At 37.6% G+C, this 120,814-nt stretch overlaps 6 protein-coding genes and 1 long non-coding RNA gene across 12 annotated transcripts; 4 read left to right on the plus strand and 3 right to left on the minus strand.

Annotated features, from left to right (window-relative positions):
- The first annotated feature begins 15,578 nt into the window (after nucleotides 1-15,578).
- Nucleotides 15,579-17,769, plus strand: LOC109051739 (mRNA decay activator protein ZFP36L1-like). Its single transcript, XM_042770986.1, has 2 exons — nucleotides 15,579-15,740; nucleotides 15,856-17,769. The coding sequence occupies exons 1-2, from the start codon at nucleotides 15,708-15,710 to the stop codon at nucleotides 16,792-16,794; spliced, it is 972 nt and encodes a 323-aa protein (XP_042626920.1). The 5' UTR covers nucleotides 15,579-15,707; the 3' UTR covers nucleotides 16,795-17,769.
- A 1,434-nt stretch (nucleotides 17,770-19,203) lies between these two features.
- Nucleotides 19,204-45,402, plus strand: LOC122147684. The gene is made up of 5 exons (XR_006161740.1): nucleotides 19,204-19,697; nucleotides 22,171-22,491; nucleotides 34,097-34,216; nucleotides 41,721-41,968; nucleotides 45,049-45,402. It is a non-coding gene; the product is annotated as an uncharacterized LOC122147684 (long non-coding RNA).
- On the minus strand, nucleotides 37,416-40,658 carry LOC109099402 (mRNA decay activator protein ZFP36L1-like). Its single transcript, XM_019112918.2, has 2 exons — nucleotides 40,502-40,658; nucleotides 37,416-39,556 (listed from the first exon to the last, which is right to left on the minus strand). The coding sequence occupies exons 1-2, from the start codon at nucleotides 40,553-40,555 to the stop codon at nucleotides 38,417-38,419; spliced, it is 1,194 nt and encodes a 397-aa protein (XP_018968463.1). The 5' UTR covers nucleotides 40,556-40,658; the 3' UTR covers nucleotides 37,416-38,416.
- A 13,111-nt stretch (nucleotides 45,403-58,513) lies between the features above and the next one.
- LOC109071018 (trafficking protein particle complex subunit 6b-like) lies at nucleotides 58,514-61,559 on the minus strand. 5 transcript variants are annotated; one of them, XM_042770990.1, is made up of 7 exons: nucleotides 61,416-61,559; nucleotides 60,362-60,449; nucleotides 60,136-60,207; nucleotides 59,904-60,021; nucleotides 59,730-59,813; nucleotides 59,514-59,607; nucleotides 58,514-59,306 (listed from the first exon to the last, which is right to left on the minus strand). In XM_042770990.1, exons 2-7 carry the CDS (start codon nucleotides 60,445-60,447, stop codon nucleotides 59,275-59,277), a joined length of 486 nt encoding a protein of 161 aa, XP_042626924.1. In that variant the 5' UTR covers nucleotides 60,448-60,449; nucleotides 61,416-61,559; the 3' UTR covers nucleotides 58,514-59,274. The 5 variants fall into 5 exon arrangements, with proteins under 5 accessions (XP_042626924.1, XP_042626927.1, XP_042626928.1 ...); XM_042770993.1 differs by having other exon boundaries at nucleotides 60,136-60,202; nucleotides 60,360-60,449; XM_042770994.1 differs by having other exon boundaries at nucleotides 60,136-60,202; nucleotides 60,360-60,449; nucleotides 61,330-61,522.
- Nucleotides 61,560-61,949: 390 nt separating this feature from the next.
- On the minus strand, nucleotides 61,950-65,993 carry LOC109071017. 2 transcript variants are annotated; one of them, XM_042770987.1, is made up of 4 exons: nucleotides 65,574-65,993; nucleotides 64,518-64,968; nucleotides 63,039-63,305; nucleotides 61,950-62,959 (listed from the first exon to the last, which is right to left on the minus strand). In XM_042770987.1, the coding sequence occupies exons 2-4, from the start codon at nucleotides 64,927-64,929 to the stop codon at nucleotides 62,493-62,495; spliced, it is 1,146 nt and encodes a 381-aa protein (XP_042626921.1). In that variant the 5' UTR covers nucleotides 64,930-64,968; nucleotides 65,574-65,993; the 3' UTR covers nucleotides 61,950-62,492. The 2 variants fall into 2 exon arrangements, with proteins under 2 accessions (XP_042626921.1, XP_042626923.1); XM_042770989.1 differs by having other exon boundaries at nucleotides 61,950-62,956; nucleotides 65,574-65,992.
- Nucleotides 65,994-87,764: 21,771 nt separating this feature from the next.
- LOC109074576 (protein ALP1-like) lies at nucleotides 87,765-89,977 on the plus strand. Its single transcript, XM_042770996.1, has 2 exons — nucleotides 87,765-87,941; nucleotides 88,555-89,977. The coding sequence occupies exon 2, from the start codon at nucleotides 88,586-88,588 to the stop codon at nucleotides 89,597-89,599; it is 1,014 nt and encodes a 337-aa protein (XP_042626930.1). The 5' UTR covers nucleotides 87,765-87,941; nucleotides 88,555-88,585; the 3' UTR covers nucleotides 89,600-89,977.
- Nucleotides 89,978-93,051: 3,074 nt separating this feature from the next.
- Nucleotides 93,052-94,359, plus strand: LOC122147769 (calcium-activated chloride channel regulator 1-like; the record flags this gene model as incomplete). The annotated part of the gene is made up of 2 exons (XM_042771679.1): nucleotides 93,052-93,292; nucleotides 93,447-94,359. Coding segments are annotated over 2 exons (675 nt in total), but the record flags the coding sequence as incomplete, so codon positions are not given.
- Between the last annotated feature and the right edge of the window lie 26,455 nt (nucleotides 94,360-120,814).

Below are 120,814 nucleotides of genomic sequence, written 5' to 3' on the forward strand. Positions count from 1 at the left end.
TCGACACCACCGTTGTCTCGCTCAAAGACCCGGCTCTCCTCGAGCGCTGGATCGCGGCAGCAGCAGGCATTCAACGAGCCTGGGCCGCACCCCAGATCTCACAGCAGCAAAGCCTCACTCGCTTCCTGCCGCGGCTCAGCCTTTCACCGCGGCTTTTTCCTCCGCAGCGCAGTTTGAGGCTGCCTCCACTAGCGGCGCAGACCGTGTGTTGCAATTTAATATATTTTTAAAGTTGTCATCCACACTGGGTAGTCTGAAGGCATTACATTTGCCTTACTGTGCATGTATAAACCCCACCGAGATGACACAGACATAAGTTTCATGCAGTTCTTCTGGCGGGATCAATTTATTTATGGAAATATTTACTGGCGCGCTCACTCAGAATTGATCTAAAACGCAACTGCCATTTGTGTTTTCCGCAGGACAGCAATTGTGAGTACATTTTCTGTTGTCTTTTTAGGACTGCAATATGAAAAGAGTATAAAGTAAATATCTTTAGAAACAGCATGAAACTGAATAGCACATAACTGCAAATTAACGTAACTGCTATAAACATGTCTATTGGTACAATGTGCAGTGTTTCCCACAGCCTTACACTCTATTTGTGGCGGCACTCCCCCGACCCCAAATATATACATATATATGCAAATTAATTTTCCGCCAGCAGGATACGCTTAAAAGAGCGGGAGAGATACAGGATTCTCTGGTGATGGCTGCAAAACAGTGCTCACAAATGCTGCCTTATCAAGCATTACATGCAAAATGAAATGAAAATGAATTCGAAAATTTTCTAAATACAGTCGGTTTCCTTTTGAAATACAGTGATATAAAAACACCCGCATCGTTTTTTTTTTATTTTGAAACGTGCAGTGTTCATGTTTATTCAATGAAGTCAAAGCCTTTTGGAAAATATATTTGTGGTGGTCAGTTTTGATATTGTGGCGGCCCGCCACAAATAAATCAATGTGTGGGAAACCCTGATGTGTTACAAGACTAAACATGCTTCATCGTTTTCAAAAGCCTCTGTTTCCACAGTCCATACTATAACGTGAAAACAGCATTCTCAAATTTATCTGCTCTGGAGAGCGTTTATAGATGGTTGTAAGGGGAAGGAAAGAGGAAAAGGTGGTTTTATGCTTTTAAAGTATTAATGTGGTAATGTGTTGAGGGGTTTTAGGATTATGCTTACAATTGCTAAACCACCAACACAGTAGGCTACCCAGGCATTTTTAGCTTGTCCCGTCAAATGTTACTAAACCTTCTACTTTCCCACAGTCAACAACTACAGCAGCCGAAGCAAGCATGAAGCTGCTTCTACTTGCAACACCACATCCCAGTTTTTCCATCCTGTTACTTCTAACCCACTTTTTTCTTTTCAGTGTCCTCCTGCTCACGTAGAAGACATTAACATAAGGTTGCCTTTGCTAGCAGTGCAGGCTACACAGGTTCTACAAGACAGCATACACCCCAACCCCTTCCCACGGCCTACAGCTACAACAGCTGAAGCAAACTGGCCTCCAGCTCCCGTAGCAAACGCTAGCGTGAGGCTGCCTCCGCTATCAGTGCAGGCTACACACAGGGTCTTCAGGATTCCCTTCCTGTGGCCTACAGCACGTGAAGCAAGTGCGAAGCTGCTTCCGCTTGCAACACAGACCCTCACATCTCAGACCTTCCTCCTGCTGCTACTTACCCCTTTTTCCTTTTCAGTGGCCTCCAGCTCCCATAGCAGACACTAGCATGAGCAGGCCTCCCATAGCGGTGCAGACCCATCCACACCCCTTTTCCGACAACCCCCTCCTCTACTCATGGCCTGCAGCCCCACAGTCTAACTCCAGTGTGAGGCCGCCTCCATTAATGGCGCAGGCCCCGATGCCCGCCATTCACCCTCTCTTTCCCCCTCTCTTCTTCCACTTCCAGAGCCGTCCCAAGCGTAAGCACACCTCCGCAAGCATGAGCATGTCTCCGCAGGCAGCTCCAGCAGCTATATTTCCTCCTCCTCTCATGCTCCCCTTCCTTCTCTATGTTCTGCCCTACCCATCCCTCCGAACACCCTTGGCTTAGGCCCCGATGCCTGCCATTCCCCTCTCTTTCTCCCTCTCTCTTCCACTCCCAGAGCTGTCTCGGCGAGCTGTCTCAATTCCCCCTCTATTCCCCCTCTCTTTCCTCCCCTTTCTTCGGCCCCTGGAGCCATCCCAAGCAGCACTAACCTTGACAGGCATTTTTTGATTTAGTCTGTCTTTATCTTGGGATGAAAATATGTCAGTTAATGAATATTTTTCGTCTTCGTTGACTAAATTAACACTGATCCCAAGCGTGAGCACGCCCCCGCAAGCGGCTCCGGCAGCTATCCTTCCTCCTCCCCCCTGCATGCTTGCCCCTCCTTCTCTCCATCCCTCCGAACACTCTCACCTTGGAACCACCCCCTGTAGCCAGCAACATCAGAACACAGATTTTGTCAAAAGGCAGAGACCTTCAAGATCTACGTGTGGTCAGACCGATTCCATACCGAACCCTCATCAGCCGACCCCTTTAATGCCAGTCCATCCCTGTTCACTCAAACTCCTGAACAACCATAGCTAACCCCCTTTAACATCACCTAATCCATCTATAACGGCCCATCCCCACACCAGCTGTCCCAGCAGCACCCCACTCCCGCATGGGCCCCACCCAATTTCCACACTGTCGCAGCAATGCTCTCTCCCACAGGAGCTTTTCCGTATTTCCCCACTGCAGCCGCAGTCTCTGCTCCTGCAGGATTTTTTTCCTTATTTTTCCCACTGCCGTAGCAGTTCCAGCTCTCACAGGAGCTTTACCTAATTCCCACACTGCCGCAGCAGTGCACGCTCTAGCAGGAGCTTTTCCAAATTTCCCCATTGCCAATGCTGCTCCTGCAGGAGCCTTACCTAATCCTACAATGCCGCAGCAGTTCCCGCTCCTGCAGGTGGTCTTCCATATTTTCCCCAGTCCTCGCTTCCACAGGAGCTTTTCCATTTTCCCCACTGCCCCTGCAGTTCGGGCAGGAGCCTTACCTAATTCCCACACAGTTCCCACTCCCGAAGGAGCCTTACCTAATTCCTACACTGCCACAGCAGTTCCCGCACCCGCAGGAGCCTCTTTCTCCATTTCCCCACTGCAGCAGTTCCTGCTCCCGCAGGAGCTCTTCCATATTTCCCCACTGCCGCAGCAGTGTCAGCTCCCGCAGGAGCTCTTCCATATTTCCTTACCGCCACAGCAGTGCCCGCTCCCGCAAGAGCCTTTCCATATTTCCCCACTGCCGCAGCAGTGTATGCTCCTGCTGGAGCCTTTCTGTGTTTTCCCCACTGACGCAGCAGTGTCAGCTCCCGGAGGAGCCCTTTTTCTGTATTCCCCACTGCCGCAGCAGTGCCCGATCCCACAGGAGCCTCTTTCTCCATTTCCCCACTGCAGCAGTTCCTGTTCCCGCAGGAGCTCTTCCATATTCTCCACGGCCGCAGCAGGGCCCGCTCCCACAGGAGCTCTTCCATATATCCCCACTGCCGCAGCAGTGTCAGCTCCTGCAGGAGCCTTTCTGTATTTCCCCACTGCCGTAGCAGTGTATGCTTCCGCAGGAGCCTTTCTGTATTTCCCCACTGCCGCAGCAGTGTATGTTCCCGCAGGAGCCTTTCCTGTCTTTCCCCACTGTCGCAGCAGTTCCCGCTCCCGCAGGAGCCTTGCCTAAATTCCCTCACTGCCGCAGCAGTTCCTGCTCCAGCAGGAGCCTTCATCTTTATTTGAATCTGCAGCAGTGCTCACTTCCGCAGAAGCCATTTTTTCTTTTTAGATGCCACAGCAGTGACCGCTTACGCAGAAGCCAATTTCTCTTGTCAGATGCCGTAGCAGTTCCCTCAGGAGTTTTCTTTTCAGATGCCGCAGCAGTTCCTGCTCCAGTAGGAGCCTTTGTCTGTATTTTAATCTGCTGCAGCAGTGCTCTCTTATGCAGAAGCTATTTTCTCTTTTCAGATGCCGTAGCAGTTCCCACTTTGCAGGAGTTTTCTTTTCAGATGCCGCAGCAGCGCCCGCTTCTGCAGAAGCCAATTTCTCTTTTCAGATGCCGCAGCAGCTTCCGCAGAAGCCTTTTCTGTATTTCCCTACTACCACAGCAGTAGCCCCTCCCGCAGGAGCCTTTTCTGTATTTATCCACTGCTGCAGCAGTGTCTGCTCCCGCAGGAGCCTTTTCTGTATTTCTCTGCTCCCTCCATCCATATATCCCCACTGCCATAGCAGTGCCTGCTCCCACAGGAGCTCTTCCATATTTGCCCACTGTCGCAGCAGTGTCAGCTCCCGCAGGAGCCTTTTCTATCTTCCCTACTGCCGCAATAATCGCATCTTCAGCAGGAGTTGTCATCTCTCTCTTTCAAGTTAACGCTTCCACGGAAGTCAAATTCTCTTCCTAGACTCTGCCACAACAATTATATACCAAAGGACGTCCAGCACCCATCTAACATTAAGCCCAGCTTTTTGGGGAGTCCTAAATGTGCATATCTGGCTGCTGTCCTGTTCTAATTGCTTTTTGGGGAGCACTTTGGGCTGGGCCGACCTGGGGGGGTGGTGCCCGGGGCTCAGGAGTCTTGCCGGGCTCGGAGCTCTCTCCCTGGACAGCACACCAAATACGCATAACCTTTATTTAATTATAAGTAAATGTGAACTTGTGAATAAAGTCACAATTACCAGAAATGAGGATATAAATTCATAATTTTAGAGCAAGAAATTTGCAACTCTGTGAGAAATATTGTTAGAAGCAATACTGTTCGAAATAAAGTCACTTTTTGAGGTATAGTCACAATACGAGAAATAAAATCATAGTTATGAAAAATAAAGTAACATTTGGGACATATAAAGTCACACTTACAAGAATTATAGACAATTATGAAAAAATAAAATATAAAATGTGAGATACAAAGTCATATTAACAAGAATTAATGCTACAATTATGAAAAATAAAGTAACGAATTGAGAGATGTAGTCACACTTACAAAAATTAGTCAGAATTATGAAAAATTAAGTAACAGTTGTGAGATATAAAGTCACACAACAATTAAAGGTACAATTATAATAGTCAGGTTTTGAAAGTCACAATTATGAGAAACAGAGTTGCAACGCTGTGACATATTAAGTAACACTGTCAGAAACAAAAGCCACAATTATGAAAAATAAATGAGCAATTGTAAGACATAGTCACTCTTACAAGAATTAAAGTTGCAATTATGAATAACAGCCACATTTTGTTATATAAAGTCACCATTATGAGCAGTTGTCAGATTTAGTCGCAACAACAAGAAATATAGTTGCAACACTGTGAGATATTAAACAAATGTAGCTACATAGATAATTTGTAACATTGTTAGAAATACTGTAAAGTCACAATTATAATATGCAAGTTGCAACTGCAAGCAATAAAGTAGAAATTGTGAGTTATAAAGTCCTACATACTTACAAGAACTAATGTTGCAGTAATCATAGTGTGAGATATAAAGACGCAATGACAAGAAGTAATGTGCAAATGTGAGATTTAAAGTCAAAATTACTTATTCCAAAACTTAATACTGAACAAGAGTTGAACAAAATGACCTGAACTCTACTAAGCTTGTTTTAAGTGTTGTTGTTTTTTGTTTTTTTTTGTTTTTTTTTTTTTTGGGGGGGGGGGGGGGGGGGGGGGGGGGGGGGGGGGGGGTCATATGCCAATTGTGGCAAGTACAGAGAAAAAAAAAAGAGGAAGAACCACAGACCTCCAGATAAAGATAGACTCGTTTACGTCGTCTTTGTGACAGAGGAAAATGATAAAACATTTGGGAAATGAGCCTCTAGGCCTTGTATAAGAAAGCCTTCTCAAATTGTCACGATTCTGTGAAAAGTTTCAGATGTAAAATTGCGCAGATAAAGATAGACTCGTTTACGTCGTCTTTGTGACAGAGGAAAATGATAAAACATTTGGGAAATGAGCCTCTAGGCCTTGTATAAGAAAGCCTTCTCAAATTGTCACGATTCTGTGAAAAGTTTCAGATGTAAAATTGCGCAACATGAAACAGAAAGAAGATGGGCTTTGATACGCTAGTGGACAAACATTTTTAGAGAACAGCCAAAGCTTAGAACATTTCCTGGCATAAGTATGATTAGTGAGACGTTTTTATGTCCTAATTCTTTCACTTGGTCTTATTTTTTTTATTTGTGTGTCTGTTAAGAATGCCAAAAAAAAATGCAACGCTCAGTAATAATGAGTAATAAATAATACTGAAAATAAATCTCTGGCTTTAACAATCATTTAGACAAACAACAAACTAAAGAAACTGCACAAGTGCTGAGTCTAGATTTAAGTACACAAGTATGCACTTGCTTAATGTGCACTAATGAAGTTATTTTTTTTATAAGTAGTACATAATGTTTTAAACTTTTAAACACTTGCTGTAGCTTTCACCTGCACCTGACTGAAAACTACATGGAATCATGTTCAAGCACGTTTAACATCTGCACATAATAGTTAGGCATGTTTCCTTCATTAAGTGCATACTTTTCCTTAAAAGGAGTTGCCCGGGAGGGTCGTGGTGCTATCAGAGCATGGGGAATGTTGACAGGCAGGATGGTACAGAGATAACACTCACACATCCCTGAGATCGAGAGGCCATGAGGGACGCACGCAAGACTCTCACGTCTGCTGTTTTCCTCCTTTATCCCAATGCATCTCTTTGTTATCAATCTCTTTTTTTCTGTCAGGGTACTTCTTTTTGGTTTTATCATCTCTTCAAATACAAAGTGTTTTATATATACTTCTTTTTTTTCTTCTTTTTTTTTTTTTTTTTTACAGTGTGGTTTCCTAGCTTCCTTCGATTACCGTCAGCAATCTTTACCTCTTGAACCCTGAGGGATGGTGGAAGGTGTGACTTAATTTACGGGCTTAATGATGTTTTGACATGGTCACTGGAATCTCTCTGCAAGTTTCGAAACATTTGGGTTTTTCTGCTCTTAATTCCTAGAGACAGACTGAGGAAAATTTTGTAGTTGCAGAATAGGCTAGACTTCAGTACATCAGTTTCTTACAACTCTTTCCTACATGTTCAAAAAAGGAAGTCCTCTGAGGCCATTGGCTTTGTTTCTATTGTAAGTTGGATTCCTCATTTAATTGTAAATTTGACAAATTCTACGAAGTAACTGAAAACCAGCAGTTCCCAAAACCTTTTGTCAGTCGAAACCCCTTAGACATAAAATAAGAGATTTTAATTTAATTAAATTATATTAAATTAAATTTGATCATTTTTTAACTCTCTTCATAAAAATAAAGTCATACTATGTATTGTTGTAAATTACAATTATACTGCATAATAAAATATATATGTATATATATAAATTGAATTAAATGTGATACATGCTTCACTCTGAAATTATTGAAATGATCATGCAGCTGTTTATTTAGTTTAATTTCAGTTTTGTTAATTAATGAATAGCTTTTAAACTCACAAACCCCCATTTGTTACAGTCCATTGTCTCTTTGTTAATTTCCAATTCAATTCATTTTACACTTTTTATTTTATTCATTGTTCTTATTGTTTTATTATATTTTTAGCATTGCATTTCATGTATGAAAGATGCTAAATAAAATTAATAGTTTTTAGTATTTATTAATCAAATTATACATGTTCTCGTTCTCAATGCACTATTCTTTTTTTTTCTTTTTTCTTTTGAAGTTGAAGTTGAAGTTGAAAATGATTACTGGAGTACATTTTACAATAAAATACTATTTATGTTTTTCTACTTCAACGTTTAATGTTTAATTAAAATGTTACTTGCTATTTATTTGTGATTATTTGTAAAAATTGTTTCTACATTACACTTAATTTGATTGCTGCAAAATAATAAATCAACAAAGTTGTGTAGAGGTACTTGCACATGAATGCTTCAAACAGACCAATTATATAGCAAGAAATAAAGTACCTGCAGAATGAGCATTACAATCAACCTTTTTTTCCATTAAGAAATGTTCTGTGTTGGGTTGAATTTAACCTCCACAAATGTCTGTGGGTGTATGACTTCTAACTTCAAGAGCCACAGAAGTAAAGGAGAGGACTGACAGATGGAGCAGTAATGCTGGTTAAACGGGGGAGCTCACTCTAGAATGAGAGATTTTGCACCCAGTCTTGATGACCATACCACGCTCGACTGTGAGCTATGGGCCCAAATATTCCCACAGGAGAAATGCAATATGGGCACCACAATTTTATTATAAGCTAATATGAATTTAGTAGTGTGAGACAAGGCCAGCTGAACTATGAAATCCACTGATTTTGCCTCATGCAACTAAAGTTTGACACTGTCAAGGCTCAAGCTGCCTATGTGTATAAGAAGTATAGTTTAGAATACTTTATTTTATTACAGAAATAAAATATATATTCTATTCTGCACAATATATTCTGTTGTGCTTAACAGAAGAAAGAAACTCATACAGGTTTGAAACAACTTGAGGGTAAATTGATGACAGAATCTTTATTGTGGGTGAACTATCACTTTAAGTAGGATTTAATTACGTCTTTATATGTCATTTCAAACTTACTTCTATTGCCTTTGATATATGGTTGATTTCAAATGTTTATTAAAGTAAATGTAACGTCAAATGTACTGACTTTTATGGTAAACTAAATGTACTTTGGTGTCATTTCTATTGAAAATTGTATGTCATTTAAATATATTTGAAATTAAATATCTGTAATAATGAAGTTGCAATTTAGTACATTTAAAATATATTAACTTCAAAGTAATATTGATGCAAACATCCTTTCAAAATGCTGAGCACTGCATTTCAGTTTATTACATCATGTTTTTAGTGGTAATTAAGCACTGTATTACAGATAGATCATGAATATGTTTCCACAAGCATATTTTTAATCAGAAATCTTCAGAACCCTATCAATCTATTGCTTGCTGAAAGAATGCCAGCTGAGTGTACTATTGGAATGTGAGAGCTTTACAAGCATGTCAGTGCCAAAAGGGGCTTCTGCAAAACATAGTACAGAAGGAAACCTTTAGTTCATTTGTTTTGGTTTGGCCTCCAGTAAAGTTTCGTAAATGGCAGATGGTGGGCTTAGATGTTCATGTTGAGGATTTAAAAGAGTTGGTGAGAGATTTCAATTAGAAGACTCATAGTAGTGCAACTGTACTGACCAACTATGAGTGCTCTGGGAGTGTGTTTGTGTGTGTAAACACATGGACTGCATAAACAGAGTTATTGCAGAGCGAAGGGTGGTATTTGGTGGATAAGGCTAAGTTTGTTCCTCTGTGAATATTTCACACTGTGGAAATGTGTTTCAGAGGGATGTGTAAAATCTAAAGACCCTAAGTGAAAACAGCAGAGGAGAGAAGTGCAAACACATGAACTAAGTTATCCTTTAAACTGCTATGTTTCTACTGATCTATTATAGCAGTTTGTGTGTGTGTTTGTGTGTGTGTGTGTGTGTGTGTGTGTGTGTGTGTGTGTGTGTGTGTTAATATTAATATTATATATAATAGATGTGAAGTACACCTGTCACAACACCCAGTCTGTGTTCCCCTGTATTTGTGTCAGTCATGGACTCTTATTTTGTAGTTTTTCTGTTCCACTTTGTTTCTGTATTCACCCCCCTGTTCAGTTCTTGTTGCCTTGTCCGTCTTGTTTGTTCCTTTGGTTACCCTAATGTGTTTAAGTGGTGATTAACTATCTCCACTTATATCTCATTATCCTAGTTACCTTGTGTATTTATACCCCTGTGTTTGCCTGGTTCTGTGTCAGTCTTTGTTCCTAGTTTCTTAGTTTATATTTCCTGTCTATGCTCCTGTTCTGTATTCCTGGTTCCTGTTCCTGTGTTGGTTCTTTGTTTATCTTATTAATAAATCTTACTGTAATCAGATCCTCCGCCTTGTGCTCCTGTGCCTCCAATGTTACAGAAAGACTGGCCACTAATGTATCCAGCAGTAAGGAATATGCGTCTCCATCAAGAAGATAGATGTATTGAGGACTATGTTACTGGGGGGGTGGGGTGTCCACAGTGGCATTACTGAGCCGCTCAGATCGATCATGCCACTATGGGACCCTAGTTGGACTCCAGGCATTGCAGATGAGCAGGTCTGCTTTTACCGCGGGTGTTGTGGAGGATGAATGCAACATTCACGCTGTACCCGCCACGCCAGAGTATCCAGCCATCATGGCTGCCGTTCCAGGGTCTCGTCTCGTCATGGCCACCATTACTGAGCCTCATCCTGTCATGGCTACTTTTCCAGAGTCTCGTTCCATCATGGCTGCCGTACCAGAGCCTGAGCTCTCTCCAGTCCAAGAATCTGCTCCAGAGTCTGCTCCAGTCCATGGGTCCATTCCAGAGCCTGCTCCAGTCCATGAGTCCGCTCTACAGCCCGCTCCAGTCCATGAGTCCACTCCAGAGTCAGTTCCAGTCCATGAGGCTGCTCCAGCCCTTGAGTCCACTCCAGAGCCTGCTCCAGTCCATGAGTCTGCTCCACACCCCGCTCCAGTCCATGAGTCCACTCCAGTTCATGAGTCCACTCCAGAGCCTGCTCCAGTCCATGAATCCTCTCCACAGCCCGCTCCAGTCCATGAGTCCACTCCAGTTCATGAGTCCACTCCACAGCCCACTCCAGTTCATGAGTCCACTCCACAGCCCGCTCCAGTCCATGATTCCACTCCAGTTCATGAGTCCACTCCCCAGCCCGCTCCAGTCCATGAGTTTACTCCAGTCCATGAGTCCGCTCCACAGCCCGCTTCAGTCCATGAGTCCGCTCCACAGCCCGCTCCTGTCCATGAGTCCGCTCCACTGCCCACTCCAGTCCATGAGTCCGCTCCACAGCCCGCTCCAGTCCATGAATCCACTCAAGAGATTCCTGTTTCTGTGTCAGAACTTATTAATAAATCTTTCTGCAATTGGTTCCTCTGCATTGTGTTCTTGTGCCTCCTATGTTACAACACCTTTTCACATGTTGAGAAATTGTTGCAACATGCACAAAACAAAAACATAGTTAACATTACACCAGCCGTGCTTATCAGAGACACGGAGGCTACTTCACACACTAAATTAACTATAACAGAGGGACCAAACATTGAAGCTTTATTTCCACCAAAGAAATGAGTGAAATCGAGAGTCTGGGAGTATTTTGGGTACACCAAGATTGTCCAGGGCTTTAATTAAACATTGCCGTAAAAAACTGCTGCAAAAAGAGTGAACACATAAGAGATACACGACTAGCTGTGCATTAAATGATTTCAATGAATTAATTACAACATTTAGCTACTTGAATTAATTATTTGATAGATTGAGAGAGAGAGAGAGAGAGAGAGAGAGAGAGAGAGATGACTGTTGCATTTGTGAATTACCTGCGTCTGCACGTCTCTCTACAAACAAAGCTGTGATTTTAGTTACTTCAAACACAGCAATTTTACCTCCTCATTGCTGATTAATATTATGTAACAATCCAATATCTAAGCTATTTTATGAATAAAAGTAGTAGGGCAGCATTGACATCAAAGTTTATGTAGCTTAGCCTAACTCCTGAATGTGAACACAGTGCTATCTCCGATCTCACAAACCAAAATAACAGACATGCTTTCCTCAGGCCACATGTAAAATCAGATGAATTATTAAAAAGATTATTAAAATGAATACGTATGGATGACAGTTAATTACAATGATATTTCTGTTAATTCCCCTTATTAGTAATTAATAGGCTATTAACTTATTAAATAAAGTTAATAGCCTATTAGTCATATTAATAATAATACTTCATTAGCATTATTATTTATGATCCCTGCTAAAGTATTATTTATAATTCAAAAACCAACAAGATTTTTTTCACCATGTTTCCAAGTTCTCTACTTCAAGTCCAAAAGAAATGTAGAAAGAATGTACAAACTAAAAACACTAAATACTTTTGTGATCTAGTTCCATTTGTTATTTTCAAAAGGGAAACACTGACATGGATGTTTACAGATCAGAGGTCAAATTTTTTAATTCCAATGGGAGAGATGGACTTTCGTTCGGCTTTATTATTATTATTTTGTGCTGTATTATTTGGTTATGTGTAGTTCTGTTTCAAAAGGCAGCAATAAATAACACTTTAAAATCTAACGAGTGTTCATGTTATTTCATACATTAGTAGTGTTGTGAAATGAATAAATGCATAATAACCATGATAATTGTGAAACAGTGATTATTTTTCAGATTATAATCATACAAAACAAAATCTATAATTGTTGCACCCTACTGTGAATAAATATATATATATATAATATATATATATATATATATATATATAGTATATTATATATACAAAATTTATTTATTTTATAACAGGATTTACAAATTAATTATTACGATCCGAATAAAAATGTTTCTATCCCATGAGCCATGAAATGAAATGAATAACATAATATACAAAATAATTATACAAAATAATATCTATATGAGTGTTATACACAAATGTATTTTGATTAACAGTTTTGTCTTACTTGATTTACACAAGTCAGTCAAAAAAGAAATGCACCAGGTGTATGTTAGAGGACAAGGATAGATTATACCAAATATTTCAAATCTCTAAATATAAACTTCACACTTCACAAATAATACAATCAGCATTTTCCCAAAAGTAACAGTGGAATAAGAGATCAATTTATTAAACTTGTACTAAAACTGAAGATACCAGACAAGGATCAATCGAGTTGACCCAGATTTGACTAATCACAGAACAAGAAAGTGAGGTAATTTCCCTGCAGAGGCTGTCTGAATATGATTTTTGCCCAAAGACATTGTCCTCGTCCTGCTGAGTCATAACAGGTTATTATATACAGAAAGAAAACTAAACATGGCACTGTAGAAATGGAAGTGAATGGATAAAGCACCAAAGATATGACTGATATAATCACATGATTTAAACATTAGTAAAATTTCGACAACCTGGACATCAAACACACATCTTACTAATGTTATGATTTAAACATGTTCTAACAAGGCAGTATGTCTCTTTTGGTGCGAAGAGCCTCTCATAGCCCATACTTCTCACATTACAAGCCAAAACATGTAGCAGCATATATTAAATTAGGCCCAATTGAGTCATCACCACAAAGAACACACACTAACTAGTTAGTTTTGAAAATAATGTGGGTCCGATTTCTAATTTAGGTGGAGTAATAAAATGCCTAATAGCTCCATTTAGGAAATCCCCTCACACTGGTAAAGGTGACAGGCTATTGCTCACTGAAAGGAAAGCTCAAACCATCTGTGCAACCGTCTATATGTTTGTTTGAATACATGTCTTAGCAAGCATGTGATCATGAGCAAGCAAAGCAAACCACTGATGGTTGATGATGAAGAGTTTCCATACTTGTGGGAATGCTGCCAATGAGGAAAACAGGGAGCCAAGATCCCTAAAGAAATGTGTCTGATGACACAAGCGAGAATTTCCATGTCTCATGCACCATTTTTAACATCCATGCCCAGCCAAATTGGACAAAGTCATGGAGAGAGGCAGCTATTTTTAAGTGAACATGAGATGGTGTGCCTGTTTTTAGCTGCCTTAGTCAATGCAGCAACTACTGATGAAGTTTGCTATGTTACAAAAGAATATCAGTCAACATGTCAACATGACCGAAAGCAACATTTGCTCAAATTTCCAGAGGAATCAGCAATTAATATGCACAAGTGAAGTGATTCACATTTGCGCTTGGGTTGTCAAGTGTTTAGACCGCTCATTCTCACACATTACTCTACACAGATGCCATTATATGTTCCCAACTAACATGGAACATTCTCAGAACTTTGGCAAATGTTCTGGCAAGGTTCTCTCAAAGTTATGAACAAATGTTCCTTCTATAACCACAATAGAATGTCCATGTTCTCAAAATGTAAGCGCATAAACCACTCATGGAACAATGTTAATTTTACTTTTTAATGTTACTTTCAGAATGTTAAGGGAACAATCAAAAAATATTTTTCAGAAACGTTCCCTTGTTTGTAAAAATATAAAGTAGAACTCTTTGTTTTCTTGTTCACATAAACAATGACTGTAAAATAATATAAATATATATATATATATATATTATATATATATTATATTATATATATATTATATATATGTGTGTGTGTGTGTGTGTGTGTGTGTGTGTGTGTGTGTGTGTGTAAACCTACAATGAAGAAAATTAAGTTGGTTGTTGTTTTTTTTTTTTTTTTTTTTTTTTTTTTTTTTTTTTACCTACAATGAAAAACATTCTAAATATAAATTATATTTGGGAGACTGGGGCTAGTTGTCACAATGGGAAGTTGTCACAATGCTTTGTCTCAGCATGCATATAAAGCAATAAAGCATAACAGCATAATTTTTTATTGGTTTTAAACAGGCTAAGATTACAGTTTCATAATATATATATGTAACTGTCTATAACATGTGAAAAACAGCATTCATTCAGATTAGATTCAGAAAATCTGTGAACGTATTTTTTTAAACAAAACACTAAATTAAACCTATCATATTTTTTTATGTTATAGAATAAAAAAGTATTAGTTATAAGTTGTCACATGTGTTTTGTGTATATTAAATGGTATACATTTTACAATTGATTAATGCAGAACTTACGAACATAATGCATTCCGCTCATATCTTTGTATTTTATATTTAACATTTCGCTTATGTGCTGATTAATGGTAGGTTCTCATTGTGATAACTTACCCCATATACTCTGATAGCATTCTCCGCTATTGGGGCATATTGTCACAAACTTAAATATATATATATATATATCTTCTTCTTCTTCTTCTTTACCTAGTAAATATTGTGTAAAAAGTGTGACACCTAGTCCCGGCCTCCCTGATTTAATCTAATTTACTTTTTGCCTAATGATTTGCCTTTTCAATACAAATGAGCCTTTATACAACATGATTCACACTGATACCATAAAAATAAAACCAGGACCCAGTCGACTGTTACCTACACTGCTGTCACAGACACTTGTGCTATTGAATAAAAAGACCCAACCACAACAAATTGCATTCATAACATCCTGAAACTATGTCATCCAGCTGGTACTTATTACAAATCAAACTCAGACAGAGTGATCTATTAAAAAGGTTATTTTGTAATAACTCTCTGACTGTGCATTTTTCAGCTTATTACGCCATACAGTCAGACAAACATAGCAGATAGATAGATAGATAGATAGATAGATATAGTAATAATAATAATAATAATAATAATAATAATAATAATAATAATAATAATAATAATGTAAAGTGTACTTAATTATTTCAACCTGTTGTGAATTTGATTTCATCCCACAGTAATATGGTAAGAAAAACACTTGTTGGAAAACATAAACAGTATCGTTCTCAACCAAACGGGGTTCTGTAGGCCATGGGAAACGTCTGTCGGGGCAGTTATCGCGACAGGTTACTGTAAATTAATCACACTACTCTCTTGTTTTGCTTGTCGGTGAAACTGAAACTTTTTTTCTTTTTTTATGCCACTGGCTAAAAATACTGAAGGCGTGCTTTACAACGTCGACAATCGGTGGGAGCGACGTACGGGAATGATCGCCCCGCCCACCGTGTGTGTGTGTGTGTGTGTGTTTTTCGTGAGCATAAAACTGCACTGGGAGCCTCATGAACACAGCATAACGCTTCCAGCGCTCGTTCACAACTTCTGACAGCAACATTCCTTCACAACAACACTTCACTATGTCCGATACGCTGGGCGAAAGTATCATACGGGTAAGTTCAGTTCAGTTGTGTTTTGTTTGTTTGTTTTCCTTTTGAGACCGTGCTAGAATTGGCAAGTGTGTTTCATCCTCCTTATTCATATTGTTATTCTTTTTTATTTTTTCAGAATCTCATCAACCTTGGTTTAGATGAGCCGTTTCTACAACTATCCCGCCCGTTCGCACCGAAGAGCATCAGCTCCGAGCTGCTCACCGACGACTTCTGGGCGGCGGACACCCCGAGCGACCGAGCGCCCAGCAAACCCCAGTTCCCCCTTAAAGCAGACCGATCTACGAGTCTGACTGACACCTTCAACAGAATGAAGCCCCACGACGTGCCCCCACCGCCCGGATTTCCTCCCCTGGCACCCCTGCCTTCGAACCGGTACAAGACTGAGCTGTGCCGAAGCTTTCAAGAGCACGGCATCTGCAAATACGGCAGCAAGTGTCAGTTCGCCCACGGCGAGAGCGAGCTGCGAGGTCTATACCGCCATCCCAAATACAAAACTCAAGCCTGTCGCACTTTCTACCAGTTTGGATACTGTCCGTACGGAAGCCGCTGTCACTTCATCCACGAGGAGAAAAACTCTTTGGACGGGGTAGAGCAGAACCCGCGTCAGCTGCGTCAGTGCGTCAGCTTCGCCGGTTTCACTCGCAGCAACTCTCCCTCGACTTTATACGAGCCCCTGAGCTTCACCCGTGCGGCTTCGGTCTCTCCCCCTCCCGCTGACATCTTGTCCCCAGTCTTCAGCGACTCTTCCCGCGACATGTTCCCCTTCAGCCGTCACAGTACCGGAGATATCTACAACAACGCGCCCTTCACGCCAGAGCCTCGGTCGCGATGTGTCTGCGGACACGGAAATAACTTCCAGGGCTCCAGCAACGAGCTGTACATGAAAGAAGACCTGAGCAAAGCCAACCTGCAGCGCTTTTCCTCAGAAGACTCGCTGTCAGACCGCGAAAGTTACAGCAGCTCCAGCAGCTCGAGCGGCTCTGAGTCACCCACCTTCGACGGCTCGAGCGGGAAGCGCCTCTCGGTTTTCGCGCGGATGTCTGTGTCTGACTAAGGACTTTACCGCCATTCCTTCCCAATCATTCAATCAGGCTGATAATAATGTGCAACGAGTCTTAATACTGTTAATTTATTATTATTATATATTGTTAAAGGAGATTATTTTGATACCAAGCTGCCCCTCTAAACCTAAACAGGCATCGTTTTTGTAACGGTGTTGTATTATTTTCTGTGATATTGTCTTCCATTTGCTTATGCTTTTCTTGCTTTTCAACGTTGTTTGGAAGAGAGCATTGCAAACAAGTGCCTTAAAATATCATAACCTATGCTAGTGGAATAAGCAGAGCTTGTGTCAGTCGCTTTGGATAAAAGCGTCTGCTAAAAGACTAAATATAAATGCAATATATGTGCATATATAATTATGTATGTGTATATATCATATATCCAGTGTGTGACTTAGGGGTTGCCTTTTTAAAGGAATTTCTGGCCTTTTTTGGGAGAAGTCAGTTCCCCAAATAATTTGCACCCTTTGTATATCAACCAACAATGTGATAAACTTGAGAAAACGACCATACATTCACTCACAAAGAATGCACTTTACAAATCAATACCGGGTGAATGTTTTCAATGTAGCATTTTAACCAAAGCATTATGATGTTAGGTACCTGTTTTGTACAAGAAAACTAAACAAACCTAAAAACAATATATTTATATTGGACAAGAGCTGTCAAGTTAATGTTTTGACAACCCTGGTTGGGTCCTTACTCAAGGAAACTTGTCTTTTATCAGGGACTGTAACAGAACAGTATTTTTGTAGAATAGTTTGCTTCATTTGCAATGTTTTTTTTTTTTTTTTTTTTTTTTAATTGTATAGACCTAACTAATATATTTATTGAGTATTTATTGAAGGTATAGCAATGTATATTTTTACTTATTTATCAACATGGTGTTGACACAAAATAATGGAAACGATTTCATTTGACCAAAATAATGTAATAAATGCAAATTGTGAAAAAAAAAAAAAAAAAAATCAATTGTACTGAACTTCATGTTTTCTCTACCAAATGCACCACAAAATCATAAGAATATAAACTCATATCACCTGCAGTGTTCCTCACCCACCTACATTTCAAAATCACTTCATCACATGAGAAAAAAAAATGCTGTTTTGTAAATAATTGGACCAGGGTTAAGTTAATGTTTGGCATACACAAAGATATTTCACACAACAACACTGAGATCTGACCTGAATCTCCAAAACAGCTATGTATATGACAAAAGTCTGAAGCAACCAATAGCTGTCTGTAGAGATTAAATCTGCCCTGCGTTTCCAATGACGTTGTCAGAGTCGAGATCTGTGAGCTGGCCAGTTTAATGGAGTGCAATAAGATCTTATTGAGCATTACACTGGCGCATGACAGTGTCGTGCATTACATAAACCTACGCATTGCCTGCTACTTACGTTGAACGTAAAAGAATTAGGAACCTGAATACATTTGAACTGTTTGCCACTTTTTTCCTCTAAACTCATGTTAATGAACTCCTTTATATCTTTTAATGTTTAACTGACAAGAGCCTCTCTTAACCTTTTTATAAACCAGTGCAAACATACTACAAGACATCCCAATATGCAAACATACTCTTTATTGTGCAACCTGATCAAATGACTTAAAATCATTTGTATAGTCCTTTTGACAGCACATACTGTTTCAAAGCATTACAAAGAATCACACCACAAACCCACTAGGAGAGCAATCCACAGGCCACAGCAACAACCTGTATGAGATTTGAAGAATGCATTTATTATTCATTTTCAGAAAAAAAAAGCACAAAACCTGTTACTAGGGCAGTACCCAAATATGTACCATTAAGGTTCTAATATGCACACTTGAGGTGCTATGTACTAATTATGTACTACTAATGTACTAATATGCACCTTTCAGGGGTAAATAAGGTACAAAGGTGTACTTAAAAAAATAAATAAATAACTATTTATTATAATTACTATAATTATGCATGCATATATATATATATATATATATATATATATATATATATATATATATAATATATATTATATATATTTTTATTTTTTTTATTTTTTTTTTTTTAAGATGCCATTTCAACAGTCTGTTCCACATATGTCATTTGGTGACAGTTGTGAAGACATAAGATTTATTAAATTAAAAAAAAAAATGTTTTAAAAGTTCTTCTTGTTTAGGTCATATAGTTAATAAATATGTGAAGAATGAAAAAAAAAAAAATGTTCACTTCTCTTCTTCAAGAAAAAGTACAAGTGGCTATTTTTGTTCTCTGTATTATTCATATTGTTACAACCCATATGTGATGCAATATAAAAAGACCCCACCTCTGTGATCCACCCTAAAAATGCTTTAGCTAAAAACATAATGTGATCGTCACATTCTCACACTTCACAACTTACCTACATTCTGATAAGTTAAATATATAAATAACGACCACCATAACTCAAAATAAACATAACGGTGTCATGTGTAGGAAGATGGCACTTAAAGATTTGATGTCACAATGTGCTCCAAATGAGGAAGTGTGGGCCCTGCCAAATGCCACAGGAAAATCTGATTAAATTGACAAGAAAACTGCTCCATCATTCCATCGGATAGAAGTCTGTAGTTCTCTGGGTATGTTAAAACTTGCGGTGTAGAAGCTGTTGTCACATTTAAGAGTTAGATGAACTTTATTATCCATTTCACTGCGCTCGTCTTCTTCGCCAGAACACACACAGGATGTGTAACCATAACAACAGTGGCAGTCCAGTAAAAGCAAATAACCAGACGAACACACAAATGGCCTGTCTTCTCCCTCGCTCTTCTTTCAACGTTTCAGCCTGCTTTAGGACGCTATTGGTGCGCTTCACACAGCAAACAGTGGCAGCTGTTATACAGCACAGTAAAGCCAGACCTGAAATTTGCAATAACAGTAAGTGGCTTGTAATTACCTCACTGTTTACTAATGCTTCTGTACTCTGACAGCTCTCCCTGGGTAGAAAAGAAGCTTATTTTATCAGCTCATACTGTACACCCTGCTAATTTTAAATGGGAGTTTCATTAAAAAGTCACATTTGTTCAACAGGTTTGCTTTGAAATCGTTTTAGTCAGGTGTGACTAACTTTATAAAGGTAAAAACAGATTAAATGCTGATTCCTTAAATAATATATATTGTGTAGCAAACACTGCAGTCAGACACACATGTTTTTTTTTAAGCTCCTGCAGACTTGTTACCATTTCAAAAAATATATGGAAACACACAGTTCTCCAAATAGAGTCAGCAGTTTTGATGAGGAAGTAGATAGTTAGAAAAGGCCACATATTAAATAACTTCTCGAACGGCCTTTATCACTAATCTCTATATTTATGGTATACTATATTCATGGTGTTATCACACTTTTATATATTTAAAATTACACTAAAACAGTTCATATCCATCCTTTTTGGTGTTTCCTTGAACAAAATGTGCACTTTAAAGGGATAGTTAACCCAAAAATGAAAATTCTGTCATCATTTACTCACCCTCAAGCTGTTGTAAACATGTTTGAGTCTTGGTAACCAAACAGCTGATGGTAGCCATTAATAAAATAATAAAATAAAAATACTATGAAAGTCAATGGCTACTGTCAACTGTTTGGTTACCAACATTCTTCAAAATATCTTCTTTTATGTTCCATAGAAGAAGGAAACACACACAGGTTTGAAACAACATGAGGGTAAGTAAACAATGACAGATTTTCATTTTTGGGTGAACTATCCCCAGCACAGACACTGAGTGGCACATGTAGCCGTGAGATTCAGATTGATAGTCAACCAACATGAGTTTTCAATGGTTAATTTGTAGATTATTACATCTGAATCTTGAATATCTGGTAACATTTAGGAGCACAAATGAAAAGAAACCAAATAAGGTGTTCATATAATGTGAAATGTAATTCAGTAAACAGCAGTGCATAGAAAAGCAATGAGGAAGCAGGTCTCACAAGCAACAAAGACAAAAAAAGGAAGTAGAGAGCAACAAACATTTTTCATGAGGTTACTATGGCAGCAAACCTAAAGTCAGAATATCAAAACTGGTGTTTTGTTCATTTCCTTCTACTTCAAGTCTCAGGATTGATGTGGAAATCATAATTTCTGAAATGACAGTATAAGCTATGACATAACTTTACTGTTTAACTCTCTCTCTCTAATGTGTAAGCCATTGTTCAAAACAAAAGCCATGATAGAATTTGTTTCTGGTAAGTTAGCCGTCCACCCCATTCTATCAATGTTTAACAGACCATAGTGGTTTATAAAGTACTTTAACCTTTCACCATCTTACGAACCTGTTTCAAGACAATGCACAGTGTTAGTGACAGCCTGGATGTCTAATGTTTAACCTGCTTGTTGCAATGCATTTATGTTCACTGACTGCATAATGAATAGAAATGTCAAAGAAAACGAAGCACAGACTTCTGTTAATGTTCCATCGGTTGGATTTTATAAGCTTGCCTTATCAAATTACCACAAAAATGGCCTGATCCAAGCAATCGAGAATGTCAGTGGACTTGGATTTTAAAGGCTGGGTTCAATACAAATAAAGCTCGACTGATAGCATTTGTGGCATAATGCTGATTACCACAAAGAAATTTTGACTTGTCTGTTGTTTTCTTTAAAAAAAAAAAGGCTAAACTTTTACAATGGAAGTAAATGCGCCAAATTTCGTGAAGTAAAACTTTTGAAAAACTATTTAAAATCTCTTAAAACTTGCATTAAACAAATTTTCTGGTCTTGTTCAGCCAACAGCATTATGGCATTATACTGATTACCACAGTTTTCCACAGATTACCAAGGAATTTCAATTCGTTATGGTTAAAACCAAGGCAAAACTCAAGTGAGACACTTACAATGGAAGTAAAAGCGCCATTTTTTTTAAAAGTGAAACTTACACAAGGTACTTTAAAACTTGCCTTAAAAAAATTCTCATCTGCATTCAATACAAATAAAGCTCAATCAACAGAATATATAACAATGTTGATAACATTGAGTCTCTTACAATGGCAGTAAATGGGATCAGTTTTTTAGAAGTATAAGCTTATAATTTAATAAAAGCACTTTAAAATCTTGTGTATAATTGGAGTTGTAAACTTGTAAACTACAGTGTTGCGTTGTCAACCCAAGTTGTATTGGGTATAATTTTACACAGAAATGGTTGGTAAGTAATTTTTCCACATTAAAATCATTTTAACACTCGTATGTGGCTATACTGTGAAACAATGCATATTTTAACATATATGTACTAATGAACTGTCTTATGAACTTGTATTGAACCCAGAACAGTTCTTTCAGGAATACAATCACGTTATAGGCGATATTCAGTTTGCAGGAAGTTCTAATAGGGTTTCTTGTTATCCATGTGGTTTCAGGTTTTCAAGGCGTGCTGTAAAGTCTCTTTCTGGAGCAAGGTTAAGATTGTGGAAATTGCTTTTCTGCTTCAAGTAGCATTAAGGGAATTGCACAACTCTCGCTCAGTGCAGACGTGCACAGCGTCATGGAAACGCATCTGGCTTTTATTCTGCCTGTGCAAGTTGCTGTCTAAGCCTGTCAAGGATCCGCCTGCCAAGAACAATATGAGATCAGATCCAAAGCAAGGAAAGTGGAAGGAACACATGTGGCCGAAAATATGAGAGGCGAGCGAGAGATTGCTTAAATCACAGTCGCTCGCTGCCAAATGCCTTGCATCTGTGGTAAAGTATTCTCGCTGCTAACTGGAGGGAGTGTTTCCATTTCCAATGTTACAATCCTATGAAAACTTCCTGTAAAACATGCCTATTTTAGAAAATATGAAATAAGCCCTTGAGTTGCATCAAATGGGATATTTGATGTCATTCAGAGTGTCCTGTTTGTATTTTACCATGCTGAAGTATAAACTCAGTTGTGATAGTTAAACGCTACAATATCTGTAGGGCTTTACATAACCATACCACACCCTGCCATGGCCAGAGGGTAAAGGTAAAAGTAAGGATTAAGAGTGAGATTTTTCCCTCATCTCTCCCTTCACTGTCTGTGCTTTTGCGTCACAAGCAAGCAGGACCGCTCCTCCCTGTGAGAGCGCATGTCTATAAAAGGAAGCACTTCCACTGCTGGCCATTGACATCAGCCAACAACTATTTCCTTCTTTTCTTTCACTCTGCTTTCAGACTAAAATCAAGGCCACATGGAGCATCTTTAATCCTGCTTTCTGCTTCCTTTTTATTTATTTATTTATTTATTTGTTTAGCAAAAACATATTTAGACCTCAGAAATGGTTTATAAATGAAGGAATTGTCTAGATTAAAACAATACACATTTTTCAGTTAATGGCCTCAAAAAGTACTTGGATTTAACCCTGAAAAGACACAACCAGGATTCATAAATAAATGTATGAATGATTAAAATATTATTTTATTGTTATTAACAACAATATTATCTTATTTTATTATTATTATTATTATTATTATTATTATTATTATTATTATTATTATTTATTAGTGTATATTATCATCTGTAAAACACCTTAATATACCAAAATAATAAGTAAAAATGCAATTTATTTATAAAACAATTAACCTAATTATCTGTGTTGTAATTATTAATTATAAATTGTTGTTATTATTATTATTATTATTATTATTATTATTATTATTGATAGTAATAGAAGTAACAACAATAAAAGTTGTTGTTTTTATAACAACAATAATAATATACATAAACAACAACAATAAAAACAAAATATTATTATTAGTAGTATTAGTAACAGCAACAATAATAATAATTGTTGTTGTTATTTCTTTATTTTTTATTGTTATTGCATAATACACTTTAGTATGAAAAAAATCTCTTTACAAAACAATCAAGCTGGACATCTGTGTCTTCTTTTATGATGAATTATCATAGTAATCCTAAATTCTGACAAAAATACCAAACTAATTTTGTTTCCTTTAAATAAAAGGTATTTTATTTTGTTATTTACCGTAATGTTATATGTAAAAAATAATAATAATAATAATAAAAATAAATAATAATAATAATAATAAATTGGGATGGGGGATACAAAATTTACTCTGAAATATAAACAAGCACATTTTTAAAACAAAGTACAGTATTTCACAAAAATTACATTTTTCATTTATAAATGAACAGAACTGTTCAAAAGGACCAAATGTATTTGGACACTTTCTGATTATCAAACATAATATGTTGAACTTTATCTGTGGTTACTCTGCTCATCTATCTGTCTGGAGAAGAAATGACTTCATGCTCTAAAATAATCATTCGACTAGCTGGTTATCAGTAATTAATTTCAAGGTTTTGTTGTTTAATGCAATGCAGTTCATTTAAACTTGTGTATTAAATTTCAAAATACTGTGTACAAGAATTTAGGTTATGTTTTTCAGATAATAAAATTAAACAAGCTGTACAGTGCGACAAATTGAAACCTTTGCAAATATATTATTCTGGTGAAACACTGCTTGTGATATGAGTAGACCATAACAAAACAAAAACAAATACAGTATAAAAACATTTGTAGCAAAGAAAAGTTTATGAAAGTGAGAAAGATAATAGTCAGAAGACATCTTCTGGGCAGGAGTTCTCCAGGCAGAGCCCTGTTTTAGACACATTTTAGCACTTGTAGAAGTGTACGTCATGGTCTTTGTGTAAAAACAACAGCGTAGGTCTCAATATAAAAGAACACATATTGTTCACTGTCTCAAAAGTGCAGAACTTCTGCTGCTTCCTGTTTCAGGTTCTCTTGTGAAAGATAACGTAAAAGTTTTGCATCTGTAGTTTGCAGACCTCGTTTATTCCCATAGGATTTAATCAGTGTGTAGGAAATCAATATAAAGCATAAACTATGAAGACCTGAACAAAAATTTATTGGCACCAGGGCTGGACTGGTAATCGGGCATACCGGGCATTTTCCCGGTGGGCCGACGCACCTAAGGGGCCGAAAGAAGGTTTTTTTTGTTTTGTTTTGTTTTTTTTGCCGTGGACCATCACGCACGGACAGCGAGCGGCCAGTGGCCCATTGGTTTGTCTCCTGTACTGACAGTGTTAACATCCAATCACAATGCGCTATAGATGGAGCGATGAAATATTTTGCTCCGCCTATATAAAGACCGCATCACCCCAACTTCTTCCTAGTCGGCTTTTCCCACGTTTTCACAGCAGCTTTATCAAGAACATACTTGCTCTTCGGTGAGTGAAGCAGGAGGAGGAGAGGAGAAAAGTTGAATCGGTAAAGTACTTGATACGACTCGCAACGGAGGCAGGCATCTAACTTATTCTAATGTGTGCGTGCGCCATGAGTGTAGAATACGTAAACACTTTTTAATAAAACATGAATTATTCCCCCGCGATTTTTTGGCCAAGTCAAGTGTGTTCAGAGGTTTCCATGGGCCATTGCGAATAAAGCTAGATTTAAATAAAAAAGAAACTAAAAAAGATATTGTCGGACCTGACGTTTTATTCTTTTCCAAAACAAGATATGATGTATGAGTGTGATACATAGGCTGTGATACATACATTACTAGTCAAAAATGTTTGAACAGTAAGAAAGATCCAACAGAAAGATCCAAAGATCAGCATTTATCTGAAATAAAAAGCTTTTGTAACATTATACATATACTATTCAAAAGCTTGGAGTCAGTATAATTTTTATTTTATTTATTTATTTTGGGGGGATGGGGGGTATAAATAAATAAAATAAAAATTAGCAGGGTTTATTTAAATTGATAAAAAGTTACGATAAAGACATTTATAATGTTACAAGAAAAAATCTGATAAATGCTGTTCTTCTGAACTTTCTATCCATCAAAGAAACCTGAAAAATTCTACTCAGCTGTTTTCACCATAATAATATTAATAAATGTTTTTTGAGCAGCAAATCAGAATATTTGAATGATTTCTGAAGGATCATGTGACTGGAGTAATGAAAAAAAAAATTATGCTAAAAATTCAGCTTTGAAATCGCAGGAATAAATTACATTTTAAAATATATTCAAATAGAAAACAGTTATTTTAAATAGTAAAAATATTTCACAATATTACTGATTTTGCTGTTTTTTTGGATCAAATAAATGCAGGCTTGGTGAACAGAAGAGAATTAAAAAAAAAAAAAAACCATTAAAAATCTTACTGTTCAAAAACTTTTATATATAGATATCTCGAAGTGGTGGTGGGCCGACCTGGACCAAAAAATGCCAGGGCCAATTTTTTGTCCCAGTCCAGCAATGATTGGCATTAAATTACTTAATGTTTCAAAGGTGAATTTTTTGTGTTTAAAAATTACTGGCTACAAAACATGACTATATACTTCAGTAATGATTAATTAGTGATGAATCTACTGGTAATTAGCTTAATAACTATAGAAAATTGGCAGGAAGGTTATGACTGCAGTATACTTTACAATACTCATTTATGATTCTTCTGGCATATGATTTATGAGTCAGTCAATATAGTCATCAAACTCAATATCTAATTACAGTTTTGAAAGAGCACTATTTGTTTTCTGTGAGGGAGTTTTCTGTTTAAATGTTTGACATGTAAACATGATTAAAAATATATATTTTATATTTACAAAAACATATTTTTGTAAATATGTATAGTTTATACATAATGATTATATATATATATATATATATATATATATATATATATATATATATATATATATTTTATATTTACAAAAACATATTTCTTTATATATATAGTATGATTTTAGAAAGATTTATATATATTTGCAAAAATATATTTTTTAGTATTTAGTTTGATCATTCATATTTCCTCATATATTTATTTGCAATTTTTATATAGTATTATCAAGATGAATATTATCTTATATAGGTAAAATTACATTTAAAATTCAATTTAATTAAATTAATAATTTGTATTATATGAATGTTCCAGGGTTCGTATAGTTAACTAAAGTAAAATTTTAACAGATAGATTGGTTGATTTAACTTGATGTACTAAAATAACTATAACTAAAACTGAAATGAACATTAATAATAATAATAATAATAAAAAGAGAGACAGATTTGCTAATCAACATATTACCAAACTCTATTTAATAGCCAGGCAGAAACTCAGACACCAGACATGTGTTTCATCCAGATTGCTTTGCTGAGGCATGATTTTTTTTTTTTTTTCTCGTCATTGTGAAACAGCCTTTCAGCATGAGACATGAAACCAGACTCAGCATATGGCCAGATGGTCAGACTTCAAACAAGTCATTACAATCTTGTTTATGTTGAGTCTAAAATAAGTTCTCTCTAGGGTATTCTGAAATACTGCACATGACATTGCAAGTGTATGGCGGTGAACAATTCCTCTTTATGGCCACTGAGGCTGGCTATTTGAACAGGTGTGTGAATTCTGAGAGGGAAGTATGAACGTCAGTGGAGTTTGAAAGGGCCACTTTCTGCAGACACTTTTTTGCAGGCAAGGCCAAATTCCTTCCTTCTACTCTTAAAATGATCTGGCGTGGAAATTACCTGCCAACAAACGATAGAAAAGGAACTATGAGTTTAAGTATTATAAGCCAGAGAACAGAATGTCTCAATGGGGAAATGTACTGCTTTTAAATTTTGCTCAGCAATCTTCCTGGAAAAAAAAGACATTGATATGTTTCTCTGAGGATCTAAGCATGCTGAGCATCTCCATTATTTCAGCATTTAACCAGTGCAAATTATTCAGCAGCTGCTCTGTCAATAGTAATGGCAAACACCCAGCAACATGTAGGCCTATTGGAGTTCAGGGCAAGTTGTCACTCTTCTTACTTCTGAATATTTATCAGGATAGGGTTATGTCAATTTGTGTTTAGGCACACACATAAAATGAAGATAAAAAGATTTAGTTCTTTTAACACACACTGAACGTTTGTGGGATCTGCCATTAAAGGTGCTGTATGAAACCCTGGGTTGCCAGCTGGTGAAAAACACTGCATACTGCAGCCATGGAAGTAGTTACTAGATGTTTAATTACTAGCCTAAGCAAAAAGAGTTGTTAGTACGTTGCTATGTGGTTACTAAGGCAATCTTAGTAATTGTTAGTGTGTTGGTATGCAGTTGCTAAGGTGTTCTGGGTAGTTGCTAGACGTTTCATTCTGGCTCAAATAAAAAGACTTGTTATTGGTTGGTGGTTGTTAGTGCATTAGTGTTTTTAGTGTGTTGCTATGCAGTTGCCAGCATGAACAGAATGGCTGTTGGTGTATTTCTGTAAGGTTGCTAAGGTGTTTCTTGGTAGTTGCTAGATCATTACTTAAGGAAAAAGGAGTTTTAGTGCATTACTATGCAGTTGCTTAAGTGATGTGAGTGGTTGCTAGTGAGTTGTTGTGCAGATGCTAAGGTGTTCCAGGTGCTAGATGGCTACACAACTTAAGTAAAAATAGTTGTTTTGGGAGTGCAGTTGCTAAAGCGATCTGAGTGGTTGTTAGTGCATTGCTATGAGGTTGCTAGGGTGTTCAGAATGGTTGTTCGTACGGTTGCTAAGTTGTTCTGGGTAGTTGTTAGATAGTTTACATACTGTACTTCCCCAAGTAGAATGAGCCCACTCCCAAATCTCTCAGTTTTTTATGTGTTTTGTTATCCACCAGGTCAAAACAAAAGTGGTAAAACTTTGAAAGCCCCTTAAAAATGATGCTTGATGCTTTAATAATAATAATAAAAGGGAAAATGAAAAGAGGAGGGCAGAAGGGAGCTTTTTGAAGAACTGATTCTAAATTAAGAACATGTTATGCAAAATAAAAAGTTAATCCACTGGAAATATAGGGGTATATATAAGCACGTCTGATTTAAACCACCTGACATGCTTCCATTATGTTGCTCAGCGGTGGAGTGAATGTAACCACTTCTGTAACAGCTGCACCACTTCTTACTTTTTTCCATTCCAGAAGTGCAAAACTATTCCATTCTAGCTGTTACTGCAGTATCTGGCAATCGGAGAGGAAACGTCTGAGGAAACAGGGTAAAGAGAAAAATCTGAATCAGCAAAGGATATTGGCAAACTCATATCTTCAAAACCTAGACAAGACTAGCATTATCTGTCAAATTAGGTTACACCTTCAGACCCACAGGTTCTCATGAGAAAAGAGTCATAGTAAGATCAATGCTGTGGTATCGGTGCCCTGAATTAGTATCCAGGAGTGCTTTCCCTTCGCCGCAGTGTGTCTTGGGTTGATGTCAGTATGTACGTGCGCATTCACATCAGGTGTGAGGTCACACTACACTTCCTTTACTCTGTTTTCTCGGGCTTTGTTTACACAGCAGTGCCCTAGTCAAAACAATGCATTCATTGCTAGGCAGCATGCTAGCGCTTGCACCACTCGCTTACACAATTTCTGAGAAGAACCTGGTCAATTCTTTCAGGGTTTTTTTATTGACTTCTCAGCAAAATTTTTAAATGATTTGGTGCAATGTTTAAAAAAAAAGCACAAAAAAAAAAAAGTTTATTTCACGTTATAAGCTAAAGTCTGAATAAGCAGATTTATAGAAATGTGTATGTATGACTGTATTTAATAAAAATATAATTTTTATAAAACAAATAAATATTCATAAATAAATTAACTAATGGGTTAATTAAATTGTACTAATGTAATATACACATATATATATATATATATATATATATATATATATATATATATATATATATATATATATATATATATATATATATATACATATATAGTACAGGTCAAAAATTTGGAAACATTACTATTTTTAATGTTTTTGAAAGAAGTCTCTTCTGCTCATCAAGCCTGCATTTATTTGATCAAAAATACAGAAAAAAAACAGTAATATTGTGAAATATTATTACAACTTAAAATAATAGTTTTCTATTTGAATATACTTAAAAAAAAATAAAAAATATTCCTGTGATGCAAAGCTGAATTTTCAGCAACATTACTCCAGCCTTCAGTGTCACATGTAACATCCAGTCTATCACATGATCATTTAGAAATCATTCTAATATTCTGATTTATTATGAGTGTTGGAAACAGTTCTGCTGTCTAATATATTTGATGAATAAAAGGTTAAAAATAACTGCATTTATTAAAAAAAAAAAAAAAAAAAAAATCTAATAATATATATTCTAATAATATATTTTCTTTACTATCACTTTTTTATCAATTTAACACATCCTTGCTGAATAAAAGTATTGATTTTAATTTAAAAAAAAGAAAGAAAAAAAAAAATTACTGACCCCAAATTACTGACCAGTAGTGTATATTGTTATTACAAAATATTTTATATTTTAAAAACATAGCTTCATTTTTTTTCTTTTTTTTTTATTCATCAAAGGATCCTAAAAAAAGTATCACATGTTCTGAAAAAATATTAAGCAGCAGAACTGTTTCCAACTTTGATAATGAATCATCATATTAGAATGATTTCTAAAGGATCATGTGATAATGATCCTAAAAATTCAGCTTTGCATCACAGAAATAAATGATATTTTAAAGTATAATAAATAAAACCTTCAAATAATTATGTTCAGTCATGCACTCAATACTTGGTCGGGAATCCTTTTGCAGAAATGACTGCTTCAATACGGCGTGGCATGGAGGCAATCAGCCTGTGGCACTGCTGAGGTGTTATGGAGGCCCAGGATGCTTCGATAGCGGCTTTAAGCTCATCCAGAGTGTTGGGTCTTGCTTCTCTCAACTCTCTCTTCACAATATCCCACAGATTCTCTATGGGGTTCAGGTCAGGAGAGTTGGCAGGCCAATTGAGCACAGTAATACCATGGTCAGTAAACCATTTACCAGTGGTTTTGGCACTGTGAGCAGGTGCCAGGTCGTGCTGAAAAACGAAATCTTCATCTCCATAAAGCTTTTCAGCAGATGGAAGCATGAAGTGCTCCAAAATCTCCTGATAGCTAGCTGCATTGACCTTGCCCTTGATAAAACACAGTGGACCAACACCAGCAGCTGACATGGCACCCCAGACCATCACTGACTGTGGGTACTTGACACTGGACTTCAGGCATTTTGGCATTTCCTTCTCCCCAGTCTTCCTCCAGACTCTGGCACCTTGATTTTCCGAATGACATGCAAAATTTGCTTTCATCCGAAAAAAAAAGTACTTTGGACCACTGAGCAACAGTCCAGTGCTGTTTCTCTGTAGCCCAGGTCAGGCGCTTCTGCCGCTGTTTCTGGTTCAAAAGCTCACGCCTGTGCACGGTGGCTCTGGATGTTTCTACTCCAGACTCAGTCCACTGCTTCCGCAGGTCCCCCAAGGTCTGGAATCGGTCCTTCTCCACAATCTTCCTCAGGGTCCGGTCACCTCTTCTCGTTGTGCAGCGTTTTTTTGCCACACTTTTTCCTTCCCACAGACTTCCCACTGAGGTGCCTTGATACAGCACTCTGGGAACAGCCTATTCGTTCAGAAATTTCTTTCTGTGTCTTACCCTCTCGCTTGAGGGTGTCAGTGATGGCCCTCTGGACAGCAGTCAGGTCGGCAGTCTTACCCATGATTGCGGTTTTGAGTAATGAACCAGGCTGGGAGTTTTTAAAAAGCCTCAGGAATCTTTTGCAGGTGTTTAGAGTTAATTATTTGATTCAGATGATTAGGTTAATAGCTCGTTTAGAGAACCTTTTCATGATATGCTAATTTTTTGAGATAAGAATTTTGGGTTTTCATGAGCTGTATGCCAAAATCATCAGTATTAAAACAATAAAAGACCTGAAATATTTCAGTTGGTGTGCAATGAATCTAAAATATATGAAAGTTTAATTTTTATCATTACATTATGGAAAATAATGAACTTTTTCACAATATGCTAATTTTTTGAGAAGGACCTGTATATATATATATATATATATATATATATATATATATATATATCAAACTCATCAAACTCAATACCTAATAACAGTTTTGAAAGAGCACTATTCGTTTTCTGTGAGGGAGTTTTCTGTTTAAGTGTTTGACGTGTAAACAACAAGCACACATTTTGGAAAGCATGTTTTCACACAGTGGATCAGAAACAAAATTGTGCTTCCTTCAAAATGTGTTTAATTATAGACTATTATATAATATAAAATTAACCTGTTGTGAAAAGGAAGTGGTTTGGTGAGTTTGGCCTGTGCCACGTCGGCAATTAAAATCATACAACAATATCAACAATTAATTTTAATTATAACATGAGCAAATGAATTACAGTTGATGAATTGAGTGATTATTTTCTGATATTTATTTATTTATTAATTTATTTATATTGTTGCAGTCATTTTGTGTTAGTCATTTTTATTTTAATACATTTCATTTCTCTGACATTTTAACAAGGTTGAACAGAATATACAACAGCAGACATATTTACTTTTTCCTCCAACAATGTCAACAATTGTAGTAATTTTAACAGGTTTTTTTATTATTATTATTTTATTACAGAAAGTTTATATATTTATGTTTATTTCTAATAAAGATATATTTATTGTTTTAATTTAATTTAAATGGTGTATTTAACTTGAATATTTATTGTTTAAAAAATCACACAAATCTATCTGAAAGTTTGCTAACAGAGTTTGAAACAAATATGATTTATTTATTTATTTATTTATTTATTTATTTATTTATTTATTTATTTATTTATTTATTTATTTGTGTTTGTTTGTTATTTAGATACATTTGTTGTTGTGGTTTAATTTAATTTGTGTATTTATGTTGAATATTTTGATTATAAAATCACACCAATCGCTCAGAAATTTTGCTACATGTGGTTAAAAAGAAGATACAACAGCTCATGTGATTTATTTTGGCCCCCTGATGATGCTGACCAGCATTTTCTAAATGCGAACAATTTTATTTTATTTTTTTTTTTGCGGTTAAAAATAAGATACAACAGCTCATGTGATTTATTTTGTCCTCCTGATGATGCTGGCCAGCATTTTCTAAATGCTAAGTTTATTTATTTATTTGTTTATTTATTTATTTATTTATTTATTTATTGCGGTTAAAAAGAAGATACAACAGCTCATGTGATTTATTTTGGCCTCCTGGTAATGCTGACCAGCATTTTCTAAATGCTAAGTACTTTTATTTTATTTTATTTTATTTTATTTTATTTTATTTTTATTTATTTTTTTTTTTTATTTTATTTATTTATTTATTATTATTATTTTTTATTTTTTATTTATTTTTTATTTTATTTTTTTTTTTCGGTTAAAAGGAAGATACAACAGCTCATGTGATTTATTTTGGCCTCCTGATGATGCTGACCAGCATTTTCTAAATGCTAAGTACTGTTTTCCCCTTTATTTATTTATTTATTTGTTTGTTTGGATAGATTTGTTTGTTTTTTTTTATGTTAATAATAAGTTACATTTTATATTGTGTTTTATTTTGTACTAGTGGTTATGCTGACCAGCATTTTCTAAATGCTAAGTACTTTTATTGAGCATATTTTTTGACAAGTTATTTTTTTTTTTATTTTATTATTTTATTTTATTTTTTATTGTTTTATTTTATTTTATTTTTTTTTTTTTTTTTTTTTTGTTTTATTTTATTTTATTATTTTATTTTTATTTTTACGGTTAAAAAGAAGATGCAACAGCTCATGTGATTTATTTTGGCCTCCTGATGATGCGGACCAGCATTTTCTAAATGCTAAGTACTTTTATTTTATTTTTTATTTTATTTTATTTTATTTTATTTTATTTTATTTTATTTTATTTTATTTTTATTTTTTTATTATTTTATTTTTATTTTATTTTATTTTATTTTATTTTATTTTTTAAGTTAAGTTTTATGTTTTTTTTTTTTTTTTACGGTTAAAAAGAAGATACAACAGCTCATGTGATTCATTTTGTCCTCCTGATTATGCTGAACAGCATTTTCTAAACGCTAAGTACTTTTATTTTATTTTATTTTATTATAATTTTTTTTTATTTTGCGGTTAAAAAGAAGATACAACAGCTCATGTGATTTATTTTGGCCTCCGGATGATGCTGACCAGCACCTTCTAAATGCTAAGTACTTTTATTTTATTTTATTTTATTTTATTTTATTTTATTTTATATTATTTTATTTTAATTTATTATTTTACTTTATTTTACAACAGCTCATGTGATTTATTTTGGCCTCATGATGATGCTGACCAGCACTTTCTAAATGCTAAGTACTTTTATTTTATTTTATTTTATTTTATTTTATTTTATTTTATTTTATTTTATTTTATTTTATTTTATTTTAGTTTAGTTTAGTTTAGTTTAGTTTAGTTTAGCTTTGTCACTGTAATTAGATGGATAATTTAGACAGATTTGATTAATCTGTGATTAAAGGAATTTTTGTGCTTTCTGTTCATTCTCAGTAGGGAACTGACCTCCAAACAACCTTGGAAAGACCGTTTGCAAACATCCAGTTCATGCAGAGTTGCTCAATCGGCCTTCCCCAGAGAGGGAGCAGTTTTTTTCAAATTCACAACTGTTTTGTAAGTCCTTGAACATTTTCTTAAATCACTGTCTTTTAAAGTAGCACATGCTCTCAAACATCCACAGCTGAAATAACTGGTAGGTTTCCAAAAACATCAGAAAGTGGAAAATGTATGTCCACCCTTGTTATTTAAAACAACACCCTAATTAAAAAAAAAAGAAAAAAAGACTGGATATCCAAACTTTTCTGGGAATGAATAGTTTAGTTATGTGAATGATCCATCCTGAAATCTGAATCGGGAACCATGTGATTTCCAAATTCTCAAATTTTCTTGGTCCTATAATATATAGTTATTCTATGATTTTCTGCAACAACACAGTATAATCTCCTAGCCTTTCAAACAAAGGCTTGACAACTTGATTACAAAAGCCTCTTGGGTTCTGAAATGTTAGTTGTGTCTCAGGCCACAGGCACTTCCTCTTTTATAAGGTACTGCTAGGAGGAAATGAAGCAAGCAGGAAAGGGAAGTGAAACTGACCAATTGTAACATTGATGAAAACATATGGCAGTTTTATTTTTATTTTTTTATTTTTTTTGCTGTCATAAGGTCCCGCACTCTGTCTGTATTTGTATACTGTTGCAGTTCAGACCTTTCTTGGGGAATTAACAAACATTATAAAACATGTAGAAATAAATCAGAAGACATCTTGCCACTTGTCTAAAAGGCCTCATGGGATATCTGAGGATGGGGATTCCCCATAAATAATATTCCAACACCACAACTGTGATACAAATTAAAACAAGATTATTATAGTATTATAGTATATAGTATTATAGTGCAACCAGCATATAAATCTACAATATTAATGACTTTTATTTGAATATGAATAAATACCTGAAACATGCTGTTTGCTCTTTCAGCTGACTGGCAGCTTCCTGCTCACTGTTTTTCATGAGGAAATATGCTGTATCTGTAGGCTGCTATGTCATTTCAGCTATAGAAGATTAATTATAATAGACTACAGTAATGACAGAACAGTCTGTTACAAGCTATTTACTGTGACATGAGCACTATGAGCACTTTAATAATGGAGCATTAACAGTGTTTGTTTGTCACACATAGGGTGTATTTGTAAGACTCTGCTGACGTCTGGTGGTTATTTGGTTGTATATGCCCATAAAGAGGAATTATTTAAAGCCTCGTTCAAAGTTTTCAAAGGTTCAGTCTTGTATTCTTTATTACTATGATTCTTGAGTGGAGCAGAAAATATGATTCATATAATAATAACAGTCTCGGTTATCTTTCATTTGGGATAAAAAAGATGCATGCATGGTTTCTACAAAATTCAAGGAGCACGACATTGATGATAATAAGAAATGTTTCTTGAGTAATGATGCTAATAATTCAGCTTTGCATCATTGGAATAAATATATTAAAAGAGAAAACAGTTATTTTAAATTAATATATATATAAATATCCATAATATCACAATATTACTGTTTTTACAGTATTTGTAATCAAATAAACTTTTTTTATTTTTTTTTTTTTAATGTCTGTTCTTTTCATCTTCCACTTCATTAAAAAGGTATTGTAATTTATTTAGACATATATCGCTTCATCAAAATGGCATAAAAATGTATTATTTTGGCCAACAGTACTTAATTAATAACAATAAATAAATAACATGTGACAACTTGCCCCAACCTTTGTCCTAAGAACATACATCAATCTTATGGTTCCATTGTTTTAATATAGCTGATGATATAGCTTTTTTATTATAGATTTTTTTTTTTTACATTTTGCTTTAATATGTGTGATTTTAGTGGTTTTTAGAGTTTTGTGTCCCCGTATTTAACCAACTTCTATTACAAATATATTAATCCTATTTTTTTTTTTTAAAGTACCTGTTTGAATCCAAATGGAAACACTAGTCAAAGATATACCACTGCAAACATGAAGCTGTCAGTGATTTTTATTTTATTTTTTTCGTATGAGAATGTTTCATCCTAAGAACTTGCAAGAGTTTCTTTCCCTGTCCCATTGTCATACAGTAGCCAGGTTGAGCTCCCCACCCCCTGCTCTTTTCCGTGCACGGATTCCATTCTACACAAGAGCCTGGAGAGCATATGTTTGACCCACAGTCCCAGTGAATGTGGCCATCTGCTCGGGATTCCATATGATCCGGGCCCTGTGTGAGAATGCGCCTGGCTTTGTAAAAACTCACTAGGCGATGTGGGAGAATCTTCTCCGCACACAATAGAGAACAGTAAGACAGTTTTAACCCTTTCCCTGGTTTGCCTCTCTCAAAGGACGCCTCCCCGAACCATTGTCCTCCCTAACAAGTGAGTAGTGAACAGAATCAGTTTCTTGTTACTTAACTATCAAAAGCTTTCGTGGGATTCAGTTTCAACTCTTCATAACACCAACAGGATCCTCGTATACATAAGTTAATATGTATATATATAAGTTAAAAGAACAAAGTGGGAGAAATGAAGAGAAAGTAAATATGTAAGTTTAGGATAGAGCCACAGGTCATTAAAAAAAAAAAAGAATAATACACATATTTGTCTATATATTTGTCACCACCAACCTGTTAACACATTGAAGGATAGGCAAATGTGGGGTTAACCAGATAAAACAAAAGGACGTCTCATTTCCATACTACATGTGATCTGCTCACACCTCCCCCAACCACAATAAATGAAGGACGAACAAACTCACAGCACTGATAAGATAACAAAGTACAATTTAGCAAATAAAGTCATAAAGTAGATCTATAGATGTCCTATAAAAAAAAAAAAAAAAAAAAAAAAAAAAAAAAACCTACCATGCTAAATGTTATTTATTGCACAAAACAATTCCAGGTCATTAAGGGTTTTATTTTATAAAAAAAAAAAAAAAAAAATTATTTATTGCACAACAAAATTCCAGGTCATTAAGGGTTTTATTTTCTTGCGAACACTGAAAGGAGTAGTTCAATAGTTCAAATCTGTACAACTTTATTCTGTGATATACAAAAGATGAGACTACAATATCTGTCAATACAATGAACATCAGTTGGGTCCTTTGTTGTTCCTGACCTTTTTAAACTTACCACATGGACAAAATCAGTTCAAAACACCGTTTTGTTCCACACTATAAAAATCAAAACAGATCTGGAATGTGAAAATTGTTAGGATTACCCGACCCTTACTTTTTGGGCGAACCATCCATTGAAATCATTAAAGAGAAACACCAAGAGTCAATGTTCAACAACAGGGTTTATTTTCAGTACAAAATGAGAAATGGCAGCAGGGAGAGGAAATCAATATATTAACAAACGTTATCAAAAAACATGTTTTCTATAAATACAATAAAATAAATAAAAAGGAAATTAAGTTACTTGAAACTCTCCATCATCTAACAAAGCCAACAAGGGCATTTCAGAGAATATGATGCAAAAAGGGACCCATATCAGAACCAGCTATAAAAACGACTAAACCAAACACAAGGCCACTAAAGGCTTGTACAGTAATAAATTGATTTGCCTAAACTTACAATAACTGCAGCTACACAACCAAAAACTATGACACAGGCAACTCATTCCAAGTTAAGATCCAACCGTGCACTTCCAGAGGCCTGCGTACGGACCCTCGGAAACTTAAGGCAAGTAGGTCTGGGAACGAACCAAACGCTTATCTCAAAAAAAAAAAAAAAAATAAATAAAAAGGAGCTGGAAGAACTCAAACCGATACTGCAGAATAGCAAAACCAAATAAACTCAAATCTAACATCCAAAACGTCGAGAAACAGTCAGTTTACGATGGTAGTACACGAACTGTGGAGAAAAAAAAAAAAAAAAAAAAAGCCTGGTCTCTAGTTAGCAAGAGTACAATGATTTTCTCAAATATTGAAAAAGACCTTTAAGACCTGGTCATAACCTCTCTTTGGCCATTTCGGTACAACAACTTTGTAAACAGCTGATTGCTAAATGCATCCTAAAAGTTAACAGCTTCATATGTTACCAAACAACATGTTGATGCCAGAACTTTGCAGGTTTTCAAGTTAATTATTTTCCCCACTTGTCTTCAGTCATCAAAAAATAAAACCTGGTGAATCGCTCCACTTAAAAGCACATGAAACCCCACTTAAAGAACCCTTTTAACATTCAGTACCTTCAAACAGTACGTGTTTCACTTAACTAAAATGTCAAGTATCGGCCGAATAATACAGTAGGTATACCACAGTATACAGTTCAGTCCTTGTGAGGAGCGACAGTCTACAGGAAGAAGCTTGTGCCGGAGTTGCTGCCTTCGTTGAAGATGCTGTCATCGGGTACCGAAAGCTGGCTGAAGATGGGAAGCCTGCGCCCGCTGGCTTCGGGTCCTAAGGAGGATTCAGAGCCGCTCGTACTGCTGGATGAAGAGCAGCTGCCGCCCTCGTGGTCTGAGAGAGAGGTGTGGGATAGACTTCGGAGGCCTAGGGAAGCCCCGCCAGTGGGACTCTGTCGCAAGCAGACCTCAGGCTGAGAAGGAGCGAGCCGGGTGGGCGACAAAGTGGGCGTCAGTCCCGAGTGAGAGTAGCCAGAATCAGGAGATGGCAGAAATTGAGGGTGCAACTCTCGGGTCTGGTCCAGAAGGGTGTTGGGGTCTATATCGGGGAAGGCCAGGGAGAGAAGATCGGACATGACGGATGACGTTGGAGTCGAAACAGAAGATGCACGCAGGAATGAGGAAGGCGCTAGGGGGGCTTCTAGAGGTTGGGGAGATGTGGGAAACCCAGCGAAGCTGAAGCTCTGTTTGAGGAGGGGAGGCCGTTGGATAGTCGGGTTGCAGGTCTGGGGTCGGGATTGCGCTTGATCGTCTTCGGCATTGTGCACAAAGTGGCAGCGGATGCCATAGGGGCAGAAGCCAATGGAGTGGAAAGTGCGGCAGGGTTCAGTCTTGTATTTCGGGTGACGGTTGAGATCTCGGAGTTCTTCGGGGCCGTGAGCAAACTGACACTTTCCGCCGTATTTGCACACGCCTCTTTCGGCGAACGTGCGGCACAGCTCGGTCTTGTAGCGCGATGAGGTCGCAGAGAACGAAGACGTGGAGCCGGAGAGGGAAACTGCACCTGACGTGACTGAAGACTGCTTCAAATGGCCGGGTTCAGCAGAAGACCAACCCAGACTTCCTGTGTCACCCTCCACCATGCTAACAGAGCGCTCGGACCAAAAGGACATCTTGCTCCACTTTGATTGAGGCGATACTTTCTGGGGGCCCCAGTGGCTGGAGTTCACGGGTCCGCTCTCAATGCGGTCAATAGAAAGTCCTGAACTGGTGGAGGAAAGTGTGCAGGGACTGTCAGGCTTCCTATATCCAACAGCAGCTGCATGTGAGGGTTGCATTGGCTCTCGAAGATCAAGATTTAAAAGGTGCTGTAAGGAAAAGAACAAAAGGGTTAGACATCTTGAAGTAGATGACAAAGTCTGGCAGTTTCACTTAAAGCAGCAAGTATGCCATTCCTACAAATCCAGTGGAAGCAAGGGAGTCCGACTCATTTTTGCAAATCTGCTCTTTCAAAAAACGGTTCAAAAAAACGATTCTCGTGGCTCCTAACATTCCAATAAAAAGCGATACATACGCACATTGTTTTAGTTTTAATAAGGGTTTTTTTGTTTGTTTGTTTTCCATGCGCACCAGTTCAGTTTTTGCAAACATGTTTCAGTGAACCGACTCATTAGAACGATTCGTGTACGAGTCGAACACATTCATTCGCAAATATAACTGAATGCAGCAAGGAAAAAAAAAGGAAAAGAAACAACAATCAGTTCCCGGTGACTTCCCATTCACACTTAAGATTCACATTAACGCGATGCAGAAACGAGAAGAAAAAAAAAAAAATTATAACTTTGCAGCGGTGAGTTTTTTTTTTTTTTTTTTTTTTTTACAACTCCGGGTCTCAACTTGTTTACGTTTAAAAAAACAAAAACAAACTAAAGTTAAAATATTTGCGCTCTAAATCTCAACAATGCCACAAGCAATGGTGCTTTCATGCCGTTCTGTTCAAGCTTCATACATGCAAAACTAGCACAAAATAACGATAATGGCTGATTGCAATAAAAAGGCGTTCACTCGTGGCCCACGTTCCCTCCCCGGTTGGAAAGTTTCTAGCAAGCTGAATTTAATTTCATTGAGTCGACCAGCTATCGTCAACCTTACAACAAAACGTTTTCATTCGGCATTATACGTTTCCTGCAGAATGCATTCAAAAGCACTGAAAAAAACCCGCCCCTTAAAAACATGATTGATGCATATTTCGCTACGTGACCTGTCTCAAAACAACCACACTGTAGTTTTTAAACTCAGAACGCTAAATATACCTTGCACAGGACATCATCCAGATCAATAAACTGATTGAGTGCGTAGGATGGCATAATCCAGTGTGACGAAGACTTTCTTTGGCGATTCTTCAGTGATCCCACACAACTCCCTCGTGGTTTTTCTGAACTCCACGCTTTTTGGCTCAACACGTGTTTTTAAGGCTGCTGTACGGCGACCACACCTCCACGTCCTCTTTGCTCCGCCCACTCCACGCTGGACTGTAGAAAGCGCGCGGAGGAGTTGTTTGTGTTTGTTTAGACCAGTCTATGGTTTACACCCATTATGTAGGCTAGGCCCATGTACATACATCTTACATCAGAATTGTATTGGGGATATAATATAATAATCATTATATATGGGAAACGAGTCAGAAAGGCCAGCAGGCCTAAATACATATGTTTCGATACATATTTGGCACTTTAATATATTTAAAAAGTGTGACAACTAGCCCCCATATGCTAACAAGGTATATGAAGGAGGATGATTAAGTTTTTTTTTTTTTTTTTAAATAAGACTTTTATGCCTACCAAGGCTGAATTTATTTGATCAAAACTGCATTAGAAGCAGTAATATTGTGAAATATTACAGTTTAAAAACTGTCTATTTTATTATATTTTAAAATGCAATTTATTCCTGTGATGATAATGCTGTGTTTGCAGTGTCATTTCTCATTTAATATGCTGACATTTATAATGTCGCATTAGATTTCAGAATCAAATAAATGCTGATCTTCAACTTCCTATTCATCAAAGAATCCTGATAAAAATATGCTATCATCAAAACAGCAAAACCTGTTCAACACTGATAATAATAAGAACCATTCATTATTACTGAGCATTGACATATCAGAATGATTTCTGAAGGATCATATGACACTGGCTGAAGACTAGAGTAATAATGCTGAAATTTCAGATTTGCAATTACAAATAAATTATTTTTAAAAATACATTAAAACAGGAAACAGTTATTTTAAATTGTAATAATATTTCACAATAGGCTACTACCGTTTTTACTGTATTTCAAATAAATGTCTTGGTGAACATAAGAGACTTTGTAATTATAATCTTTTTGCCGGTACTACTGTATATACACTATTCACTTTATTTCACTATGCATTGAGTCTCAGTCAATGCTTATTTTACTAGCTATACCCAATTAGTTTAAGAAAACATTGTTTGAGGCCACTGTGAATGATGTCACTGTGTTATAACATCTCAGGGTTCGATCACGCCACCCTGTTGCTGTCAGACCTGGAGACGACGACCCTCTGAGGTGCTTTGATACAGCCTAGCGAAGGTGTTGAAAGTGTCACCCACTGGTGAAGAGGTTGACATGAAAGTCACTTTATATCCCCTTTCCTGGTGACCACAGACATACTGATCAGCTGATCCAACTGTGAGAGGAGACGGGGCTGGCTCTGTGTGGTGTATGAAGACCTGCGGGTGCCGGCACTTTTAACAACTAAGGTAGATTCTCTGTAGTTTCTGGTTAGTAATTATACATTGAATCCAAAGAGTGACTTTGTTGGACTTGCAATTTATAGTAGTTTTTTTGGGACATGCATAAGGGTCTGTATTTTGGGGTCTTCGTCAATAGCTCTTTAGTCAAAAAATGTGCACAGAAAGCCATTAAACCATTCCACTTTCAAAACTATCTTTCATTTATTAGTGTCTCCTCTCTAGATTTGAGGTAGCTTGTTAGTGACTGTAACTTTGCTCTCTCATCATGTCAAGCCACACTAATAAGGTTTCCTCCTTTGTTAATGAAAAGCAGAAAAGACCAAAACGCGAGGGAGGAGGTTCCAATAAACCAATATGTCATCTTATGAAGGGCTTGTTGAGACACAAGGGCTCTTGTGAACTAGCTGACTTAAGTCTAATTTCCATCCATGCGGCTGTAACTTAACCTCACAACCAAACAAAACGGCTCCTTTGTCTAATACCTATTGTTAAAGTTCCTGCAAGACTACAGCTTATAATTAGAAACTTACTCTTATGAAGAGGTCAAGGAACCGGAGACCTCATTACCATTCTAATAAGGAAAAACAACAAGTGCTTTAGACGGAGAGTGATGTAATGGTTATGGGGGAATAAATAGAGAATAGACTAGTAGAGAATGAGAAAAGTCAAACTTCAGAAGTCCTCGCTACTCATTAGAGGCACAAATGATTGAAAACTACCTGGTGGTCTGGAACACTAAGCCTGTCGTCTTCGGGTCATTAGTGTGTGATAAACAGACATCTGGTCAGTTTGTTTTGGGTACTTGGAAGAAGCATTAAGGGGCTTCGATGTTTGCTGCGATGTTGTTTTCAGGCAGGGTGTGTGGTGAGGGCAGAGGGGGGTTTTGGGTGGGTTGGTGGGTGGATGTGTGGGTGGGGGGTGTTTCCCTCCTGCTCCACTGATTGAGCAAAAGACTTTAGAACATAATGAGTAAAAAGTTCTTGGGCTAAAAAGCCTCCCCCGATCCCCAGGGGAATGGAGGAGTGGTAAAAGAAGGAGGTGGGGGGCAGGGAAGGGGTGATTGTTTAGGGAAAGGGGAGAAATGGCGGAAGACCCTCACCGGTCTAATCCTTAATCACAACAGTGTCAGGGGGCAAAAAGGAACATCACCCGAAAAGAAACACCCACCTTTTGCTGCACTCATCCCAGATGACCAGAAAGGAAATGATTCAACAAACCACACAGTTATGAATGTGTACGACCTACTACATACACTACCGTTCTGTGCGATTTGAAATTAAAAATAATAATAATAATAATAATATTTTATTCAGAATGCAATAAATTGATCAAATGAGACATTTATAACGGTAAAAATGAATGGTGTTCATTTGAAATTTCTATTTATCAAAGAATACTGAAATAGAAAATACATCGTGGTTTCAACATTGATAATGATAAAAGCTGTTTCATGAGCAGCAAATCAGCATATTAGAATGATTTCTGAAGGATTTGACATTAAAAACTGGAGTAATGATGCGGAAAATTCCGCTTTGAAATCACACAAATTAATTGCATTTTAAAATGTTAAATATAATTAACACTGTTTTAAAAATGTTACAATAAAATAAACATTATTTGAAATTTAATAATATTTAACAATATTACTGTATTCTACTGTATTTTTGACCAACGTTTGAATAGTAATATATGGCCGATGTGGCACTATTTATTTATTTTTTAATCCTTTCTATTAAATTATTCAAAAATGCATTAAAATAAATTAAAAATGCAACTTATGCAAACAATTACGTGAATACAGCCCTTCTGTAATTAGAGTGTTTTTAGTTCCTGAAGTTAGTTTCTTTAGTTTGTGAAGTTTTTCAAATATTAATATATAAATAATGCACTTCTGTTATATATATATATATATATATATATATATATATATATATATTTTTTTTTTTTTTTTTTTTTTTTTTTACATATTATTAATATTTGAACAACTATTTTATTAATATTTGAAGTTATTTGTTATGGTTGTAATGCAGAAAACAGGAAATGATATCATAGAGAGGACCCCTGCAAGACTGTAAAGTTCATATTCTAAAATGCCATTTGGTGTGACTCTGCAAAAACCTATAAAACATATAAATAATATTTGTTAAGTAAAATCTCTTCAGAATTGTATGTATTCACAGTGTAACGAAAATGCTACTTTTTACTTCATGGTTACACAACATGACATTTTTTGAGTCCTTCAAATGAAACCTTTCTTGAAAAAGTATTTTACAACATATGAAACCAAGGTTTTTCCTAGATGAATATTCTTATTTGTCATTGACTTCTTGATGAACAAATGAACAATGAACAGAAACCAATACAAATGAAAAAAAGACATTTCAAAATCTCCCAAACAAAGTCTAGAACTCAACAAGTGTGCTTTCATATGACCTTAATCCATTACTATGCACCACATGCCATTGCAAATGACCTGTAAACGTCCCAAGAATGATGTCAATCAACTTGTAATGGGCTCTGCAGCTGCAGAGGCCCACCTTGCAAATGGGAAGCCATTACATGACATAAAACCTCGTCTCGTGGAATCCAGCGGTCTTGAAACAAACCAAAGCCACAACAAGATAGGTTTGCCCTGACAGGGATCTCCATCCTTTAGCAGAGCATGAAAAGAATATTTCACACCCGCCTCTCAGGGCAGTTCTCATGCAAATGTGGTAAGAACGCATGGGAAACACACACGGGTGTGAGTGACAAAAGAGTGTTCAATGGTCTCATACATATATGTGCAGCTAAAAATGAAAGGCCTGAACATATGATTCATGTCTTTTATGACTTCTAATGATTTGTTATACGTTTAATCTCCACTACACACATTCTGATGCCCTAAAATTGCATTCCCATACAAAATAAATTTTTTTCGGTGAATTTTAGGGATCATGCATTAGTAGGAAATAAAAAAATAATCTGTCATTTCAGTCTAAAATGTCCCATTATCCTCCACATAAGCTGCATATTAGCATGTTGACTGCGGAGGACTTGAGTTTGTTTGTCCTGTACACTATTAATCTGTTTAATTTCATTTGCAGGTGCTGAAGCACACACCCCTCTGCATTGCCCCTCAATGGGAGCTCACCGTGGGGGTTTTGGAGTGAAAGCAGACAGACGACCATCTGAGATGTCCCTGTCTGAGGATGAAACTACACACTACTGTGCACCTCTCAGATAACAATGTGCAAAAATGTACTTTGTACTATACAGCACTGAAGTGTCCTTTAAAGGGACAACTTTGCACCTTATTTAACCCTAAAATTTATTGATTGCCTTAAAGGGATACTCTACAAGCCCCAAAATAAAAATTTTGTCATAAATAACTTACCCCCATGTCGTTCCAAATCTGTAAAAGTGCCGTTCGTCTTTGGAACACAATTTAAGATATTTTGGATGAAAACCGGGAGGCCTGTGACTGTCCCATAGACTGCCAAGTAAATAGCAGTGTCAATGTCCATAAAAGGTATGAAAGTCATCAGAATACTCCATCTGCCATCAGACCTGCAATCTGGGTTATATGAAGCGACGGGAACACTTTTTGTAACCGAAGAAAACAAAAGTAAAACTTTATTCAATAATTACTTTGTCAACGGTCTCCTCTGTGTCTCTCCGTATCACCTTATGCTGTGTACGCTCTTCTATGTCATCCGCGCCACAAGGATGCGCTGTTTTATTTCAAATCAAAGCGTTGAAACAGCGCATCCATTTTATTTCAGTTTTAGTTTTAGTTATGTAAGTACATTGTTAAAATAAATGAAAATGTGAAATGTTGCCTTGGCAACTAGATAAAATAAGTACATTTTGTATTTTTTATACTATTTAAGATAATTTTTTTTACCATAATATTTTTTTAACTGCTGTTGATGGGTTTGTTATTTTAGCTTTTTATTCTCATAGCATTTTAAATATTTTACACAGATCTTTTTTTAAGCTAATGTGTCCAACATAATGTCCCAGTTTAAAAAGCAGAGACAGATATGCAGATTTAATTTCCTGATATGTGTAAATAATATGTCTATACGTTGTTAATTTCAAAACATCTCTTTGAGTATTCAGATGAGCCAGACACAGTAACACTGAATCAACCAGCCAATAGAGAAGAAAAGGAGAGATCAGGAAACCATAATTTAATTTGCAGTTCAGTTTGGTGCCACTAGAGGAACAAAAAAGGACACACTCCTGTTTTAACGTTCAGTCATGTTTATCCTTTTAGTGTGGGACCTTTCCATCATCCTGACGCTAAACCAGGAACAGGTGATGCAGACAAACCAAAACAATCTGCACTTAAGACAACCTACAAAGTAAACTATACACACTGCTCTCTGCTCAGTTAATATATGTATGTGTGTATACTTTTTTATCAGAAACCTTATGTGTAAGAATAAAATATAACCACACTTTCATATGATTAAAAATTTGTATAGTCTATGTATTAACTGAATAAAAAAGAGTGTGTGGTTATCACAGTGAGTACATCTGTGCAGCAGATAGGGGCTAGTTTACTGAAAAACAGTCCTGGAGGGAAAAGGTGTCTAGTTACGCCAAAGAAAACAAGTGAACCTAAGAGAAAGGCAACCCTTTACCAAACATACACATGCAGTGATCGTGGTAACAGGGATGTTGTTAAATAATAGCAGACACTCTAACTGTCAGACCTTTAGGGATGAGTTGCAGCTTTTTAACTATATTTGTCTGTTCAGAGTTGCATACACAACATTGCCACTTGTTGTCAAAGCAAAACTGTTATTAAGGAATAGAAAACTGTAATGTTTATTGAAGGAAGGACAATATGTATGTCACTGTGTGTTATTCGGGGTAAGAATGTAAGCTAATTTCCTTGTGAATAAATGTAAGAAATGATCTATGAAAATGAGAAGTAAAATACATTGCCATATTGGAATATAGCCACTTTTACATACAATTCACTGCACGTTCAAACTGAAATGAACACTATAAGCAGTAAAACACAACTTGTATTCCTTTTCACACAAATTATGAAGACGGGCAGATTATCAATTAATAAAAACTTATGTGTGCACTTTGAATGTGTTGCAAAACATGCAAGAAAATTATTTTGCAGATGTCACAACAGGCATGTTTTTCCAATGATCCTGGATACAATCTAGCATTTTTTTAAAAAAAAAAATGAAACTGAAATTAAAATTGTATTGTTATTTTTAAAAATGGATCATTCATAAAATATATATATTTTTATATTTGGCCTTCACTTTGTTTCTCTCAAGCCAATATAAAGGTCCTGCAATTTACAATAACAAAGTAATCAAATAAATATATAGATTTTATATGTTGGAAAGTATAATATACTATATGTAATATATGTTATGAAGATCACTATACCTACACATATGGTCACGTATGTGTAGGTATAAAAAAAAGAGCACTTTTTTTATACAAGGGTGGCTCATCTTACCCCGCACTCCCTCTATAGTTAGAATCCTGCGAATAAAATACATCTGATTTTCAACGTCATACCATCAAGCATCTGTGATGTTAATCTATGAGCCAAACCCCACGCGGGTCAGCCAGCTACACCGAAAAACCTCATTTCTTCCCCCATTTCTTCCCCATTGCCAAGCAGTTAAAACAAGCCAGCTTTTCATCTTTATTTATCAAGTTAGTTTCTTATTTTTCATCCCTCACCCCACAGGAAGTCTCTTCAGGCTGTGTATTGTGTCCAGCGCTGTGCCTCGCTCCCTGCCGAGGGCCCAATCTCGCTACGCAATGAGCAGATTTGTTTTCAAAGCCTCCCCCTGCTGGTCGCCTTTATGGGCGCCTCTTTAAAGATACTCAAAAGCACAGAAAAGTGCACTTATATGCATTTATTTGGAAAAGGGAAGAGAAACTACATTGGCCCCGTGTACAGAATCCCATTAACGCTGCACTGAGTTAATGAAGAGTTACAACATTTAAGACCTGTCTCGGTGGATTTCCCAGAGTTACTTGGCCACAGCAAAACATCTGCTTCCTGTATGGGAATGGGACTAATTCTGTTCCCACACACACATATACACACACCCTCAGGCTTACCCTGCACTCTTAGGGCCCTTGCTTTCTTTTCACAAGGCTGTCCAATCATAATAAACTTTGGAAAGTCCTCTAATGAGATTCGGGGCAGCTCTGGAGATCTGCCTCTCAGTGCATGCCTGAGCACCTACATTGTGTTTTTCCACACAGGGAACAAAGAACATTGCACTCTTCCAGAAGAGATCTCTCTCGCTTAGAAAGGACAGGTTTTAACTACTGAGCACCCCATGGATCAAGCCTCAAGAGAGCGAGAGACACTGTTGTGAATGCGTTAATCAATAACACTCACCAAAAAAAAGAGGTGAATTTGTTCACTGTGTGGTGTGCATTAATAATACTTCTCCTAATAAAGACCATTCAGAAGGTGTTTTCTTTCTTTTAAATTTACAGAATGTACATCTATGGTCAGGTGCATGGAATAACTTGATATATATAGCATTCGTCTAAAAGTTGCACAAAGTTTTGGTTTTTGATTTTGCTTCAGAATTGCCATAAGTTCTGAAGCTTTTATCTGCAATGGTGTTTTTATTTTTTAAAGGGGTCATATGATGCAATTTAAATTTTTCCTTTCTCTTTTGAGTGTTACAAGCTCTTGGTACATAAAGAAGATCTGTAAAGTTCCAAAGACTAAAGTCTCAAACCCAAAGAGATATTCTTTAAAAAAGTTAAGAGTCAACAACACCCCCCTAAAACGGCTCATTCTAACACGCCCCCACATGTCTATGGCACTATGTGGGAAGATTTGCATAACGCCGCCCAAACGTTCACAAAAGAAAGAAGGCATAACTTTTATTCTCTCTGTTGCCACCGCTTCCATGTTGTGGAGTCGCTGTGTGTTTCGTTGTGAAAGCGAAACTACTTTGTTTGGCCTTCCAAAAGAGGACACGACTAGAAATCAGTGGTTAAGTTGTATTTCAACACTGTTCCAGAACAGTCCAACCCAAATATTCAGATGTGAGCTGCACATTTTATGAAGGATGAGGACTGTTTCCTGAACTAGTAACCTGCAATACGTCTGTGGCACAGTGGCTGTTTCTATAAAGTTGGGCAGTTCAAACTTTGCAAGGACAGTCTGGCGCTTCTGACTCACAGCCTGTAAGTACGTCTTATATATTTAAATAATTTGCCAATGATGATTCAAACACGAGTTTTGAGCAGTGTAGAGTAGCGCTTGTTGTTTGTTGTCTCTCCGATCACAAATGCAGAAATGGGGTTATGTTTACGCAGCGCGATATGCAATGCAATGTGTAAAAGGACAGTATAAACATTATAATCATTAATTATGTCCTCACTGGATGCAACAAATGCCATATTTGTAATGTGTTTTATGGTTTTGTCTTATCTAGTGATGTCGCAAACTTTCTATATAACCAGATCTTCTTAGTGAACCGGTCAAACCAGTTCACCAAATTGAACTGAATCGTTTGAAACGGTTTGTGTCTCCAGTACACACTAATCCACAAATAACTTAAAAAAATTATTCAGTTTATAAACATGCCTTACACTCCCTCTGACACGAAATAAACCAATATCCTGAGTTATTCAGTTACTCCTAACAGTACATTGACTGAACTGCTAAAAGTGAACCGATGATGGGATGTGCACAGGCAGAGCAGCTGGACTGAGTCTCGTGCTGCTAGCCTGGGAGATGGCATAGTATGTTAAGGGGCATAACATTTCAGTCACATGCTTGAGGCATTCGGCCAATCACAACGCACTGGATAGGTGGCCAATCAGAGCACACCTCGCTTTTTCAGAACGATGAACTTTGTAAAAATTAACGTGTTTCAGAAAGGCAGGGCATAGAGGAGAAACGATCACATACATTATATGGAAAATAATGTGTTTTTTGAACCATTGAACCACATAAACACATTGCATTACACCAAATACACTAAATAATGTTATTTTTAGCCGCATCACATGGCCCCTTTAAATAATAAAAGTAATAAAAGGTAATTGCATAATTTTATCTCATAATTCTGACTTTTGTTCTTGCAGTTCTGAGAAGCAAAGTCAGAGTTGTGAGATAACTAGTTGCAAATACCTTTTTTTATTTTTTTTATTCTGTGGTGAAAAAATTGCAAGATGTAAAGTCAAAATTCAGAAAAAAAAGTCAGAATTGCGAGATGTAAACTCTGAATTATGAGATATATACTCAGAATTGCAAAATAGAAACTCAGAATTGCAAGATATACTCAGAATGATGAAATATAAACTCAGAATTGCGGAATATAGTCAAAATGATTACATATAATCTCAGATTTGTGAGATATAGTCAGAATTATTAGATATAAACTGAGAATTGTGAAATATGAACTGAGAATTATGAGACATAGTTTGTATCTTGCAATTCTGTGTTTATATCTCACAATTCTGATATAATTTTTCTCAAAATTGCAAGAAATAAAGTCCACATTGTGAGATATAAAGTTGCAATTTCCTTTTTTTATGTTTTTATTCTGTGGCTTACTGAACTGAAATTGGCCGAACAAATACACAATAGGCTGCATTGGTAAACGAACTAAACAACAGCAGAAGTGTGATTTACAGACTAGTTGTGCCTGGTTACAGTGTTTTCTAAATTCATGTTGATGGTTTCTTGTTCTAGTCGTCACAAACCATGTTTATATTCTCTGCAAGGGAACATTTATTTAATATAGTCCACTCTGGTTTTGTTTCTATTTTTGTTGCAACAATAAAGTGCTCTTTCAGTTGCTCTGGAAAAACATTACAAAATGACCTGTCCCCACACCCACCGCTCCTGACCCCCCCGTCGGCGTTTAAACGACCCCTGAATCCAAACCAGGCCTACATTATCCAGGCCTGTCCCCCAGGCCTGTTGTTTATTCCTTCTTGAAGGCTCTTGACAAATAATCAAGATATCTGTCTGATTTGCAACTCCTGAGGGGAGACTGGGGGAGGACGTCAACACTCTGGACGAAAGTCTGCAGTTTCTTTGCCCCTCCTATAGACATATGAGCTTCAGGGCTGATACTTGTTGAGATAATAAGGCTCATATCCCACAGGCATATGGTTTGCTCCCAACCTTGAGTTTTCTTTTACTTCTCATGAATGGCTTTGGTAAATCAAGTAAACAGAGAAATGCATTTTTGATACATTTATTTTATCATGTTAGTACTTGAAGAAAAAAATAAAAATAAATTCTGCCTTCGGGGGACACATTTCAAGGTAGAAAGGCATCAAGGCATGTTTGAATCCAAAGTTAGCTTCACTTCCTGTCTCCTGAGATACCTTCATCTAGTCGATTTTTGAAGGCAGCATAGATGTATCCTTCACTTCCTTTGATATCCCACAATCCCGTGCATTCTATTTCATGATGGTTGAGCTAAAAATAAAGATGGCGTCTGAAAGTTGCGGTTGGTGGTCAGTGTGTGTAAATGTATGTTTCTGACCAACGTTTTGCACTTCTGCTGTTATTTCTAGTGACAAAATCAGTATTATAGTAATTAAATCGTAATTTAGTTATCATCAAAGCTCGTTCTATTTTGTTGTAGATCATCAAACCTTTACGTGCCCTCAGAAGCATGTCCGAAATCAGTTGCATGAGGTGCCTTTGTGCACAAATGCTGCCTCCAAAGTCATTGCCTGATAAGGCAGCGAGGCAACAAGTCTCAAAGAATGCAACAACAAAACAAGCAACAAAGAATGACTCTTGTGATTCAGTTCTGATTCCTGAACAAATGAATCTTATGAGTTGGTTCTTTTTTAGTAAATATACAGTGCGACCAATGTAGTCTGATTCCCAAACGAATGACTCTTATGAGTCAGTTTTTTCAGTGAATAAAAAACATACAGCACTGATTCTTGAGTAAATGACTCTTATGAGGGGGTTCTTTTTAGTGAGTCAAAAACATTCTGTGTGACCAGTGTAGTCTATTTCCCAAGTTAATTACTCTAATGTCAGTTCTTTTTAGTAAATCAAAAACATAAAGCACTACCAAGGTAGTCTGATTTTGTAACGAATGACCCTCATGAGATGGTTCTGATTCACGAAAGAATGACTTTTATAAGTCAGTTCTGATTCCTGGGGGAATGAATATTAAAAAGTCGGTTATTTTTAGTGAATCAAAAATATAAAGCACTACCAATGTAGTCTGATTCCTGAAAAAAAATGACTCTTATTAGTAAGTTATTTTTAGTGAATCAAACTCGGCTATGCAAACACACCTTTTCTGAGAATCGTTTTAAGTGTATTTATTATTCCAATATCTGTTCTTTAAAAGTTCTAAAATAATTGGTAATGTGAATGTTGGAACTGGTACCAGAATTACTTTATGATATCTTACCATGAACTGACTGCTTGTTTGTTGGCAGCAGTAGTGTATAAAGTTCAGTCCACTCCTGGAGAATCAACACATTTGCATGTTATTGTCACAAATCACAAGCACATTCTTTTACACTTGACTCTTTAAACTGTCTGATTAAAGTGAAGAATGCTCTCTTCCAGAGAGATCTGGAACAGCTGTCATGCATGAGTGTACAGCTTGTAAGTTGCCTATAACAGATGAAATAAGAAGCCTCCTTTGCAATGCTCCAGCTGGGACTCATTACAAACACAGTGCTAATTCATCCCAGTGCCCAAAGTTTGACACTAGTTGGCCATGCCCAGTAGCTACTGTTCTGGGATCAGAGGTCCTGACCTGTCCTTTGCCCTCCGAGAGACCCCCTTGCCTCAATGCTCTTCATAACAGCAACCCTGTTGATTCAATTAGAACTGGAGGAACGTAGCGAGACCCTGGACAAAAGGTTCAGCGCAATGCAGAATGTTTATAGAAGAGCCAGCGAGGCAAAAGCACTGTCTATCAGATCGTCCATCACTAAACAAATGCACAAATGTCCTATCACCATGAAGAAGCCAAATGGGATGACGTGGCAGAAGAAGTGGGGGGCATATTGGGTAGAGATGGACAAAGGGGACATTCTTTTATTTTATTTTAAGAAGGGATGCTATTCGACCCCAGCAGTGTGACATAGAATGAATCAGCTGAGAAGGTTGAGTGACTGCCAATGAACGGATTACAGCTGACACAGCATTTCATTTGGTAAACGCTGAAGGATAAGCTAGAGTATCTAGCTTTCCTTTATTATGAGGGCTGTGCACTTCTATTGAACATTTCTCATTTTGCAAATGCAATAAAATGTGTTGTCTATTTAGTGAGCATTTCAAAGTAGTAGTAGTGAAAAATGCTATTTTATACTATTTTTGAATACAAACCAACAACTTGCAACAACACAAAGATAAAAGGGCAAAAGTATTTCAAACTTATTTGATTTATTATGAATGTACTGTATCTTAATGTATTTCAATCAAAAATGTAAATGCTGTTATCATTTGCTCACCCTCAAGTTGTTCCAAACCTGTATGGCTTTATTTTATTTTTTATTTTTTTTTATTTTTTTGTGGAACACAAAATAAGATATTTCAAAGAATGTTGATAACCAAATAGTTTCTGTTCCCATTAACTTCCATGGTATATTTTGTCTACCAAACCATTTGGTTGCCAAAATCTTTCTAAATCTATAAATTAGTGTTCCACTGAACAAAGTCAGAAAGTCATATAGGTTTGGAACGACATGAGGTTGAAACATTTCATTAGTTGACATATTCATTTGTTGCTCCATCAGCTTAAAAAGTTTGCTGAAACATTGCTGAAAACGTTCTGCATTGATTAAAAATTATGCAAAGTTAAAATTATTCAAATTGGACAAGTGCTGAATGGTGCAGCTATTTAAAGGTAATTTCTGGCAAATGACATGCATCCGCATATTTATAATTTCAGTTCTGATGTATAAACAGCAATTCAGATAAAAGGGCAAAAGCTGTGTGAATATATTTATGTGGTATCTATATATATATTTTTTAGTTGTGACATTTGCAAAGTATGGTAACCCTTACTCGGAATTGGTGCTCTGCATTTAACCCATCCAAGTGCACACACACAGCAGTGAGAAGTGAACACACCGTGAACACACACCCGGAGCAGTGGGCAGCTATATCCAGCGCCCAGGGAGCAACTGGGGGTTCTGTGCCTTTTTTTGTTATTGTTTGTTTTGTTTTTAAATCTACACTATACTTCAAACAGTTGCTTCTGGCTAAAACATGAGTCCTCTATCTATAATATTGCTTTCTCCAGGTAAAAAGTTGCCTCGTCTGATTCAGGAGAGAAATATGCACAGATCAAGTTGCGTTTACAAGCAAAAACAGTCCAAAACACTTCTAAACAGATATGTGGGTGGATTTCAATGTGAGAGGACAACAAAGGATGGACTTTTACACTGGAGGAAGCATTATTATGGATTATGAACTAATATTTTGGCCAGAAGTGATGTTTTTATGTTAAAATGTTTCTCACAAACACACAGCTTTTCAGACATTAATTGATAGACTGGAGTCGTGTGGATTATTATTATGTTTTTATCAGCTGTTTGGACTCTCAATCTGACGGCACCCATTCACTGCAGAGGATCCACTGGTGAGCAAGTGATGTAATGCTAAATTATTCCAAATCTGCTCTGATGAAGAAACAAACTAATTTACATGTTGGCCCGAGTAAATTTTCAGCAAATTATAATTTTTCAGTGAACTATTCCTTTAATATTGAACTGTTTAAAACATATTAGGTCGTTGTTATGTTCAGCAATAAACAATAATCAGTGGACATCATATTTAATGTGGTGTCATGAAAATAAGAAAATATAAATCTTATTAAATGTTGAACCAATGCAGTAAACATTCACTTCACAATTAATTGTCCATCACCTCAAATCTTGTACATAATCGACTCAGACACACACAGACTTCAGGTAGCAGTGGCCGTCCTCTCAAATCCTCTTGATATCCCTCTACGCTCTCTGTCCCCCTTTTCTAATCAAGCCGAGGAATTACCAGGGGAAGTGATTAGGTACAGGTCTTTAGTTTTTTCTCTTTCTTTTTAAAAGCGTAATCCTTTTAGCATAGTGAAAAGAAAGACTCCACAGATATCCCAGCATTGTGGCCCACTTTCTCTCTTTTACAAAGAGACTGCTGCCTGGTTCCCTTTTGAAATAAGAGTGGCAAATTAAAAGTTATTATTTGCCACTTTTAAAAGCATTTTTCCCACTCCCTTAACCCCAGGTCCACGTCTGGGATTTGTCTTGCTGAAAATCTTGGCAATTAATGTAGAAGACAAAAGGGGGAAGGTTGTTACCCATTTTTCTTGTCAATCAAGATGTTAAACAGTGCTCTGATGGCATAACTTTATGACTCTAAGGTGTGGAAACACTTGAATGTGTCTAGGCGAAGTGTGTGTGTGTGTGTGTGTGTGTGTGTGTGTGTGTGTGTGTGTGTGTGTGTGTGTGTGGATTTTTTTTTTTTATTTTAGATTAAATTTAAGATTTTATTTGATTAAATTTTTGGTCACTAAATAATTCCATATGTGTCATTTCATAGTTTTGATAATTTACTATCATTTTAAATATCATCATCATCATCATCATAAAGAACAACAACAGTAGCAGCAGCAACAAAAGTAATAATACATCAATCCAAATATTTAACTGGTTGTGTATGCCTGTATAAATCTTTACAAAACATAATATATCACCTCATTAAATAACCTTAAAGACCACAGTGTTTTCTGATTAACACCACGGCTGATCTTACACTCTTCCTCAATTCCAGCACAGTACACTAAATAGGGTTTAATGAACAGGCTTGTGAAGGCATCACACTTAAATCAGAGGAGTGTTGTGCTGGGATTTTGTGTTCCTCCTGCTGCATTGATGGAGCAGCTGCGGCTCGAGTTCCCATAGTTCCAGTAATCCCCCTGCAGCACTTGAGGAGCACAGACGAGGACAGACAAGGGAGGGACAAAACACACAGGATGCAGAAGGGAATGGCTGGGCTGTTGTCCCGGTGCATTTTATCATTTATATGGTCCTCTGTGAGATATTAATGCAAGTTAACCAAAGAAATACATACCAGCTTTTTCAGCAGATATTTCAAAGAGGCATGCATGTTGCAAGCATTTCACATGCATCTGGCAGATAGTTACATCACTAACAGAGGAATCTGCCTTCCATAAGACAATGACAATACAAACACCCTTAAAATATATGATCAAGCCCTTTATTTAAAATAAATAAATAGATTACATTATTTTATATATTGTATTTAAAAAATATTATTTGTAATTAATATTTTATGTATACAGTATATAGCTTTTTAACATTAAAATGTTTTATTATTTTTAAATAATTTTGCAATTTTTTTTAGCCAGGGCCCTTATTTAAATAATAATGAATTAATTAATTAATAAATAAAACTACTGAAGTCATCCTGTTTTTCCATACAATATTATTTTATATATATTTAAACATTTTATTTATTTATTTTAGCCAAGACTTTAAGTTAAAAATATCACTCTTTACACTGAAACACAGTATTAAAAGAATTAAACAAATATTGCATTATTATTATTATTACTACTACTACTACTATGTAATAAAAAAATTAAAAAAAACTTTGATAAGGTACTGAAAGTAATCATGTTTTTCTACATTACAGAATCACACTTGACATGATAATGTACTATTAACTTTATGGTGACCATTTTTTTTAGACTACATTAAAGTAATTAATATTTGGGGAGAAAAAGTGCTTAATTATCAGGAAATTAATGAAAATAATGTAAAACATCTTAATGGTCTTAAATGTTTAATTTATATCTTTATCATTTATATAATTTTTAGAATCAAGATTCACTCTCACCCACACCTGAAAAAGAATGAAGAACGTGAGTGAAACTAGTCGTGGAGCCAAATTCAACAATATTTTATGAAAATGGTGCAGAAACTATTTTCACTCAGAAATGGCAAGTAAAATAATTACAAAGAAACGACAAGTAATGCACTAAATAAAACATTAAATTTTGTAGAAAAACTGTAAAACATACTCCAATAATCTTTGTTTCGATCTTCAAGAAGTAGTGTAGCCTAATAAACACATGAATGCAAATCTATAATGCAGCAACACTGCAGAAGGCAAGTCCGACCTAAAAGACCAACAAACTGCCTGTTGGGCCAAAAGCCAGCCAAACAGGGTGAAAGTGAGGAGAAATGTGTATGTGTAGGATGTTTGCTGTGGGACAGAAGGTGTTTGAAGTTGGCCTTAGTTAGACTCAGCTGCAGACTCTCTTGTCTAACCCTTTCATGACAGCGCAGGAGAAGTGAGACAGCTGGCCGTTTCTTCACCCCCACCAGCAGCAAAGGAAAACTGCTGCACAAAAGAGAGCTCATGAATGGCCTCTCACTGGGGAAGCCTTGCTAAACTTCTTTATGTGGGCCTTCCATTTAAGCACGCCACTTTTTGTTTGTTTCTCATAGCAGCAGAAGCAGGCTTTCGGGACGTATAAACGAGAGGAGAAGAGCGCATGACCTTACACACTACATCTGACAGCAAAAGAGAGAAAAATGCAAACGAGCTACGAAATAACAATCTGGCATTTCCAAACAGAAAAAGAACATTAGCTGTGTTTTGTGTTGCTGACATATTGACTTGTGAGATAATTATGCAACATAATTAACGCAACAAAGCATTTTTTCTTTGATGATTCAGCATCATGTCAAGAATGGTGTCATCTAGATTTTTTGTTTTATGCTGAATTGATTAATATTTGGTTTCCTCCCTCCATAGAGATGTGTTCTCTCAAATAAATATATAGGCTTTTAAAACTGTTCAAAAAATATTTTAAACTGTGTTAAGATAATTAGACTCTTTGTTTTGTAATACAAAATTAGTTCAAGTAAGGTTTCTGTGATTGCTGCCAAATAATAATAATGATAATAATAATTTGGTACTTTAGAGCAGTGCCAAGAAACAAAACACTCTGTTGGACAAATACATGCATTTTCATTGTTATATTGCAGTAATTGCATTTTAAGTATTTATTTGTATTCTGAACAAATATTTACATATTTACTGTACATATGTGGGTGTGTATGTATAGTATATGTATATAGTAAATAAGTAAATATTTGTTCAGAATGCAAATGAATACTTTAAATGCAATTACTGCAACAATTAAAATGCATATATATGTATATATGCATGTATGTATATATATTCTTTTTAGTGCTAAGAAACAAAATGCACATATTATGTCAGTTAAATGTATGTTTTTTGACTTTTAATTTTTATTAGTTTAATTATATATATATATATATATATATATATATATATATATATATATATATATATATATATATAAAGCCTTTATTTATTTGACTAACTATAAATTCATCCAGAATTATGCATTAAACAACAAACAACCACAGTACATAGAAAAACTGTACCAGCTAGTAAAACAAAGCTCAAGTTAACGAAAGCACCAGCTGTAGAGAGTTTTCAAACTAACTTAAGTGCAAGAAGCTTGTACAAGATCATACAAATGAAACTTTCATGATCAAATATTGTTTTTAATGTGCTTTTATGACATGTGTCTGATTGACAAAGGTTGCCCTCTTCTGGTGAAATCAAGAATTTGTAACTTCATCATTTAAGTCATATGCCTCAATTTATCCAACATACCCAAACCATAAATATGTTTCTAAAACTAAGAAAGCGGTTTTTCCAGAATCCATAAATTTTCTCCGATGATTATCAATATATATATATATTTTTTTTTTTCCAAACAATAAATCAGATGTGTCAATACTAAATTATGGTTTTAGATAACTGGGTTGAGTTAACTATAGATATTAACGGTCCCAAATATAAAGAAATAAATTTACTTTTACAATAAAAAATAACACCAATTTTTTTTTTCTTATCCAGCCAAAGGAGTATAAAAAATTGGACATAAACATGTTAAGTGAAGTTGTGAGGTTATGAAACATTCAAAAGTTATGAAATGTCATATGTATGAAAATATGTTTCCATGATTATCAGTGACAGTAATTTAGTCTGTAATAAGTGGTGTCGAGGTAGAATACGACATTCAGAATATTTCCAAACAGGTCAAGTCTCTGAATTTAAGCGGTATGGAGGAAAAAACTGTGAAATACATGGAAGCTGTCTCGCTCAAATGTACCTTGAAACTGCAAACAGCATTATATCAAAAGAATGTTGTAAACATTTAAAATCTAGCTCCATGTAATTCACATTCACAAAGATTTAACTGAAGAACCACTGTTGTTCAGAGCTTGTTTAGTCCATCCTAGAGTTTCTGAATTACAACCTGGAATTTGCCTATAAAAAGGAGGAGAAAACAAAAGGGGGTCAAAATCAGAGTCAAATCTCACTTTACCTTTATGTATATGTTTGCCATTAATGCCCCAGATATTCTGAACATCATGTAGCAAAAAAAACAAAAAAACAAGTAGAGTATTTTATTTATTTATAAACGGATTATATATCAGTTAGTTAGCTGATAAGAGTTAAATGGCATAAACTTACATGATGGCATTAAAGAAACCTCTGCAGTGACAACACTCTCCAAGCCCAGATTAGACAGAGCTCCTCGAATCAACCCACAGGAAAAGGCCAAGTACTGCAGAGATCAAACATATTTAGATAGACAAATATTTCATTTATCATGGTATAGAAACAATATAGGTAAAATAAAATGTCAGAATATGATATAATACGAAAGAACTTAAATATCACTCTTACTTTAGGTGCCTCTTCAAGGTATTGCTTTCCAGTGGAAAACTGAGTCAGTAGTGCAAACTTATTATCCTGTAAGACATACGTGCCCTAGAGCAGACCCAGAGAGAAGAACTGACAATAACGCTGAATTCTGCAAATGCATTGCCACAGATTAAACACATAACTGAACTTTCAGACCTGATGGTTGGTCCTCAAGTTGTCGATTTGTTTTCTGAAGATAGTGCTCCAGAGGTCTTTACACAGGAACTTCATTATGTCCAAGTCCTCTTTGAAAGTGGGGCAGTCTTTTGTAAACTTCTCAAAAGCATATGCAAAATCGGGCCATCATTAGGTTTATAAACTCTGGATACTTAAAAAAAAAAAAAAAAAAAAAATTTGATTTAGTGAATCTGAAAATAAATATGAATACCTTTCAATCAGTCCTTGTCCAACTCTGAAGCCCATCAACTCTAGAGTAGAGACACACGTCACTCTCTCCTTAAGAAAGCACATCAGAGCACGATGTAAATCAAAAAAAAAAAAACTCTAGAGTAGAGACAAATGCATGAAAAATTATATATATATATATAATATATATATATATATATATATATAAAAAAAAAAAAAAAAAAAGAAAAAGAAAGCTATAATAAATATCAATGTCCTCCCGAGTTGCCTGTTCCTTGTACACGTGAGCAACAATCTCCATGTGGAGGAATTCAAACAGAGCGTCATCTGCCATATCTGAAAGAGAATATCCACGGAAAGTTCCTCAAACATCTGGAAAATTGCCATTTCTGTGTTTAATACATTTAGGCCTGCAGATAAATTAAAGTGGATCTTCCTCTCTCTCATTTTTTTTTTTTTTTTTTTTCATTTTCACTAGTGAATATTTTTAAGTGGCTACATGTGTTTTAAAAACAACTGACATATAAATGTGCAACCTGAGAAAGAGATTTTGACAACTTGTTGTATAATGTGTCACGTGGTGATGTTCAATTCAACTGTCTAATACAAGGGTTTTCAAGCTGGGGTCCGTGTAAATAAAATAAATGTTCAATTCAACTGTCTAATACAAGGGTTTTCAAGCTGGGGTCCGTGTAAATAAAATAAAATAAAATAAAATACATACATACATATATACATTAGCTACTACCAGTAGTGAGCAGGAACAATACTACCAGTAGTGAGCAGGAACAAAAAATGAATTGGGTCTTTATGAATTAAAATTTAAATCTTTTATAAATTTTTAGGATGGGGTTTCTTTTATGAACTTTTAGTATGGGAATTTTTTATAAATTTTTTGGTTTGGGTTATATTGAGTAACTCTCTCTGTCCTAAGTATTAGTTTTATTCTTTTTTTATTTTTTTAGTTTTGTATAAATATACACGAGAACTTTACAGAGGCTTTGTGATATTTGTGTCGTCAGTGTGTTGTTGATGTGCATTAACTGTCAAAACCGACGCCTGCAAGCTTGCTGCTAAAAGTCTTTTCCAAACGGAGCTTTATATTTAACGTTAATATATCTTTGCGATTCGTAAGACTACAAACCCTAAGAATGCATATAAATGTACATTATCTGTGATTAAAGTGGAGACAGCCGCTCAGCTAATGTTAGCGCACCTCCGGCGATAGACCTGGAACTTGCTCAGTCTGTTGATGTTAAATATTATACAGCATTAGCATAAACACACATTTAAATCACTTACTCCTTGCACGTATCTTCAGGCATGCAATAAAAATACATTTATAAAGAACCAGACACAGAGAATCCGCCTTGTTTTTAGTATTGCGCTGATACTCTCAACCAATACTGCCACCTACTGTTATGGAGTTTAACGACTGTGAAGTTCACTGTTAGAGTTTATTGTGATATTTCACAATATTCCCGTTTTACTGTATTTTTAATCAAATGACCATCAAGTGAGCATAGGAGGCTTATTTTTAAATAATTTAAACATCTAACCGACCCCACATAGTTCGGATATTTTGATTATTTTGAAAGCCATGTAAGTGTAAGTTAACCCTACTTATGTTTACATGTTAAAATTACTTTTTTTTTCTTCCACTTGAGTATGTTGAGCACATTACGACTTCTGAGTTCAATTTTGACACAATACCCATATCTTAACATAAACGTAATTTCTTAATACCCTGTATGTGCACTAGTAAGATTGCTTTAATAATTGGTGTTACATCCCAACCCTGATTGATTTTGGATGCCAAAAATACTATGACACATATCAGTGAAATATTACTTTATATTAAGAGGCAAGCAGTTATTGAAATTAACAGACTTATAAGTTCATACTTAACCACATATTAGTTCATATTAGATGAAATCCATGATAACACACCTTCTTTTGTTAAAATCGGCCTTAAAGTGTGTCCCAAACCTAATTGGAAGAAACTGATATTTTACACAACTTTAAGCTTCCCAATAACCCACTTTTTTTTTTTTTCTCAGATAATGCAAGATGATTACAGACATAAAGCTACCTTGGTCCGAACTGCAATTTTGAAACAGTCACTGTTAAGTTACTTACCATCTAAGATTCACATCGAAGTGTTAGTTCGCAAACAAACCAAAGTAAATAAATAATGAGTCTACTGTTCTATTTCTCAAAAGTGTTACTGATTAAAACATCAGAGCACTGAATACTTTCCTATGAAACTGAAAAACGCATTTGTTGATGTTTCAGATCAGACGACCTCCTGAAACATCTACAGGACAAAAAGACTTTTGTTGTTCGTACTGAATGTGTAACGTCCCGAACAAGCAGCACTCAGTCGTGCTTACACAATCCATTCTGCACAACGGCGTTCTTGGTTGAGGATGAAATCTCCAAAGAAGGTGGGCTAGAGGTGTTTGCTTTGCACCCTTCCAGGGTTTGAGGAGTCTCAGTGTCACTGCCCGACTCAGAAGGTGACCTCTTGTGGACTTCCAAGAGAGAGACCTTCCAAGGAGCAGCTGCTGGTTCGCTTTTGGGTATGAGGAACGTGGGATGTGGCTCAAAAGTCTGCGTTTGAGCTTCGTGCACATTTGGACTGACTGTAGAGTCCGTGGTCTCAAGCTTGGATTGGTGGTTCCTGGTGAAATTGGAGAGCTGCTCCAAGACCTGAATCTGGCGATCCATCATTCCCAGCATGCTGCAGTGGAAGGCTCTCTGCTCGGCCAGCTGTTCTCCAAGCCGGTGGTTCAGGATGGTGAGCTGCTGGAGAATGAGGCTGCTAGTCTCTTCAGATGTTCCTGCTGGAATAAAACAAGAAGAACTGTGACTCGTGAGGTGCTTTTGGTTGTTGTACCAGACAGAACTGAACCAGTATGTCACCTGGGAAATCATTGTGGCTGCAGTCAACGGCGTCTCTTGTACTCTCTGTGCTGTTGGGAGTGCATAGGGATGGTGGCTCGGTCTTCACTGCGTAGAGGTATTCTCCTGACAAGCCCAGGGTCATAACTTCATCTGGTCCTACAGCCCAGCTCGGAGGCTCAGGACCAGCCACGTCATCTGGATTCAGACTGTCGTCAACATCAGGGTCAAGTTTAGAAGACATGCTCTCAGGCTCAGATTTGGGGATTAAGCCTTCAGGCCAAGGACCTGGAAGAGGAGATCAACAGGACAAAACCTCATCTTGTACAGTGATCACAATTACAATGGACTTGCAGAAATAGATTGTACACAATTATAAGGAACAAATCTAGAGAACGTCTTGATGACACTGACCAAAAATTAAAATTCTGTCGTCACTTTCTCACCCTCATGTGGTTCCAAACTTGTATGACGTTATTATTTGGCAATGCTGAGAACTTTGACTTCCACTGTATGGACCAAAAAAAAACTTCTCTCAGACATTTCTCAAAATATCCTCTTTTAAGGTCCACATAGGAAAGAAAAATTCATACAGATTTGGAGTGTCGAGGCGGAGTAAATGATGACAGAATTTGTGTGTGTGAAAGGGAAGTCTAACTAATACACTGAAAACAAACCATTAACACAGAGTTGCTGATAATATTAATATTTAGTATACGCCATTGATTCTCAACTTATGGGTCACAGATATTATGGAAAGAAATTAATGATTGTGCAAATTTAGATCAATAAAATAAGGTTAATCAGTTTATAATAATCAGGTGGAGAAATAATTCCCATATCTTTTTTTTCTTTTTTGGCGTCAAAGGTTGCATGTCAAGACTATCCAAATTAGATTCTGTACAATTCTGTGTGAAATTCCACCATCCATGAAAACCTTGAGCATAACTATATACAGTTTTACACTTACCGAATATATATAACAGGCTTAACACCATGTCTAATGTAAAATCAGCAAAAACCAATTAAGGATGAATGATGTTATCTCCAAGGAGGAAAGGCAGAGTTCATCCAAAAATGAAAATTCTGGCATAATTTAATCAACCAATCAGTTCAAAACCCATTTGACTTTTTTTCTTCTGTGTTCTCTAAAATTAGGCTTTACAAGTTCATTTGCCTACAAAGACACACTATATTAAAATACAAGTACATTTTGTGAACACTTCAGAAGATTTGGGATATATTGCACTATATGGACCACTTTTGTGATGTTTTCATTGAGCCTGACAACATCTGTCCTCACATTCATTGACTGGCGCAACGTCAACATTCAGCTTCCCATTCTGACCTTTCATTTGGTGCTCGACAGAAGAAAGTCAATCATACAGGTTTGGAATGAGGGTGAGTATGGCTATTCGAGTTTTAAGATTAACTACTTTAATACAGTGCATACAGACAAATAACTTCAAGTCATGCAAAAAAGCCAATGGGAAGCAGTACTGTCTGCATGGTCATCCAGGTCCACGAGTGACCGTCCTAGCAGGGCGTGAGCATCTGTGAGGTCGTCCTCCCTGCCTCCCACCTTCGGTCTGCGCACCAACATGTGATCCAGCATATGGAAGTAGCGGAAAGACTCGACGGCAGAGAGGCGAGCGGCTGGACTTCGGTAGCTGGCCAGTTTGATCTTACGGTACTTGTGTTTGAGACTCTTCCAACGGTTTCGGATTTGGGTGACAGTGAAGTGGATTCCCCGCTTAGCCAGACTCAGCTTGAGGCGTCGGAAGAGGGATTCGTTGCGCTGACGCTTCTTATCCAGCTCGTGGACCAGACCCATCTGCTCTATGAGGGCCAGCATGGCAAACGTGTCCGGTTCTGTCCACCACTTGTTGGGCTTCTTCTCGTTGAGGTTCATGGTCTCCTCCCTGTTTGAGGCCTCTAAACATGCAACCCACTTCAACAAAAGCATATACAATGATTAACAACTTTTGAGCTCACAACAGGTCTGATTTTAAAGGTTTGTAAGTTATCGTTAAAAAAATCAAAATAAAATCTCTTTCCCTATGGAGAAAATAAATGAGGTTTTTACTTCTGGACACAGCTTTTTCATTATTGTCCCGCCCCCACCTCAGTGCACAAATCATCAGAGAATTTAAGATTATATACATTCATTTAATAATAATAAATTGATAAATCATTTATAATAATCACTGCAATATTAAAAAAAAAAAGAGTTGTCTATTTATATTTTATGGTGATTTCAAGATATTAAATTAATGTATATGTTAAAATTGATCATATAAATGGATCATATAAATCATATAAATCATAACATTTATAAGAAAATACACCAAAGAGAAGCATTATTGACTAGTAATCTCAGACATTTGTACCCCAGCGCAAATCATTATTGTAAGTTACATATATGCATTATTAGGTCTAGAAACTATCCAATCAAGTGACATTCAGTATAAACCTCAACAACATAAGCATAAAGCGTTCACGGATAATACCATAGACTGTATAAAAACAGGATAATACAGATCAGTCCACACAGACCTGTTAAGTTGTAGGCCTCCTGCACATACTGTAGTGCAGCAGGGGTTCATCGAAAACGCCTTCGCATCGGCCGAAACGCGGTCAATTCGCCAGATGACAGACTACGAAAAAACATTTAGGTGGTTGTTGATTGTGAAAGGTTTTGAATCTTATCAAGACACTGACAACATCTGTTTACTTCATAGTCCTTTCCCTCTTGATTTCTCATAGAAATAAATCGAGCGGATAGAACGGCCATTAGCATGAAACATGAAACCCAGCACAGGCAGAGATTAACGGTCCGAAGGATGTTTCTGATTGAGAAACGATGGGTGTAAAATTATTATGACTGTTAAACTTGTATTTTAAATGTAACAGAATTTAAGGATCGCACGTTTCTTTATCTAGTGTAAATTATTGTCCCACAGCGTTACTGAAATTGGTAACGTAGACGGCGTTGTCACGTGAGGAGTGTTACTTTTCACAGCGCTGATGAGGATGGACCATTGACAGTCGTTGGTGATTACTTGTTTAGGATTGTTTGTAAATAATCGTATAGGGATTACTATTGCGGATTTATGTTTGGTTTATCATGCAGGATTGTGTACATTTTATAATTGTTCATTTAGGTGCACAAATGGCCACCGTGAGACAAAACAAACTCTGAGATTTGACTGTAGCTCAATGATTGATTCTGCTTTCTGGGCCACCAAGCGCCCCCTGGTGGAAGACAACACGTGTATAAAAGAAAACATTTAACATTTGCTGCCTAGTACGATTTCTGCTCCCGCTTGTGGTTGAATAGCATTACACAGTGACCTCGGTACTGCCACATGGTGTATCGGAGTACCTGGTGTTGATTCTTATAGGAATTTTCAATAAGGTGTACACATTTTAATAATGTGCAACATTAAAAGTAATCAAAAGAAACTGTAGAAAATAGGCAAAATTTGAAAAGCATTTTTTACGCTTAGTTTATTCTTGTATTTTTGTTTCTTTCCTTTGTTAGGTTGGTTAGTTTCTCCCTAATAGTAAGAGGGTTTTTGTTTATGTTGTCCTTGCCCCCTCTCGAAGTGTTGACATCCTCCCATAATCATAAAAGAACTTGCTTTTGATATTAAGTCAATTGTTGGCTGTTGTTAAAGCTCCGGGGTTGGGAATTGAACCTTGCTGCCTCTACACATCACCTTTTCTTATTCTGTTACGTGGTCCTATAGCCCTAGACTAACTGGGAACGTAACAGCATTCAATTCCCATTGACAATCAATGGAGAATTACTACACACCCCAGTAGTGGGGTAGGTTGTAACAACGGAAATGTTTTTTTTTTTTTTTTTCATTTAACTCTGTGATTTATGTAGTACACATCCAAGTGAGTTTTATTTATAGTAGACAAACGTAGCTACCGTTTATCAAAGATTGAAAGATCTAATACAAACGACCTCTGAGTTACTGATGCTCAAACAAAAAGTTAATATGATATAATCTGCCCCAGACTGCAACTAAAACAGTTATAGCCAAAAATAGGCAATTGATTTGAGTGACATTTTTGCTGAGATCCCCACTGGTGACTTTTTTGTATTTGCATGTTCTTTCCTGCTTGTTTTGCGAACAGATCTTTTGTTATGTTGACGTAATAAAGATTAGATGAGATTATGCAAATCAAAGTTCTAGTGGAAAAAAGACTTTCTCACAGTCCTTATCTCAACCGAACACCAGTGATGACGGCACACCTGTAAAAGCAGCCAAAGCCCCTTTCATGGAAAGTCTGTTCACTGGATGGCCATATTTGCAATGCCTCCAGGCAGCTATTTCGACATCCAAGACCAAGTCCAACCTAAATTAATGGGGGTATCCTGAAATTCTCAAAAACTGCACGCTGAACTCACAATTAAATTACATATTTCAAATCAGCAAAAAAAAATCTGAAATGAACTGTCCCATGGATGTTATTCCTTATGCTCAAAAGCATTTAAAAAAATACTTTCTGGCAACAAAGTAATGTCCATATAACAGTAGCTCAAAGATAATACAAGTCATTTATTCAGTACTAGTAGTTATTTACTTTTATTGTCATATCAGCATCCAAGGCTATCTTCATGGCAAAACTGAGTTGCAATAATACATTACATAAACACTAAAACAGTTATAGCGAAATAAAGGTTATTGATTTGCAAGTGACATTTTTTCTGAGATCGCCAATCTGGTGAATTTACATTTTATTACTTAAATGTCTATTTTCCTGCTTGTTTTGCGATCACATTTTGTAAATTGTAGTGAAGGTGATTTTTAATTGAGTAAATTTTTGTGACCCATACTCAGAATTCGTGCTCTGCATTTAACCCATCCGAAGTGCACACACACAGAGCAGTGAACACACACACACACTGTGAACACACCCCCGGAGCAGTGGGCAGCCATTTTATGCTGCGGCGCCCGGTGAGCAGTTGGGGGTTCGATGCCTTGCTCAAGGGCACCTAAGTCATGGTATTGAAGGTGGAGAGAGAACTGTACATGGACTTCCCCCACCCACAATTCCTGCCGGCCCGAGACTCGAACTCACAACCCTTCGATTGGGAGTCCGACTCTCTAACCATTAGGCCACGACTTCCCATTTTGCCGGCCCCGTAATCTGTCTGTCTTGCTTGATCTGTCTGCTGCTTTTGACACGGTTAACCACCAGATCCTCCTGTCAACCCTACTGGCAAAGGGCAGCTCAAGAACCACAGTCCAGTGGTTTGAGTCTTACCTATCAGATAGGTCCTTCAAAGTATCTTGGAGGGGTGAAGGGTCCAAGTCGCAACATCTAACTACCGGGGTGCCTCAGGGCTCAGTTCTTGGACCACTTCTCTTCTCTGTCTACATGGCATCATTAGGTTCTGTCATTCAGAAACATGGAGTCCTGAGCTGATAGAAAAATGTCTCCAATGTCCGTTACCGATCTCCGTCTAAAAGATTTCCTGGAGTCGAGTCACTACAGCCCTACCTTGCTCAAAGATAATAGTGGTTGTGGTTCCAGCAAAGTCATTTTAGTCCAATACCAAGTAGTGCAAAACACTAACAAGTTACGATAGAAAAAATGTTTCCGGATTGCCATATCAGCCCTAGCTCCAAGATAATACAAGTTCATGGCTAGTAAACTTGAGTTGCATATCAGCATCCAGGCTATGGCATTATTTACTTTTATTGCCATATCAGCATCCAAGGCTATCTTCATGGCAAAACTGAGTTGCAATAATACATTACATAAACACAAAATAAAAAACAAGCTTATAAAAACTTTTCTGTTAAAATCTTACTAAACAAGTCTCTAGTCATGTGTTCATTTAAACACCTTTTCATTATTAGTATATAAAAGCATTATTAAAGGGTAAGTTCAACAATTTTCAACCTAATTTGTATTGTTACAATATTGGTAATATATGTAAAAGAACAATGTTTATTCTTTCTCCAAAATACCCAGTTTATTTCTCAGCAAAACTCTGCTGCATGATTCAAAACACAGCTGTTATGGTTATGTTCTGTTTTGGTTCTGTTTCTGCCTCCACATTTCCCTGAGTCCCATCTGTCTATTAGTTGCCATAGTTTTTGATTAATTAGCTTCACACTTTTTTCTGTTCCTCCCTGATTACATTCCCAGTATTTAAAGCCTGTGTTCTCCAATATTCCTTTGTCTGCTATTAATGTTGAGTTGCTTTGTACGTGACTGTCTGCCTGCCCACCCTGTTTTTCCCAGAAGTGAAGACTAAAGACTGTGTTTTGAGTTTACACCTGTCTCTCCTCGTCTCCTTGTTCCACCCCAGTAGCTATTATGTAACAGCATTTTGATGATGCAAAAAGTGTCTTTTTGTCATAACTTATTTCATTTTGCGTCATGTCGCTCATAAATAAAAGGGGATTGGTTTTGTGTTCCAGGGTTACATATAGGTACACATAACTCAGAGAAAGTGCAAATGGTGTTTATTTACAGATCAACAATATCCTATTATTATCAGTGAGCATGTGTGCACTACAATATGCTTAAAAATCACAAATATCAGCTCATTAAAATAATTGTTATCTTTCTCAGGAGTTGAAGTAACTGCACATGCTGATTCCATCTTTATTTTACCTGATAATGAGCTAATTACTTAAACTTAAGGAGGTTAATCAATATACAATATTTCAAGAAACTAAGACTTTTTAGGTAATCCACTTTTTCCATTGTATAAAGATTGAAACACATATTTCTATTTAAATTTAAAATTCTGACTCAAAGCAGGTATAACACATTTTGTAATTAACCTCTGATGCATTTTGAATCAAAAATCACAACTGGAAAAAAAAAAAAAAAGTTCCAGAGATTCAGTGTCTTTGATAACATGTACCAACATTACTACAAACTAAACCACTATGGTCCTAGAAATCTGGTCCCGAAACTGCAGCCTCTGCTATATCATCCAGTTCAGTAGGTGGCGCTGTTAAAAAAAAAAAAAGTGTAATTGTATGATTTCAGTACCTATGTGAGAATGATTCCCTGACAATATTTCAGCAGTCATATAGTGTGTTTTCTGTCAGCTGTTGAAAATCAGAACTTGCGACGCCAGATTCGCTTATGAACCATTCTTTTGATTTAATCAGTCAAACAGATTCTGAACTGTTTCTGATTTAGTTTGATTCATTCGGATACTTCACTCACTCACTTAATAATTCACAGTGGTGACAAGACACTAGACAACTCTTTATTTCATGTGCAGCTTATTAACAACGCCATACTGCAGATAAATACAATTTAGATTCATATATTCATAACAGTAAAAAAATATGATATCAAAATATGATGAAACATTTTGATGGAGGGGTCTTTGCCCCAATACTGATGAAAAGCAACATTTACATTTATGCAGACACTTTTAATACAGAAAGGAATACAGTACACACACACACACACACACACACACACACACACACACACACACACACACACACACACACACACACACACACATTTTAAAGTCCTGAAACAAATATAATGATGTTTTTGTCACATTTTAATTGTTCACTTTGTTCATAACTGATTATTATTTGTTCTTCAAAATTGGAAGTGTGGGTCTTATTTCAGCAAATTACCTCTCATTGTTTCATCTATCACCAGCCTGTGTTACATCTCACCCCAGTAGTGGGGTAGGTTGTAACAATGGAATTCTTTGTAGGCCTATTTGACATTAACTCACATTGTCTGTGATTATGTAGTACACATAGAAGTGAGTTTTATTAGTAGTAGACTAATAAAGTGTTTATTAGTAGTAGACTAAAGGTGTGGCTACCATTTATCAAAGTTTGAGAGATCTAACACAAACAACCTCTGAGTTACTGATGCTCAAACAAAAAGTTAGACTCTCACTAAAACTGTTATAGCCAAATATAGGTTATTGATTTGCAAGTGACATTTTTTCTGAGATCGCTAATCTGGTGAATTTACATTTTATTACTTAAAACTTTGCATGTAATGTCTTTTTTCCTGCTTGTTTTGCGATCAGATCTTTTATGTTGACGTAATAAACTGAGATGATGGGCATCAATGTTTTAGTGGAAAAAAGACTTTCACAGAGTCCTCATCTCTACCGAACACCAGCAATGAAGGCACACCTGCTTAAAGCAGCCAAAGCCCCTTTCAAGAAAAGTCTGTTCAATCACACTGTGCAATTATGGCCACGATTTGGTTGTCTGAGACAAATTTTGGAAATCCTAAAAGTTTCCTATAATCCTAGGCTAAAATCTGTTGTCTTTGATTGCTGATTTAACATGTTCACCGACAGCCTTTTAATGGCCTTCGCAATCTATTTTATGTCCTCCGATTTAATTCTGGCAGTATCAGAAGATTTCAGACTCTTTCCTGCAGGGTGACTTCTCCTACGACGATCGTCAAACCAAGAACCAATAGGAGCGAAAAAGGTAAGCCCCTCCCCTTGAACGCAGATGAGCCAATGGCAGTCAAGTATCAGTTTCACGGGGAGTGGAAATCAGACATAGGTTTCAGCGCCATTGGGAACCACTATCCGTTGATAGAATTTGTTTGATGGTATTTTTGATTCGGTTTTGTGTAAAAAAAAAAAAAAACTAATTCCAGTTATCCTGAGAGGATAGGCAATGTAATTTATTTTATTGCATTTCCTAAATCCAACCAAAACAGTGCAAAATGTTGCTAACATAACTAAAGTTAGCATTAAAGTTAGTGAGTCCATGCTAACATGCAAATCTAAATAGCAAATTGTTCTCACGTCATGTACCATGCATTGAAAGTCAAAAACACATAAACGAATGTCTGTATGAGAGTGCATCTCCATATTAATCTGGTTAAATGTAAATTAATTTAATCTTACTCTGCAGTATATGAACGGTGTTGATCTGGGATGTTGTCATTGTGATCGTGACAACTGTAATATAATTCTCCAGTTTGCATTGTGATCTGTATTTTTATATATTTATTTTAATATATTTTATATATCCCTCCATGGCATTTTGAAGTCCCACTTGGGGGTCCATCTGTGTCCCAAATTTATCAGAAACAAGAAGGTTTTCACCGACAGCTGTCATTGTAAGACAGTGAGCAACTCCGTTTGTTTGTCCAAGTGAGCAACAGTAACTAAGTGGGTGGGGCTTACCGATAGGTCAAGTAGCGCAACAACTTCAAACCACCTCAGTGAAAATGTCAAAACGAGTCAGGTGGACAGTACAACAATGAGAAAAACTTAATGAGTTTATTTATTAAGGGGCAGGATGTTTATACTCGAATAACAAAATTTGCTTAAGTTCGCTCTGTAGAAGTGGAAGTCCATAAAGTCCTCTTTTGCCCAGCCATGACTTGCTCCACACACGTCGTCTTCGGTTGCTCCTGATGGCCAATACATGCCTGCTCTCCGGCCAGTGTTTGGATGATGCAAAGCTGTAAATCGAGGTGTTGTGCCCAATTTCAACCCTATCAAATTATTAGGTTTCCCCACTCATTGAAGCCGCAACCTGATTGCCTAATCCTAACCCCACCCCTATTCCTAACCCCGCCCCCACACCAAATCCTAAACCTACCAATACTAAAGGGGAATAATCTAGAAGGGAGTAAGAATTGTGACAACACCAGCTGCTCTGTGTCGGTGTGTTTCACAGCGTTTTGTTATAGCTATAGCGGACCACCCACAGCAGCTGCCACTTACCTGACAGTGGTCCGTTGGCCTTAAACAATATTCATCAATCTCAATAACAGTTGCAAATTTATTAATATTTTCAATAAACAGTAATATAGTAAAATATTATTACAATTTAAATTAACTGTTTTCTGTTTGAATATATTGTGAAATGTTATTTGTTTCTGTGATCAAAGATGACTTTCAGCATCATTTCTCCAGTCTTCAGTGTCACATGATCCTTCAGAAATAATTCTAATATGCTGATTTGCTGCTCAGGAAACATTACTTGATGATAATCAGTGAGCATGTTTATATGCACACCAGTAAGCTAATCCCAGGGGAATGAAGGGCCCCTTGCATAATATTCGAATCCATAGCCAGGGCAGTCCACACAACAGGATAAAAGGGGGGTGTTGGTATCAGTGATTTTGAGGAAAAATGTAAGCAAATTTTGATGGGAATTAAAATGTAATTGTACACTAGATTATATTCGAGTAAAAATGACACACAGCACTATTAATTTCTTATGTTGGTTCAAGTCAGGCTACAGTTTGTTATATGAGAAAGCAAACCATTCTGGTGAAAAAAGCAGAAACTGTGTTTATATATGTCAGACATGTCCGCTGACTCATAGTTAATTAAGAATAAGCCTGAATGGATGTTTAAATTGTTATCTTGTAATGATTAATCATGCAGGTCTTGTTTGCCATACATTTTAAGTGTTTATTTTTATTTTTTTTGCTGTTTGTATTAACATAAATATAATTTTTCAAAGACTATTTTAAATGCAATAGTTTCTTCTTTCAGTTTGTGACACTACTCTACATCCATAACCCATAATAGCTACATTAATGTGATAAGCTGAAAAGGCCAAACAATTGCGTGTAGTTTAATGTGAATCACGCAATGAATGTAGAAGATATACGACACTTCTTGTTTACCAGTCAAAAATGTTGGGTGGAGCTAATGTCTATGGTGTGAAAGTTGTCTGACTTGATGAGATCTATACATGTGCAAAGCTTGGTGACCATAGCTAAAAAAAGGATGCACTAGAGTTTTCCCTGAATATGCCCATATTCTAGGTGGTGCTATAGAGCTCACTGTGCACACACATCTATGAACCTTTGCCAAGCCATAAGAAGAGATGACTCTAACGAGTGTGCAAAGGATCATGAACATTAAAGCATGACAAGTACCTCAAAAGACATGATTAAACATGAAAAGGATAATAATGTTTAATGTGTTGCCATGACAATAGTTTTAAACTTATCAAAAACCCCTTATTAATTTTAAATCTGTAGTTTGTTGTTGTTATTAGAAAAACATCTGAAGCAATTCGAAAAAAAAGGAAAAGGTTTGCTAAAAATGTCTTACTTCCTTCCACCAGTTGGTGGCACTACAAGTGTGACCCACACTAGCCACATTAATGTGATCAGCCCACAAAGCCAAACATATGTGTCCAATTTGAGGTAAATCACATGATGCACACAGAAGACATAGGCCACTTCCTGCTTCATTTATTTGATGTTTCTTTATCTCATCGCCTTGGTAACACCATTAGAGATATCATAAAATCCTCTGCAATTAAACATCTTCAATGTCTTGGCATGATTGTACCAAAGGTGCCATTTTCATGAATCTCCTAGGAGGGTTGGTTTGAAAATGATAGCATGCCATTTTCAAACAATCCAAAATGGCTGACTTCCTGTTGGGTGGAGCTAAAAAAGGGTCCTAAGACAAATTTTCTGTTGACTTTCATGAGTTTTTAGGCATGAGAAATCCCTCAAAACAGCGTGTGAATATGTAAAAAATCACACATTCAATCCAAGATGGCTGACTTCCTGTTGGGGGAATAAAAAAACAAACAAAGTGAACTTTGACCTTCATGACATCTCCAGTGACCATACAGAGTTTTGTGCACATCGGAGAAACTTCATCTCGACCCTTCGCCTTAGTGGCTTGGGCCCAAATGAAAACCACAACAGCTTAAGCAGCTAACTTTGCAAAACACAAAATTTATGTCACTGCCAAAACTTTTGGCCATGACTTTATATATATATATAAAAGTATATATATACAAACCCGATTCCAAAAAAGTTGGGACACTGTACAAATTGTGAGTAACAAAGGAATGGAATAATTTACAAATCTCATAAACTTATATTTTATTCACAACAGAACATAGATAACATATCAAATGTTGAAAGTGAGACATTTTGAAATGTCATGCCAAATATTGGCATATTTTGGATTTCATGAGAGCTATACTTTCCTAAAAAGTTGGGACAGGTAGCAATAAGAGGCCAGAAAAGTAAAATGTACATATAAGGAACAGCTGGAGGACCAATTTGCAACTTATTAGGTCAATTGGCAACATGATTGGGTATAAAAAGAGCCTCTCAGGGTGGCAGTGTCTCTCAGAAGTCAAGATGGGCAGAGGATCACCAATTCCCCCAATGCTGTGGCGAAAAATAGTGGAGCAATATCAGAAAGGAGTTTCTCAGAGAAAAAATTGCAAAGAGTTTGAAGTTATCATCATCTACAGTGCATAATATCATCCAAATATTCAGAGAATCTGGAACAATCTCTGTGCGCAAGGGTCAAGGCCAGAAAACCAAACTGGATGCCCGTGATCTTCGGGCCCTTAGACGGCACGGCATCACACACAGGAATGCTACTGTAATGGAAATCACAACATGGGCTCAGGAGTACTTCCAGAAAACATTGTCGCTGAACACAATCCACAGTGCCATTCACCGTTGCCGGCTAAAATTCTATAGGTCAAAAAAGAAGCCATATCTAAACATGATCCAGAAGCGCAGGCGTTTTCTCTGGGCCAAGGCTCATTTAAAATGGACTGTGGCAAAGTGGAAAACTGTTCTGTGGTCAGATAAATGAAAATTTGAAGTTCTTTTTGGAAAACCGGGACGCCATGTCATCCGGACTAAAGAGGACAAGGACAACCCAAGTTGTTATCAGCGCTCAGTTCAGAAGCCTGCATTTCTGATGGTATGGGGTTGCATGAGTGCGTGTGGCATGGGCAGCTTACACATCTGGAAAGGCACCATCAATGCTGAAAGGTATATCCAAGTTCTAGAACAACATATGCTCCCATCCAGACGTCGTCTCTTTCAGGGAAGACCTTGCATTTTCCAACATGACAATGCCAGACCACATACTGCATCAATTACAACATCGAGGCTGCGTAGAAGAAGGATCTGGGTACTCAAATGGCCAGCCTGCAGTCCAGATCTTTCACCCATAGAAAACATTTGGCGCATCATAAAGATGAAGATGCGACAAAGAAGACCTAAGACAGTTGAGCAACTAGAACCCTGTATTAGACAAGAATGGGACAACATTCCTATTCCTAAACTTGAGCAACTCGTCTCCTCAGTCCCCAGACGTTTGCAGACTGTTATAAAAAGAAGATGGGATGCCACACAGTGGTAAACATGGCCTTGTCCCAACTTTTTTGGGATGTGTTGATGCCATGAAATTTAAAATCAACTTATTTTTCCCTTAAAATTATACATTTTCTCAGTTTAAACATTTGATATGTCATCTATGTTGTATTCTGAATAAAATATTGAAATTTGAAACTTCCACATCATTGCAGTCTGTTTTTATTCACAATTTGTACAGTGTCCCAACTTTTTTGGAATCAGGTTAGTATATATGTATATGTACAGTATTTATATGTATAAGGGCTGTCAATTTGCATAAAATAAATGCATAAAATAAATTGTGTTTACAAAATTGTCACAGACCAGCCAGGCTCTCCACCCACTCACAATGCACAAACTCACCCGAATACTAATCACACAAACCTGAACGTCATTACCTTCATCACATGGACTGCTACTTAAGCATAAACCTTACATCAGTTCTCTATCCAGTCTCGTTTGGTGAAGTTGTGGACTACTTCCCTTACCTGTATCATGCTCCTGCATTCTCCACAGCGATCTTCTTTAGTTCCTGTTACCCTAGTGTTTACCAATCCTCTGTGTGTGAGTGTTTACCCAAAGACTTACCTGTCAGCGAAGTGTGTGGTTCATCCATCTGTTGCATTCAAGATATCCACAATCATAATCTTCTGCAAGGAAAACACATTAAATTATTCAATCTCCAAGTTTTAAGAACTGTTTTATATTCAGTATTATCACCTGCTTACTGCTTGTGTGCTCCGTGCAGAAAATTAAACATCTGTTTCTATATTTCATTGTCTCAGAGTCTACATAACATAACAGAAGACCAGAACAAAACAGTAACAGCACCATAAGCACAATTGATCCATTTCAGATCGTGGATGGCTTGCATCGAGTTCTCTTCCCAAACCAGTGCCCTACTCTCGAAGGAGAACTGTAGCAGCTTCCTTCTTCAGTGTGCATTGGCCCTGGAAATGCAGCCGCATCTTTACACCAAAAGATCACTTTCATTCTTTCTCTGTTGTCAGGACGAACGCTCCAATGGGCAGATACTCATCATCTGTCATCAAGCAGGGCCAGCTACCCAGTCCTACCAAAGTTGTATGCATCACTTCTGAGAAGTGTTCGGCAACTCTCTGGGTGACACTTCAGTTGACAATTAATTATTACATCTGCGCCAGACTTTGGAAACCGTCCCCTTAGTGAACAGTGAGTCAGGTTTTTACAGCTGATACTTCCTTGTTCCCAAGAAAGATGGCAGGCACAAACCAATTCTCAATCTCAGACGTCTGGAAACTACATCCCCAGTCGTATCAGATGATTTGGTCAGTCTTTAGCAAGGCAGTGGTGAGCCTCTGAATGCAACTGTCACTGGCCAATCTATTTTTCAAGACAGTGGGATGCTCATGATTGGCCCATTTATATGCCTTCCCTCCGATTGCCATGCTACGTCAGGTTATCAGGCGAGTCAGGGCAACAAAATCCTCTCTCCTCCTTGTGGCCCCACTCTGGATGAACCAAGTTTGGTTCCCAGAGATGATCCAGCTGCTGTCTGCAGCCCCGTGGTCAATACCACTGAGGAGAGACCTTCTCTCGCAGGTGCAGGGCAAAAGTTGGCAAAAGAGCTGTGGATCCTTCATGTCTAGACCTTCAACGGGAGCCTAGACAGCTCCCTGCGAGAGTAACTAACATCATTTTTGAGGATAGAGTTCCATCTACAAGATATCTCTACGCCCTTAAGTGGTCAGTCTTCAGTGACTGGTGTTCAGCACGAAGCCAGGACCCAACCTTAGGTATTACCTACCTAAGGTGCTCTCAACCCCGTTCCGAGCCCAGGTGATTTCCCTGTTAGCCCTCCCCGTGGCGATTGGCGAGCTGTGTCCCAGCTTATTGTACCCTGTTCGGGCACTCAGAGGGTACACTGAGCACTGTAAGTCATTGAGACAAATGAAGCAGCTCTTTGTGTGCTTTGGAGGCCACTCTAAAGGGCTGCCGGTTACAAAGCAGAGATTATCTCACTGGACAGTAGATGCTATAGCCCTGGCTCACACTTCAGCTGGCTCACAATGCCCTATTGTTCAAGATATCTATTCCAAGAGTGTAGTTGTTTGCTCCTGGGCGTGGTCCAGTGGGATCTCTGCTTTTCTCTGAGAAAAGCATTTTTTATCGTCCTCTTGAATTTATCGACACACTATTTTCCTGTTTAATACTATAAAGCTGCTTTGACACAATCTGTATTGTATAAAGCACTATACAAATAAAGGAGACTTGACTAGTGCATAATAATACAATTTATATCCACAGTCATAACAGTATATAAAAAAATCTAAATATGAGGAAACTTTTGGATGGAGGGGTCTGTGCCCTAGTACAGATAAAAAGCAACACTTACATTTATGCAGATATTTTTATTCAAGGGACTTGCAATATTAGAGTTCATAAACTCATATTGGTTTCAAGAAACACATTTTGCTTTTCCTGGGAATCAAACCTATGACCTTGATGTTGCTAGCTCCATGATCTACTGACTGAGCTACAGGAAGGCTGGGAACATTTGTTGAAAATGTCCTTACCCTCAGGTCAGAGAGGATATAGATTATTTTGTTTTCTTATCAGATAGATTTGGAGAAATTTAGCATTACATCACTTGCTCACCAATGGATCTCAGGGCTCCAGACTGCGACCAAATGGTTTCATTTTGCGACCATTCATCACTGGCGTGACCACCACTTTGTCCAACTCATAAGCGCTGCCATTTCCGTTGCATATGAGAATCATCAAACGGTAAACGAAACAAAAGCAAAACTAAACCACGCTACGTTTCAGTTGCGCAGCGCGGACCGTTTATAAACTGGAATTAATTTCTGAAATTAATGAAGTAAGAAAAATCACACATAATCACTTAAGTTGGTCAGTTCCATATACTAGAAGAATAATGGTACATTTAATAAGAATGGAATGTATACATTTTCTATATAAAAATTTGATTTTGCACCTGTTACTGTTGTTAATAAAAGTAAATTTTGTATGCATCTTAACTCAAGCTTAGTACTTTACTGTCAAATCACAATAAACAAAAGAAAAATAAACAATAATTAACATGTAATATTATTAGTAACTACACTTATTAATTCCAAAACAATAGTAATTTTATGATTAAATTACTTATATTTTAATACTCCCACACATCACCCCCAGAGATACCAAATCCGCTCCTGGCACCAGCATCTGTAGAACTTAGTGGTGCTGGTGCCACTGCTCTCAAATGTTAGTCTGGAGCCCTGGATCTTCTGCAGCAAATGGGTGCCATCAGAATGAGAGTCCAAACAGCAGATAAAAACATCACAATAATCCACAAGTAATCCACATGAATCCAGTCCATCAATTAACATCTTGTGAAGTGAAAAGTTGCATGTTTGTAAGAAACAAATCCAACATTAAGCCGATTTTCACTTCGCTTCTTTCTCCAAATCTATTCCAATAAAGGAACAAACTCGTCTACATCTTGGATGGCCTGAGGATAAGTACATTTTCAGCAAAATTTCTTTTTTGGGTGAACTATTCCTTCAATATTAATTTACCTTGTTGATTAGGCTGTGCAAACAGAGAAGACGGCATAAATAAATAAAGAAATGCAATGCAAAACAGGAATAAAAATAGTGCAGTAAACATTCTGCCTTATGGCACGGTGATGACATTTTTTATTTTTTTTTTTCCTTTCAGATTTCCTGCTTCCTGAAAGAAATGTTATTAATACCATCAGTTTGTGTCAGTATAAATCCCTCTATTTGACTTGACATTGTTCAAAACGGGTTTGGGAGTTGCTGTTCATCTAAACTCTGCAGCTATGGATTCAACAGTGATGGTTGTCTTACTATGGATCTTGCTGCCATCCACCACCACTGGAATCAAACTAGATGGAAATGGTTATGTTGATGTTATAATCGCAATCAGTTCAAGAGTACCACAGGATGACACACTTATTGATAAAATCAAGGTGAATATTTTTTGTCTATTTAACTAACTTCATGTAATTCAATGGTTTTAGAGGTTTTAAAATTTTTTTAAGTGTTTTCTCATTTTATCTTTTCACTTTCTTTCTGACAGGAGATGGTCACTGAGGGGTCGTTTTCCCTTTATGATGCATTGAATAAAAAGGTCTATTTCAGAGAAGTTACAATTCTAGTCCCACCTCAGTGGAATGGTACAAACTTTACCAAAGCAAGAACCGAGTCCTTTGGAAAGGTAAAGAGAATTATGCCATTTTATCTTGCATGCCAAATATTAATGTTCAAAAATAAAAATAAAAACTTCACTTGCATATGATGTTTCTCAGACAATTTCAATGTGAAATACAGGCCAAAATAAGAATTGATAATGCTAATCCAGCATACGGTGTTGAACCCTACACTAATCAATATGGAGAATGTGGAGCTGAGGGAGAGTACATTCATTTCACCCCAGAATACCTCCTGAATGACACTTTTATTCAGCTTTATGGATCAAGAGGTGAACGTTCTTTTATCTTCCTTCAACATTTATACATATATCATGAAATAGGAGAGGTGAGAAAAGTCTACATTCATTAATATATTTGTTTTATTATCAATTTGCTAGTGTGTTTTTTTTTTTTTTTTTTTTTTTTTTTTGCAGGAATAGTTTTTGTGCATGAATGGGCTCATTTGAGATGGGGCGTATATGATGAATACAATAGAGATAAGCCATTTTACCACTCTAATAGCCATATTGAAGCTACAAGGTGATAAAAAAAGAAAGTATATGATTAAAAAGCATATGATCTTATTGTAAATGATCTTAACCACTGGTTTCCTGTTTATCTTTAGGTGTAGCGAAAAAACTGGAGGTCAGTTTTTTGATGTTACTGCAGGAGGATCTCTTCAACCTTGCCGCATTGATCCACAAACTTCACTGCCTACCAAGGGGTGCATTTTTTTTCCAAACAGAAATCAAATCACAAATTGCTCCATTATGTTCTCACCGAGTCTGGATCCTGTAAGTATTGATTGTACATCTACTCACACATGAATATTTCTAACTGTATTTGAAACAAATATCATCAAACTATGAGTCAACAACATACACAAGTTTTGGTCAAAGTTTTAGTCATGCAGGGATAGTGGCCTGTATCAAAGGGAACATTCAGGGCCAGCCCTCATCAGCCATGAGGAAGAAAAAAATATTATTGTACGAGGAGGCAGATCCAAGTCCAAAAAAAATAAATAAATAAAAAAGATTTAAAGTGATTTAAGTAATGAAGTGGAACAACAACTAACAAATGAACAAGGAAAACAAAGGGGTTTTATTCAAAGGTGGCTGCTGTGCCACATCCAATAATTTTAACAAACATCCCAATATGATTTTATGCTAAACAGTTAAAGAAAAAGTTTAAGAAAAACATTAACAGAAGGAAAACATATTAGGACTTAAAATATATATAAAAAAAAAACATTTTACATAAAGATTATTGTTTTACCAAGTTCAGAATTAAGTTTGAGGATGGTTCTTCAAGCTCAAGGTAATGCATAATTTATGCATAATTTATGTATATAGTGCAACTATGAAAATTAATTATACATTTGCTTAGAGCTTATATATATATTATTGTTTTAATATATATATATATATATATATATATATATATATATATATATATAATTATATATATATATATATATATTATATGGAGGACTGAACCTGCAAAAACCTGCTAAATAAGCAAATAAATAAATAAATGTGTGTATAAATACACCCATTCTTGTTTAAATGCATATATAAATAATTAAATGTGTGATGAAAGTAGCCAAATAAATTAAATAAATTGGTGGGCAAATGGGAAATGTTTAAGGAAATGCTAAACTCATCTTAACTCTTTTTAAATTTCTAAATGTAGTTTCGCATTTATTTTTCCTCTGTGCAACATGCTAATGAGAGGGTGTCAACCATGTACTTGGTCGGTCGTGTCATAGCTGGGGGCCCAGCTTTCCCTCTGACAGGAAATGTGTGTTAATCCAGTATTGCCTAAGTAAAGTCACTTTTGCTGAGAGACAGAGCAGAGAAAGATACATAAAAAACTGAGCGGTATTTTCTGTACAGTATCTTTGGCTTTACAAACGACCCAACGGAATGGCCAGAGGTGTCGTTTCCCGACGGTCAGCATTCACAAGGGACCTTCTCTAAAGTTACATACAACATTGGTATACACTTTTCTTACTTCAAGAGAATTTGAAGAGAATGACTAACAGTAACGCTACCAACTGTAAAGTGTTCATATAGGTCTTAATTATAATGCACACTTTTTACATTTTTATTATTTATTCAAATAAACTGACAAATTGTACGCAAATATTGATATTTAAATATTTGTTCTTTATTAAATATGGGCTCAAGCACAAAATATGCCATAATTTAATAGCATTTGAGGAGAATTACTTACAGTCATAAAACCAACTTTAAAATGTTCATGTAGGTGTCAAATATATTCCTCACCTTTTAGATTGATATTTATTAAAATAAACTGTAAAATCATATCTTCTCTGTAAAAAAAAAAAAAAAAAAAAAAAAAACTTCCTGTAGAAATTATTGTAACTAGCTGGCAGCAGTTTGCTCATAACTTACTGTAATTTTATTGTATAGCAAAAATACTTAATTTTGTTGTACTAACAGTTCCATTAAACATCAAAGAAAACAAACAAACACACAATATATATATATAGCTGCAAGCAGCGATTACCGGGGTTCACTTTAAGGCCTTTAAGGTGGTATGTTTTTAGGGTCTAGGCCAACTTAGATGTATGGCTGACAGTAAAAGATATCCAAAATGGAGAATAGGCTCACAGACACATACACACAAAAAAGAAATGGTTAACTATTATATTAATACTCAATAAGAATATTTACACATACACAGAGAGAGACACACACATGCACAGACATACATGCACACAAATTTTGTTGCAGATATAGGTATTTGAAATAAATGATAGGTGACAATACTTATTGCAAGTCTTCTCTTTTTAGGAGTTTATATGCAATCATAATCTGGCATAATTGTAAAAACTGATGTGTCTGTGTGAACAAAATGGCAAACTTAGACTCAATCTGATTGTAAATGTTATAACATTGATTTTATAATTTTATAAGCATTATTAGACTTAATTATTAAAAATAATTGTTATTGTTTGTTGATTATGCAAATTTGTTGTTTTAGACTGCCATCTAGTGATTACAAATGCAATTTCATGCAATGTCTCATACAGCACCGTGTTTAACCTTTATAACTATTATAGTGTTATCTTGCCCAATCTCTCTCAAATTTTGCATGCTTGATTAGAATGAAATTATGCATCATTTTACACAGTTTTGAGAGACATTATGGCCTTTTTTTTAGGACTTTAGGCCTTTGGGTACACAAGGTAAGGAACATATTATAAAATGACCAGTTTAAAGTTGTCCAAATGCAAACGTTAAACATTTTTTTTTTTTTTTTGGATAATTATTGACCTAAAGAGTCTAGAGAATATAATATATGAAAGTAGGTTTTTAAAATAATTTCAAATACTTAATTAAGTATTTGAAATTATTTTAAAAACCTACTTTTGTGACTAGTCCTTGGTTTTTAACTCAAAATCAAATCAGTGCAGTACTATTCTCTAGACTCTTACCATGTAGATATGAATTTACAGTTTATTTTAATACATATCAAAATTCTAAAAGGTGTGCATTATAACAGAGACCTACATGAACACTTCACAGTTGGTTGTGTTACTGTAAGTCATTCTCCTCAAATGCTATTGAGCTTTAAATTATGATATTTTGTGTTTCAGCCCATTCAGTAGTGAAATAAACAACATATTTATATATGATTTGACAGTTGTTTTTCATAAATATCAAAAATCTAAAAGGTATCCATTATAACTGAGAACTACATGAACACTTCACAGTTGGTTGTGTTACTATATGTCATTTTGCTCAAATGTTATTGAAGTTAGAAAAGTATATACCAATGTCATAATGTAACTTTTACTGTAGAGATGGTCCCTAGATTTGCAAATCTCAAACGCCGGTAAATGACACCTCTGGCCGTTCTGTTGGGTCGTTTGTAAAGTTACAGATACTGTACAAACAATACGGCACAGTTTTTCTATGTATTTTGCTTTGTTGAACTGCAAAAGAGACTTTACGTAGGCTATACAGTATTTTCATGTTTGGGTGAACTACCCTTTTAACTAAAAGATAAGCTCTCCATAATACCACAGGTCTAAAATGAGACCAAAATGTTGCAGTCCATTCTTGGCATATTCATGCAAAAATCTGCTTAGGTTTATCAGAAATGCAGAAACGAAGTGCTTTGCAGTTATTTGAGATGCTTACTGTTTAATGCACTTTTGCTTCTTAATTGAAGAGACTTGGACTTAGATTATTAAAAATTATATGCTCTTTAAGATGTAGATGTATATAGTAATTAATTATTTTCATATTTGTTTATTCATTACAGGTACTTTGCAGTACCTGATTTTCACTTGTTTCACTTTTGCACATTTGTTTACATTGGTTTTGTTTACACTGGTCTTTGAATTAATGTTCATTTTTGATTATTTTTTGTTGGTTGTTTACTTAATGTTTGTTGTTTATATGTTTTTTTTTGTATATGAGTTTAAATTAGTTTTAGTTAGTTTAAAAGAAACTGGGCCCATCTTTGGGTATTTGGTGACATTTATAAAGGAAATCCTATTTTCAGGTGACTGCATTTTGCCAAAAAAATAAGCACAATTATGAAGCTCAAAGCATGCTAAATAAAAAATGTGGCAAAGCAACATGGACTGTAATTTTTGAGGATTCTGTGGATAAAGATGCACTTCAAACTCTAAAACCACTGGAGTCCCCTCCGCCGCCACCATCTTTCAAAGTTGTGCAGAGGACACAACGGGTCGTTTGTCTCATCCTTGATGTCTCAGGAAGCATGGCAGTATGTAATAACAGACATTAACTTCATCTGAAATCAAAGATGCTACTATGATACACTTTTCATGTTACCAATGCTTTGAAATTAGTTTGATAAATAATTTAGAAACTATAAGAAACAAATGTATGCTGCTGTTGTTGTTTTTTTCGCCCATTTTCTAGGGCCCTAGAATTCTTCAACAGCGACAGGCTGCCACACATTTCCTTCGGTACATCATTGAGGATCAAGCCAGTGTTGGAATTGTAACCTTTAGTACTTCTGCTTCTACTCTGAGCAACTTGATGACTATTGACAGTGACATCACAAGAGAGAATCTTATCAAATTGTTGCCAAATGTAGCAAGTGGATCAACAAATATGTGCTTGGGCCTTAGTCGAGGCTTACAGGTGCCATATTAAGTGTACTAGTATGGATTTGTGTTTGTGCTATATGTAATATGTAGAGTTTGTACTATGTCAGTGATCCTTTTTTTCTTCAGGTGCTTCAAGAGGACAATGGGGATGTACTAGGAGATGAAATCATTTTTCTGACAGATGGTCAGGCAACGGACAACATTGCTGGTTGTGCTCCATCTGCAATACAAAGTGGTGCTATTATACACACACTAGCTTTTAGTAACAGTGCAGCTCATGCACTGACAGAAATGGCGAACAAAACTGGTAAGTTATATCACCATGATTAACTTACTTTGTCTATCTCAGTGTATATCACATAATATAATCAACAGTTTATAATTCAATGCAAAAAAAAAAATGTTACATGTTGAAAACAGGGGGAATATTTTTAGCACCCAATGATAACATCATATCTAACCAGTTAATGGATGCATTTGCTTCACTTTCATTGTCAACTGGTGATTACACAAACAAACCAGTTCAGGTTTGTCAAGGTTTCATTTATTGCACATGATACATTTATTACTCTGAGATATTCTGAGTATTTTAATCATAATGATTTGTATCATTCCTTTAGCTAGAGAGTGTTGGAGCAAGAACATCTGATTGGTTCAATGGGACAGTATCAGTGGATCAGACTGTTGGGAACAAAACCAGCTTTGTAATAATCTATGAAATAAGTTTGCCTAGCATTTTCATACAATCACCAAGTGGCTCAATCTACACTCAGACAAATATGAGTAATGATGATTTGTACAAAACAGTCACTTTAAAAGTTCTAGGAACTGCAGAGGTATGATAACCTTTATGAACTAATTATTTATTCAGTTTATAGTTTATAAATCATAAACAATTAAAGAGCAGGTCATATGGGTTTTTGAAAAATCTCTCTTTTGCAGTTTATAACGTAGCTATCCTTAAATGAAAACAATCTGCAAAGTTGTTAATCAAAAAAGTGCATGATAAATAAAGATATTGTCTCTCAAAAGAGAGAGTCGACTTTACAAGTCATTACATTTTCAAATCTTTTGCCTGTTACCGGTATACGTCACTGGGTAACACATTTGCATAATCCCCGCCTGCCCGCGAAATACGAACAGAGTCTGATCTGCCCACAAACACTCTTCCTTGGCTTCTAATCTTCTTAATTTGGACTAACAAGCTCTCTGAACCACGACCTGTAAGTAGTACGATTGATACGTTAGGTGTACATTTTCAATTGAGTGCTCAAAATATAATTTTTTTTGTGCCAATATGTGATGTATACCTAGTACAGCTTTAGGTTTCCAGGTAAAGCACGATATTACTGTCTTACTGAAGTAGTTCTAAAAATTCACAGTGAACCTAGGAATATGTCGATTATTGTAGACTGACGTTGTTCTAATTACTTTGTTTTAATAATAAAGAATGTAGTGTAGCTCACAGACTTTATAATAATTGTGAAACTGCTGTTTATTGTGCTGCACTGGCAGTTACAGGGTTAATGCGGGAGAGAGATGAGTGATATCAGCTGGTGCTCCTGTGATACAACTGTTCTGCGTTCTGATTAAAAGTTAAGACCAAGCGTCTTTTGTCTGTCGTTCTTCAAACATTACAGTAGACATATTTTGGTTTACAAACTGTATTGTTTCATCAGTTAGTCACGCAGACATCCCAAGTCTCCCGGAAGTCCCGGGAGTCTCCCGCATATTGATAGCGGCTCCCTGATGCCCGCAAATTAGTTAGAATCTCCCGGAATCTAGAGCGAGCGAGCAAGAGCGCGCAAAGAAGAGACTGTGTTTCAAATCGTGTAGCGCGCGCACGGCAGAGAGGGAGAGGGAGCGAGAGACCTTGCGTGTGTGTGCTAGTGTGCGTGTGTGCGAAGCGCACGTAAGAAAGAGAGCATCCTGATTGGCCTGTTTCGGCAAATCAACCAATCAATTGTCAGTGTGGGCGGGCTTTTATCTCTTCTCCCGAACCAAATTAATCAGTTATGTCTATCTAGAAAAAGGAGCACAATGAAATGACTTTTTGCAGGTTGGGATGTCTGGTCACGTTAGCACTCGGCTAACGTATCCACCTATGCTGCGTCCGAAATCGCGTTTTGTGTTTGTAGGTGATTTATTTAAATTAGAACGTACTTCACGACCGTTAAAAAAGTACGTTCTATATAGTATGAATACGGGTAGTATGAATGGAGTCCGACGTACTACATGCGCCATATTGGAAATGTCACGTGGACATACGCTATATAACCCAAACCGCGAAAATTTAAAGAGCCCATTCTACTGACTGCACCAACTGCGAGCGATGTTTTTAGTTCTGCTTTCTGCCTTCATCGGCGTTTTTACGTCGTTCGAGCTCACAGTCCAGAGGAGGCGTCGGTCAGCTACTCGCAGATCACGCCTTCGTCGAGAGCTTTTACGGAATTTCTCAAATAACGTAAGGTATCATCATTTATTTAGCTAATAAATTTTACCTCAGAAAAACACACAACCCTGTGAACGATGACAGATGTTGATTTTTGGCAAGGATTAAAGTAATTTATTTACTTGTGCTATTATCATCGATGAATAAACATGAATGAATCAATAGAGTTAACGTTACATATGTAACTTATGTGTGTATCTTTATTGATTCATTCATTGTTCAATTTTAATGGCAATTTTAAATTTAATTTTAATGGCAATAGCTCTTTTTCATTACCATTAGTGAAATAACTGAACTTAAATATACAAGCTTGATCAATTTAATTTTTTTTTTGTCAAAACTTGATTTTAATTTTTAATATTTTAATAATTTATCCTATAATTCTAGGAGAAAATTGCAATTGACACTTAGAGGCTTTTACATATGATGTCTTCATTATATTTATAATATATATAATATATATAATATATACACACATACATATATTCAAATACATCATGCATAAGAAATGGATCGTATACATATAAATACAGACATACTATATTTATAAATAAGTCAACACAAGAAACAAGTATCTTGTTAATTAAAGTTGTATTCTAAAATAAAACTATATACATGTTTACAGATTGTGAGCCCTACAATCTACTGCCACCTGAATGCTGCTGTGCCAATTCTTCGGATGTATTTTGAAGATGGAGCTGACATCCGCCCCCAAACTCCGACTTTCACGGCAGTCCATCCAATCCTTGATTGCTGCAGTGAAACCTGAATGCGACCATGGCTGGGAAAAGGACGTTGAGGTGCTGGTGTTCCTTTACTGGCTGGCCCATGGAGCCTCATACCGGGTAGTGTCACTCACCTTTGACATCCCGAAGTCTACTGTGCACGACATTGTGCACAGAATGAGCAAGACAGTCATCGGGATTTTGAGGCAGCTCATCGCTTTCCCCAGTGCGGATGACCTGGAGGCGGTGGGAGCAGGTTTTGCCCAGCTGGCAGGGTCTCCAGCTTTTAGAGTAGTAGCTGGTGCTATAGATGGCTGTCACATCCGCATTAAACCACCAGCAAGTGATGTGCAGTGCTACTTTAATCGGAAGCTCTTTAATTCTGTACAGCTGCAGGCCATCACTGACCACCAGGGGAAGTTCCTCGACATTTTTGTGGGGTATCCTGGGTCTGTGCATGATGCCAGGGTGCTGAAGAACAGCCCTGTGTACACTGGCCGCCTGTTTCCACCTGCAGGAAAATGCATCCTTGGAGATGGTGGGTATCCTTGCCTGAGTGCGCCCATCTGCCTCATGACGCCATACAGAGAGCCTGTACAGAATGCTGTACAGGCTCGCTACAACAGGAAGCATTCTCGTGCACGGAACATCGTCGAGAGGGCCTTCGGGATGCTGAAAACACGCTGGCGTTCCATTTTTTTCAAGGCACTGGAAGTCAGCCCTGCTTTTGTGCCAGATGTCATAGCATGCTGTACGGTGCTCCACAACCTCTGTCTTAGTAATGGGGACATAGTTGATCCAGAAGTTGCGGAGGATGACGATGGCCCACCTGAACCCTGCAACACAGAAGCCAGCGCAGGAGAGCATGTGCGGGACGATTTAGCTGCAGCGGTGTCTGCACCTGGCAACTGTGTGCCTGCTCTTCATGAGCACGATTACCTGTAGGACACTTAACACAGGTTAAAATCAGTTCTTGTTCTTAGATTGACAGTGTTCCAGCTTGTCTATGTTAGTTATTATGTAAATAGTTAGGAGTGTGTGTGGGCACAGCCCACAGGGTGCTGTGATGCGTACAGTGCAGTAGTAGTAGTTAGAGAGGTGCATGGCCATCTGTGTGCATCCCTCTGTCTTACAGCTCACTGCCGCTGGACAAAGCCTCTCCATCACCAAGACTCCTGTCGGGCCTCCTCGCGGCTGCACATGGTAACTGGGGATATTGCAGACCCAGGCTAATCGACAGGGGATCTCGGAGCTACAGTGGTCCCTAGAGGTGACACCCACCAACCACTGGCACACTGCCTTAGGCTGTGTGTGAATTTGTATACCAAAAAAAAAAAACTCTGCAATAAATGCACAGAAATCAAGCATAAAAGGAATGCAGTAAGAGCTTGAGTAGAAATTTTAACATCTACAACTAACTTACCATTGAATCTACACTAGAATAAATTAAGCATATTACATTTGTCTTGTATAACGTTACTTACTCAAAACCTTTAATTGCAGCATTTCTATTTCCAGTGAAGAGGGCTTCATTAGCCACTCTCCACTGTATCAGAGCACGGGTGTGTTCATCAGTCCCTGCAAAATCAGCACAGACGTGATGAACCATGGTCAATCTATTAATGTTACATGGAAAAGCTTAGATAACTTGTTAACAGTTTTTAACAGCAGCTTGCTATGTAACCAACAAATAGTGCATAATATCAACACTGGTAAAGGAGAAATAAAAACGTTTTAGTTTACTGCAGTTTTGTAACCATCTCATTAAACTGCTAAACAACGAACGTCTTTGTTTAGAGAAAACAGTGTTAGTTAGATGATTTACATTAGCCCGGACTATTCCGTATTAATAATGATAAAACTATATTTTTTCTGAATTGGCTGGAAAAGGACACCCTCAATTTACATTTTTTAAACTTTTAACAAGATAACCGTTTACTTATATGATGTTAAACAAATACAATTTAACCACAAAAAAACAAAAAAATTTTTATAAAGAACTTACACTTGAATAGAGCCGCGTCTCCGCTTTCCGCCATTTTCAAAAATAACGACGACAAATCCTCCCCCGTGGCATCATGGGATAGTAAAGTGTCCACCGTATGCGCACTTCGGAATCTCGCCGGAAGTAGTAGGTCATCCGGGTACTTTTCGCCTACTGTTTTTCGAATTCTATGATTTCGGACATACTACTCTGCTCGCGTACTGTTTTTCGCATACTATATAGTAGGGAAGTATTCGATTTCGGACGCAGCGCTAGTGTTCACAGTTTAGCAGCAAAACTTTAGCTGTGGGCACGATTCGCTTGCATAAGTGTTTTTGTATTTTATGTCATTATAAGAACGGATTGACTATATTATTGTTTTATGTAAAGGTGCTTTGTCAATGGTAGTGCTGGCTAACTAGCTCAAGGGCTCATCTCTGTGCCAATCACAACAGGTTTGGCCAGCTGACCAATCAGAGCAGAGTAGGCTTGAGGAAGGGAGGGGCTTGCTCCGAACTTGCTTGAAACGAATCATTTCCTAATCATTGGCAAATGACTCTAATATTAAATGAATATTCTGAGAAAATTACAATGTTTTCTGACATTAGATGCATTTAAACCTGATGTAGGGGACTCCAATACAATATTGGGACACTTTAAAATACCATATGACCTGCTCTTTAAATGTATTATCGTAACAAAATAAAGGCCGGTGGAGTGATTGGGAAATGAGCGACACCTGCTCCACTCACCGGTCTCGAGTCCCACGGAGGAGATTGGGAGGATACAAAAGAGGAGCGACGACAGTGAAGCACCAGGCCTGGGTTTTATTTTGTTATTGGTTTTTGTTTGTGCGCGGCAGTCGCCCGTGAGGGGCTGTCGCGCCTTTTTATGTTTATTTGGTTATTAAAGTTTTATTTGAGTGTTCGCTGGTTCCCGCCTCCTTCTTCCCGTGATTGTGAAGTTTTTATATTGTTACAGTGAGATTCCACAATACAATCAAATAAGATTAGAGAAATATATAACCAAGCTACATTTATTTTCATATTAGATATAAAATATATATACAGTACAGGTCAAAAGTTTGGAAACATTACTATTTTTAATGTTTTTGAAAGAAGTCTCTTCTGCTCATCAAGCGTGCTTTTATTTGATCAAAAATACAGAAAAAAAACAGTAATATTGTGAAATATTATTACAACTTAAAATAATAGTTTTCTATTTGAATATACTTTAAAAAAATAATTTATTCCTGTGATGCAAAGCTGAATTTTCAGCATCATTACTCCAGCCTTTAGTGTCACATGTAACATCCAGTCTATCACATGATCATTTAGAAATCATTCTAATATTCTGATTTATTATGAGTGTTGGAAACAGTTCTGCTGTCTAATATATTTGATGAATAAAAGGTTAAAAAGAACTGCATTTATTAAAAAAAAAGGAAAATTCTAATAATATATATTCTAATAATATATTTTCTTTACTATCACTTTTTATCAATTTAACACATCCTTGCTGAATAAAAGTATTGATTTTATTTAAAAAAAAGAAAGAAAAAAATTACTGACCCCAAATTACTGACCAGTAGTGTGTATTGTTATTACAAAATATTTATATTTTAAAAACATAGCTTCTTTTTTTTTTTTTTTTTTTTTTATTCATCAAAGTATCCTAAAAAAAGTAACACATGTTCTGAAAAAATATTAAGCAGCAGAACTGTTTCCAACTTTGATAATGAATCATCATATTAGAATGATTTCTAAAGGATCATGTGATAATGATCCTAAAAATTCAGCTTTGCATCACAGAAATAAATGATAATTTAAAGTATAATAAATTTAAAAACAATTATTTTAAATTGTAATAATATATCACAATATTACATTTTTTTTTCTGTATTTTTGATCAAATAAATGCAGGCTTGATGAGCAGAAGAAACTTCTTTCAAAAACATTAAAAATAGTAATGTTTCCAAACTTTTGACCTGTACTGTATATATTATGACAAATTATATTAATGAAATATTTATAATTATAGAAGTATGTCATCATACCACAAACTCATCATGTATGTTTGATGACATTACAGGGTGTTCCGAATGAACGCATTTTGTCAAGTGGTCTTCATCAAATATCCTGTGCTCAGTGAATAGGGAGCAGTAAACTCTACATAGGGACCATGTCAGTTGGCATGCAGCTTGTCAAACATAAAGTTTTGTTCCTGAATGATTCTGTTTCGAACAGAATGTTTGTGTAAATGACTCAGTTACTCACTCATGCAGACATTCAAAAAGAGTAATTGATTTAATGTACAAACTGGAACTAACTGTTGTATAAATAGCAAAATAATTAGCTATAAAGCTGTGTGCAGGAAAACATAAAATAAAATATTCAGGTGTAAATAAATATTCAAAATATGTATTTCAGGTGTTGTGCAGCTGAACCCTCCAAAGCCTCCAGTTTCTGAGGAACCACTTGAGGTGGGAAACTTCACCAGAACAGCCACCGGAGAGAGTTTTGAGGTGAAACTTTCAGGCACAACTCCACTAAACTTCCCTCCTAACAGAATCACAGATCTGAGTGCTGAGATCCAGGAGGACACTGTGCTTCTCAGCTGGACAGCACCTGGTGAGGACCTCGACCAAGGCACAGGTAAAGCATACAATTACTTTACCATTATTTAAAATACAACATTTTTCATTTCTTTAACATCTTCACTGACAAAATAATAGTTGCTTTAAAGTTACATCATAAAATAATAATGTATCTTTAATTGCCTTGCATGGCATGTTTCTTTTCCTTTAAGCTAAATCCTATGAGATCAGGTGGAGCTTTGACCTTGATATGCTTCGAAGCAGCTTCAGCAATGGTCATGCAGTCAATACAGCTGGCATCTCACCTCAGAAGGCTGGATCAGATGAAAAGTATTCATTCAATCTCAGTTTCCCAATCCAAAATTGCATCACAGTCATCTTTGCGGTTCAGTCTAAAGACAATCAAAATGCAACATCTGAAACATCTAACATTGCTCAAGCTTCAAAGATCCCCCCTGGTTCCCCAGGAGTATCAAACCCATGCATGAATTTAATAATTCTTGTAATTTCTGTGTGTGTGGAAACTATGGTCTTATGCTTTATTGTTCTTGTAACCAGAAGGGCAGTGAAACTCAGAAAACGCTTTGCTGAAAGGAAAGTGGCATTAACAATCGCAAACAAATTTCAAATCAATCCATATGCCTAATTTGAACATAACTATGCACATCCAACAGCTTTAGAACGTTTCTTAAAATATTCAGTTCTATAAAACAGAATTTCTTGGTTTCTGAATATTTTTGCAGCATCACAAACAAGCATGTGTATTTTTGCAGCATCTTGCAAAGATTATTAAGAAGGATTTCTGTTTTGTTTTATCAAATACATGATATTTGTTTATCATGTAGGATTATATTACATTGTGACCTTATCTAGTGTAGTACGTAGTGTTGATTCTCATATAGTTCCATTTTCTTTTCTTTTCTTTTTCACATTTTTTAAATGACCATTTGTTTTTGTTTTCCAGGGACAGTCCCGTTTGTTTGTGTCCTGTCCCCAAAATGTCTTCTTTTTACAGAACTTTCAAAACACTCCTAAAATACACTGCAGGGAGCCACTGCAGTCAAGCCATCCACAGTTTGAAAATACATGGTCAACCAGCCGTGATAAAAAAAAAAGAGAGAGAGAGAGAGAGAGAGAAAAGAAAATGTGCTTTCAGAGTGCTTTTTGTTGATTTACCCAGACTTTTGAGATATTATAACAAGATGTAATGTTTTCAGAATTTTCTTGTACTTCTACTTTATACTTATTGGTGTGTTTGAAAGTTGTGCTTATTTGAATAATGGTTTTCTGTAAGTCTTTCAAGTCATTGTTTGATGTAGATGTGTTGACAACAGGATAATTTGTTTATAAAAAAGTCAAAATAAAGTGTATACTCTTTCAAAATGCCTCACTTGCTTTTTGTTTTACTGAACTGGAACAACAGTTACTCTTAAAAGCATTGTTATATTACAAAATTTAGTGTCTGCTCTGAAAGTAAACGGCAATATCAAAAGGTCACAATGAAAATAATATTTATTTAACTTAGAAGCCTATAGACACCAATTGATAAATAGAACAATTAATTACCAAATCTAAAATCAATGACCGAATCATACTATATGCAGCAGTTTGGAGATGTGACATTATTCCTCTTCAGAGTTTTAAAGACTTCTTTTCTAATAAGTAGAAAAAAGAACAATGGCCAGTTTTTATATGAAAATATGCAGTGTTTTGGAGATATATATAAAACATTATAGCACTTCAGAGGCCTATAAAGATCCTTTTTTTTCTAATAAGTAGACAAAATAATGGTCAGTTATTATAGGACACATCCCATACTATATGCATTCCTCATATGAAACCATTTTACTGCAGTGTTTTGGAGATACATACCATTATAACAAGTGAAAGAAATAGTCCTAAATAAAAGACATTTACACAACGATGTAAATAATTAAAATACACATCCAGAATATTGCCCAGTTTAATGGCTTTTGGTTGTGCCTTAGTTTTAAGCATTTTAAAAATATCACAAAATCTAGTATTAGAGAAAAAAAAATAGTAGTGGAGACATCGTGCAATAAAAAAAGTTTAAATCTTTTTAAAGTAATTCTGCAATACATAAATAAGCAAATATAAATAATACAAAATAAATCCTAAATAAAGACTTTATTAAATATATAGTCCACAGTGATAGCAAAACAAACGCTAAACAAGTTTCAAATGTCAAAAAGGAGTCTTGAGTCTTAGATCTTTCCAGGGATATATGGTTTGCCATTTGAAACAACAAACTTTGATGCACTAAACAACTGTCCAGTGAAAAGAGACCACTGAAAGGTTTTAAAGTACAGTAATGTTTAAATGCAAAATTCAATGACAGTAAGATTTAAAAACATATTCAATTTATTATTATAACAACATAAACAAAATCATAAAGCATAACTTGATTTTTGCAATATTTGAAATTGGGTGCTAAATACTATACTTATTAAACATTCTTAGAGCCACTGGGATCACTCATGGTAATAAAGATGATTACATAGTTTAAAACACATGCATAATTTTTACTAATCAGACCTTTTCCATTCTTGTGTTTGGGAAAGATTTGAACTGTTTTAATGGTTCAGTGTTTCCTGCAGATTATAACCAAAACCAGGAAATCAGATTAGTATTTGATTTGCTGGACTTGCACTTCCAGTTTTGATTCAAGGTGTGTACACTGGAGCACCAATCAAAAGATCACATGTCTGCTGTTGGGGCACATTTTGCAGGTATGGGGAGTAGAAATGACCACCTTAACTTGCACAGCACGCTGTAAATTTTCACCCACCATAACATGAGAACCAGTAGTAAATTGGCTACTTCAAGTTCCCCAGCTCACTAAGAAAGGTCCATGTAGCTGTTAGAGAATGCCTTAATCCACCTTAATCCACCTGTGATGTCCACCATTCATCACAGCAATAAAGACAATTATATATTACTGTACATGCATTGGGTTGTTTGATGAAAGTACCAGCGTTGCAATGATTGCAGATACCATGGGTGCCTACGAAAAAAAGCTAAATCAAGATAAATAAAAAACAAAGTGTGTGTGTGGGGGGGGGGGGGTATATGTGTGTGTGTAGTCAAGTGAATCCTCACTGTTTTGTAAGGTTCTCAGTGTGCAGAACTCTCACTTGAAAAAACCCACTAAACAAGAAAAATTCAACTAGATTTCACTCATTAACCACAGTTTTGCTCTCCTTTTCCCCTGTTTTATTTTGAAAGTCCAATGCAGTGTTCATTCAGTTAATCAGTCAGTCGACGAGGGCGATGTCAGGGTCGTCGATGAGTCCCCTAGTCCACCCAGTTTGAGGAGCTTGTGGAGGTGATAACTCGTGCAGTGGCCAAATTAAATCTTGAATGGCACGCCGATCCCGATCATCGAGGTGGTCCCTCCTCTCCACAGAGAGTCTGGGTTCTACAGCTGATACGTCATTATTCTGAAGAAGGATGGGGGGTTGTGTCCCATTTTAGATCTGAGTCAGTTGAACCACTCAGTCAAGCGAGTTGGAGCTGTGAGGTCTAGGGGGTTTTGGGGGCCTGGAGAAATTTTGACATCCCCTGATTCAGTTGCTTATAAATAGATACATGGCTAAAGTCTAATAACACTGTAATCAGTACAACCATTCATCATCGAACTTGTATCCATTGTTCCCTGAGTAGGGAACGAGACACTGCGTCCTCTAGGGGTCGCTATGGGGAACACCTCGTCGGGACCCGTGTCTGAAGCATACAAATGAAAAAACACCAACGAGTTTGGCCGGCGACAGCCTCTGACGTCACTACCGGTGCGACTATAAAACAGGCATCGGGAAAACACGTCATTCACTTCTTCGTCTGAAGCTTGCGTCCGAAGCATGGCAGGGAGCTAGAGGACGCAGTGTCTCGTTCCCTACTCAGGGAACCATGGTTACATTCGTACCCTGAGACGTTCCCTTTCAAGGGAACTTCGAACTGCGTCCTCTAGGGGTCGCTATGGGGGACAGTATACCCACGCCGCCATGCTGAGGGGAGTGCAGGCCAGAATCATGGCGAACACTAAGTACCAACTCTACCATTTCAATGGGAGTTGCCCCCGGGACGTTTAGACGGCTGTCTGTGACAATACCCCTTACGGCCAAAGGCCTAAGCTACATACCCAACTTAATTGTTAGGGCCTCGGCCCGGTGGTAGAGCTAAAGGCTTGGAATCAGGAAAGATTCCTTTAAAGGGATACAGCTAGGAACCTAGCATTTTATACTAAGTCTAGCCTGTCACACAGGGGCTACAGCTTGCTTCCGCAAAAGCTTGCTGAAGGAGCTGTCTCAACAGATCTCCAGTAGCAACACCCTGTTTAGATAGGTATCCGAGGATACATGGGTGGAATGGCGCCCAAGATGAACGGGGCTTTTACCAGCTCAAGAAAGGGCACGAAGCAACCGCGCGAAGCCCTCACCATATAGGATTTTATAAAGAACGCAGAGTACTAGCGTGCGAACTTACCACAGTGTGGATTTCAGAAAGTGTGCAAAGACTTCACGTGCACACTTACCATATCATGGATTTTCAAATACTGTTCTAAGGGAAGGGCTCTCGTGGCACTCTGATAGAGCAGCTCATAGATGGAATGGTGCATCTCAAAAAAGTATGTTTGAGAGTCATCAACTCGATCTGTGGAAATAATGCTGGAGCACTCTGGGAAAAACAGTGAACTCAGTCTCATATGAGAGGAGAACTCCTGAATACAGAGAAGCACACTCATAGGCGACCCTTCTTGGAAAAGGGGAGCGCTGCTAAACTACCACGAGAATCGCCCGAATAGCCCCTCATGTTGAGAGAAGCGATGCTTGAGGTGTATAAACAAATACACACTGGCTGAATGGAGCCCAAGGAACCAAGGTCTAATCATCTCAAGAAAGGGAACGAGGCGGAGCGCGTAACCCTTACCATACAGGATTTCAGAAAGTGCGCAGAGTCTTGCGTGTACACTTACCAATACGTGGATTTTTAGAAAGTGCGCAAAGTGTTCACGTGCACACTGACCACCATGTGGCTTTCAGAATGTACACAGAGCTTAGCGTGTGTACCTAAAGGTTCCTAAGCATCGCAGAGGTGCTGAACCACATGGGAGAGGCAAGCTCAAATTTTACAAACCTCTAGTGAGGGGAGCATCACCTGAGGCAGCATATACAAGAAGACTTCTGTAACTGACACCTGGTTCCTAATTCCCGCTGGATGCGGACAGCACCTAAGCGGCCAGGAGACCCCTCAGGGTGACCTGGCCGAACATCCATGAAATTCCCTGCAGTGCTGTGCCAGGCCTGATGATCAAGGAGGCTCCCGCAGAAACCTGTGATCTCAGCCGCCTAATACCGGAACATGAAGCCGGATGGCTGGGTGCTGACGAGTGTGTTAGTAAACACTGTGACTGAGCACTGCAAAGGAAACTCACAGAGTTTATTAGTAGACACATAACCACCAGCAATTTACACATAAGTATATACAGAAAGGGTTATTTTTATACTCCCACCCTCCTGCGCTGTGAGCCCCGCTCAAGGGGTGCCTCCTTTTAGTCCGGACCATCAGTAAGGTGGTTGCTATGAACATAGAACCAGCCAAAAACATTATAGGTCCAGCATAGGAGACTGTTATGCGTTAGAGGTTTCCACCTAACCTCGATCAGGTGGAGAGCCGGTGGTTTACAGGGGAATTAGGAAGGGGAGGATAAAAGCAGAAGTTAAAAATCCCTAAAGGGAACGAGTAGATACCTCAATATCACTCTGACTCAGACGAGAACGCTGCCTCGTCTGGATCACATCCCTTAGGTTCTGCTTACCCCCTTGTGACCCACAATTCCTCTTAACCCTGCCCGCAGGTGGGGGAGGAGCGTGATTCGCGACACTAGCCTTCTGTGCCCGTCTTTGATCCTCAGATCGAGACAGGCCAGGACCCCTATGTTGTTCGGGCTCAGACCTGGACCTTCGTGGAACGAAGCATCTGAAAGCAGCGGAGTGCGCCTTCGTCTCCCCGAACTTCTCGATCACCGTCTCTCACGGAAATACCGAAAAGTTCAGAAGGCGAAAACCTGAGCATCGAGAAGAAAGCCTTTTCTTTCTTCCCCATGTCTGCCAGGTTCATCCACAGATGTCTCTCCGCCACCACCATGGCCGCCATAGTCCTGCGCTTGGCAGAGGCGGCCTGCTTGGTAGCCCGGAGAGAGGCCTGTGGTGCGGCGCAGCTCAGCTACCTGATCAGGAAAAAGGCCTTCGCCCCTATCCAGGTCTCTCAGCAGATCAGTCTGATATGCTTGAAGCCTTTATTTTGTAATAAAGCCACAGCCTGACCCTGCTGCTGCGTATGCGTTGCCATTTAAGCAAGATGCATTGCTCGAAGGGGCTTAGATGGCAAGGAGGGATATTAAGAGAGGATGTCTCCCCCGCAGGAATGAAAGCTCTTTCTGCAGGGGGCATCCTCTCATAGCCGTTTTTTGCGCATCGCCTCGATGTCGGCAAAACTCTTATGCTGAAACCGATGGATGCAAGAAGAAAACGGCCTCTTTCATTTCCTTTCGATCTCTGTATGGAGATCAGGCAGAAATGGAAGGCTCACCTGAGCTGGAGGGCTATGGTCGGAAGATACGCACATCGAGGTGCGATCCATAAACTCCAACAGCTCTACATACGCAGGGCAGGAGAATTGAGAAGGCTCAGCCTCAGCTTCTTCACCATCCTCAAATATCTCCTGCTTTTCCTGGGTAAAAACCCAGCAGAGCACTAACCTCAGTATCAGAAAGTGTTAAAGATATAACATCATCCTCCCGAGGCTCTCTCTCGTCCGCCGCCATTTTGAGCGCGAAAGGGAAAATCCCTCTTTAAACCATTCAGACAGATCCACCTGAAATTCTCACGAGCTCATTCTCTTCCGTGCCTCAGCAACGGCGGGTCCTGAACCGCGGGAAGCAGATGGCTGCCTTTTTTTTTTTTTTTTTTTTCCTGGAAAGAGAGACGAACGAGAGCGGAGGTTTTTTTTTTTTTTTTTTTCTTGAAAAAATGCTCGCAATGCACGCAATGCCTCCTCAAAGACATCGCGTGCGTGCTCTTTACCCAAACAAATCACGTAAAGATCGTGTGTGTCATCAGGTGTCAAATAACGCCGACACGGATGCATACATTGTCTAAACGCTTGCTAGTAGTCGCCATGATAGACAGAGACAAAGAGCGCTCTTACCGGTTCTTTCAGATGCACGCTTCAAACAAAACAGTCAGTGAAGACGAAGAAGAGAATGACGTGTTTTCCCGATGCCTGTTTTATAGTCGCACCGGTAGTGACGTCAGAGGCTGTCGCCGGCCAACTCGTTGGGGTTTTTCATTTGTATGCTTCAGACAAGGGTCACGACGAGGTGTTCCCCATAGCGACCCCTAGAGGACGCAGTTCGAAGTTCCCTTGAAAGGGAACTGGGCTACAATAATATGTAAATAGCATGCAAGTACATGATTGTGTTTTTGAGAAAACAACGTTTATGCGTGGTTAGTAAAAAACTAAAATTTTGAAGTCACTGAAATAAGGTCATAAAACACATACAGAGCATTTGTTCACAAGACTGTCAAACCTGGAGCTTGTAGCCTAGAATTTTTGCTTCAAAATTATGTGAAAATCATCTAGTTTACACACTCACAGAAAACAATAGATTAATTTAAAATTTCTAAGACACTTTTTGTTTCAAAAGGGCATATGGGAGTAGGCGTCAACTATCATGAATATTTGTGTGATTCACACCTGAGAAGACAAAGACCCACATAATGAGCCATTCAGTCAGGTGTGTGACCGAGAGGGAAGAGTTACAAGAAAGAATGTGAGGAAAAAATAAATGTATATGTTTTTAGGTTTGTAGTTTATTTAGAATATATTTAATTATCCCACAAAATAACTTGAGATTTACTTGCGAGTGCAGTTAAACAGTTTATTAGGAACAATCAAAGCTGACTTTCAAAGCTGAATTTTTAGCATCATTACTCCAGTCACACAATCTTTCAGAAATCATTCCAATATTCTGATTTGTTATTCAAAAAACATTTATTATTATTATTATTATTATTATTATTATTAATTTTGAAAAGAGATTATTATTTTTATTTAGTTCCTTGTGTTGCTAAATAAGTTTATATATATATATATATATATATATTTATATATATATATATATATATATATATATACCGACTCCCAGCTTACTTTAAATGGTATAGTGTATATTTGTTACATTTGGAGTAAGACTGGAGTAATGATGCTGAAAATTTAGCTTGATCACAGGAATATATTACATTTTTAAAATATATTCAAATAGAAATCAGTTATTTTAAATAGCAAATATTTCACAATATTACTGCTTTAGCAAATGCAACTTTCTGTATTTTAGATCAAATAAATGCAGGCTCATGTGTCATGTTGAAATATATAAATGAACGTCACATACCTGGCATTTCCAAAATGTATATTATTTATGTGCTCTGAAGGACATACTTTTTTGAAGAGACTTTGAAGAGATGGGAGTGTGTGCCTCGCTTGGTCTTAGCTGTGTTCCAGATTCCTGAGTGGGCTGCTTATTTGCATTGACTCGCTTTGCAACAGGTTATTATTTATCTGAAATAAATAGTAAGCATGCTGTTTACGCAAATAAACTGGATATTATTTATAACATTATTGTGATGGTCACTGTACTATTAGTAAGTTTACAGAAAAAAGAACACAATTACCACATAGAACATTTATTGTCAGTGTTATTTACAGGTTACTTGATAGACTTTTTTATTATTATTACTTACACCAGAGCAGATATTGATGAACAGAAGCTTAGTTACATTCTTGAAAACACAAGCATGCTTTGTATGAAGGCCTATACAATATATATAGTTCTAAACATGTATGGCTATATTCGTGAACAGAGAATAGCCTATCTCAGTAAAGTTTTGTCTAATCATTCTTACTGACATTAAGCTAGCAACATTACAACTCATATTACTTTTATATCGTATTGCTGTCTATGTTATAGAATATAAAAAAATTAAAAAATAAAAAAACATCCTGGCATCGTGAAACATTGAGATGATGTAAATGAAACTTCATAATGTTTCACCTGATTATACATTTAGTCAGGAGTTATAGTTTGGAAAAAGTCTAACTAGTAAAATGTGTACAAGTTATATGAAAACTAATACAAGTAGATTAATAATAATAAAAAAGACTTACTCATGTTTATCTCTGCTGGGTCAAGCCGCTTCGTTCTTCTTTCTGAAGTAATCAAAATCTTATTCCTCTCAGCGGTCTTCTTGAGGTGAATTGTCTTATTCCTCTCAGCGCGAAGTGAACAGTAACATTTAAAAAACGTGAAGTACAGTCTCGCTGCTTTGTTTGCTCTGATGAGGGCGGTTACCCGTGCGAGCTTCAAGATTATAATAACAATAGCGCGCTCGGCGCATGGGCGTGGTCGCATTAGATATAATGAAGGGAGACGTGAAAGACCGACATTGCGTTGTTTTCATATGGATTACTTTATCACAGAATATTTGTTTTTGGTAGCACTTGCTCAGTATTCACTTGAGTATTCACTGAGTTACAGTTCATTTTAATGACACAAAGTTTTGTTGTTATTATGTTATGTTATTCCCTCACCAGTTGGGGTGCAGTCATGAGTGGCCACCCTGCCCATGGTGTGTGTAGTGTGTTCTTTCTAAAGTGGATCATTGTGTGGCCCGGGGAAAACTTCTTTCAATAAGTGAGGTTCAATTATGTGTTCTTGTCAATCAGGGTGCAGACATCCTGTCGAGACAGCGGACGAGGCCTGAGGAATGGAGATTCCACCCAGATGTGGTGTGTCAGATTTGGAGAATGTTTGGCCAGGCTCAGAGGACCTGTTTGCGACTCAGGAGACATTGCACTGTCCCCTCTGGTTCTTTCTGACCCATGGAAAAAGAGAGTAGGAGATCTGCAGGCCCCCTCCTTCTTAGACTTTGCGCCTGGTTTAGCCAAAGTTTTTCTCCCTAAAGTGCCCTCCTCTGTCCCACAGCCCGTCGTACTACAGGCCTTCTGTCCTCCTCCCTTTGGGATCCAGACCTGCAGAAGCTTAACCCTCTGGAGTCTAAGGGTATTTTTGGGGCCTGGAGAAGTTTTGTCATGCCCTGACATTTGTGCTTTTTTTTCAGTTTTATGCTTATAAATATCTAAATTGGCTAAAGTCTAATCTCACTGTAATCAGCACAAACTAGGCTATAATAATATGTGAGCAGCATGTATGTACATTGATGTGTTTTTTTTGAGAAAAAAAATGTTATGCGTGGTAGTGAAAAACTAAAAATGTTTAAATCACTTGAATAAGGCAATAAACACACTACAGAAAAATTTGGTTCCCAGGAATTTGGAGAACTGGAGCTTGTAGCCTAGAATTTTTTTTTTTCTAAATTATGTTGAAAATCATCTTGTTTTACTCACCTTACAGCAAACAATATAGTGATTTAAATATTTCTAAGACACTTTTTGTTGGTAAAAGTCATATGCGAGTAGGCGCTCCACTATCCATGAATTCACCCCTGAGAAGACAAAGGCCTGCCTATAATGAGCATAAGCATAATGAGCCATTTCAGTCAGCTTCTGTGTCACTGAGGAGGAGTATGAGTTAAAAACAAGAAAGAATGGAGGACAATGACAGTAAAGTTGTAATATAATTTTATGTTTTGTAGTTTATTTGTAGAATCTATTAAATTAATCCACCACGAATTGTTCAATAATTCACTTGTGAGTGCAGTCTAAAAAGACTTTATTAGGAACAATCAAAGCTGACTTTCAAACGACTGTAATTTTTTGGCATCAGTACTCCAGTCCACAATCCTTCAGGAAATCCTTTACCTCTTATATTTCTACTAAAAAAACATTTATTGTTATCATTGTCATTATTAGTATAATTATTATTATTAATGTTTGAAAAGAGCTGAGAATATTTTTTTTAGAGTTTTTTAAGGGGGATAATTGAAAGAACAGAACGATATGTTTACATTTGTTACAGTTACATTTATTGTTACATTTATATTATGTACATCAAGCTTGTGAATGGTATAGTAGTGTATATTGTTATTGAAACTTTCTATAAGTTCACTTGATATCTGGAATTTAGTCAAAACATTACTAGTTTGAATAAAAGTCTTTTGGAAAAAGTCTAACTAGTAAAATGTTTACCACGTTATTTGAAAACTGTACAAGTATATAAATAAATAATAGAGACTTACTCATGTTTATGAGCTCTGATGAATAAAGTGCGTCATTTCTTGGTTTTTGAGGAATCTCAACATCCTCAAACCACACTCACATCTTTTTGGGGTGAATTATGTGTCTTATTCCTCTCATCGCGAAGCAAACAGTAAAAATAAAAAAAACTTGAAGGAACAGTCCTCGCGGTGTCTTCTGTTGTGTGGGCAATATTCAAAAGCCGCGCGCTTTCAGTGAAACATTTGAATCTCAAAGCGCGCGCGCCTCGGCGGCGGGGGCGGTGGTCGCATTAGAAGATAATGAAGGAAGGACGTGTGAAAAACTGGACATCGGGTTGTTTTTCAGGGATTTACTTTATCACAGAATATTTGTTTATCAGCAGCACTCCGTTAGTTTAAAATAACATGTCAGGCTTTCTATAGATATCTCTCTCATGTCTCTTCGGTGAGTATTCACTGAGTTTACAGGTCATTTAATGACGCATTTGTAACTGAAGACAGCGACAGCACAAAGGCTGCAGGACAGCACTCCTTGGGGTGTTTTATCTTTATTTTATAAGTGCACAAAATTTTGTTGTTTTTTTTTCTATATGTCTGTATACAAAAAAAAGTAGACCCGTTACAGATTCGATTGATGTATTGCTCTTCTCTGTACGATTCACAACGGAAAGTGTAATTTAAGTTCTTTTCGGGGTTATCAGGAGAAAATACCCCAAAACGCGTATACGCGTTAATCGACTCCAGAGGGTTAACTGTATGTGTCCTGTGCAAGCACTGGATAAATACGTGCTCAGAGCTGCCATGTGGGGGAAGTCTGACCAACTATTTATCTGTTATGTTCCTTCCATGAGGGGTCTGCCTACTACTAAGCAGACCCTCAGTTGGTCGATTGTTGATGCCATTTCATTGTCATATGAGTCCTCTGGTCTCCCCTCACCCTTGGGGGTCAAGGCTCACTCCACCCGAAGTGTGGCAGCCTCCAAGGCCTTCCTGTCAGGTGTGGCTATGCAGGATATTTGTAACGCTGTGGGTTGGTCTACACCACTCACCTTCATCTGGTTCCTTGACCTTGGCGTTCATACCGATCCTGGTACCTCTGTCCTCCTGCTGTAGTTGTGCTGAGTACACGTGCATTTATAGCTCCCTGGTTGCTACGTCACCCCGTCCGTGACATCGCGCCTGTCCATTGGACTGATTACACACGTGATTCAGAGTGTGGTCACGCTGAAGCTGTCCCAAAGTGTCTCATTCCTTCGGGAAACTAGGGTTACATACGTAACCTTGAGGCGTTTTTAAACATTGCTTACACTTTAAAACGGGGGAGGAGACTGAAAGAAACTCTGGGTTCCCTATCGATACTTCACTCGTACTCCATATGCTAAGACACTATGGGGGAAAATTCCCTTTTCTCTGATGAATGAAGCATTTTTTAATAATGCAGTGTAACTGTACGGCCATTGGTTCGTGCAGTGAATTAAAAATGAACCAATGGCAACGAAGCCGTCAGAATCGGCAGGGCCATCTGGCTATATAAGTGAGCATGTTGCAATAGGATCCTCAGATTTATTCTGATTCAGCGATGACTACGATCTTCGCTGATACTTCAAGACTTGAATCTTCATTATAGATACGACTCGCAGCGGATTAAGACCCCTTCTGCTCGGCTGACTTTGCTGCTTCTTGCAGCTACTTTCAGCACCCGAAGCAGCACCGATCTTCCGGATCCCCTGCCGCCATCTGGCGATTTATGAAAAGAGCAAATTTAATGAGGCGTTGATGCAAATGCCGTTCCTCTGCCCCTCGTGCCCTCCCGTTTTCTTCCTCCCAGGAGCCTGCGAGGAAAAAACAGTGGGGCAGAGAACCTTGGTGCACTAAGATGAGCGAGCTCATGTTGGCCCGCCCCCACATGCCTCGCTCTCTCTGCATAGAGAGGCTTCTCCCATCCTCTTCTTCCAGCCAGACCAGCATCCCTCTGCATCTACGGGCGACCTGGTCTCATTTGGTGGAAACGAGTGTGATGCACTAGACAACAACATGTCGTTGGCGGCTTCAGACGCAGAGGAGCTGTCGGGCTCAATCAACAACCCCGCCCCCTGCCACCTACAGAGCACAGTGAGCCCAAGTCAGGGATGGATGGACCAGAACTGATCTGCATCCTTTCAAAGGCTCTGGAAGCTTGGTTTGGCGTGGTCTCCACTAGATGAGACCACTCGCAGCCACCTGGATGAATGGTTCTAGCCGGTACGCCGTCAAGCCCCTCGTCAACGAGTTTCACCATTCTTTCCAGAAGTTCATGATGAACTCACCAGGTCATGGCACGCCCCCTACTTGGCTGCTTACGTGGCTCCTCTTCCTCTGCCCTCACAACAGTCAACGGCGCCGAAGAAAAGGGGTACGACAAGTTGCCTCCCCTGGACGAGTCTGTGGCCGCACATCTCTGCCAACCCACGGCTATCGATTGAAAGGCGAAGTTCGCCAACCCGTCCAAGCCGTGTAGGCCCGGACCAGACTGACCTGGCTTTACGTGCCACCAATAGGCAGGCAATAGGCATGTCCATGGCCAGCCTTCCCATTGGGGAGCGCTGTGTGATGGCAAACTGGCATTTGGCCTCTGGTCGAAAAGAGGAAGGCCGGCTGCACATCAACTGCCTGGAAATGCTGGCAGTGTGTTTGGGGCATCGCACCTTCTTGCCAGACCTAAGAGGATACCACGTTCTAGTCCAATCGGACAGCATGACGGTAGAGTCCTACAAAAATCGCCAGGGAGGACTCTCCTCAAAGTGGCTCTTTACTCTAGTAGAGTGCCTCTTGGATTGGGCTTAGCTCAACTGAGTGACGGATGTATTGGGCTGGTTGAATCAAGGAGTGGACATGCTGTCTCGGAGCAATGTACCCTCAGAAGAGTGAACGCTCCACCCACAAACTGTTCAGAAAATCTGGGAGATCTTTTTGCCTCAAAAGACAACTATCATTGCCCAACTTATTTCTCGAGGGACGCGTTGGCCCACAACTGGCCCAACCACATCCTTTATGCTTTTTAAAATGCTGCCTAAATGCAGCACTCTTTGCTGGCATTCTGCCATGCCAAACCATGCACACAGCAGCCGCTTGGTTTAGTTAAAAATCACTGTGTTCTGTGAATGTTGATGCTTTAATAACAAATATTTATTGGGAGCGTGTATGCTGGGATTTCATAAATTTCATGGAGACAAAAGTAACATAACTAGTAATGTAAGTAATTACTAACTACTTTTGAAATAAAGTAATCAGAACAGTAATGTGATTACTTTTAAAAGGAGTAATCAGTAATTTGATTACATTTTCAGAGTAACTTGCCCAACACTGATTCTTGTTAAAACTAAAAATATATTCAGTCAAGAGCAGTGAGTGATTTTCTTTCTTTTATTTTCTTGGATTAAGATTAAGGACACTAATATACCCGTGGGCCCCTATAATCGTATTCGTCACCACCTTTCTGCTACAGCAGCCCTAGGTAGAATGCAAAATGTTTCAATACAAGCATTTCAGTCAAATGTAATTTATGCAAAATTTCAAACCCACGGGGGAAAATCAGCCCATGGCAACAGTTTAAAAGTAGCCCAATTATATGGGAAAGAACACAGACTTCCCTGCATCCAACACGAGCTGCAGGAGTCAGCTTTGACTGATCGTGGGATGAGAGGAGAGATGGTTGACAGACCATGCTGGAGGGATTTGCTGCTCAACAGATCCTTATCATGAGACACACACTGGGAGCACAGGAACAACCAAGGAGAAGAGGCATAAGGCAAATCAAAAAAGGTTTTAATAAAGGCATGCTGGGGATCACAGGGAACACAGGAGACAATAGGCAAATCAAAATGACATTTAATAGCAGACAGAGAACTGGGAACTGGGAAAACTTTAAATACACAGACACCAACGGGACACCCCTGGGGGCAAATTAACTAATTAATCAAACTGGATACGAATACACACAATGAGGACAGGAACAGGATTGACCAAAATAAAGCGCAAGGAAAGGCACATGAGGAGCAAAATACACACAACCAGAGTCTGACAATCCTGAGCTCATTGACAAATATCTTATCTTCCTTTACAAAGAGCGCGTGATTGCTAAATCGAAAGTGAAAGTGAACAGCGAGTGCTCATTCAAAAGAGATTTAAATACTCCGCATATTGATAGCTGTTCCCTGATGTGCAAAAAATTTATGCATTATTAGAATGTTTGCAGGAGCACTGTACGCATATTGTTAGATGAGTAGGTGATTTTGGTTGAGACAAAAAATCACAGGAGCAGGTGATAATGGTCAGATTTGGGTTGTTTGATGGATTAAGAAAAAAGCAATTTATGGTCGATGGTTTCATACAAAAACACGGACATTTTGGTCGATTTAGGGGGAAAAAGGATATATGGAGGACGTATGGTCACCCTAATCCCTAATTTAAAAACAAAATAAAACCTTACTACTTCTTTGTTGACCGATCAGGGGATGTCACCAAAGATTGCCCACATTCTCCACCATTAAACTGTACGGGGATTAACAATGAAGAACCAGGGACCAGATAAGATGATATGAGAAGACCAGGAGTCAGAGATGAAATATGAAGAAAATAGTTTGCAGTTTCATCAGCAGAAGTCAGCTTTAAACCTCTTAAGCACCCAAGGCTATTTTGGGATTTCCCCTGGCATTTTTCCTACCCAAATTCAAATGCATTCCAATACCCACATGCCGAGGTGTAGATACAAAGTTTGGTATCATTTTACAGGAAAGACACTGTTGAAATTGATAAAAATGGCAAATCAAAATGACTGTTTAACTAGCAGTAAAAAAAAAGGCGCACTGAGTTGCAAATTGTAACTCTGAGAGGTCCAGCAGGCAAACAATGGGATTTGTTTCCCGGTCACGCACTTAATACTCCAAGGCCTTCCTGTCAGGTGGTGGCTATGCAGGAATATTTGTTAACGCTGGTGGTTTGGCCTCTACACCACTCACCTTCACATCTGGTTCCCCTGGCGTTCATACCAACCTCTGTCTCCTGCTGGTAGGTTGTGCGGATACACAACGTCAGTATTAGCCGCTTGGTTGCCACTTGTCCGTGACTCTCGCCTGTCTTGGGACTGAATAGTGGGTCCCGCTGACTGTCAAAAGTGGCTGATTCCTTCGGGACAGGGTTCATACGTAACCTTGAGTAAACATGCTTACACCGGGGTAGGAGACTGAAAGAAACTCTGGGCTATCGAGTCGTACTCCATATGCCAGTGGGTTAAATTCCCCGCATGAAGGAATCATCTGTTTAATAATGCAGTGTAACATTGGGTTCGTGCACCAATGGCTATCGATCAGAATGATTCTGGCTATATAAGTTAGCGTTGCAATAGGAGATTTATTCTGATTGCCTAGATCTCCGCTGATACTTCAAGACTTGAATAGCTTCTTCATTCTGATACGACTAGCGCGGATGAAGACCCCTTCTGCGCGACTGACTTTGCTGCTTCTTGCAGCTTTACGCGCCGATCTTCCAGAAATGATCTGTTTTAGGGGGAAGGAAATTTTAAAAGAAAACAGGGGATCCAGTCCCGCCATCTGGCGATTTTATGAAGGAGCAAATTTAATGAGGTTGATGCAAAATGGCGGCCCCTCGTGCCTCACCGTTTTCTTCCTTCGGAGGAAAAAAACAGTGGGGCAGCGAACCTTGGTGCACAAGATAAGCGACTCATGTTGGCCCGCCCCCAATGCCTCGCTCTCTCTGCAGCGGCTCCCAATTTCCAGCCAGCCAGGCATATACGGGCGACCTGGTCTCATTTGGTGAAACGAGTGTGATGATGTCGAAGGCCGCGCAGAACCAGAGGATCAATCAACAACCCCGCCCCCTGCCACCTACAGAGCACAGTGAGCCCAAGTCAGGGGATGGATGGACCAGAACTGATCTGGCTTCCTTTCAAAGGCTCTGGAAGCTTGGTTTGGCTGCTGCGTCCTCCACTAGCTGAGACATCGCAGCCACCTGGATGAATGGTTCTATCTAGCCGGATACGCCGTCAAGGCCCCTCGTCAAAGAGTTGAACCATTCTTTCCCGAAGTTCAGGATGTCACCAGGTCATGGCAACTTGGCGGCTGCTACGGTGGCTCTCTCTCCTCTGTGCCAGCACTAACAGTCAACGGCGCCGAAGAAAAGGGGAACGACAATGTTGCCTCCCCTGGACGAGTCTAGTGGCCGCACATCTCTGCCAACCCACGGCTATCGATTGAAAGGCGAAGTTCGCCAACCCGTCCAAGCCGTGTAGGCCCGGACCAGACTGCCTGGCTTTAGTGCCCCCAATAGGCAGGCAATAGGCATGTCCATGGCCAGCCTTCCCAATTGGGGAGCGCTGTGTGATGGCAAACCTGGCATTTGGCCCTCTGGTCGAAAAAGAGAAAGGCCGTCTGCACTCAACGCCTGGAAATGCCTGGCAGTGTGTTTGGGGCATCGCACCTTCTTGCCAGACCTAAGAGGATACCACGTTCTAGTCCAATCGGACAGCATGATGGTAGAGTCCTACAAAAATCGCCATGGAGGACTCTCCTCAAAGTGGCTTTTTACTCTAGTAGAGTGCCTCTTGGATTGGGCTTAGCTCAACTGAGTGACGCATGTATCGGGCAGGTTGAATCAAGGAGTGGACATGCTGTCTCAATGTACCCTCAGAAGAGTGAACGCTCCACCCACAAACTGTTCAGAAAATCTGGGAGATCTTTTTGCCTCAAAAGACAACTATCATTGCCCAAGCTTATTTCTCGAGGGACGCGTTGGCCCACAACTGGCCCAACCACATCCTTTATGCTTTTTAAAATGCTGCCTAAAATGCAGCACTCTTTGCTGGCATTCTGCCATGCCAAACCATGCACACAGCAGCGCTTGGTTTAGTTAAAAAATCACTGTGTTCTGTGAATGTTGATGCTTAATAACAAATATTTATTGGGAGCGTGGTAGGCTGGGATTTCATAAATTTCATGGAGACAAAAGTAACATAACTAGTAATGTAAGTAATTACTAACTACTTTTGAAAAGAGTTCATCAGAACAGTAATGTGATTACTTTTAAAAGGAGTAATCAGTAATCTGATTACATTTTCAGAGTTATTTGCCCAACACTGTTTGTTGTTTAATGTTATTAATTTTTTAAGTAGTGATCAGTGATTTGTTTTCTTTTTTTTATTTTCTTGGATTAAGATTAAGGACACTAATATACCCGTGGGCCCCTATAATCGTATTCGTCACCACCTTTCTGCTACAGCAGCCCTAGGTAGAATGCAAAATGTTTCAATACAAGCATTTCAGTCAAGATGTAATTTATGCAAAATTTCAAACCCACGGGGGAAAAATCAGCCCATGGCAACAGTTTAAAAGTAGCCCAATTATATGGGAAAGAACACAGACTTCCCTGCATCCAACACGAGCTGCAGGAATCAGATTTGACTGATCATGGGATGAGAGGAGAGATGGTTGACAGACCATGCTGGAGGGATTTGCTGCTCAACAGATCCTTATCATGAGACACACACTGGGAGCACAAGAACAACCAAGGAGAAGAGGCATAAGGCAAATCAAAAAAGGTTTTAATAAAGGCATGCTGGGGATCACAGGGAACACAGGAGACAATAGGCAAATCAAAATGACATTTAATAGCAGACAGAAGAACTGGGAACTGGGAAAACTTTAAATACACAGACACCAACGGGACACCCCTGGGGGCAAATTAACTAATTAATCAAACTGGATACTAATACACACAATGAGGACAGGAACAGGAATGACCAAATAAACGCAAGGAAGGCACATGAGGAGCAAAATACACACAACCAGAGTCTGACAATCCTGAGCTCATTGACAAATATCTTATCTTCCTTTACAAAGAGTGCGTGATTGCTAAATCGAAAGTGAAAGTGAACAGCGAGTGCTCATTCAAAAGAGATTTAAATACTCCGCATATTGATAGCTGTTCCCTGATGTGCAAAAAATTTATGCATTATTAGAATGTTTGCAGGAGCACTGGACACAAAAAATCACAGGAGCAGGTGATTATGGTCAGAAATGCAGTGGGAGCAGGATTAAGAAAACAGCCCCTTGCGGTGGTTTCATACAAAAACACACACAATGAATGGTGACTGTAGAAAAGCAGAATCCCGGACATTTTGGTCGATTTAGGGGAAAAAAGATATATGGAGGACGTATGGTCACCCTAATCCCTAATTAAAAACAAATAAAACCTTACTACCTTGTTTGTTGACCGATCAGGGATGTCACCAAAGATTGCCCACATTCTCCACCATTAACTGTAGGGGATTAACAATGAAGAACCAGGGACCAGATAAGATGAATGAAGACCAGGAGTCAGAGATGAAATTACTGAAGAAAATAGTTTGCAGTTTCATCAGCAGAAGTCAGCTTTAACCTCTTAAGCACAAGGCTATTTTGGGGATTTCCGCCTGGCATTTTTCCTACCCAAATTCAAATGCTTCCCATACCCACATGCAGAGGTGTAGATACAAAAGTTTGGTATCATTTTACAGGAAATCCTTTGAAATTACATAAAACACTGTTGAAATTGATAAAAATGATTTTATATGTTGTCTGTGTTATAATAAATGTAAAAAAAAAGGCGCTTTTTTTTTTTTTTTTATAAACTGAAGTTTGAAATTGTATAGCTCAGGTTCTGAGAGGTCCAGCATCCTGCAAACAATTGTATTTGTTTCCAGCAATTGTCAGCTAATAGAGGAAAAAGGAAATTTGTTTCTATCATAATCTATGCAAAAGTTATTCTATTCCATCTAAAGTGAGGAATAATACCCTTTTTGTATACATTTTCCGCCTACCCACATTTGAATTCTCCCCATACCCATATACTGTGGAATATATGCAATATCTTTATATCCTTTTACAGAAAACCCTTTGAAGTTACATAAAAAGCTGCTGTTTGTGACAAATATTATTATTTGTGTTGTTTTTCACATGATGAACCACCTCAATACAAGGCGCCTTTTTTTTGTGTGTTCTAAACACTTGTCTTTGAAAGTAGATAACTCAGGCCCTGTGTGCTCTAGCAAACTGCATTACATTATAAAATATATCTGGTCTATCACAATCTAAAATAGAATCCACATTCTCCAGCTTTATATCATTTCATTCATGTGCATTCTGTATTGGTATACTGATTCAGAGCATCTGACCTCAGCAATCCTGTATCACTTCGGCATCTCCAGCACCCTCTCTGTCTGTTTGGTCGCGAGCTGCGGGCTATCCGCTAACCGGAGCTGCTATATGGCCTTCAGAGCGTCAAAGAAACACATATATGTTCATCCACACAGCACTGTAATAATTAATGTGTATTTACTGTATATTTACTGAAATGCATCATGTACTGTACTTTTCTGTCAATAAACAGTTTATCAGATTGTCAGCTGTGCTTTCACGTTTCAAAATAAAGATTCAAAGATAAAAAAGTAACTAACACGCTTATAGCCTCACCAGACGCGCGTCCATTCCTCTCCACGGCGCCGATGATCATCCATAACTTGTAATATAATTATTATAACTTGGTATTCTCCTAGACGCATATTCGAAAGCTTTTCCGCGTGCGAGCTCTGTATACAATAAGCCAAAAACTACATATCCCAGGGTCCACCGCAGTCATCCCCGGCGGACATGGAAGGGGTCACTCACTGCCCCCACCCTTCCCCGCTGATGACGCAGAGGTGTCAAATTCCAGAAGCTCTCTTACTTGCCCACTGCTCAGAGATCTGATCTGACCAATAGCGCTTCACAACCGAGCTCAGATTTATAGAACATAATTCTCTTCAACCCGAGAGCGCATTTGATATAGAATGCGCGTCTTTCGAGAACGTGCGCCTTTTTTTCCTGATGCGCGTCTGGCGCGTCTGCGCTTTATATCTCACCGATGGAAGCACGCAGAAACGTAAAAATGGTCTTGTTTGAAAGAAGAGATTATAATCTAAAAGATAATATAGAGTATATAGATATTTGTGGCTGTTTGCGGCTGACTGAAGCGGTGCTACGAGTATAAATAAAAATTTGCTCTGAGGTGAGAAATTTCACATCGCGATTTTATTGAAGATCATTCGATCTGTGATTGTCACACAATAAAATGAGTTACATCGTCGAATTTCTGAGAATGAGAGCTTTCTTGTGATATATGACTTGACTGTTTTGTGAAAAATATATGAAATACACATTCTTCGCAAAAAAAATTATTCGCTATTGTTAGGCGAAAATTGTGTGTGGGACAAATATATTTTTCTAAGCTTAATTTCACTACTTTATGAATCATCAAACCCAAATTAATGTATTCTTTGTAAAGAAGACACTCTAAGCTTTCAAATGAACCCATATATGGGCTGATACCATATAAGGAAGGCTTTGCAAATCGAAACACGAACATTTTGTATGCTATTTTTGGACCCGGTACCGGGTCCGCAGAGTTTTCATCAGCAGAAGTCAGCTTTAACACTTGCAAGGAGTTCGTATGGAATTGTTGGTTTGGATGTTTATTGCTGTCAGTTTTTTATTTATTGTTCTGTTTGTTTATTTATTTTAATTTGTTTAATCTGCCAGCCGCTGCGTTGCGCCTCACTGGTATTGACATATAATCGGGTATCCCTCTTAAATCTGCGAGTTTCTGCAAATGTGCTGACATTACGGAATTGCTCTCATTATACTCCTCCTCCCATACTTTCGTCCATACCTGGATACTTATGCCGCTGGCCTTGCTCCTTACCAGCCTGGAGGCGCAGGCGACGCTGTTAAGCTGTTAAGCTAAGGCTAGCACTGAAGAAACACAGAGAGCGTTGCACAACTGGTTGGGGTGGGAGACTTGTTTCTATTTTTAAAGATCATTTTATCCGTCACTCAGTGGTGAGTAACAATTACAACAGCTTTGAACTTCAATTGTTTGTTTTGGAACTTGGCGATCCACTTTTGATAGCAGTAATTTATCGACCGCCAAAATTGAATATGAACTTTTTAACGGAGTTTGCTGAATTTCTGGGTGTTGTGACTCCGAAGTACGACAAGTTTCTTGTACTCTGTGATTTTAATGTTCATGTTTGTTGCATGAATGCTCACTTAACTAAGGAGTTTACCCATTTAGCTCTAGATTGGTTTAAATCGTATTTTGCAAATAGGAGTTTTTCAGTCAAGATGGGTGAACACTACTCGAGTAATGCTTTTTTGCCCTGTGGGGTCCTCCAGGGTTCTATTTTGGCTCCTTTGCTTTTTTCCCGCTATATGCTCCTTCTTGGTTTGATTTTTAGAAAACATGGGCTGTCATTTCACTGTTATGTGGATGACACTCAATTTTCAGACTCCCCGAAATTGGATTTGGGTGGGATGTCATTGTGTCTGAAATCATGGGTAAAAAAACCTGGGTTTCATTTTTGACGATGGCCTAAAGTTTGACCGTCAAATTAATTCAGTTGTCAAAACTTGCTTTTTTCAGCTGTGTTTGCTTTCTAAAGCAAAGCCTTTTCTTTCTTTTAAAGATTTTGAAAAAGTGATTCATACCTTTATTTTATCTAGGCTGGATTATTGTCTACAGCTTGTTCAAAATGCTGCGGCTTGACTCTTTAGTGGGGTTGAAAAAAGGTAGCATATTACTCCTATTTTACGCTCATTACACTGGTTGCCTGTTCATTTTAGAGTAGATTTTAAAATTTTGCTCCTTGTTTATAAATCTTGAAATGGTTTGGCCTCTAACTATCTAAGTGAGTTACTGACTGATTATCAATCCAATAGATCCCTTCGGCCTTCCAACTAGGATCTATTGGTTATTCCTAAGTCGAGGCTGAAGTGCAGGGGTGATCGTGCTTTCTGTATAGCTGCCCCCAGGCTTTGGAACGCCTTACCACTCTCCATTAGACAAGCTTCTTCTGTTAATATTTTTAAGTCCAGACTAAAGACATTCTTATTTTCTAAAGCGTATGGCTGATGGGATATTTGTATGATTTATAATTTTATTGTTTGTTTGTTGACTATGACTTACTGGAAAGCACATTAGTCGACAGAAGTGGAAATTAACTGTGCTACATAAATAAATTGTCATTGTCATGATACAACAGTGATAATACTCTGACAAAGGTCACTAAGTCATCACTTTAGATGTAAGAATTCTATTTGGATGAAACATAGATGAACTTAGAGAATCTCCACAGATAGACATATAGTTCAAAGCATATCTCCAAAGATTATTTTGGTGACAACTGAGGTCCAGTTTTAGGTGTGAAGTGTCCCACTGAAGACACATCAGCACATCTAGTGCCAGGTTGCCTGAAAACTTCCATTCTGCCTTGGGAGCAGTTGTTATTCACCTTACTGAAGCCTACTCTTGTGAACACAGATGCCAACACACACACACACACACACACACACATAGAGAATGGACTAGTTACATGAGATGGAGTCTGTGAGTTTCGGCAATGCGAGAGTGGGTATTCTTATTTCCAGTCTCTGCAACATTCTCATTTACTGTAATATGAAACTCATACAAAACTTGGCTAGATTTAGATAATTAATGATTTTCAAATTAAATAGGGTATAGTGGTATATCACAAACAAGAGAAAACTTCCTCATTACGTTAATGTGTACCTTTGTGTGGTAATTCATCAAGAGACAATGTGGAGATTCCTTCTTTCTTTCTTCTGTTGATTATGCCGTGCACTGTCAGTGGTTAGTCAAAATCCAATTGTTTCTTTTTTTTGTTGATTATGCAGTGCAATCCAGCAATACTGTACATTTTTGAAGAGTTGTTCTGACTGTTGGGGTCATGATCTGTACATTCTCCTTGTGAGTAGAAAAATTCTAGCCTATCTAAAAAATCTGATAAGATCATAAGGTTTGCAACTATCAGAGGAGAGACAATATTTCAACCTACATTATAGACTCAATATATGTTTTATTAACTTTTTAACTTTTAACTTTTTATTTTGTTTGTTTTATTAACATTTGTTTGTTTGTATTTTTTATTAATTATTGTAGTTTTGGATTTATTAAAAGATCTGTGTTTATCTGTGTTTATATGTCCCTGTGTGTTATTAATATTGTCTGTTTTGTGCAAATGAGTTAAAGAGCATCTGTTGCATGAAACATAATTATCTGTCTGGGGTGTATTCCAGAAAGCAAGGTTAAGTTACCGTCACATATACCCTGAACTCTCGGTTGATTACCATTGAAACCTTGCTTACTTGCCTGTACTTGAGTGTATGATCCTTGCAACATGGGGCCGTGCATTATCATGCTGCAACATGAGGTGATGGTCGTGGATGAATCGCACAACAATGGGCCTCAGGATTTCGTCACGCTATCTCTGTGCATTCAAAATGCCATCAATAAAATGCACCTGTGTTCGTTGTCCATAACATATGCCTGCCCATACCATAACCCCACCGCCACCATGGGCCACTCGATCCACAACATTGACATCAGCAAACCGCTCACCCACACGACACAATACATGCTGTCTGCCATCTGCCCTGTACAGTGAAAACAGGGATTCATCCGTGAAGAGAACACCTCTCCAAAGTGCCAGACGCCATCGAATATGAGCATTTGCCCACTCAAGTCGGTTATGACAACGAACTGCAGTCAGGTCGAGACCCCAATGAGGACGACAAGCATCAGATGAGCTTCACTGAGACGGTTTCTGACAGTTTGTGCAGATATTCTATGGTTAAGCAAACTGATTGTTGCATTACTGTTCAGGTGGCTGGTCTCAAATGATCTTGGAGGTGAAGATGCTGGATGTGGAGGTCCTGGGCTGATGTGGTTACACGTGGTCTGCGGTTATGAGGCCGATTAGATGTACTGCCAAATTCTCTGAAATGCCTTTGGAGACGACTTATGGTAGAGAAATGAACATTCAATTCATGGGCAACAGCTCTGGTGGACATTCCTGCAGTCAGCATGCCAATTGCATGCTCCCTCAAAACTTGCGACATCTGTGGCATTGTGCTGTGTGATAAAACTGCACATTTTAGAGAGGCCTTTTATTGTGGCCAGCGTAAGGCACACCTGTGCAATAATCATGCTGTTTAATCAGCATCTTGATATGCCACACCTGTGAGGTGGATGAATTATCTCGGCAAAGTGGTGACTCAATAACCACAATTGTTCTTAGCAATAACACTCTTTACTGCTCAAACACGTTCAACCACAGCAGCTCCGCATACAAGACTGTATTGAACTCCAAAAAACCTGCGCTAACCCAAAAGTGTGCTCTTCGCACATGCGCAGAAGATAAAACATAACAATCTCCCCTCTTTTCTTTTCTTTTTATGTATAACTAGTTAACAGAGATTTAGTTTGAAGGACTAAACACTGACAAAACATAAGAAAATCATTGTTAAATCATTTCAGTCTTTAAGATGGCAAACACCTGTGCTGAGAGCTTTCAGAAGGCCAAGTGCAGATGCCCCTTTTTTGTCAAGCAGTTAGCTAGCTGCTCTTTGGTTGCTGACCACAAGATCTGCTGAACAGTTCCAGAGTGTATAAGTTCCTTCATATTGCTGATTTCTAGGCGCAGTCTCTTTTCGTTGAATCTTTTCGGAATCACTATACACCACTAATTTAACAGAACTGTCTTTCCAAAGGTACTGAAACCTCAAGGTGACCTCTTCTGATTTTAGTTTTCTGATTAGTTTATTTGCACAATGCAGGGTCTGAACAGTAACATGTTTTGTGTTAGATGCCAAAATGGATATGTCACACATTATGTCAGGTCTGCTTTGCCTGGAAACCCACAATAATTGTCCCATCTTTAATTTCAGCATGTCCATCTCAACGTCTGTCAGTGAAGCTTCACGCTGTGTTGCTCTGGTGGAGTCCACTGGAATGGGTTGCAGATTTTTTATGTTCCTTGTTGTACGTGTATTTCATCCTTCAGAGAATGTACTTCTATTCAAATATAGCTGAAACTGTCATGCTCTTCCAATCCAACTTGAAAGGCATCTTTCAATTGAGGAATGATAGTTGTGGAGAATGCATCTGTACCACCCCAAATAAAGTCATCCATGTGAGATGCAAGAATCCCCATTCCTTTACAGGAATCATCCAGCCAGGAAAAAACTGTTGAATCTACCTTTGACACTGTAGCTCCCAGTTGTTGCATGGTGTCTTTCACCCTATTATACCAGAATAAAGAAGCATCTGTTAGGCCATAAACACATTTTTTAACTTCCATATCATTTCTTTGCTCTGCGCTGCTTGTGGTGGGTGAATGTAAATGTCTCTGGTTAACTCTTTACCTTGTAAAAAGGCTGCTTTAATGTCCATGGAGTTTAGCTGCCATTTATTCTGACATATGACTGCCATGATCATTTTTAGAGACTCTGAACTACATGTAGGTGAGTCTTTGGGAAGGTCTTGAGTGTTTGCTTCTTCAAAGCCTCTCACAACAAGTCTAGCTTTAGGCAGAACTCCAGCAGTTGTTTCTTTTAGTGTGCACACCCATCCCGTGGAGATGCACTTCTGCCCTTCATCTTTCACTTCTGCGAAGATGTTATTTCTCTTCCAGGTGCTGAGTTCTGTATTTTTTGCAACCATGAAGAGATCATCATGTACTATCAGTATATCATCCTCATTGTACTCTTAGCACGTTCGGATGGAATCGCCATAACACTGTCCATCTGTCCAAGATCGACTGATCCAGTTGTCTCAGCAATTTCCTCAGTCTCACTGTACTGCAAATTATACTAGTTCTTGTGCTTTCCAGTAGCCTTTCCTGCTCGGCTGATGATTTTCCCAGTGTGGTTTTGTCCACTTTGTTTGTCTATGTATTTTACCGTTTGGCCAATTTTTCGCCTTCACAGCGCATGGATGAGTGGGTTTGTGTCAACTGGGATTGATCAAGATTATCCCCTCCTGGCAGCACTGATGCAGGAGATTCACTGTTATCTTCAGCATTAGGAGGTCCATCGTTTGCTGGTATCACTTCCTCATTTCGTGGCTTAGTGGTTAGAGAGTTTAACTCCTAACCCTAAGGTTGTGGGTTCGAGTCTCGGGCCAGCAATACCACGACTGAGGTGCCCTTGAGCAAGGCACTGAACCCTCAACTGCTCCCCGGACATTGCAGCATAAATGGCTGCCCACTGCTCCAGGTGTGTGTTCACGGTGTGTGTGTGTTCACTGCTGTGTGTGTGCACTTTGGATGGGTTAAATGCAGAGCACGAATTCTGAGTATGGGTCACCATACTTGGCTGTATGTAACGTCACTTTCACTTTTTTTCACTTTCAGTGTCACTGAGATCTGCTGCTGGTGTTACTGTGGAATTTTCATATGT

This window comes from Cyprinus carpio, chromosome A15 (assembly GCF_018340385.1).
Source record: "Cyprinus carpio isolate SPL01 chromosome A15, ASM1834038v1, whole genome shotgun sequence".
NCBI classification, from domain to species: domain Eukaryota; kingdom Metazoa; phylum Chordata; class Actinopteri; order Cypriniformes; family Cyprinidae; genus Cyprinus; species Cyprinus carpio.

Bases quoted from the DNA above. Each gene is read 5' to 3' on its own strand.
- LOC109051739 (XM_042770986.1), top strand. From the start codon at position 15,708: ATGTCCGATACGCTGGGCGAAAGTATCATACGG. The intron at 15,741-15,855 runs GTAAGTTCAGTT...TTATTTTTTCAG, and splicing joins TGGGCGAAAGTATCATACGG to AATCTCATCAACCTTGGTTT.
- LOC109099402 (XM_019112918.2), bottom strand. From the start codon at position 40,555: ATGCCATCCTACGCACTCAATCAGTTTATTGATCTGGATGATGTCCTG. The intron at 39,557-40,501 runs GTATATTTAGCG...TTTTCCTTACAG, and splicing joins TGGATGATGTCCTGTGCAAG to CACCTTTTAAATCTTGATCT.
- LOC109071018 (XM_042770990.1), bottom strand. From the start codon at position 60,447: ATGGCAGATGACGCTCTGTTTGAATTCCTCCACATGGAGATTGTTGCT. The intron at 60,208-60,361 runs TATTTATTATAG...GATGTGCTTTCT, and splicing joins GCAACTCGGGAGGACATTGA to TAAGGAGAGAGTGACGTGTG. The intron at 59,307-59,513 runs GTAAGTTTATGC...TCCTTTTTATAG, and splicing joins GGTTTCTTTAATGCCATCAT to GCAAATTCCAGGTTGTAATT.
- LOC109071017 (XM_042770987.1), bottom strand. From the start codon at position 64,929: ATGAACCTCAACGAGAAGAAGCCCAACAAGTGGTGGACAGAACCGGAC. The intron at 63,306-64,517 runs GTACTGCTTCCC...CTCCTCTTCCAG, and splicing joins CCTGGATGACCATGCAGACA to GTCCTTGGCCTGAAGGCTTA. The intron at 62,960-63,038 runs GTGACATACTGG...GTTTTATTCCAG, and splicing joins CAGCCACAATGATTTCCCAG to CAGGAACATCTGAAGAGACT.
- LOC109074576 (XM_042770996.1), top strand. From the start codon at position 88,586: ATGCTGCTGTGCCAATTCTTCGGATGTATTTTGAAGATGGAGCTGACA.